The sequence below is a fragment of the Giraffa tippelskirchi genome, chromosome 3 (genome assembly GCF_054371585.1).
Source record: "Giraffa tippelskirchi isolate mGirTip1 chromosome 3, T2T-mGirTip1v1.2.pri, whole genome shotgun sequence".
NCBI classification, from domain to species: domain Eukaryota; kingdom Metazoa; phylum Chordata; class Mammalia; order Artiodactyla; family Giraffidae; genus Giraffa; species Giraffa tippelskirchi.
Window position 1 is genome coordinate 161,079,487 of NC_137277.1, and position 144,179 is coordinate 161,223,665.

Here is a 144,179-nt window from a genome sequence, read left to right on the forward strand (position 1 = left end):
TTTTTTCCCTCCATCTCTCCCACCCACTCAACTCCTGTTTTAGTTTATAACATTGTTTCTTAAACTGACAAGACTTACAACTTTAAAATTTAAGTTTAAATTTTGTTATACTATATTATGCTCAGTTACTCAGTCCTGTCCAACCCCTGGCTCCTCTGTCCATGGGATTCTCCATGCAAGAATACTGGAGTGGGTTGCCATTTCCTTCTCCAATACTATATTATGAATTCTCTAAATTGTATGCTAAAGTCACCACAATTATTTTATCTTAGTTCTGTACTGAAGTGGATCCCTGATGATTGCTAGTGTAGTTGTACCTTTTCCTGTTCCTGAATTCTCTGCTGATGTATTTATGGGTTGGCTGGCTTTTGTCCTAATGGTGCTCATATTTATGTTCATGCATTTCTGTGTGTGTGTGTATGTGGTAAGATGGGTTCAGACTCTGGTGCTTTATTCACTCATCTCACTGAGTTCTTATATGTTCATATATATCTGTTTGCCTCTTCATTATTCTTCTTTTGAATTTTTATGCAGTCTTTATACATTTAAAATTTTTTCTAGGAAATGTACACATTTGATCTTATTGACCTTGCTTGTTCATGTGTATTTTTATATGTAGTTCTGAATGGAGCCCCTGGATTTATAAACTTGTGTGATGCTTTGAACGCCTGGCAGCTGGTGAAGGAACTCAAAGAAGCTTTAGGCCTTCCAGCCGCTGCTTCTTTCAAACATGTTAGCCCAGCAGGTAAAGCATTGCACCCTGGGATTCTCTGTAACTGTTCAAAATGAACTTCTTTTACATTTTTTAGAAATTTGACAAGATTCTAAAGCAAATGTGAACAGTCTGGGAAGTCCAAAACTACTTTTGATTAATAATGATATCAATGTAGTAACGGGATAAAATCAGATAACAATAACATGCACACGTATTATTTACATAAAAATAATGTGTAACATTGTTATAAGATAGGAAGGTCAGGAAATAGTTTTATTTGTAGTGGAAGCATGTTTTAGAAAATAAAAAGTGATGTTGCCTAATGCAATATGACTAAAATTTTCCCACACAGTTGAAAATTTAAGTGAGTAGACATCAAGAATTTGTTACAACACTTTTAACTTTCTATGGCCATTGTCTGGGAGACCTTTTTGCTTCTGTGTCTCAGTCAGCCTAACAACTTATTTATAACTCCCACTGACAATTCACCACATAGTTAGTTCTCAGATATTGTTTGGATGCTCAAACAATGGGAGAAGCAGGAAAATAGTGTGTGATATCAGACAGGACAGAGAAAGAGTCAGTAATGAAGTAAAGTAGCTCCATACACATGCCTGGTGCTGGCAGACTTGGTTGCTCTATTTCAGAGGTCAGAGAGGAGAGATACTCCCCTGCTTCACCCTCCCCTGCAGTTATATTTTGGCATTTAATTATCTGGCCAACTAGGTTTTTGTTTAATTTGGCATAAGCACTAGAAAGTACCCTGCATAGACCAGATGTTAGGGAAACTATTGTCCTAATGTAGGAATTGACAAGTGGTAACTCTGAGATTTTTGATTTATTAATGGGTCTCTATACCAGGTGCTGCTGTTGGAATTCCACTCAGTGAAGATGAAGCCAACGTCTGCATGGTCTATGATCTGTACAAAACCCTCACACCCATAGCCACTGCATATGCAAGAGCAAGAGGTCAGAAGAATGATAGCATGTGGTTTGTTTTCTTTTTTTTTTTAGAGGAAAAGTAATATTTTATCTTAAATATCCTTTTTGTTATAAGATTTCAAATTATTTTAATTCATTTTTTATTAGTACTTCAGAATAACTATATGAGAGCCTTGGAATAAATTTGTTTATAAAAATGTGTTTTTTAGTATTTTAATGTAGTAAAGGGGAACACAATTGGAATTTGGTGCACAAAATTTCAGATTAGGCTATTGAATGTATTTGTATTGCTTGTTGCTGCTGCTGCTAAGTCGCTTCAGTCGTGTCCGACTCTGTGCGACCCCATAGACAGCAGCCCACCAGGCTCTCCGCCATCCCTGGGATTCTCCAGGCAAGAACACTGGAATGGGTTGCCATTTCCTTCTCCAGTGTATGAAAGTGAAAAGTGAAAGTGAAGTCGCTCAGTCGTGTCCGACTCCCAGCGACCCCATGGACTGCAGCCTACCAGGCTCCTCCATCCATGGGATTTTCCAGGCAAGAGTACTGCTTAAATTGTAGTTACTCAAGTACACTGAATTTGGTTAAAGTTAATATTTTATATAATTCACAAATGTTTAGTTCATGAGTTTAATAGCCTGTGAATATTGTAATAACATTAATGGGAGATTGTTGAGATACTTTATCATAGTTTACCTTCTACAGCAAGGGTTAGCAAGCTGTTACTCAATGGGCTAGTCCAGCCCACCACCCATCTTTGTCAATATAGTTCAATTGGAGTAGGGGTGGTATAGTATTGTCGGTGACTGTTCAAACCTCAGAGTTGAAACAGGGATCACAAAGCTTAAAAAATATTACTATCAGGCCCTTTGCTGAATGTTGCTCTAGAAAGTAAAATGAAAGAATATTTCTTACTGATTACTTCAGTTAAAGAACTTACTAATTATTGTTTAAATCTCAAGTTAGATTTTATGTGGTCACTTTGGGGTTTTTGAATGTTATTTTTTTCTGTATAAGGATAATCTGTGATAAATACTACATTTTAATTTTTATTTACAGGGGCTGATAGGATGTCTTCCTTTGGTGACTTTGTTGCATTATCTGATGTTTGCGATGTCCCTACTGCCAAGATTATCTCCAGAGAGGTTAGTGGAATTCTGTATCTTGATCCATATATAACAGTAGAGCCGAATTTTACAGTGTTTATTGAAACCATAATGTATAATATTTGTATTTGGCTATTGTGATATAAAGTTTTACATATTTAATTCTTTTAAATTTTCTAGTCATTATTTTAATGGCAGAATTATTATTTCTGAAGCTGACTGTAAACCTTCATTAGGTCTGTAATGAAAGAGACTGTATAGTGGGGGAAATTATAACCTATTTTGAAAAAGTAACCCCCATCAATTGAGTACCAAACAAGCATTCCAGAAAGGTGGAGGGGTGGTGTTGGGGATTGGGGAGACAGAAGAAAAATGAAGTTAGCTCAGGTAGCTTGGAAGGAAATAGTTAGCAATTAAGGCTAACAGGGTCTGTGGCTTGACAATATTTAGTTTTATCTCAGGGCTTCTTATCATCACCCCTACCATCCCTAGCTACAGTGGAGCTGGCATGCCGCTTTATAGGTTATATATAGCATGAGGCTTGGGGTGTGAGCTGTGACTTTTGTACCTTTTGTGTCTTTAGCTATACAGTGTTAATCTCTGATTTCCTCTGAACCCCTTCTCTTGCTGTTGAGGAGCCTGCCCTGCCTCGGATCATTTAGCCAGGTTCTAGCAGAGGCAGAACTGGAAGAACATGCTCTGTCTAATTAGTGCAAAACAACCCCTGAACAGAATAGTAAAATGTCATGTGTCTTCCTAAGATACATGTATCACAGCAAATCATTCATATATTCTTCCTTAAAATTGAAACAGACAACCAAAAGGACACTAATGAGATAAGATCAGCTGTAAAAAGTTGTCTTCTAGCACAGACTTATGTTTTCCAAGTGTAGTGTTTGTATTATCTAGTGGAGGTAGAAACCAAAAACTGCTGTTGCATTATTTATGACAGAAATATGTCTAGATTTTTTAAGAGGTGTTCTCTGATTTTTTAAAATAGAAATTAATATCTAATGTTGATATGTGTATAGGTATCTGATGGTATTATTGCCCCAGCATATGAAAATGAAGCTTTGAAAATACTTTCTAAAAAGAAAAATGGGAATTACTGTGTTCTCCAGGTTAGTGCAATTCATATTTCCAGTAGTAATATGCTCTTTTATTTTTCCCCATATTTAATCTTTCCTTTATACTGATAACCCTTCTAATTTATCCTTTACTATGATTTCTTTATCCTTAATCCTGCAGATTTTTTCTTTCTATTAATTTTTTGAGTTTCAGATCAAGATAGCTTTCTCACCATTTCTTTTTAGTTTTTTAAAAAATAATTTATTTAAAATGGTTTCCTATTCAAAAGGTATTAAAGGTTATTTGAAGTCTTTCCTTTCCTTCTGCCACTCTGTTACCTTTTTTTAAAGTAATATTTTCAATTTCTTGCTCATCTTTCCTGAAATACATAGTCTGTGCATATTCAGCAAATACTCGATTGATATTCAGCACAAGACAGTATCATGTTTCAGGGTGTCAGAATACCAGGGCTTCCTCAATATTTTGTTTGGGAGTTTGGCTAAGTTTGCACGTAGACACATAATTACAACCATGAAAAAACTGTTTCCTCTGCCTGACCAGTGGCAAGTTTTTTGACATCAGTTGTAGGTGGGCATGTCTCAGTTTTAGAAATTTTATAATACAAAAGAAAAGGACCGTTTCAGAATTCATAAAAATGCAAATTAAGTAGAATTAATATGAGGTCTTGCTTCTAAGTTACAGGTTATCAGTGCTTTCTGTACTGTTTAAGTATAGAACAATGTCTGGGGAGAGAGTAGTATTATGACACAGGTTATTCCCATGTCCCTTCATTTCAGATCAAAATCTGAAAGAGGTCAAGAGAGCCATGAATGACATACTCCTTTTCAAAAGACACATACTACAAATGCTATTCTCCATTGAACTTTTTAATCTTGGCTGAGTATTTGTAATAAGTTGTTAGAAAAGAAAATTAGTGGTTAATTTTTGTGCCACTGCCTGATTTGTAGCCAATCTGTTTTATCTACCGTTTCGTTTTGTTTTTAAAAAAAAACTATGTGGGTAGTGCTTTCAGTTACTGAAACCAGAAATTCTCTGTTGGAATCATTGGTTTTATTATGTTGGTGTAAGTTACAAAATCCTGTGAGGTTATAAAGCCTGTAAAGTTTTGGAGTAAAATATTGGTGCCTGGCCATTCTATTTGGAGAAGGCAATGGCACCCCACTCCAGTACTCTTGCCTGGAAAATCCCATGGACGGAGAAGCCTGGTGGGCTGCCGTCCATGGGGTCGCTAAGAGTCGGACACGACTGAGCGACTTCACTTTCACTTTTCCCTTTCATGCACTGGAGAAGGAAATGGCAACCCACTCCAGTATTCTTGCCTGGAGAATCCCAGGGATGGGGGAGCCTGGTGGGCTGCCGTCTGTAGGGTCACACAGAGTCAGACACGACTGAAGCGACTTAGCAGCAGCAGCAGGCCATTCTATTACATCCATCCTGGAATGATCTTGTACCTTCTTAAGTCAGGAAAAAAAAGAAAAGCATATAACTTTGCTTGTAATAATATGCCTTGAACATAAATTAAGTGAAAGATTTTGAGAGATGTAGATTTTTTTACTAACTTTTTAAATTTGTGTTTATTTAGATGGACCAGTCTTACAGTCCGGATGAAGATGAAGTTCGAACTCTCTTTGGTCTTCGTTTAAGCCAGAAGAGAAATAATAGTGTTGTCAACAGGTCACTATTTAGCAACATTGTTACCAAGAATAAAGATGTAAGTCTGAAAAACAACTGAATACTAGTAATTCAGCAGATCCGTTTTTTAATATTTATATGCTTATGTATTTATGAAGGCCCATATTTTAAAACTGACCGATACGCAAAGAGCTAGCCCTTCTTTGATTTGTCAAGTAAGTTTGAGAACTTAAAAAGTGAACAGAAGACCAACCATGTTAGAAACTTGTATGCATCCGTGTATATGTGGTTAGTTATCTTCAGTTCTATGTAAATAGGATCATGTCTTTTATCAGTTGACTTTTTTTCATGCATTAAGCTACAACTGTGTTTCTGTATCAATAAGCATGGGTCCACATCTTCATCAGAAAGGCCACATGGCAGTCTGTGTACTGTGATGGATGTATAGCACTTGCAGTGCTATGGTCCATGTTTACATGTAGTAATGAATTTGCTTCTGTCCTGTTGTCATATTTTAGAAGGACATGTTCCTAGGATAATATTGGATTGGGTGTTGTTTTTTTTTTAATTTTCATGTTTGCTATTTAATATGCGCAGCTCCCTCTGGGTGGAGCTTGACCACTGTCATCTGTATTGTAAAGATCACAAAATTGTGACATAGAGAACAATTAAGAGATTTGGTTACACAGTACGGAAATGGTTGAGCTGGTACTTGTTTTTCTGAGATCTCCTGATTGGGCCTTCGGTTTTAAGGGATATTTTCTCCAGATCCGGTGTTGGCTGTACTTTTTTTTTTTTCCATTACTTTGGATGTGTAACTAACTTCATCGTTATCTGGTATGCCAGGCATAATCTGGTATGCCTGGCATTTTTGATTGAATGCTGGACATGAGATACAGATGAACTAAAAATTCACATTTTTAAGGAAAGACAGGAAAAATTTAAACATAAAACTTGCTCTCTGCCCTTTGGCCTCCTGTCTCTCCTTGAGTTGGAGAAGGAAATGGCAACCCACTCCAGTGTTCTTGCCTGGAGAATCCCAGGGATGGGGGAGCCTGGTGGGCTGCCATCTATGGGGTCGCACAGAGTCGGACACGACTGAAGCGACTTAGCAGCAGCAGCAGCAGCTCCCCTTGAGTGTGCAGTGTGCATCTGTGTTACGTACTAACCAGGCCTCCCCAATGATAGAATTACCTGCTCAATCGTAAAGACCACTTTTTCTTCTGGTACCAACCATGTAATTCCTTAGAAGATAAGTCCTGTGAGGGCCTTGTGTGGGCAAGCATCTTGGGTGAACTTTGTGTATAGTGCCAATACATCACTTCCCTTAAAGATAAGAGATTGATACAGAGCAGACTGATCAGACAGTGTGGGAAGATTCTGGGCTGCACATAATGGAAATTCATAGATTAAAACTAATGACCTTACTAATATTACTCTTACTATTTATTTATGCCTATTTTACGTCATTCTGTCTTGCAAATGTGTGACTGAACATTTGATAAAAATAATGACTTTGCAATAAGTTGAAATGATTGACCAAATGTATCTTCCTATGAAGTCAGTGATTGTGACAGTGTAACTGTAGATACAGGAAGAAGCAAAAAGAGAGAACCATTTCTTGTACCATAATAGACAAGTAAGACATGTGGCCCAGAGGCTTTTGGTTACTGTTAACAGGGACCAGTCCAGTAATAACACATCAAGTGGCCTATCAACAAAATTCTTGCCTGAACTGAATGAGCATTCCTAGTACCATGGGACAAATGAGTCAAGGAATTCCTCCCAAACCCTGGTTGAAATTAAGACAGAGAGGGAGGGGATTATAAAATTAACAAGGTTACCTACCATCCACTTCTGTAAGAATCAAGTCTTTAGCCACTGCAGTCACTGAAAGGAATTCAAGATGAGGGAAACTTGTGCTCTAGAGAAACTTGACAGAACTGGCTCTCAGATAGTTTAGATATTTTCAGGAAATTTTATGAAACCCAGTTTCTTGCATCTTCCCGTACTTAGAAGAGCACTGAAACGATTAGCTAAGGTGGGTCTTCACGGATAGCTGTGACTTCTACTGAGATGTGTGCTTGGTTGCATATACCCCTTCATCAACATCAAATACATGCTGGCCACACACTTACCTGTTTGGAACTGTTCTCCAGGCTCTCTGAGAGGCTTTCTCCTGGGTTTATAATCCTTAGATTGACTCAGAATTTTCCATTTCTTTCGTAGGTTGACTGTTGATCAGTTTTTTTGTCCATAATATGAAAAAACCATAAAGATACTTTGAGCATCTGGTTAGTGTTATTTTCCTTCCATAGAGCTGAGCATAGGGCTCAGCTCATTGACCTCTTAGTTACCACCTTGCAACTAGGAAAATGCCTGGAGGGGAAAGTAGAGTCACACTGTTGCTTCCTTTATCACTGGGGTCTTTGCCTCTTGCCTCTCAGTACTCAATATTTTATGAGCTCTGTATTCAGTATTTCTGTTTGTTCTTAGGAAAGGATTAGTCTCTTAAGTCATTTTGTAACAGAAGTGGACAATGAGTTGGCTATTGTTCTCAGGTCTGAGTTCTGAGGCTTTAAGTAGAATGCTGAAAATAGGCTTTAAAATTTTTATCAGGATAGTTCTATTAATAAGCATATAGTGATTAAGGCATGATCTTTGTTGATTTACTGGGTATTTCATTTGTATTGTTGAATGTTAATGGTACCCTAAAATAAAAGAACATATAGGAATCATAAGTAAAGATATCTTGCAGGTTTTTGGAATCAACTCTTTGGGTAAAGACCCTGAGGTCCTGGGGTGGCAGCGTTACTTGAAGCAGCTCACAGTAAAATGGGGCTCAGGATTTTTTTTTTTCACTTTTTTTTAACCTGGTTGGTTAACGTATTTTTAAAAAATACTGAAAGGGCATTGAGCCAGATTCCGTGGTACCCATGCTGACAACCATGCGTATTTATTGAGAATCTTAATTTTTGTAAGTTTTCCTTGTAGGTTTATAGGTATTGGACTGATTAATAATTTAGTGGAACTTGAGAGGTTTTGTGCTTCTGGCAGTGCTATCTTGGATATTTTTACAAGTCTGTGATTTTAACCATTTGTCTAAGTTCTTCTCTACTTGTTCACATGTATTTTTAATAGAAATTTGGAAACCTAAGGATGAGAATGGTAGATGTAGCCTCCTTTATATTCTTCTCCCTTCTTCATGTGTTCATTTTTATGTGTATGTCCTTTTTCTTGAAATGTCTCTTCTTGTCTTTTGCCCATTTTCTAATTAGATTTGTGACTGAGTTTTAAGAGTTTTTTACATATTTTAAATACTAGTTCTTAGCTGGATATGTAGTTTGCAAATATTTTCTTGCAGTCTGTAGCTTGTCTTTTTATCCTTAATATAGTACCTTTCAAAGAGCAGAAGTATTAATTTTGATGAAGTTTGATTTATCAGTTTTTCAGTTAGCTAATTTATCAATTAGCTGTGCTTATATATTCTCTCCACTTAGCAAACCAACATAGATCATTATCCTTCTTTTCAATTTTATTTGCTCTTTATAGTAAAGATAGTGACATTTTTAGTTATCATAGTTGTTTCATTCTATTTGAACCAGTATTTAGTTCATAATACATTTTTGAATACATTCTACTTAGAATATTCTAGGCAAACCAAAAATGATTCTACTATGATTTTGCCTGAAGAGCCTTGGATGTGTGTGCATCACAATTGATTGTAGTGTCTGTACAAATTATTCTTAGTGTTTTTTCTGAACGTAAATTTTAACAGCATCTCCAGTTATTTGTTGATACTGTGATAGAGAAAATACTGTTTGTCAGTGTTGGAGTGGATATAGTTTTCATGTCTAGTGCGATATGTAAACAGCCTTAAGCCAAAGTTGCTGTAAAAATGGTGTCAGTTTGAGTCTGTGATGCATTAGGCATCGCACAGAGTTCCATGACAAATACGTTAAATACGATCCTTTCAGTAAAACATGATAGTGTCTCCTATGAACAGTTATAAAGACTATAAAGAAAGCTGACTGCTGAAGAATTGATGGTTTTGAACTGTGGTGTTGGAGAAGACTCTTGAGAGTCCCTCGGACAGCAAGGAGATCCAACCAGTACATCCTAAAGGAAATCAGTTCTGAATATTCATTGGAAGGACTGATGCTGAAGGTGAAACTCCAATACTTTGGCCACCTGATGCAAAGAACTGACTTATTTAAAAAGACCCAGATGCTAGGAAAGATTGAAGGTAGGAGGAGAAGGGGATGACAGAGGATGAAATGGTTGGATGGCATCACTGACTCAATGGACATGAGTTTGAGTAATCTCCGGGAGTTGGTGATGGCCAGGGAGGCCTGGCGTGCTGCAGTCCCTGGGGTCGCAAAGAGTTGGACACGACTGAGCAACTGAACTGAATGAACAGTTAATTTCATTCCCTCATCTGAAGGCTAGAACTGCATTATAGGCCTGTTGCAATAAATGACACATAGCATGCTGAAAGTTAAACGAAGTTTAAAAGACACACCAATTTACCACTCTGTGTTTTTTCTAGTTGCCGGAATCTGCGCTCAGGGACCTCATCGTGGCCACCATTGCTGTCAAGTACACTCAGTCTAACTCCGTGTGCTATGCCAAGAATGGGCAGGTAACCAAGCTGTCAGACTCACATTGGGGGAAACTGTGGCTTTACAAAATGATACTCAAAAATCCGTCTGCCTTGGAAACTAGACTGGCTTGAAGAGAAAAGATTTTGCCAACTTTTTCTCTTTGGGTTTGTCAGTATTTACTCAGTGATGACTACAAAGTATTGTTGGAATTAAGTATTAGAATTGGTCCTCTTGCTCCTTACCTGGAATGAGCTGGCACATTCTGGATTAGCAGACTGTTAATAGCTCCTGCGGAACTAGTTTATTCGCTCCCTTCCTCCCTGTCAGTAGTATTTCCAGTGAAGAGGGAGTAGAAAGTACTAGCTCATTATTTTGTAGCTTGAAGGGTATTTTTATTTATATTTCTATAAGTCATTTTACTAAGAATCTGCAAGCTGGGAGTTAGCATCATCTTTTAAAACCAACTTTATTGAGGTATAAATTTATATACAGTAAAATGCACCCTTTTTAAAAATGTTTAACACTTTGCACAGATTATATGGTTGGTTGATCACTACCACAGTCAAGATGTTGAACATCTCTTATGATCTGGTGTTAAGCTAGAGAACCAGGTATGGGCTGGTATAGAACCTGGTATAGGCTTAGTGCACCAGCCTATACCACAGGGTATAGGACCAAGGTGGCTCATTACCAGGACTCTACTAGCTCTGGGGTGAACCTGGTTTTGCCGTAATAACTTCAGCACTATTTCTTCTCATAGTGTCTTGAGCTCCTCTCTAGACATTTGTTAAATTATTTGGCCCATAAGTGGGAGGGGAAGGTGGATATTAATTGGAATTAATTAATATTAATAACCTGGAAGACCCTTTCAAATTCAGCATTTTAGTGATTACCTACTGTCACAAAAGAGCTAGACACAACTTAGTGACTAAAAACTGTTGAAAGATTGCTAACCTGTAGTAACAAAAATCTGGAAGATTTTGGCTACTGGTCTAATAAGTTCCAGTAAGACCATACTTTACTGCTGATGTCCAGAAGTTCTAGAAACTTCTGTAATATTAATAGCCATGCCTCAAATGTCACTGAAGAGTAAAACATGAATAGTATTTATAAAACATGTTACCCTTACCTTTTAAAACTATTTGTACTTCGTTTGCGGAGAAGGCAGTGGCAACCCACTCCAGTACTCTTGCCTGGAAAATCCCATGGACGGAGGAGCCTGGTAGGCTGCAGTCCATGGGGTTGTGAAGAGTCGGGCATGACTGAACGACTTCACTTTCACTTTCCAGTTTCATGCATTGGAGAAGGAAATGGCAGCCCACTCCAGTATTCTTGCCTGGAGAATCCCAGGGACAGGGAAGCCTGGTGGGCTGCCGTCTGTGGGGTCGCACAGAGTCGGACACAACTAAAGCGACTTAGCAGCAGCAACAGCAGTACTTCGTTTGGCCTGATTTCCCCACACACACACACAAAATTGATAGATTTGAGGGGACTATGCACAAAAAATCCATTGAGAAACATGTTGTTGGAGAGGTATTCATTTTAATGCCCATGTTCTTCAGGTTATTGGCATCGGAGCAGGACAGCAGTCTCGTATACACTGCACACGCCTTGCAGGTGATAAGGCAAACTATTGGTGGCTTAGACATCACCCGCAAGTGCTTTCCATGAAGTTTAAAACTGGCGTGAAGAGAGCAGAAATTTCCAATGCCATCGATCAGTATGTTACTGGAACTATCGGCAAGGTAAAAGGGCTATTGATGGGGTTTACCCTTTCCCGTGTAACTGTCGTCATCACTACAAAGAGAAAAGGTATCAGGTTGGCCAAAAAGTTTGTTTGGGTTTTTCTGTAAGATGTTATGGAAAAATTTGAATGAACTTTTTGGCCACCATATTTTTCTTGAAGCTTTAGATTGTCTAAAATTACTAATCTAAACAACCTCTGTCTCATTTACGTTTCTTTGGCATTCTCTATCCCTCTCTGACACCACAGATCATCTGTCTTCTGAGATTATAGCCACTGGTTTAGTTTTGTATACTTATACCCCCTTCTGGTTGTTAAGTCTTGATGGCAGGGCCTGTTCTTCACCCATCTTGGATGTCTGTCACATTGCCAGGCATGTTGCTTGCTGTGTGATAGATGTGTATTCAACATTGCATACAGGTTACTTGATAGCAGGTAGCAAATGCCCCCAACATTCTGCAGAAGCTCCATTAACAACTCTGTACTTGTGTTACTTTTCATGTTCTTTAATGTTTTCTACCTTAAAGAAGGTATGAGGGAGCATTAAAATTGCAGGTATTAGGTAGCCTGCTAAAAAAGTAGGACTTAGCCCAGTTTCTGGAAATACAAGTGCTTAATGGGTAATGGTTACAAAACAAAAATTGGTAATCAAAAGGTCTGGTCTTCTGAGGGGGCGAGTCAGCTCCACTAGGTTGTCCAGTCAGGGATAGGAATCCACAGTACAATCAACAAGTATTGTTGGAGAACATGCCTTGTAACCAGGAAGTGCTTCAAACAGTCTTTTTTTAAAAATGACTTTAATAACTTGATTTTTCTGCTTCATTATCACACAGCAAATTGTGCTCTAAGTCCTGGAAAAGGACTTACGTATATGAATACGAATGAAAGTAGACTGTAGAGTACTCGCCGACACTCTGGTTTGTATCAGACAGCACTGAGCATGGTGTGATGCTTGTCTTTCCCCTCTGCCCCTACTTACAGGGTGAAGATTTGATCAAGTGGGAGGCACTGTTTGAGGAGGTCCCTGAGTTGTTAACCGAGACAGAAAAAAAGGAATGGGTTGACAAACTTAATGAAGTTTCCATCAGCTCTGATGCCTTCTTTCCTTTCCGGGACAATGTAGACAGAGCTAAAAGGGTAAGTATGAAGTTGGTGTGTGTTTGCTTAGATTTGGTCATTATGTACCAACTATTTTAGAAATACTGCTTCTGATTTTTTCAGTTCTATGAGTTATATGTAAGCTGTGATGATATGATGTATCAGTATAACAGCTAGAGAATTATTTGCTCCATTTGGTGTATGGATAGCCCAAATTCCGTTATGTTGCCTCTTTGAAAATGAATCAGTCTGCAATGTGAATTGTTGTTAGCTTACTCTCTTTACTGGGGCTGGCAGTGGTAGTGATTGATTCTGGCATGTTTTGGCATGAGGTTGTATTTTGAGAGTCTGTCTCTGTCTTCCCCTCCCAGAGTGGCGTGGACTATATCGCTGCCCCTTCCGGTTCTGCCGCTGACAAAGTTGTGATCGAGGCTTGCGACGAGCTGGGAATAATCCTTGCTCACACGAATCTCCGGCTCTTCCATCACTGACTTCATCAATACATTATTTTATGCCCTGCCTATGTGTAGGTGAAAAATCATGTTGGAATTTTGAAGATACCTTTTAAAAGTAAAACATAATCTTCAGTCTATACTGTCTTAATTATAGGCTCTTTAATTTGGCAAACACTGCACGTGATTATTTGTAAGAAATATAGGAGTATCCCTGCCTCCCGGAGCTCAGCTCATCCCAAAATGTTACCTATGTGAGCATCTGAAAAGCATCAGGTGAGCTTAAAGTCCTGTCAGGATACATTTAACAGGAGGCTTCCTGTGTGCTGCTTTCAGTCTTGCATGAATTTTATGTTCCTTAACAGCACCTGAGTATAGGTGCCAGAGAAATAGAAATTCATGTATCTCATTCATATGGAAATTCCATACGGTGAACAGCAGCCATTTACAACTCTCTTCCCTTCTGATATGTAAAGTAACTTTTACAACCCGCTCTATTGAGAATGATTCTAGCCTCTGGCTTTCTGGATGACTTGTTAGATTTTTGATCCCTGTCTCTGCTAAAAAGGGCTATCTTGTAGGAGAGTATATATATGCCCACAATATGTTAAATAAACGCCTTTGTTCCATCAGAGCACTGGTCCCCGTGTCTTTCTCTCCCTCTCTCTCTCTCTCTCCCCATCTCTCCCTTTCAGGCCGCTTCCACGGAGCACAGGTGTCCGCCGTGTCTGCTTACTTTGCCCGGGCTTTCAAGACTTCTTCGAGAGGATGCCCTGAGCCTGCGTAGATGGTGCTAGCTCTTTGTCCTAGAGTTATATTGGCATACTGTGTAAACTAGGGAATATCAGCCTCTTTTTTTCCTTCTTTCACTTTCTTACTCTGTACCCCCAAGATCCGGTCCATTAAAGGACCACAACAAAGTCCCACTGGTTTCTTTATAGGAGATTCTGCTCATGTGTTTTCCTCTAATCATAGTTCTAGAAAGCATGGCTGACTACCTTCTAACCAAACTGCAAATTGTAACCTGTGGACTAGAACCTTCGGGGGTGTTAAATGTTTTGTTGGCCCAACATTAGGACACTTCCAGTACTTAGTTTTTCCTGTGTTAAGTGAAATGTTTCCCATAATTTCAGCAAGTCCTCAATGTCCCTTCTGGAGCTACCTAAAAAATGTTGAATACCCAGGAAGTGTTCCCCAAAAAGGAGCCTGTGTTCTTCTCCCAGGTTTACTACTGGAAGTAGAGCACAGTTAAGGGCATTGCCTGCCTGCATCAGGATGTAATTGCATTTATGTGCCCTGCACCTGAGACCTGATTGTTCACATGTATTATACCTGGGGCTTCCCCAGTGGCTCAGTGGTAAAGAAGCCACCTGCAATGTAAGAGACTCAGAGACGTGGGTTCAATCCTTGGGTCGAGAAGATCCCCTGGAGAAGGAAATGGCAACTTGCTCCTGTATTCTTCCCTGGGAAACCCCAGGGAAAGAGGATCCTGGCAGCCAACAATCCATGGGCTCACAGAGAGTCGGACACGACTAAATACACACAACACACACACAAGGCCAACTAAAACCTTTTGTCATCTTTCACCTTAATAGATGAGGCCTACCCTCTTCCCATGTCTTTAAACCATTTTCCCTAAATTAAAAGATTTGAGTATTTTTTTTTAAAGTTATCCTGCTAGTCATTAATATATTGACTAATCTTCCACACATTGTATAGTTAGTACCCTCTCACACTGAAACAAGGCTGACTTGTATGACCAATGAAATATTGGAGGAAAAATGAGTTATTGCTGAGACTATGTCATAAATGACATTGCAACTTCAGCCTTAGTTTCTTGGATTGCTTGCACTGGGGTTAGCTGGTGCCATCCTGTAGGTTCATTTAAGCAGCCCTGCCCAAAGAGAAGGCAATGGCACCCCACTCCAGTACTCCCGCGGGAAAATCCCATGGATGGAGGAGCCTGGTAGGCTACAGTCCATGGGGTCGCTAAGAGTCGGACACAACTGAGCGACTTCACTTTCACTTTTCACTTTCATGCATTGGAGAAGGAAATGGCAACCCACTCCAGTGTTCTTGCCTGGAGAATCCCAGGGACATTGGAGCCTGGTGGGCTGCCGTCTATGGGGTCACACAGACTCGGACACGACAAAAACGACTTAGCAACAGCAGCAGCAGCCCAAAGAGAAACCATCTTGCCAACACTACCTGCGAACCATGTTCATGAGCTGCCTTGGAAGTGCAATTCCAGTCCCAGGTAACACCTGACACCTCTTGAGAAACCTGAGCCAGAATTGCCCAAAGGAGCTTCTGATGAGTTCCTGATACACAGAGATATGTGATGCTCTGAGCCACAAAGTTGGGGTACTTTGTTAGGTAGCAACAGATAGCTAGTACATAGTTTGGCTTATAACTTGTTAAATGTGCATTCTATCTCCCCTTGACCAACACTTAACATGGTAAAATTATTGGAAGAATTGTTGCTCTTCTTAACGCTATGTGGGGGTTCCCTGGTGGCTCAGATGGTAAAGAATCTGCCCGTCTGTGGGAGACCTGGGTTTAATCCCTGGGTTGGGAAGATCCCCTGGAGAATGGAATGGTTACCCACTCCAGTATTCTTGCCGGGAGAATTTCATGGACAGATTAGCCTACTGGCCTACAACCCATGGGGTTGGAAAGTCAGACATGGCCGAGCGACTTAACACTTGAACAGTATATGGTTCAAACACGTTTATGTAAGTATTTTAAAGAATGATACTACAGTAAACTATCTCAATTAGATATAAACACTGTGTCCAAATTTGTCAAATTAATTCATTCTCAAATCACTGTTTACATTTGCAGAAAAGAGGACTGTGTGAGAGCTGAAATTCCACCATTACCGTTCAAGAACAGAGGCACAGTTTTTAATTTTTAAAGATGCAGACTTCCTTGGTAGCTCAGACAGTAAAGCGTCTGCCTACAATGTAGGAGACCCAGGTTTGATCCCTGGGTCAGGAAGATCCTCTGGAGAAGGAAATGGCAACCCACTCCAGTACTCTTGCCTGGAAAATCCCGTGGACGGAGGAGCATGGGACACTACAGTCCATGGCGTCGCAAAGAGTCGGATACGACTGAGCAATTTCACTTTCACTTTCAAAGACTCAGAATGATTTTTAAGAGTATTTACTTTTAACCCTTTTTGAGATAATTTTTATTTTGGACCTCGGGCATAATGAATTGAAATAATCATAATCCTTAATTCATGATAGACTTGTCTGTGTGTGTCTTTTTAATAATGTAATGCGACCTCATCTCCCAAAACAGAAGCTAGAATCTGAATAGTATTTTATTCTAAACATTTGATACCCCCAACTTATCCACCCCACCCCATCTCAGGGTCTCCTTCAAGAAAACCTCATCCTGAATCCCACCTTCATCTTTGTGTCTTTATGCATCTAAAAGCTAGAGGCATTTGCCTACCTACCCAAAGATTGTGAAGATTTTTCTCTTATTTTTGCCTCTAGACCATTTATCGTCTTCACTATCACAGTTTAGTCTTACCTATCCCGGTGTTAAAGTGATGTATGGGTTAAGTTTCAGTTCTTCACATTCATTAATTCAGTGCTAGCATTTGTTGAGGCAGTCCTTGCTGAATTGTCTTGTTGCCTCAACCATATTTGTGTGAGTCATTTCTGGACTCGTCTGTTCCACTGTTTGTCCTAATAATCCAACACCACACTGTCTTGATTATTGTAACTTAATAGTAAATTGTGAAATTGGGTAGTGTAAGTCCTTCACAGTAGTCTTTTGGAAAGATTGCTTGGCTATGTCCAGGTCGTTGGCATTTCCATATAAATTTTAGAATCAGCTAGTCTGTTTTTACAGAAAAAAACCTCTTGAGATTTTAATTGGCCTTACATTGAATCTGTAGATCAATTTGTGGAGAATTAACATACCATCTTCTTTCCCTTTGAAGATTGATCCCCTCTGGTTCCCACCAGCTTTTGGTTGCTTTACAGGAGCTTCAAATAGACCTTTTAAATATTTTTGTCCAGAGTTCATAATTATCTGCAGGAGGATTAGTCCAAAAATTTACACCAATAAATACAATATTTTCTAATAATTGGTTTAGCTTAAATAGCTTATATATTTCTAAGTCATTTCTAGCAAAGTATTTTTCCCCCCTAGGAATTTGACCGTTTTATCTTAAGTTTTCAAAATTGTTAATTAGCATATAGTTGTAAGCAGTTTTCTGAATTTTTAAAAGATCTTTATTACAGATGTTTTGGGATGAACACAAAATAGTAAAATTCTATGTATCTATAATATCTCATGACTGTTTGAGTTTTATCTACTTTTTCCCCACTTGTAATGCCTAAACACTATTTTGAAGCAAAGTCTATATATTTCATTTGTAAATATTTCAATCAGTTAATATAAAAATAAAGTAGAAAATAATTTTTAAAAGGAATATTCTCACACTTTAGAAAATACATGACTACTTCTATCGACTGAGAGCACCAGGAAGTGTGACACCCCAGGGGCAATGAACATAACTGTACTAAGGTCATGTAATACCGCTATCTAAAAGGAGCCAGGACTCCTTGAAGAAATAGCTTAGTGCAGTCTGAGCAGAAAACCCATAACAAGACATCTGGATCAGTAAACAGTGTATTTAAGTTGGGGGAGCGTCTAGGGCCCAGGAAGAAAAACATCAGCCCTTACTTGTTTATGAACCGTCCACTGAGGGCAGCTTGTACCATCCTGATACCTGTAGGAGCACCTTCTTACTCAAGCCCAGTCTTTGTCCCTTCCTGGGAGCACAAGTTCCTGCAAGTCTTCAAGTTTCCAGTGCTTCCATTCTTGGACACTCTTAAAGCTCATTTTTACTAAACACTGTGCTAGGCACAAATTTACTTTAAAAAATAAATGTAATAAACTATGCCTGTGTGGAAAGTGCATTAAACATCTGTAGCTTGAAGAATCTTTTTTTTCAGCCATGCTGTGTGGCTTGCAAGATCTTAATGCCCTGACCAGGAATTGAATATGGGCTCCAGCAGTGAAAGCGGAAAGTTCTCTTTACTACTGGGTCACCAGGGAATTCCCAAGAATCATTTTTAAATAAACACATATATCCATATCAATGAGGTGAAAAAGAATTTTGCCAGCAGTTCCCCTGCCGTTCCCCCTCCTCACCATACTTGTTCTTGATTATGTTCCTTGCTTTCCTTCTAGGAAACCACCTTTGGGCTGTTCATGATAATCACTACCTTGTTTTGAGACTCATCAGTTTGGTGATCTTGGGCACATGCCTTGTGTTAGTTGCTCAGTCATGTCCAACTCTGTGATCCCAAGGACTGTGACCCAGCAGACTCTTTTGTCCATGGGGTTTTCCAGGCAAGAATACTGGAGTGGGTTGCCATTTCCTCCTCCAAGAGATCTTCGCAACCCAGGGATCAACCCCATGTCTCCTACATTAGCAGGCAGATTCTTTACCAGTAAGTCACCAGCCTCTTGGAATTTTGTTTTCTCATCTACAAAATGGAGATGGATTTGCTCTCAGAGAGGGTAAGTAGCTCCCGATTATTAGCACACAATCCAAGGCTAGTTTATCAGGTTCAAGTTCCAGCTTTGTTACTAACAAGCTGTGTGATGTTAGGTGATTCACTTAGACTTTCCCTCACTTTCTACTTGTAAAGTGATGTTGCAGTACACAACTCTTAGGGTTGCCCTGAGGAGTAAATGGAACAAAATGTTTAAGAGAACTTCGAACACCACCTGATAAATCTATTCATAAAAAAAGCTATGTATTGCTTTCATGATGCTTTTGTGTATATGGGGCATAAAAGGTAATGGAAGATGATATTAATGTATGGAAATTGGATTTTGCCTCAGTTTTTGAACTGGTAGCCAGAAAGTTTCTGAGTTCCTTCAGTCTTTCACCTACTCTGTTTTCCCAAACCCCACTTCTTACAGCTACCAAATTGGTTGGCTAGACCTGCACCAGAGTCCTAGCCCAGGCCATGACCCCTTGTCTGGGTCAAAGATGTTCTTTCTCTGATGGGATTCATGCAGCGAGTAGCAGAAACTGATGCTGAGATTAAAACAGCACAAACTTTATTCAGTGGCCAAAGAATGGAGAAGCAAGAACCTAGTTTGCAGATCTTTTCGATCCAGTTCAGATGGAGACACCAAATATATAGAAGGTTCAAGGTAAAAGGGAGGGAACTGGAATGTGGGGGAGGAATATTCATGAGTTATCCAAGGGCAGTACTGGTTTATGGAATTCTCTGGGCCCGAATACTGGATTGGATAGCCATTCCCTTCTCCAGGGGATCTTCCCAACGCAGGGATCAAACCCAGGTCTCCCACATTGCAGGCGGATTCTTTACCAGCTGAGCCACCTGACCACCTGACCTGCCTCTTGAGAAATCTATATGCAGGTCAGGAAGCAACAGTTAGAACTGGACATGGAACAATAGACTGGTTCCAAATAGGGAAAGGAGTACGTCAAGGCTATATATTGTCACCCTGCTTATTTAGCTTATATGCAGAGTACATCATGAGAAACACTGGGCTGGAAAAAGCAAAAGCTGGAATCAAGATTGCCGGGAGAAGTATCAATAACCTCAGATATGCAGATGACACCACCCTTATGGCAGAAGAGTCCCTTGGACTGCAAGAAGATCCAACCAGTCCATCCTAAAGAATATCAGTACTGAATATTCATTGGAAGGACTGATGCTGGAACTGAAACTCCAACACTGATGTCCACCTGATGCGAAGAACTGACTCATTTGAAAAGACCCTGATGCTGGGAAAGATTGAGTGCGGGAGGAGAAGGGGACAACAGAGGATGAGATGGTTGGATGGCATTACCGACTCAATGAACATGAGTTTGAGTAAACTCCGGGAGTTGGCAATGGACAGGGAGGCCTGGCGTGCTGCAGTCCATGGGGTTGCAAAGAGTCGGACACTGCTGAGCAACTGAATTGAATTGATCCAAGGACAAGGCTGTGGTTTGTATCTGGAGACCAATGCAACACCCCTTCTGAATCTGTATGGGTACTGGTGGGTGTCTCAGCATATGCTAATATAGTATAATGAGCATATCATGAGACTCCAGGGCTAGTGGAAGTCAGATGTGCTGCCATCTTGGGCCTGGGTGATTCTTTTTTTTTTTTTAATTATTTATTTATTGGCTGCTCCATGCAATATGTGGGATCTTAGTTTCCTGGCCAGAGATGGATCCTGCGCCCCTGGCATTGGAAGCACAGAGTCTTAATCACTGGACCACCAGGGAAGTCCCGGGCCTGGGTGATTCTAAACAGTTCTTGTTTTTCCTTTTTGCAGCTTCCTTCTGAAATTTAGATAGGAGTAATTGGTCTCCATTTGAGCAAGGAGCAGAGATGTGATTCTGGGGTAATAACCTTGATAACATTACCAATAAGCAACAGGATATTAAGGAGGTTTTCTGTAACTAAAGTGCCATTTTTTTCCATTAAAATGCACATGTAAAACTTATCATTTTAATCTTTTTAAATTGTGCAAATCAGTGATTTTTAGTATATTCCTAAAGTTGTAGAGCCATCACCACTATTTAATTCTAGAACATTTCCATTACACCAAAAAGAAGGCACATTCTGATTACCAGCTATTTTCTATTCTTCTCTCTCTCTGGTAACCATTAATATACTCTCTGTCTCTATTAGTTTGCCTATCCTGGACATTGTGTATAAATGGAACCATACATCATGCGGTCTTTTGTGCCTAACTTCTTTCATTTAGCTTGTTTTTAAGGTTCATGGCATAGCATATATGAGTACTTCACTCCTTTTTATGATTAAATAATATTCCATTATATGAATATACTGCATGTTGTTTATTCATTCATCAGTTGATGGACATTTGAGTTGTTTTCACTGTTTGGATGAAAAACGGTGGTATGAACATTTGTGTACAAGTTTTTATGTGAACACATGTTTTCAATTCTCTAGGTATATACGTAAGAGTAGAAATGCTAGGTCATGTGATAACCCGAAGGTTAGCTTTTGTTTTTTTCTAATTAATTTATTTATTTTTTGCTGGGTCTTTGTTCCTGTGTGAGGGCTTCCTCTGGTTATAGTGCATGAGCTTCTCATTGTGGTGGCTTCTCTTGTTGCAGAGCACAGGCTCTAGGGCATGAGGGCTCAGTGGTTGTGGTACATGGCCCTAGTTGCCCCACAGCATATGGAATCCTTCCAGACCAGGGATCACACTTGTGTCCCCTGCGTTGGCAGGAGGATTCTTAACCACTGGACCATCAGAAAAGCCCAATGATTAGCTTTTTAAGGAACCACCAAACTGTTTTCCACAGCAGCTGCATTCTCTTTACTTTTCTACAAGCAGTGTATGTAAGGGTTCCAATTTCTCCACCAAAGTGACATGATCAGCACTTGGCTCCGCATATTACAACTAATGCAGAATTATACAGCGCAGCAGGTTTCACTGTAAAGTCCTGTCCAGCAGTCTCCTGGCAGAGACAGTGTTTATTTCTGGAACTAAACGACGGTTTCCGAAGTAATGTGATGCAAAGAGCTCCCTGGGCACATCCTTGGCCTGCGATGTTTTTTCCCTAAGGGCAATCTGCTGGGATGGTCAGGCTGCAGGATGGGTGATTCCAGCCCCAACCCATACAGGGTGCTGACAATCACCCTATACTGGCCACCTCCAAACAAAGTTAATAACTTCAGGCCTTTGGAGGCTCCACACAAGAGCCATTTTAGGATAAATTTGGCTCCTAAGATACCTAAAACTTTTAGTCTCTAAAGATTAAGTAAAGAGGATTCAAGGAAATGTAAAACATGCTTTAATATCTCTTACCTAACTTTCCTGAGGAATGTTAAAAAATGAATTTCCCATTTGGGGCTCTCAGCTGAAGCATCATTTCTCTTGCTATTTTATTACTTATAGTATTCACTTCCTCTGTAATTTATATAGATTTTTGTTTGCAATTTAAATTGAATCCCTTTTATTTTAATGAGGATATGAAATAGGATGATATGGCAATGATAACTTCCATCTCCAATATTACTGCCATATATACTCTTTAAAAATAACTTTCTTAGTCTGAAAAATCTAGGGCAAGGTCATTTTTGTGCTGTACCTGCTTTATCAGCCTATGTGGTTATCTTTAAATGTCCCCAAACATTGGGAGAAGTCCCAAGAGTGATCTTTTTTTTTAATGGTTGAAATGTATCTACTGAAAATGGGTTTTTTTAATTGGAACTTGCCACTTTTCCTACCGCAGTAATGGGAGTTTACTGAATGGGAAGCAATTTCAGCACTTAAATGTGCTGATGTGTTGTTTCTTAATCACTTTAATGAGTTTCATACAACTAGAAATGGAATAGAATTTTCAGTGGAAATATAATTAAATGGAAAAGTCATTTCCTATACTTGTAATTTCTACCTGACCATTTCTTTATTTACCTCCACAGAATATCTGCCTTACAGGCTTATGTCATCAGTGTTAGTCACTCAGTCATATCTGAATCTTTGCGACCCCATGGACGTAGCCCACCAGGCTCCTTTTTCCATGCATTTCCAGGCAAGAATACTGAAGTGGGTTGCCATTTTCTTCTCCAGGGGATCTTCCCAACCCAGGGTTTGAACCCAGGTCTCCTTCATTGCAGGCAGATTAATTTCTGTCTGAGCCACCAAGGAATGTAGTGATATTGTTATACCCGTTAACTTGCATAATTCACTCAGGTCATTAAACCTGAAAACAACAAAAATACACAATAAGTTTTCTTACAAATCAAGTGCAGCAAGACAAAGCATAACTTCAAAACTGCAATTTTTCTTTTTTAAGTCTAATATATTTACAGCTTTTATCTGATTTTGCATGAATTGCCAATTTCTTACCTATATCCAGATCAGTATTTTAATTATGTCTTTCCAATCTGGCCTGCTTAAGACTGTTCTCAGGGGCAACAGTAACATGAGTCAGTAAAAACTGTAAAAGATCTTTGGAAGTCCTTGTGTTTGAATGATTTTGCTGAGAAGCAGTAAACAGGAAAGTTTTACCATTTTGCATTGTGATACCAACACATAAAAGGCCACTGATTTTGTTTAATTTGTTCTGATTATCTAAATGTAGTTACTGACTCACTATTGAAATAGCTTCATTTGTTAGTTTGATATATTGCTTTTGAGAATCTAGCAGGTGTTTTGGAAAACGTGGTACTTTTTTTAATCTTAAATGTGGAACTTGCAGGTTTTATATTTCAGTGTGCAAGTTGTTGACAGACTCACTATGCATTTAATTAATATACTCCAGTTGGATTTACTTAAGTGCACATTGGGGAAAATAGTTACAGGCTTGTCATTAGATAAGTAGTCTCAACTTATCCAAGTCAGTCTCAACTCATTCTTTCGATTTTTTTTGTTTGTTTGTTTTTTTAATTTATTTTTGACCATGCCAAGTGGCATATCAGATCTTAGTTCCCCAACTGGGGCCTGAACCCTCACCTCAGGCAGTGGGAGTGTGGAGCCTTAACCACTGCACAGCTAGGGGAGTCCCTCCTCTTTTTTTTTAAGGTATTTATTTATTTACTTATTTTTGGCTGCACTCAGTCTTTCTAGTTTCAGAGAGTGGGGGGCTACTCTCTAGTTGAAGTGCTTGGGCTTCTCTCTGTGGTGGCTTCCCTTGTGGAGCACAGACTTTAGGGTACATGGGTTTCAGCAGTTGTGGCTCACAGGCTCAGTAGTTGTATTGTGTGGGGACTTCGTTGCTCTGCAGCATGTGGCATCTTCCCGGACCAGGGATCGAATCCATGTCTCCTGCATTGCAAGGCAGATTCTTAGCCACTGGACTAGGGAAGCCTCCTCCTTACGTTTTTAAATGCGAAGACTTGTCAACAGGATGGAGCTGAGGTGCAGATTTTCACTAGTGAGGTACCTGGGTCTCTTCACCTTAAAGATGGAGGCAACAGCCACTTTCTCTTTAGCGAGTGTACAGTGGGGTTTCCCCTTACACTGTGTGTAGATTTGTACTGGGTCACATTCTCTCTCCATAAGCACTGATGACTCATGTATGCGGGACAGTCATTTAATATCACTGTGATCTGTTCTTCCTGAATGATTTTTCCTATTTTTCACGTGTATAGCACAGCTATCTTGGTAACTACTGGCTTGACAAAGCTGTACATTTAGTGACGTTAACAGAAGTGTGAGGTCTGTGTCCTGCTTAAGACTCATCTGAGCTGTAGTCTCTGTAAAATTAGACCATAAAACCTCTCCCGAATGAGATGCCAAATGGCAAGGAACTTTGTAAACTATACTATATACCTATTCCAACATGCGGTTTTGGTTTTTTAAACAAGTGAACCCTGAGAAAATCTCTTTCTGTATTTAGTCTTAATATTCATTGCCAGGTGTTTCTTGAAATACTTTCTTTCATTGCACAATGGTGTATTGAAAAGTATTTTCCATGTCTTGTACATTATAAATTACTAATCTTTTACTATTTACTAATTTGTTTCCAGTGCTGCTGTTTTACTATTCTAGATGCCAGATATAATCTCAAAGTTTTGTGGGTTCCTCAAAGTTAAACTAAAAAGAAACAGCCTTTCCAGACCAGGACAACGCAAACTTTGTTCATCTGGGCACTTCAGGGTCAGCTGGCAGGAATTAAGACAAGTTGGATTGAGGTTATTACACCACAGTGCTTCCCTATGACTAGACTCCTCTAGGCCATGTGATTTAAATAGTTTGAACACCTCAGTCATCTTTTTCTTTCCCTTATATTCCCTCTTTGAATAGACGTTTATTTAATAAAGGACAGAAAGGAAGTGGGAAAGAGGAGAGAATTATAATGGTTAGAAAAGAACAGTGAAAATGTTATTTCAATTATACTTCTGAAGAGCTATCCAGCAAGTTAAATATTTGAATCCATCTAAATCTAGTAAAGTGGAAAATATAAAATTATCTCCAACACTGGAAGAGATAAAATGACAAGACCGAATCTGGGTTTAGGGAGTGACAGACTTAGCAAAGCTTGTATTTAAATCACCAAAATGTATGAGACTGACATGCTACCTACTGTGCTAACGAGGCACCTTAAATCACCAAAATTTAGAGCCATATACATAGGTTTTCAAATGTTTGCTTAGTAACAACAACAACAAAAAAAACATTCAGGAGGATTCTTTATTTTCCCCCTGAAGTTCTTTCTTTTTTTTCTTTTTGGCTGCATCGGGTCGGGTCTTAGTTGCAGCATGCAGCATCTTTTGTTTTGGCACACGGGCTTAGCTGCCCCATGGCATGTGGCCTCTTAGTTTCCCAACCAGGGATAAAACCTGTGTCCCCTGCATTGGAAGGCAGATTCTTAGCCACTAGACCACCAGGGAAATCGGCCCCTCCCACGCACCCACCCCCAAATTTCTTTATGTAAAAAAGAAGACACAACATTCAAGTTACGGAATGTAAATCTTTTATTAAACAGTTGTCTTTCCACAGTAGTAAAGCTTTGGCACATACAGTATAAAAAATAATCACCAACCATAATTAGACCAAATTCCTCTTATCAACTGCATACTAAGTGTCTTCAATACAATTTTTTTCCATATAAAAATACTGGGAAAATTGATAAATAACAGGTAGGAAAAAGATATTTCTAGGCAATTACTAGAATCATTTGGAAAAAATGAGTACTGTGGCTGTTCTGAATACCACAGTAACAGGACATGCTGTTCCTACAATGTTGCGGGCCAGACAGTTAAGTGGAAGCAGAAGTGTTCAGGTAACTTTCCTACTTAAAATTTTGGTAATATCATTTCAAGACATTTTGTATCTTGGTTGGTGCATGTACTTCCCTATGGATCCCAATCCAAATCACAAGTTAGAATCACTTCATTTAAAATACTGAGCGGCATCGAATATTTTGGAGAGTAGATAACCTACTGCTCCCATGTATAAGAAAAGTCTCAAGACACTCCCAGGGTGATGCTTGGAGAAGCTGTGAGTTGAGCTGAAGCTGGAGAAGTTACTCCAGAGCAAAGGGCTTAAGAAAGAAACACACTAACATGGGGTCTGCTAACACCACTCCAGTTTGGATGGACCTTGGCAGAGATCCACGCTTGTTTCTCTGGGTTGGAAATATTACTCTCGGAAATCTTCTCTGTCAGCCTGTACATCCAAAGGCATGAAGCACTCAATTGGGCAGTTGACATTCTGTGAAAATAGAAGAGAGAAGAAAAATCAACAGCAAATACTGTAAAGTCTACAGAAGAAAAAAGGGGAAGGGTGGCTTCTCTGACAGTTACTTATAGATAGGAGAATACGTCTAGCTTTAAGCACTTAGCTATACACTGGGCAACAGGAGATGCTCAAGAGAACCCACATTATGTTACAGGATACAGTATTCTCCTCTTAAGTCATTTAAAAGAGTTTTTAAAAACTTGGTTCGTTCAGAAGAAAGGTACCTATAGAAAGAGACTCCCTACTACATGTCTATTCACCTTTTAAGGAGAAACATCAGGGTGCCAGTGTACTTACAGTGTTTGTTCTCTGAGGGTATCTCTGGGAATACTGGTTGTAGGAGTGGCCAGTGGAGCCTTCGTGACCGGGTTCAGCTCCTGGTCTGCGGCAGTTGTCACAGCGCCAGCCCTGAGCGAGCAGAGGCATTAAGTTAGAAGGGATTTTGGATAATACAAGAACATTGCAATTTAGTGCTTGTGTCGAAGAAGAATTTCAGCGCTCTCAAGCTGGCAGAATACATGCAGTTAATCACAAAGGAAGCGTTGATGATGATTTCATACATTTATGACTCAGAGAATACATTCTGGCTGGTTTCTCACATTGTGCAGCTGCCTATGTTTATGCTTTTCCTTTTTCCTGAAATGTCCTATCAACTCCCATGTGCGCTAGGTCGCTTCAGTCGTGTCTGACTCTTTGCGACCCTATGGACTACAGCCTCCAGGCTCCTCTGTCCGTGGGATTCTCCAGGCAAGAATACTGGAGTGGACTGCCATTTCCTTCTCCAGGGGATCTTCCCAACCCAGAGATTTAATCTGTTCTCTCATGTCTCCTGCATTGGTAGGTGTGTTCTTTACCACTAGCACCACCTGGGAACCATCTGGTAAGGCTCATTCCAGTCCTGACTTTCTTAATAAGCTTTCCACAGTAGATGATGGGAGAGGTTTTCCTAGAATCCTAGAGCTTTTAAAAAGGATATAAGATCACTTGGACAGACACCCTTATTTTACAGGTAAGGGTAAAGAGACCCAGAGAAATGACTGGCTGTGAGGAGCCTGAAAATCACACAGTGCCACCCATCTGGGTGAATACCAGTCGTGTTCTTTCACTGGGAGGTCCTGGGACTTTCCAGTCAAGTGAGCCACCTTTTGCCGAAATTAACCTGAGTTGGGCTTTTTTTTTTATAACCCGAAGAAACCTAAATAATACGATCACTTTCTTTTTTATATTGCCAGTTAAATATTTCAGACATATTTCTCCATTTAAAAGCATATTCCCATAATACATTACTAAGATAATACAGGTAAATACCTATTATAGAATCAACGAATCTTGCTTTCATATCAATGATGTAATAGTACCCACTTCTGTCTCTAGTGTTCCATTTAGCACTTTGCTTTAGAACAGGTTTCACACATGAAAGATTTTATGTGCATAAATCAAGAGGCAGAGAGTCTAAAGTGAGACCAAAACCGACTGCACAACAAATTCACTTACCAGCACACATTTATACACTGAGCACATGACTAGAAATGACTAGGTTCTGTGATCTTTATACGTGTTAATGAGAGACCGAGACTTCCCCTCTACCCAGCTACAAGTGGTGGGATAAGATCAGAGTAGCTTCCAGGGGCTGCCCTCAGCCAGACTCCTGATGACCTTTCCCTGCTGCCAGTTTAACCTTCCAAAAAAAAAAATCCCGTCTTCCATCACGTTCCCTTTCTTCTTGGGTACCTGCAACTGGCTAATACCAAGGCATCAACTGGTGAGTCCTACCCAGGAGTGTGAGCATGCTCTTGAGGTACCAGAATTTGAAAAAGCTGTTGGGGAGGGTATGTTTTCATTGAAAACAAAGGAATGTTATGTCCCATTGCTTTTATGCGAGTTACAAAGGCATTTTATTTTGAGATTTCAAAGATTAGAGGAAAGAACAGCACTTTTGTTATACTGAAGTAAGACACAGATTAGAAATGGTTGAGAAGTACTAGCATAAATAATGGCCTTGCAAGGCCCTCCATAAGTGGCCCCCACTTCTTCCCATTTAATGTCTTACCACTGACAACAGGCAGAGGATGATTTCCCCAGAGCCCACCTGTGCCAGCTCCTTGCCATCCCAGGAGGTGTGCTCTCTCGGCTTCCCTGCTCCCTCGACCACAATTTGCCCATCCTAAACCCCAGCCAGTTCATGATTCTCTTTTCCACCAAACCTTGCCTGCTAACATCAGCCCACCTGGGAGTTGGATTTGTCAGACCCACTCAGAACCTGATTTACTCAGCCTGACTTTTAATGTATGCTACGGTAGGTATCTATTTGGGATTAACGGAGGGTACAAAGAAGCAATATTTTCTAAGATCTGGGTATTATTCAGAATATGTAACAGCAGTGTCACGGGGCACCTGCCCATCAGAATGGAGCAGGAGGCCTAGTGCTGTCCAAACATTTAACACTTTAGTTGCTGAAGAACGGAGGCAGTCTGAGAATAGTAGGTGTGGGGGAGAGGCTGAGGTTGCCGAGAAAGGGGAGAACTGGAAAGGGGTATGCAGTAGTCTTATGTGCCAACAGGAAATGGGCACCCATAGGAAGTGTAACTCTTAATCATTAGCACAGAAGCCTCCTGCCTTATCTAAATAGCAAGGAGCCTGGACTATCTAGTCTTACCCGCTGGCCTCCAAAGCATGTGCAGGAGCAAATGGCACCAAGATATTCCTTCTGCCACTGTTCTCCCACGTGGTAAGTCTTCCCATCGTCATAGCACGTGGCCTCATCTACACAGACACACAAGTCAGAAGTGTTTACAAGACGATAACAATAATACAGACTTGATCCCTCTGTGAGGGTGGGTTCTGTTTCTTTCCTAAGTTTGTATCATCACAGCCTACATCCCACGTGTTAACCTGAATCATCTGTACAAGAGGTACTGCTGTACAGATCTTAGGGCAGTATTTCCAAAGACTAGATATAATGAACTAGAAAAAGTTCAATGCCAAGACAGATCATATTTTAAAAGTTGAATCCAAAGACTTGTAAAGCTTTCTTGTAACATTTCACTGCAGATTATAGTCAAAATACTCAAGTCGGAGAAGTGCTAAAGTGCCCTACAATAACATTAAATCATGGCTCATTTTTGAAGCCCGTCTCTGCTTTCCCAAATCAAAAGATTAACAAACCCACTGTTCACTCCTCAAGAAGATCTAAAGTCAATCATTTCCAGGGATGAGAGTTACAGCTTAGTAATGAAAAGTGAGAGTGTTCAATAGGCACTAAAAATGATCTGTGGCAACGTACGAGGATCACACTTGAATTCTCCTTTTCCATTTCCAAGACACGTGCAGCTCATCATCTGGCCATTCTCTCCCTGACGATCCCACTTCTCTCCAATCTTGTAGTTCACTCCGTTGTCATGGCACCATTCTGGGGGGTGGGGAGAATCAGAGGCAAGGAGTTATTGGCGTTTCTCACTCACACAATGCTGAGTGTACTGGGACATGCCACCGAATTTTCAAAGTCCAGTGTCTGGAAGGAGTGGTAAGGAAAGTTGAAGGTCACGATTCCTCTGACAAACCACTTTTTTGGTTGGATTTTAAAATCACAAGAATAGTCAATGACCTTTGTTTGACTTCTCCCTATTAAGATTTCAAATTGGGAAGGCTAAACTAGGATTTGAGTAGATTTTTAGGAATAGATCATAGATGAAAAGTCACTTTCGGATTTGCAGAGATCCCGGGTACAAAGTTCAATTAACCAAAAAAACAAAGATCAGTTGGTTTCTTGTAAATGTGAAAAGTGAAAGAATAAACCTAAATATCAAAATAAAAACAAAAATAATGATAAATCAATGGTTGTCATTCCTACAAATAAAACTAGTTCCAAGGAATATCTAAAATTCACAGTTATATATTATTTAACTTCTATACATAAAAGATGAATTTTTAATCTTCAAAGTTTATACTAAAAACAAACTTCAGAAGTTTGTATAACATATACGACTTCTATTTTATCAACAAGTCAGTCATTCCTAAAACTTTAAAAATGTTATTCAATAATTATGACATCTAGGAAAAAAATATGTAAGTTGAGCCAAAGAATCACGTAAATCAACTTACAGCTCTGCTCTCACAACCGCGCCTAAGTACTTACACAGGTAATAAATACCCAGACTTAAAAACAATTCAGTTTCAGAAATTAAAAACCACCTAATTGATACCAAATGTTAAAACTTACAACTCCTAAACAGCATTACACTTCTACTGCTCTTTCCGTTTTCAAACGGTCAAGCACAGTAGTTCTGCATTGAAAAAATTAACTGTTTTTATATTTCAGTTTGAATTAAACCATTTCAAATACACAAGTAATATACTCTGAAAATCTTTAAAAAGTCTATTATGTTGTACTTTCCCAAATACAATTTTTGTTTGTGTATGTAGGAGGCTTGTTATAAGGCATAATGGTTAACACCTATAAAAATAAACCAGTTTTCAATAATAATCACATCCCCTAAAAACAAAGACATAAATGCTAATAATAAATCTCAAAGCATGATAAGCAATTCCTAGGATTATTTTAACTAAAACATAATTTAAAATATTAAAATCTCTTTATTAATTAAAAATCAAATATTTTTCAACTGAAGTTGATTCTTAACTATCTACAAATGGATCATCTTTACTCTCTAGATTACTTGGCAAGGTTCAAGCTATCCAATGTGTGTATGTGTATGTATGCTATCTGTGTACAGGAGATGTGAAAGAGTTAAGTGTGTGTGTATACTATGATATGTGTGTGTATTTGGTTTGTACTGAAAGAGAGTGTTTGTGAGTATAAATGTTCATCTCTTACCATGCTCAACACTAAAGATTAAAAGAGATTTGAGGTTTCTTTGTGTCTCTGCTATCCTTCATTAGACTTGACTCATTAAACCTGACTTTATTCATTTATTTTAACAAGAAAATTTTAAAAATCATATTACCATTGCAAATTAATAGTCATATTGAAATACAACCTTTGAGATGAAGCATTATTCAACAAGTAAAATTTCCCATCATTTTTATATGATGCAAAATGTTACTTTGAGTCAAGCAATCTCCCCTCATTTGCTTCATGTTTGGAAGAGCCTTGTCTGCCAAACATGATTCCTGGCACACTGTGCAATTGCATGGAACTGCAAGAGATGGACAAAGCAAGCTACTCACTAGATGAATCGCATCTGAAATGACCACTGCCAAAGCCTAAGCACTGGCACGAGAGTTTAAAGCCAGAATCAGACAATCGCTCCCACTCCTCTCCAATGGCATAATGGGAAACCGTGTAGGGGTCGAAGCACGAGTCATCTGTGGGTTGACTTAGGCCTTGGTCAACTACATAAAGAAAAAGAGAAGGAAAAAAAAGACATTTTATTATAATTTTGGACCATAAGAAGAAACCTGAATTATCGTATATAATGACTTATTCTAAACCAAAAATCCCAGTAGCATTAAGAAGCAATCATGTGTTCCATTAGTACATCAGCTGCTCTAATGAACAATGCTTAGATTTTGCTGGTGAACACTTGCCACAAGCCTCTTAAAAGGGCCCATCTTTCATTTTTGCCCTCAGTTCTAAAAGAAAAAAAAACCACATCATTTCTGGTAAATATAGTTCATAGAACATGGAACAGATCATGAGGCAATTAAGAACTTCATGGGGTGCAAAGGCTGGAAGTTCCTCTCCATCAGTATCTAACTGACCTTAAGCTAGTTATATAATGTTTCTCTGCCTTTTTTCCCTCCTCTGCAATATGGGGATAATAATAAAAATACTTCCTCCTGCTGAGGATCTTGTGAAGATAACATGCGATTGTGAATTCCAGGTATTGGCCTATTGCCAACACTTAGAAAATGCTCATCAAATAAAGTAATTATTAGAGGGCGCCTTTTGCTTTTAATGCAAAAGTCATAGCAATTTTATATACCATTAAAATGTAATCACATAAATGCGATATTTACTTTCACTGCATGTTTTGCATAATAGTGCAAAAAGCCTAGATTTTGTACATTATTGTCATAATGGTTAGACTGCTTGACTTTATCAATAAACCCAACTGTTCCAACTAAGTGGAAGCAGTGGAATATCAGTGACTTAGGAATCACTAATGGAATCACTAATGGAATCTCTTCATGTTGTCTAAGATCTGGTCTTTTATGTTTTGTGAAAGTTGATTTTAAAATAATCTATGCAAATAAAGCATGCTTCAATTCAGTCTCTAAAAATTAAATAAACTAACTTCTGTGACTTTGAATCCTACTGCGTACATTTCTTTTCACAGTGCAAAAATAAAAACTCAAAAGCAATAATATTTGAAGTGTCTAATATTTTGAAAGGGATCAAATTGGAAGAAAATAGGGTTTTGTCAAAACTAAGACATCTGAAATGTCTCAGAGCTGGGAGAACCTGGCTAGAATGCAGAATATTGCTGTTGGTAATGAGTCGGAAGGAAAAATGAAAGGAACTTAAACTGCTAAGAGGGTTTCAATAACCCTCTTAAAAATAATCAGGAGTAAAGTTTTGGAGATGGAATCTTTTAAAAAATGATATGGAAAAAGCACAAAATCCTTTGTGCCCTTGAAAATTCCTTTCACGTGGCATTCTACTAGCAAAACCACATGAAGCAAAAGATGTGCATTAAATGGATATATAATTCAATAAGTATAAAATGATCCACTCTCCACTCCCCCACAAAAAAAACTCAACTGCTAATTCATAGGAGTTTATATGTAAAAGAACACAGTCATCTATCAAATGAGAAAGAAGGCTGAGGTTAACTATCTGGCCATAGGAATAAAACCTATCACTGGGCGGATAGAATTTAGCACTCCCTGTTAATAGGGAACAGCGAACTGTCCGGTGGAAAGATTCATGGTTCCGATTATTCTCTATCTCATGTTTCTGGTGAATCTTTAGCTGCTGCAGTTTGAAAAGCCAGCTGATACACTACTGGTTTAAAAGGACTTTCTAGGGAATTACCCAGTGGTCCAGTAGTATGGACTATTAAAGTCCATGGGGTCACAAAGAGTCAGATACGGCTGAGCAACTGAGCTGCTGCTGCTGCTAAGTCGATTCAGTCGTGTCCGACTCTCTGCGACCCCACAGACGGCAGCCCACCAGGCTCCTCTGTCCCTGGGATTCTCCAGGCAAGAATACTGGAGTGGGTTGCCATTTCCTTCTCCAATGCATGCATGCATGCTAAGTCGCTTTAGTCATGTCTGACTCCGTGTGACCCCACAGACAGCAGCCCACCAGGCTCCCCTGTCCACGGAATTCTCCAGGCAAGAGTAGTGGAGTGGGTTGCCATTTCCTTCTCCAGAGCGACTGAGCATATACACACAATCATGAAATAATGTGGGAATAAGGGAGCTCTTTGGACAGAAATGGACTATGTTGGTAGCATTTTACATCAGGAACAAAACCCAGCAGGCACTGATACCTGCAGATAAGGAATTTCCCTTACAGGTAATCACCAGGACTTCCCTGGTGGCTCAGATGGTAAAGAATCTGCCTGCAATATGGGAGCTCTGGGTCCCAGGTTCAATCCCTGGGTTGGGAAGATCCCCTGGAGAAGAGAATGGCAACTCACTCCAGTATGCTTACCTGGAGAATTCCATGGACAGAGGAGCCAGGTGGGCTACAGCCCATGGACTTGCAAAGAGTCAGACACAACTGAAGCAAGTAACACTTTCACTTGCAATCCTTTCAGTACTTAAATATTACTCAGGAGCAGCAACCTAGTAAGATGAAGAGGGTCTGGGAACAGAGGTCCGGAGACTTGTGTCCTGTATCACACCAGGTACTCACAGCCGGAACTCAAGAGTGTTGGACTAAACAATATTTGAAGTCCCTTCCAGGCCTATCACCACATAATGTTTGAGACTCTCTTTCTTATCCTTATGTATTTTACAAACATACTAGGATACTTTGAGGGAAAAATGATGGAATTTAAAGCTGCTCATTTTCTTCATGGAATTATTTCCCAAAGTCAAAAGACAAAAACAGGAAAAGAACAGTCGCTTGAAGAAGCATCACTGGGCTGGTCCACAGTGTGCCTGAGTAACCCGGACATTCACATACCAGAATTGCCCACGGTAACCACCTCCTCGCGAACCTTCTGCCTCTGCTGGTCTTTTATTGCCTCCACTATGATGTTGTAGGTGGCCCCTCTGGTAAGGCCTGTCAAGGTGGCACTAGCAGAGGTTCCAGGGACTCGGAACTGCAATGATTAGCATATCCAAAGTGGGGGAGAAAGTGTTATAGTGAGGAATTGACACGACTTTCCCTATTCTTTTCTCAATAACTCCTACTGTGTAAACAAAGTATAGGGAGACAAATAAAAATGGAGAGTGCAAAGGTCCCAACCAACCAAGGAGAGAAATGGAACTTAAGTGAGGGGTCGTTTCTATCTGCCAGATTTTCCTGCCCCAAATCTGCCCTGTGTGCTCCATAGTTACCAGGAACCCTCACTAATTCTAGAGACAGCCTCCTCTGCGTGCTATTTTAGTTACAAGTCTGGGCAAGTCCAGTGGAAGCCCTGGCCATCCCCCCTCACATAAAAGGGGGACACTGTGCTATGTCATCCTACCCAAGTGGCATCTGACTCCAACATGGGGTCCTTCAAACACTTTGTTTGAGGGGCAAATCCTCAAACTCCTATTTCTAAGCTCATAAATCTTCATGGTATAGGCAGTTTTTAAAATTCTGCCACTTTCTAAAACTAAGAAAACAGTAAAAATTGATATCAGCAAAACAAATTACAGAAGAGAAATTTTAGTCAGCGAATCAATTACTTATAGGCACAGCTTCAGCCAAGGTCTTTCTCCTTTGACATATGGTAGATAATGGGATTTGATTCTTTAAGGACAAACCATAATGATAGCATTTGAGCCCTTCCTGAACAAAAGTCAATTCAGGTAGGATCTCTCTCTCTTCTAAGATCATTTCTTTGTCTATATTACTATGGAAACTCAAACAATTGAGAATAACAGAAGTGATTTTATTCTCTCCACTAAATGAAAGCTAATGACACTCTCTGGTACATCTCTTAAAGTACAGCCATCTTTAGATTAAAAAAAAAAAATCAGGACATAAAGGTATAAATGTATACGTATAGCTGCTTCACTTTGCTGTACAGCAGAAACTAACGCAACACTGTGAAGCAATTCAACTCCAATCAAAAAAAATATCAGGACTTCAGCACATCACCTTTCTAAGAGGTCCTAGAAGTAGGGTCACTGGACATCAGAGCTCTGGTCATTTCAGTAGCCTAGCTTACTTTTTCCCCAGGTGTCCCAGAAGTAAAGAGAAACATGAGTTACCTGTAAGGGTTCTTCATCAATGCCAACTGGATGACATGAAATGATATACTCAGAGCTTTCCTGGAATGGGGTCCATGAGATGGTTGTCTGAGAGAGAGCTTCTTGTCCTGTAGAAGCATTTGGATTGAGTCCCACAACATGAGGGTAGAGATGATGGTCTACGTCTCCCCTGGGGACATGACCAATTTGGATCTCCTCATTTACATTCGGTGGATACGGTCTTGGCCTATGCCTTACGGGGGTGGCCGTTGTGGGCGGTGTGGTTCGCCTAAAACCATGCTCCTCAAAGATCATTTGTTGCCCAAGACTGGGCTGCTGACCAGAAGTGCCGGGAAGCTGAATACCGTTTCCAGTGTCATACCCAGGGTTGGTGATGGAAGGGGTCTTTTGAACTGTGGAGGGAACATCCAAGATCTCTGGTCCATGAAGATTGGGGTGTGGAAGGGTTACCAGCTGGGGAAGCTCATCTAGCCAAGAGAGGTTAGAGCCAAAAAAGCAAAGCGTGTTAAGCTCTCAGAAGTAGCCTCAGGAAGTCATTATCAATTCAGGCAACACGACTATTTTACGATCTGATCAAAGCTCCTGAAAAATTAGCAGTTCTTAAATCACAAAACACTTTTTTTCCCCAGAAAGAAATCTTTATGATTTTTCTCAAAGTTTTCTTTATAGTTTAGAAGGAAAAAAAGTGTTGGTATGAATTTATCATACACACAAAGCTTTGAAATGCTGAGCCACATAAAAGCTGCCTCTGCTTGAATTAAGCCTAATGGCACTGAAATATGCAGGCTTTTCTTCCCTCTTTCTCACTTGAGAATCATGTTGTAATGACTAGAATCTAGACTAATTATATCAGCATCTGAAGTATGAGAATATCAGAGGTTTGGTGCAGTAGTTTTTCATCGTTTGAAATGCTAAGAATAGGTTAAAACACATACCATAAAATTCATTTAAAAATTCTATCAGCATAAATAAAGCATTTTCTTCAAATTAAACTGAAATTGGATAAAAAGTAAGACATTATTTAGTTTAAGCTTCGAAACCAAATAGTAAATAAAGACAAATGAGAAAGAGTTTTCTCTTCCCTCCCCACTTTTTATAAAAACACTCTCAACTCCAAAAGAATATACAGACGAACAGCAATGATTGAAACTTGGCTTTTACATTCTAATATCTGGTTTGAACTTTCTAAAGATGAATAAAAGGTCTTTATATTGACTGGCTAGGAAAAAAATGAAACTGAACCGTGCAGATGGTTAGGTCATTCTCGCTATCAAAAAGCACAACATACATGCTAGGCTGTTAGAGAGAAAAAAAAGTTCCATGAGAAATACATCAAAACTTGGAGCATTTTTTCACTGCAAGATAAATCGTCTGTAATTAGTTTTGTCATGGCCAGCTCCCCATTACCCACAAGGTGCTTGTTACCTGTCTTTTTCCTCCCAATCAAAGGCTCACTCTTCTGATTGTTCTTGAGGGCAATGACTTGGATTGTGTACTCTGTTCCTGGTTCCAGACCTGATGGGAGGACAAATCATCACATTACATCTGTGGGCTCAGCTCATCAAATGGAAGTTGATCTCTGAAGCAAGCATCCTCTCTTCAGCTGGTCACTGGCCTCTTGAAAGGCAATGGAGACTTTGCTTTGCTTCTGTAAACACTCAAATACTCTGTATACAATGGGCACTTAGCAAATGAATTATCTTCCTATCAAATCTGACACCCGAATAAGCACTTTAACTTCTCCGGGGTATTCTTTTAACATGTTGTCTCATCTGCCCTTTGAATTCAAGAAAACCTATCAGCGCTGTACACTGCCAGCGAATACACATTTAGAAGCAATCAATGCAGACTGTATACATGTATCTACTTAGCACCTAGGCCAGACCACTCTCAGTGGCAGGATCAATGAAAAGTCAGACTACGGAATGAAAGAACGACCACTCTTTGTGTGGTCCTGGTAGGAAGTATCCAAATCAATGCCTTCCATATCCAATTCTATTTTCCTAACTCCAAAGTTTCTAAAAAAGCAGTGTCTCCTTCTGGTACCTGTGTGTTCTATAGGACATTTTAAGTCAAGATGATACCCTATATACACACTTTCAATTTCTTGGACAAAAACAATATCAGAGGCCTATGGTCTCTTATTCCCCATCCCAAGCACACTCTCCAATATGAGTGAGAATCAATTTGCCTCAAGATCTATCCTGAGAAACTGGATAATGAAGGCCATATGAGAGGTGGCACTCTGGCAAATCTTCTAGCTTATCTTTCTTTAGGTTGCCGAGTAAGAAAACAGTATTAGCATTTGGTAGTTTGCTTTGAAAAATGTCTTTTTCTAGGAAGAACTGATATGTGTTTGGCAAACATACAGCAAATAGAAAGATTCCAGAATACCATTATGACAGTACTGAAGTTATTGCATTTTCATGAATTCATGACTTCTGAGGTGTATTGAGCTTAACAACTCCTATGTAGACAATGTCCTCTGAAGTTATCAGAAATGGGCTTCTTGATCTGATAGCAGAGCACCAAAGACACAGTTGCAGTCTGCTAAGCACTTTGTGTGTCCCAGAGAGTAAAAAGGAAAATGGTAGCATGGATGCAGCAATACCAGTAATAGTAGCTTCTGTGACACCGGGGCGGGGCCGAGGGACCACTTCTCTAGGAGGGGACCCAGGCTTCTCATACTTGATGATGTAACCAGTAATTCTGGCACGGGGTGGCTGCCATGATATCAGCAGGGAGTTGGGTGTGGTGGCCAGGAAACGCAGGTTGGATGGTGCATCAATGGCTAAAAGAAAACAAAATTAGGTCTCTTTAAGAAAATGAATAACCATTTATTCATTTTCCTAGACCTTAAAAATGGACTTGAGAGAATCTAAGAACTCTATAAACTGTAAAAATGATTCACTGTGATCTTAATACAGAAGTATCAACCTCATTTTTGTTGCTCAATCCACATGACTGATCACACATACATATAAAGGGGCATTTCTTCAGTAGAAAGTGTAGTTACCAGTGGAGGCATCGATGACCACAGGGGAGCTCCGGGCATTGTCATTCAAGGTGTACAAGTGGATCTTGTAGTCAGTACCAGGTTGTAAACCTGAAATTGGTAAAGAGATGATTTTTATCTGATCTCCATTTACTAGGAACATTTTCAAACTCATCTGCGATTTTCATGATTCCGCCTATCATTGCTTATTTGTACAAACCACTAAACTGGTTCAAATTGAATAAATCAGAGCATGGTATGGGTGTTAACTGTCCATGAGAAATATGTCTCAAAAGAAAGTCACTGATGCACACAAAGACACTTCCTAAAATAAATTTTAAAATACAAAAATGCTGTGTTAAAAGTGGCCATTTTGGTGATAAATAGGGGTAAGCACCTATTATCTGTGTTTTAATCTGATGGTCACTGGTTGGTAACTGGAATCAGAACTTTAAATCTCAAAAGGTTCTAAACTGACCCAGATATTAAACATTCTCTGACAACAACTTCAATCTCTATGAAATAGTACTGTTTGCTTTTTAAATTTAATTTTGCTTTATAATCTACATAAATGTTAAGAACTATACATTCTTTCTGAGTTTCTTTTGGATTTCAAGCATTATGTATAATTTTTTTTTTTCATAAGAAAGGGTTCATTGGTGAAAGATCAAATTTGATGAATGAGACTTATGCCATTTCTCTGGCAAACATTAGCAAAACCAGGCATTTGCAGGACAAAATTTTTGATCACAGGATGAAACCAGGTTGTAAACAACAGAGCTGGGTTATCATAAAACGCTGAAGATAAATTTAATCAGTGTAAGTGGTAGAAAAACTAATAAGCTAATTTACGTTGTGAATTACAGTTAACAAATGTGGTCAGAAGAGTGGGTTCTCAGACCTGTGATGGTGTAACTTCTGATATCTGGCCTGATGGTTCTCTGAATTGGAGTCTGGCCATTTGCTGGGATAGCATCAACTTGGAAGCCGGTGATTGTCTCAGTCTTGGTTCTCCAGCTAATGGTGATGGTGGTCTCGGTAGCATCTGTCACACGGGCCCTTCTTGGAGGGCTGACATCTGCATGGGGTGATAGCTATAGATTAGTATTAGTGCCTGGCTGGCTCATATAGTTAAGGTTTTGATATTAAATTATTTTTTATATACCAAATATACCCATTTTTATATATTACTAATAATGTGTAGATTTTCTCCTGTGGCAACCAGAGAGAAAAGCTGCCAGTAATCAGGAAAAAAGAAAATATTCACCTCATGTACCTTTTTTTTTTTTTTGAGAAAAGCTTTACAGATATGGCCAGTGTTTCCCAAGGCTGGCTTTAGATATCTACAAATACCTCAGTAAGTGTTAAAATTATTGTTACAACAATATAAAATATATGTAGTAACATAGGGAAGCTGTATATATTATATATGTGTACATATAACATATATAATAATATATGGCTAGTATTTTGTCATTCTTATAAGGATTCATATTTTTTCTCAACAGGTATGATGCCATCCCTGTTTTGTAGATCAGAAAACTTTGACACTTTATGTGATTTCTGAAAGAGAATAACTGTGGGTTATTGATATGGCAGAAAACTAGAATCTGGGCCACCATCGTCTGATACTTACTACACTGTTAAGATACAACAGAAGCCAGCATGCTCTCCCCAACCTTCACTCTATGCAAACAAATTCTAACCAGTAGAACATAACCTAAGTATAAGTCCTAGTTCATTGCACCAACACTATCACACCATGAAGTGATTCTATACATGTGCCAGTACACCACTTTCTGGAGAGGGCTATAGAAGTTAACTCAAAAAGATAAGCAAGCTAATCAATTTCCAAACCGGGAATCATTCCATTGTTAACTTAGTGATCTAGAAAGCATTTCCCATTCTTTAATTTTTGTTTATAAAGAATGTTAATCAACACTAAAAAGTTTGATTACTCACTCTCCAGAGTTGTAACGACTCCCTGAGCCGGTCTGCTTGTCAAAGTGTCCTTAAGAGCATAGACGCTCACTTCATATTTGGTGGCAACCTAGAAAGAAGGGCGCAGTAAGCTTCAGCAATGAGATATTCTGAAGCCCAAGAATTTTGACTCCAACATTCAAAAAAATGCAATGGTTAGAAAAGAAAAAGACAAAGCTAGTGAAACCCACAGAACTGTACATTCTTAGCTTAATTTCATTCCTACACTGCAGATGATCAACAACATATTTAACTACACGAATTTAAAAATGTATTTAGGGTTAAGCCCAAGTAAGCCATAATTTAGATATTTCCACTCAGCTGACACAAAATGAGGAAAATGGTATTAGCCTGTTTTCTCTTTCGTGATCTGAAAGGTGCAAATCATGAATTTTTCTGATTATAGAGAGGAAGAGAATAGTCTTATCTCTGAATCCTCTTTCTGTAGTTTCTCCTGAAATTGGCCTTATGTTAAGAAGTACACTAGTTTCCCAGGTACCTGGCTAGCTCCTTGCATGTACCTCTAGAGGTTAAAAATGACTTCAGGAAGGTAGTATTAGGCTGCGTTGGTAAAAACTGGAGAATATGTCTTGCAAAGGTAATAACACTCAGAAAAGCCATAAATAAAATGGATTTATGCATTCAGCCTATGGCTATATAAATTGCTCCCCCCACCGCACACACATACACACACACATACACACACAAACACAAACATTTTAAAATAAACAGGATACATTTAAAGAGCTATGCAACATCCAGTGCTTCTCATAAAATCCTGTCCCTGAGAGTCATCTGGAAAAGCTTCATTCTACTTGACACAAAATTATGACAAAATTAATCTGACAGCAAAGAACACAGATTTCTTATGACATTTTATTTCCACCACTGTCAACTGTGTAAGAGATGACCTACTTCTTTACTCCAGTGAAAAACAGACACTTCTTACCATGAGTCCTGACACAACCACAGATGAGCTATCGGGAGCAAGGTTGATTTCTTTCATCGGTCCAGTCTTCTCCTTAGGGGTCACCCGCACTCGATATCCAGTGAGCTGAACATTGGGTGCCGTCCACTGGGCGGTCAGGCTGGTTGGTGTCACCTGAGTAAACTTCAGGTTGGTTGGTGCAGGAATGGCTGTTGGGATGGTTATCGGTTAGAGTTTATCTTATATAAATGGGGGAAGGGGGGAAATAAAGTGAATTCCAACGAGTACATGGGTTGTGCTTGTTTGGTTTGGTAGGTGCCCTAGTTAAGCAAAGATTCAGTATAGAAAAGTACAAAAGAGGATGCAAAATGAAGAAAATGCTTGCTGAAAAATAAAGTGCTTTTTAATCCAGCAATGCTCAGGATCACTGGAAACATCTGGGTAAATGCCAACAATCTAAGAGACTTTAGGTTTTAGTAGGTTTTTTTTTTTTTGCTTTCCCTTAACAAATTTAAAAAAAAGTCACATTGGTTTATTTACCATTAGGATTGATATTCCATTTCTAAGGGAAGATGAGCAGGAGCCCCTTTCTGACAAAAATTATCTTTGTACGGAAAACCAATTCACAGAGTATTCCATTCCAAAGATAGAATTATGTTTTTATTCTCTTTATTTGGACCCCATGGAAGATATCACTGCTAAATCTGAAGTATTCTCTGTGGTGCAGCATAGGAAGAAAATTGGCTCACAACAGAAGCAGAAAAGAGAAGCAAAGAGCAATAATACGGATTGTCACCTCCAGGTTTTATGTTGTCACAAGGGGACATCTTTAGCATTCCACGCTGCTTCAGAGACAAAGCACAAGAAGATAAAGCATGGTGGAAAGCATCTGCCCTACCAACTCTTTCCTATGCATCTGATTCTTAGGCCTTTAAGCAAAATTATACACTGAGCATGTGATCTCTAACCAGAGAAGGAAGGGCTTATCCATGTGTTCTCAGAATTCTGCAACTATGAAAAGGCCCAGTTTGGGTTCCCTTCTGATAGTAAGCTCTAGGATGCCAGATTTCTTTCTTTTATACACAATGAGCATAACCACAGGGAGTCAAGAAATAATCCACAATTTTCATGTTAACTTCAAATGTCTTGCTTTATGGCCTTTGTGGTAAGCCAAGCCACTCCAAAATTTCCTATTATTAGAATTTCTCTATGTCACCTACACTTCACTGCTTATTACTGTTCTCCTTTAAAGAGGGGCTTTCCTAATAGAGAGGCTGTTTCTGGGTACCCCCTTACATGGGAATCAATAGCCTGATAAAAGTGTAACACACTCAGCAGGGCATAAAGCCACTGCTCCCACGAGCACCCAGTGGTGCAATGAACGATATACCTGTGGACTGGGTTCCAATCAGGGGCTGGCTCTCCATATCATCGTGCAAGGCAACCACACTGACTGTGTACTCAGAACCCGGCCTGAGGCCTTGCAGCTCTGCAGTCTCTTCTTCACCATCAGGTGCAGGGAATAGCTCATGGATTCCATCCTCAGGGCTCGAGTAGGTCACCCTGTACCTGGAAACTTGCCCCTGTGGGCTTTCCCAAGCAATTTTGATGGAATCGACATCCACATCAGTGAATGCCAGTCCTTTAGGGCGATCAATGTCTGTTAGGCAAATTAATGGTAAGAGGTTATGTGAAAAGCAAGTTGTGAAATAAGCATTTTGATAACATGCAAAGCAGTTCTGCAGATACCATTTTTTCTTTGATGAATTAAGTTCCAATTAACCCACTATTAAATGGAAAATTACTTGACCCTTGCTTAAGGCTTTTTGGTTCAGAAAATATTTAATGTTGCATCACTTACTAAAACATAGGTGTACGTGAGATGCGTAGGTACCCTGCAAAATGTCCCCAAATGAGGACTTATTTATATACATTTTAGGATATTCTACCAAGATTTACTTTGGCAATGTGATGTTAGTCTCACAGACCTGGATTTTTTTTATACTTGGAAGTGGTAAAGTTGATTTTAAATGTTAGATTCAGATTGTTATCATCTTTAACTCTGCCACCCCCCCAACCCACTGAGTATTTAAATTAAACATTGGTCCAGCCACACAAATGCTACAAACATAATAGCTTCATGTGGCACACTTCAATCAACTTTACCATCCAGTTGTCGAAAAGGAGATGCAAGCACATTTTGTAGATTGGCTATAGGCTAATAAGATTTTGTTGAGGCCATTTGAGCAAAAGCAATTCAAAGCATAGCACAACTAACTATGATAGTTCCCCAACTTCTTTCCCTGTATGTTCATCACTGAGAAGGAAAAATGTTTGCAATGGGCTCAGCTCAAGATACAAACTAGGTATCCAGACACCTAAGAACAAAGTTTGGCTTTGAACATGGAAAACAGACACTGGTTACATACTGGTTACCGCTGTCTGAACCAGAGGCTGACTCTCTCCATTTTGATTCTGAGCATAGACACTGACCACATACTCCACTGTGGGCTGCAAGCCTTCAATTGTCATTTCTGTTTGATCTGCAAAGGGAGTGAAAAGCAAATGCAGCTTCTATGTCATTTGTTATGACAACCAAGGACTTTCAGAATTTGGTAATAAACGTGTGGTGGCCGGGAATTTTCATTTGCGGAATTATCATGAAAATATTAGAGGACTCACACGTGGATTTCCTCTTGGACAAACATGTTCATTGCTAATACAAATTACCATATTGGAGTGAAGTACACCAAAGGCTAAACTCTAAAATTGAATATGATGGTGCCAACAATGAATGATGCTGCTCTTGAAAAAATGGAAACTAACTGGACTTAAAGATATCGCCTGAGGATCCTAATTGCACAATTATTTTATATGAAAACAGAAACAAGAGCTAAAAGAATCTTTAAAAGTCAGATAGGCCCATCTGTCTCTTCTTAATGTGCATAATAAACAAAATCACAAAGATGAATCTAGTAATTTAAGATGTGCACACCATCAAACACTACTACACATATAAAAACAGAAATGCACTCCTCCTAAAACTTCTACCGTATAGGGAGTTGGTAACAACTTTGAGCCCCGAATTCACAAATAGGGAAATTTTGACACGTGATATGAAACTGTATAGTACTCTGAGCCAGCTGGTCATTTATTTACGAAAACATATCATGTAGTCCTACTCTGTTTATCCTGATGTATGTGAGATGTTGGCTCTTCTTACCTGGACCTACAGTTTTCGTTTTCGAAGGTCCTGGGCCATTTTTAGGAGCAGTGGTCACTCTGTAACCAGTAACAGGGGAACTTGAAGGCAGCCACCTGACACTAATGCTGTTGTCTTGGACATCAGTCACTTGCATCTGCGATGGTTTGTCAATTTCTACAAATAAAAACCAAGAGAAACCAATGAAGCCCCAGCTCCTAGGGACAAGACTAGACTAGCCTTTGTCTCCAGTTCTGGTACTGGAGTAAGAATAATCTCTTACTACTACTAATGACTCTCAGATGTTTATTTTGCAGATGCACTTTTGAGAGCTGGTGCTTGGATCTTGATACCATTGCCTATTTTCAATATGACTATTTCATTCACAAAGAAATTATATTTCCTATAGATGCTGGTCTCCTTACCTTATCAGCTCATCCATTCATTCATTAACAAATATTTACTGAACATCCTCTGTGCCTGTCTGTATTACAGGCACATGAAATACAGCAATCAACAAAACAGACAAAAATCCCTGCCTTGGGGTGCTCCTTATATATCTGGCTCAAAACTCTGTAGCTGTTGCTTCATCTTTTAACAGAAGAAAATTGGTTCCACAATGAAGAAAATACTTTGGGAGAACACTGTAAAAACTTTTTGAGTAAATGAGCCTGGGTCATCCCAAAGGAAGATAAGTACCTGTTCGGTAATGGATGGAAACGGGCTTGCTGCTTGCCGGGCTGTCCCCACGGCCAGTGACAGCATAGACAGTGATGGTGTAGTCCACTCCAGGTTTAAGACCACTGATGGTAGCTGTAGACTTGCTCCCAGGCACGGTGAATTCCTGGACAGGGCTACTTCCTCCTGTTTGAAATGGGGTTAGTTCAAAGTGTGAGGGACTGACAGACACTTGGGGATTGCTGAGTTACTGAATTAACATATTGAGAGCAGCATGTAAGTTATGCCTTTGCTTATTCACTTTTTTTTTTTTAATTTTTTTTTTTAACAAGAAAATATTTTAATACTTCTGTAGCACAAAATTAAACTGAGACAGCTTAAGAGGAATGTGAGGGGATCTAGAAAACCATAAATTATGTAGCTTTATTTTGCCATAACCTAGATGTTGAGAATGAACAGGTGTCCTATGAGCAGTCTCCTATGAGCAGTCTCACTTCTCTCGAAGGCACAGTCTGGGTAATGCACCGAACAAAGAGGCTTGTCCAGTCCCCTGACTTGTCACTTTTAAAGAGTGCTACTAACAGATTCTGAACAGAAAAGTGTATTTATTTAGGTATGTAGTAAGCCTTGAGTGTGTAAAAATTGAGAGAAAAATTGCAGTTAAAATGCTATTTTAACATTGCAGTTTTAACATGTGGTAGGTTAAAATTAGAAGGGGAAAGAAGGTAAGTCCTCAACTCAAGACTGCACATATTGGGCTTCCCTGGTGGCTCAGTGGTGAAAAATCTGCCTGCCAATGCAGGAGACATGGGTTCGATCCCTGACCTGGAAAAATCCCACACGCCATGCACCACACGCCGTGCACCACAACTACTGAGCCTGTGCTCTGGGGCTTGTGCTCTTCAACAAGAGCAGCCACTGCAATGGGAAGCCCATGTGCCACAACTAGAAAAAGGCCTGTGCAGCAACAAAGACCCAGCACAGCCACAAACAAATTTTATATATATATATGTATGTGTGTATATATATATATATATATATGTATGTATATGTATATATATATGTATGTATGTATATATATATGTATATGTATATATATATATGCATATGTATATGTATATAAAAGATTTCATATACTGGGGTCATTTTCCAAAATCTTAATGGAAGACATTCATGTTAAATAAAATCTTGAAAATACAGGAAAGTAAAAGGAAGAGAAATACAAATTACTTATCATTTCACCACTGATAATACAGTTGTGAATTTACAATCCTTCTTCCTCAGCTTTACTGTTCCCTACTAGTATTATACAAACAATGTTTTATCTTGATTTTGCCAACAGTTATAGCATACATATTTCCTACACATTCTTAAAAAAATCAAGGCTCCACTGAATGGACTTGCCAAAGTTTCTTTAATTATGCATCCAATACTGGGGTTTTAAGGTTACCCATGACAGAAGACTCGATCAGGGTGTGAGGAAGCCCTTCCCTAACGCACCTGTTTCTCCATAGGTGATCCTGTAGTATCTCACTGTGACGGCAGGAGCATCCCAGCTGATCAGCAGGCTAGTGGGGGTTGCAGCAATGACTTCCAGGTCCCTTGGAACGTCAGAAACTAGAAACACAAGGGAAAGTTTTCACATCCGTAACTTTCAAAGGATGCCCTGATCCACCTTTTGTTCACTCTCTGGATCACTGCTTTTATGCTTCCTCCATGTAATAATGTAAATGCTATACAAAATCAGCAAAATTAAAAGTTATGGACACTGCAAGGTTAGAGGTCAAGGAGACAATTCAAATCGTGGCAAGATGATTATTTCAAGTTTATTGAAGAGTTTTCCCCTCAATGTCTTCTTGTGAAAAATTTTTGAAACAAAAGTTATAAAAATAATATAATGAACACCCATATTTCCTGTCTTTAGGTATTTGCTAATTGGTGATATTTGCCACATTTCCTTGCCTCTATGTCTTTTTGTTAATCCATTTGAGACTGAACTACAGAAATGATGATACTTCTTCCCTAAGTACTTAAGCATCTATAGCTTAAGAACAATTTACAACGTTATATTAAAATGACTTTGTTTTTAAGAGAACTTTGAAACAGAACGTTTTCAACCTTTCAAATAAAACTTTAGTTCTTAAAAATGCACATACACCTAATTCAGGTGAGAAATTTCTTGGACTAAAGAAGTTATCTCATAACCATAATCTATTTTTTTTAAGATATGATGACTCAGACAACACAAAGCTGTGTCACAGAAGCTACTGCCTGCATAGGAAAGTCCTTTGGGTTTCTTTGCAGATGGGAAAACAAGTTACCTGTTGATTGTTGGCCAACCAAGGGCTGACTTTCCTCTTTACTATTAACAGCGACAATGCTGACCACATATTCTGTGCCTGGGTTCAGGTTGGTGAGGGTGATGGAATTCCGAGAGGGGGGCACTCGATCTTCCCGGGGTCTTCCACCCATGTGCTCAGGATGATGGCGGATCTTGTAGCCAGTGATGGTGGCTCGCGGAGCAATCCAATGGACAGTGAAAGAGTTGGCAGTGATATCAGAAAAGTCAATGCCACTTGGGGAGTCAAGACCTGTTTTTCCCATCCATGGGAGGAAGAGATAAAGGGGGAAAAAAGATAGCACCAACTTAGGAAGTGAGGAAGAATGTAAGGAAAAGTAATATCCATCCAGTGTTTCAACCCTTTTCCACTAACACAATGAACTGTCGTAAACCTTAGGTTATGACACACTGGTTCTAAGACACAGATATTTCAAAATCATAAACTGACTTTGTTCAAGTTGTCCAACTCATTTTTTTTTTTCTTTTTGCTTTGGCTAAGTAATCCAGGTGATTTCTGCATCACATTTGAAGACAGGAGTTTAAGATATTCTGGGAACTGATATTTTTCAAATGCTTCAGTGTTCAAGTATTCTGTTTCTATCCTATAAGTGTATCTCTCAAAGTAAGGCAAGACCTGCCCACTCTCAAGGTAAGTGTTTGGCTCTCAAAGAAGCTTTCTACACTCAAGAGGAATTGATATGTCAATAGGGTGTTAACAATGTCAAACAAAAAACTTTCTAAAACTAATATAAGACTTCATCCCGGACAAATTACAATTCACCTAATTCCTTGTGAATTGAGAATTTAGTGCATTGAAGAAAAATTAACAAAATTTAGGGCTGATCTCAAATTCAAATCACTTAACTTCTCTGGGATTTCCAGCAAATTTCACTTTAGTTATAACATTTATTTTAATAACATACTCAAATCAAATTGAGATACCACAACTACTTTTTGGAAGCAAATGGACTATAAAAAATAAGTAAGTGGTTATATTAAAGTGCACTCTTTAAAAGGGAAAAATTAACAGAAACACTCATATTTAAGAAGGGCATAATATTATGGGATTAATATTCCATCAAGTAGGAAAAAAATAAATAAACTCATTGGCTTAGTAAGGAGGGAAAATACTTAGATGACAATGACAGTGTTGGGTCAGCCATTAGACAGAGCTGCCTAACGAAAAGGAATTTCACTCTCTCTCAGTAATGGAAATTATAAAATATTATTCTTGGGAGATAGTTTTAAAAAGACAGACAACAAAGTTTCTGAACTATTTTCAAGCCTCCCTGGAGGCAGAGAGTATAATCTTAGTGATTGGAAGTCAAAGTAACAGTTGAATAAGGTGTTTTAATTTTTTTAAAAATCAATCAATATTTTTTTATTGAAGTATAACTGATTTACAATGTTGTGTTAATTTCTGCTGTGCAGCAAAGTGATTCAGCTATACACATATATACATTCTATTTTTTAATATTCTTTTCCATTATGGTTTATGATAGGGTATTGAATATTGCTCCCTGTGCTATAGAGTAGGACCTGATTGTTTATCCATCCATATATAATAGGTTGAATCTGCTAATCCCAAAACTCTCAGTCCTTTCTTCCCCAACCCCTTTCCCTTTGGCAACCACAAATCTGTTTTCTATGTCTGTAAGTCTGTTTCTGATTCATAAATATGTTCATTTGTGTCATATCTTAGATTCCATATATAAGTGATATGGTATGTGTCTTTCTCTTTCAGACTTACTTCACTTACTATGATAATCTCTAGTTGCACCCATGTTGCTGCAAATGGCATTATTTCATTCTTTTAAAATGACTGAGTAGTATTCCATTGTATATATTACCACATCTTCTTGAGTCATTCATCTGTCGATGGTCATTTAGGCTATTTTCACATCTTGGCTATTGTAAACAGTGCTGATATAAACATAGGGTTGTGTCTATCCTTTTGAATTATAGTTTGGCTGTGTATATGCTCAGGAGTAGGATTACTGGTAACTTTATTTTCAGTTTTCTTTTGAATTATAGTTTGGCTGTGTATATGCTCAGGAGTGGGATTACTGGTAACTTTATTTTCAGTTTTCTAAGGAATCTCCTCACTGTTTTCCACAGTGGCTGTACCCATTTACATCCCCATAAGGTGTCTTAATTTTTAAGACCAGTGGTCAAAGATAATGACCGCTCCCCCAAAAAATGGAGATGTATTTTTAGAAGCAGCACCAAATTTTGCTCTTCAAAACTGGTAGGTGAAAGCCTCTCTGTAAGCATGTCGCCCACATGACTCACCGGTTTTCTGTCTTCCTCTAAGAGGTATGCTCTCATGCTGCTCGTAAACACTGGAGACACTGACTAAGTACTCGGTGCCAGGCAGGAGATCTGAAAAGACAAATGAGAATTATTTTTATAATGTGCTTGAAAGAATGAAAACCCAAAGTACCCTTGGTACTATTTCAACTAATAAAATATCCAAGAGTCCAGTTCTAGAGCCTCTTTACACCAAAGTGAACATTGCTACCTGAAGAGGGGCTGTCAGCAGTGATGAGGAAGGGTTGCCCCACCCTGTAGCATCTTCAAGCCTTTCCCTCAACTCCACATCTGTGGGTGTGACTCAGCTGCATCTGAAATAAGCTGGAGCTTCTCCAGCACAGTAATATTTCTGTCATTCACTTAACAGCATGTCTGTTGAGCACACGTGATCATGACTATGGCACTGCAGATATCATTTATACTCCTTATAACAACACAAGGAGGTAGACTGCTACTTTTTAAAACTGGTTTATTGCCGAACAACGAAGTGCCAATATTTAAAATGTCTAATTTGACAGATTTTGACAATCATATAGACTTGTGAAACCATCACCACATTTAAGACAATGAACATATCCACTGCCTCCAAAAGTTTGGTTTACAATTATCCCCAGCTCACAGATGAGAAAAATAAGGCACAGAGAAGTTATCTTTTCTGATATATGTGCCAAGATGACACAGGAGATGACCCAAGCCAAGACCAATGGTCTTAACAATTAACCTTTACTTGAAAAGAGTCATACTTATTATGGAGAGTGATGGGTTCTGCCATACTAAGATAAGAACAGAATATTTAAGGGGCTTCCCAGGTGGCTCACTGATAAAAAATCCTCCTGCAGTGCAGGAGATGGACAAGACATGGTTTCGATCCCTGGGTCAGGAAGATCCCCTGGAGTAGGAAATGGCATCCCACTCCAGAATTCTTGCCTGGGAATCCCATGAACAGAGGAGTCTGGAGGGCTAATGTCCATGGAGTTACAAAGCCAAACACAACTGAGCAAGTGAGAGCACACACACAGAGAATATTTGAGTTGAACATACATTCCTGGGTCTCCTTTCATTCTGAGGTACCAAAAAGATACAGAGTAAGGTTTCTAACCTTTGAATCCCTATTCACAAGACCCTTTTCCAGCTACACCATCTCCCCTTCTGTAGGGGCCCCTGAAAGTTTTGAAAAATCACGAGACTAGGATACAGGATGTTTGGACTCCCCTTTCCTCCTTCCTGCTTGGCCAGGGGCAATGGACTTAGCCTCTGGAGACCTCAGTTGCTTCAACTGCATAGTCAGGATAATTAATGGCTTCTCTAGGGGGAAATGGCTACCTTGTGATCTAGAATTGGATCTAGAATAAGACCTTAGAACATTTGAACACGTGACAGGTCTGTGGCTAATGTGGGGCAGACAGTGGTCCTGAAGCAGAGCCTTGTGTAGTGGGTAATGCTGTAACTACTGATTCCAGAATGCTCCAGAACAGAATCATAGCCCCACTGAAAGGCAGATATAAGGATTTCTCACTCTCAGCCACAAAATGAGAAACCAGGACTGTGGTCATGCTGAGTTGCTTTTCTTTACATTTCATTCTCTAAAATATGTCTGAAAGATGGAGGATGTCTTCAGACCATCATTAGGTAGTGTACCTAAATGTGAGCTAGTTTTCCCTTATGTAAAAATGTTTGCTGTTCTTATATGTGTATTTTACTATTATAGCAAAAATAATGAGAAGCAATATTTATGTGAAAAGCAACATGTAGCAGTCTGCTTTTATTTTCTTTAATAAAAAATATCAATTTCAAAAGGGTAGGAACTAGAAAGAAACAATTTCCATAAACTGTGGCTGTTTATTTTAGTGTCAGTTATTTTCAAAAGTCCTCCGCCTTCAGAGAAATCCTGCTAACAGATTTTTTTTTGAAGTACAAATTAAACTCCTGGCTCTTTCTTCAAAATAAAATCCTGATCTATCCTGAGTGACCAGTCACTATTTCTTAAGTTTCAAATACCAAATAGATTACCTGCTGACACTTAAATGAGAATAAAACAGATGCCGTGACACTAGTTTCAATCTTCAATGTTTTCTCTCGCTAAACACTGAGATTTAGTCATGTAACGTCTCTTGGCACACATTTGTTTTTAATGTGCTTATTTGGAAGCAGAACTTGTTTGAAGTCTTTGAACTTTACAGTTGGTGTTTTTCCACTCTGATTTTTGAAAAGTTGTAGATATCAAAGGTATGTTAAAATAACAACAAATATAACATCTTTCAAAATTACAGAGCTGTGCATTAGATTTGGAATCTAGTTTGTAGTTCTGTTGTATCTGTCTTAATCTCTGTTGCTCCTACCCAAAAACACAAAATTCTTTTCCTTATGTGCTAGGCTAGTATTTATTGAACAAATACACTTGAATGCTTACTTGTTAAGACCACTGCGTTGTCTGAAGGAGAAATTGACAGCTCGGCAACATCCTCCTCGTTTTTCACAGGCGAGTAGCGCACCAGGAAGTTGGTCAGTTCAATGGATGAAGGTGGAGCCCAGGTGACACGCATTGTGTCGGGACCAACATTGGTAAATCGCAGATCAGTGGGAGGAGGGACAGCTGGTTTCAAATAAAAAGGAAGACTCAGTTAACGTCACTTAAAAAATAAAGCTTAACAAGGATAGCTGGAAAGGTAAAACCAGTATTTCATGCATAAAGGAAACGAGTCATCATCATGCAAATAGTCTCATCTAATCTAAATCATAGTTAACTACTGTTAAAAATAAAACACTACACCCAGTACTGTTAGGCCCCTTTAACCTTTCTGCCATCCATATATTTTAAAGAAAAATTTTAATTCACTTTCAAATACATAAAATCAAGGTACATGATTAATACCACGGATGATTATTTGATCCCAGGCTGAAGAGGCTTAAGTTGCCACACAGCAAAAAGAAACATAGCGATACTTTCCAAAGAAACACATGCATACAGACAAAAAGACAGGAGGGTCCTAAATGTCCCCCTGACAGGAGTGACTACAGCTATGCCACAGCTACAATTTCATCAGTGAAGTCTACTTACAAGTGAGAAGGGTTCATGCAAATGGGTTCTCAGCATGTTTCTTACCATGCAGGGCAGAGAACCTTTATAATGTTGCATGCTGGTCCCCAGTCTGTGGTTAAAGAGGAGTTTCTTTACCTTATCATGGCAATAAAACCTAGAATGTACCAAAGTCTCTTTTTCTCCCACCACAAAAAACCCTCCTTCCACTCTACCCTAAATTTCAATCAGTTTTTAGACACTCACAAACAAGATGGTCGAGTTTATGAAAGAAGGAAGAGTCTAATGGTACATTTTGGAAGTACATTTCTTTTTATTAACTGGTACTCTTGATACAATTTGGTATAAATGCTAGATTTTTTTTAAAAAAAATTCCAGGTCTGCAAATTCAATGAACTTTTGGCATTTTTTTATTTGATAGATCAAATATCTATGTTTCTCTAGCTTTACACAAATTCATATTCATGGCTTCAATGAAAATGTACTTAAGACTACTGCATATGTCTTCATCCAATCAGTGAAGCATATACCTTCTACTCTTTACCCCCTGATCTACCCTCTCTTAATCTTCGGCAAATTGCTGGTTTTTTCCCTCGAAACATCCACATTTAACCGGGGTGACTGGGGACAGCATGCAACACCATCCATGTCTTAAACACAGAAGTTTTCAAAATTCACCCGTTTGTTGTGTCAGTGTAGTAGGGGCACTCTCTCCGCCATTAATGAGAGTGATAACGCTGATGTCATAGTCAATGCCGGGCTCCAGCCCTGTGACTGTGTAGTATCCTACTGAGGAGTCCACAAAATCTTCAAAAATAGGGATACCTTCTCCTGCCGCAACTACTGTGATGCGGTACCCAATAATGGTGGAAGAGTTTAGCGGGGTCCACCTCAGGCCGATGCTTGAATCAGTTATATCAACAAAGCTTAGGTCAGTGAGTTGGGGCACCTCTATTGAGTTACAAAGCAAAGGAGGGCAAAAGGAAAACGGAGGCAAAAAAGAGGAAAAAATAAAGCAGTGTACATCAGGTTACTAGTGGTAAAATTGATAGTGTTAAAGCAATGATGGTAATATGCAATCTGTTCCAAATTATCTGAAAAGACTTTTTAAGCACCATGAATAGTTTGCTTCCCTGGGAGAATAAAACAGGTTACAATATTTCTTTAGGGATTTTTGGTTTGTTTCTTTTTTGAAAATCCCCAAAACAGTAAAGTTTGAACCTCTCAGGTTCTAAAGATTATAGTCCTGTTTGGGATATCAAAACCATTCTTAGAACCTAGATATAATATCTATAGTAAGTAACAGCAAAGTTTAAAAAATAATCTAAAACTTTTTAGTAGGAGAATAAAGCTTGCATGAAAAAGGTTAAAAAAATTGATTGATGAGTTTTTCTTTTTTTTCCCATAGAAAAACTCATGACAACATCAGGGCCATAATGCTAACGCATTATGAATGTGTGGTATAAAATGTGCCATTCAAAAGCACATTCAGGTGAAAGACAGGCCTGAGTCCAAGGCCACTGTTAATATTTTGTTCATTTCATAATCAAAGTTATTTAATTAGTATTAGTAAAAGCATTCTACCAAATCGTGCAAAGAACACAACCTGTCTAATGCTTTCATTCTGTCATGATTCAATTTTGGACGAACAACAGACCGATCCCAAGGTAGGGCTCTTCAATGTTGTCATTCAATCCACAAGAAAGTACACCCTAAAAGTGTGGCCTTTCTTTTTCCTTTTTTTTTTTCAATTTAAAAAAAGAGGGATTTGAAATAGCAAGATGAAGAGCTGAATGTGTATGTCAACCAAGAGCTATTTCAGTGCTCACATATGGAGACTGTAAGATCAGGCAAAAATGTACAGATGGGATGCATTTACCATATTACTTTTCGCCCGTTGGTACCGAGTACAGACATATGACATCGCTTTAGTAATATTTCCACGTGAGCGGACAGTACAGAGTTAAGCCATGGTTGCCACTCCACTGCATACCCATCGCAACAAAGAGCATCCCAGTGAAGCACAGACAATCAAGCAGTGTTAACAGCAAGCATTTGTCCAAATAGTGGCTTTGACATCATGGTTCTAGAGAGTGTGGTTGGGAGGTCAGAATTAAATCCCAAACATATTTTGACACACTCAACCATCTGGGGATTAAGAGGTTAATCCCCACTCTTATTGGAACTGCCACTCTGAAGATAACAGCTGATTTTTCCATTACCTGGGATGATGGTATCAGAGATAGGGACACTTTCCTTGTCATCTTTGACAGTGTAAACACTGACATTGTACTCCAGGCCTGGACTCAGGTTTTCAAAGGTGCAGGAACTCTGATCAGCATGGACCACTTCCTCCAGAGAGTATCCCTGCTGGCCGTTTGTGGGGGTGGTGGTGATTCTGTAGCCAGTAATGTCTGCAGAAAATAGAAAGGAGAAAGTTACTGCCCAGAACCTTTGCCACCCAGAGACAAGTACTAGACTGATGCACCTCGAAGGGGAATGGTGAATGGACTCAATATTTATGTGCTGAAGACTCCACCTACTGTCATTCAGTGCTTACAGCAACCCTTTGAGGAAGGTATTAATATCCTCAGTTTAAAGAAAATCTTGGAAAGGGAAAATGATTACCAAAGCCTCTTCTGTCCTAAATTCCATGTTCCTTCTACCATGTGTACCCTGATTTTCCTTAGTGGATCATTTGCAGGACAGCTAAAGGATATTCTATTATACCTGCTTAGCAGGGAACTGGCTCTCACCCTTAGGCATACTCCCCAAAATAGGTTCTCCTCATTTATTAAAATAAGGTCTGAACCTATGGGATTTACAGGTGGGGAAGATCCCCTGGAGAAGGGAATGGCTACCCACTCCAGTATTCTTGCCTGGAGAATTCCAGGGACAGAAGAGCCTGGTGGGCTACAGTCTATGAGGTTGCAAAGAGTCAGACATGACGGAGTGACTAATACTATTCAACAATAAGGAAAGGAGAAAAAGTGAAAAACAAAAGTGACTCTATTTATTCTAGGAAAAGTATATTGGGATTTCCCTGGCGGTCCAGTGGTTAAGACTCTGCGCTTTCAATGCAGAGGCCTTGGGTTTGATACCTGGTCAGGGAATTAAGATCCCATATGCTGCATGGCATGGCCAAATTAAAAAAAATAGTGTATTAAGTGCTGAAGACTTCAGAAATCATAGAAGTGGGGCAGTGAGAGGGTTGAGGGGAGGAGAGAGACATCCGAACTAAAATAGCAATGACCAGAGAGTCACAGGGACAGACTAAGAGTTAAGTGAGAAAGTATGTTTAAGTTAAACTTACTAAAAAGGGAGAAAATGATGGTATATTTTATAATTAGGAATAAGGTGACCACTAAAGTAGTATATACAAGGAATTCCAAATGGATGGGAAATTAATGTTTGGGTCATTACATGTGCTAATGACCATTCAGATGGACAGACTAAAGCATCCATTAAGACTAAGTACTAATGATCTAGCTTCTGACAAGCACGAAATTTGCCAACCTGAAAGTTTCAACTTTAGAGTGATTCAACTGGAAATAGTGTAGTTTGGGCTTAAATGATGCTTCTACAGGTAATGAAAACTTCACCAAAATCACTTTACTTCAGAGGGAATTAAAAAGGATATTTTGAGCTAGCTTTATTGTGTGTGACACCACATATTGATCCAATTTAGAGATAATTGCCTCAACTGTGTATCCCAGCAAAGGTAAGAACTATTTTTAAAAAATGAGAATACAAATCAGAATAGTGAAATAATAAGCAAAATAAAGCCATCTAATAAGTACATATAGTAGTTATGGATGCCATCAACATCAGTTGGCATTTCTGTTTCTAATTTATCCTGATAAATGAGTATCCTGATATCTCAATTGTAATTCCCCCAATATAATCAATGATAAATATTTTAGTTAACATTTCTCATGGACTTGACAAAGGTCAGGAATATCTAAAATTTCTCTTGCCATTGCCCCATTCCATAATGATACTTGAATATTGTCATAGATATCTTTACACATATTAGGATTGTATGGGGGTTCCCTGATGGCTCAGCAGGTAAAGAAATGGCCTTAAATGCAGGAGACACAGGTTCAATCCCTGGGTCGGGAAGATCTCCTGGAGGAAATGGCAACCCACTCCAGTATTCTTGCTTGGAAAATTTCATGAACAGAGGAACTTGGCAGGCTACAGTCCATGTGTATAAATATGTGTGAAAGAGTTTAGATAAAAGCTTTATGTAAAGCTTTAGAAAGACAATCACAGAATGCCATTTAGCCAAATTTCTCAGTATTGAGTATAAGTAAAACTAACAACTAAGATCCAAATACATGATGCTGAATGTGAGTCTGAACACTTGAGTTACAATCCCAGTCCTGTAACATTTGTGACAATGGATATAAGTTAATATTTTCTGAGTCTACGTTTTTTCATTCTGTAAGAGGGAGGTCATTTCCACCTTTCATTAGCCTTAGAATTCTGTGCTCTGATCCAGTGCGGGCTTACCAGGAGTGGTACTCCTCTCCCAGGAGACGGTAAGCACTCCAGTGTCCGGGTTTGCCTCCAGGTGCAAGTTCGTTGGTGGAGACAGTGCTACACAGAAAAAAATTTAATTAAAAGTTAAAGCTCGCATGGGGTTCCCAGGTGGTGCTAGTAGTAAAGACCCTGCCTGCCAATGCAGTTGTAAGAGATGTGGGTTCAACTCCTAGGTCGGGAAGATCCCCTGGAGGAGGGCATGGAAACCCACTCCAGTATTCTTGCCTGGAGAATCCCATAGGCAGAGGAGCCTGGTAGGCTACAGTCCATGGGGTCACAAAGAGTTGGACACGACTGAAGTGACTTAGTATGCATGCATGCATGCATACAAAACTAGCATAAAGTGCTTGAGCTATAGAATGCTTCTCTCCCTTCCTCCCCACTCCCTCCCTCTTTCTCTGTTCCTTCAATTATCAGTAAAAATAAAGAAGTTGTACTATAAAACCATGATGGATAGCAATTTTCTGGGAGCATTTTTTTTTACAATTTTAAATTTTGCAACACTGCTGAAATCTTTTTCTGTGTTGTCAATTCACAGATAACTTTTGATATGGAAAGAACACTTCTGATGCCATGAATTATATGATATCAGTTGAACTTGCTACTCCAGACTTAGAATAGCTAATACTACAAATAGCAATGAAATCTTTCCCTTGTGTCATTATCGTAAGTAAAAAGTGATACCGCTATCAGTTACCTTTAAAAAGTGCAACAGTTTAAAACATGAAAAGAGGCAAAGAACTCTTACGTGTTACCACTTTCTTCACAATTGGCGCATCTCTCTCTTGCCCGTCTCTGAGGACAGAGATGGTATAAACGTATTCCACACCTGGAGTCAGGCCAGACACAACGATGCTTCCTGACTCTGAAGTCACTTCTCGTGGTGCTTCTCCGCCCTGGCTTGGTCGTACACCCAGCTAGGAGAAAGAAAGCAAAATAAACATCAAGGACAAATATTTCCAGAGCTGAGTTACTGCTGAGAAGTTGTGGTTATGCTTCGCATAATGTGGACTCCTCAGGAACTGTACTCTGCTTTTACTTGGGAATAAGTTGGGACCTTACTTTAGCTCTATTAAATAATTCCACTGGAAATTCCCCAGAATTTGGGGGAGGGTGCCAGTTAGGGGAAGTATCTTCCAAAACTAAGTTAAGGTAGTTTATAATGGAAGGTTCCAGAGAAACATCATTACATATTGTTTCACTTGATAAATAACTTCCTGGTACAAACCAGAAGTACACAAAAGCTTTTGGCTAGATGTCCGTTCATTTCTTATTTTCTTTTGCTGGAAGAAATCCTCGAGTTCTCTCTTTAATGAGTTACTAACATTCAGCTTAAAGGTACCAGCCCCTGTACTTTGTATTTCAAAAACACTCCTTTTGAAGAAGTATGTTCATAGCTTCAAATGCAAGATTGATATGTTACAAAGAAGAATTAAGATTACTATGCCCAGAATTTTCAACCCTTTTAGTATTTTATTTTAAAAAAACTTGGGTGATATTGTGTCATCAGGGTTCAACTCTGGAGGCAGCCTTAGTAAGTTATAAGGCTTCGGGAAATTTAAAAGATACATTGACGATCTTCAAAAATGGATTCTCTGTATTTAAGTAGTGTAATTATCAATATGCTACTGCATATTTCAAAAAAGAAGTGGTCTTCAGTATATATTTTAAAACAAACAATCATTAGGATTTAGTCTTGATTTTCAAGTATAATAAATATTTCTCTCTTCACACTCTAAATGCCAAAGAAAGGAAATCTTTTAAACACATTCGTTTGTATTCCTCACTTCCCTAATACCATTACTTTAAAAAACAAGTATCCAGATCTACAGGGAAGAGCTTAATCTTAACTTCTATTAAGAGATTCACCCAAGGGGCTTTGAACAAGTTGAGATGAAACTGATTGGATGAAAATGTGATTTTTGAGCTATTCTGAGTTTAATTGGTCTCCTTAAATTGGTTTTTGTGAACTTGATACCCATTTAGAACAACACAACAAATGCGGTTTCCCTATGTATATTTTTAAATGTAATTCCCTGGGGGAAAGAATAGAGAAAATAAGATAACAACTAACAGCTTCATACTAATGTTTTCTTCTTTGCAAAGCACTTTTACAGCCTCAATCCATCTTTCCAGCAATTCAGGGAGGCAGAAGTATTGTGATGCCCTGACAATGTGGCCAGAGAGGTATGAACAGAAACAGGACAAAAACCAAGTCATCCGATTCTTGAAACATCCTGTTTTAACCACATCCAGAAGCACGAGGGCACCTCAGGGCTGTATCACAAGAGATTAGGAACATCTGCAATTTACCTTAAAACCAATCCTTGGGGCAGGCGTCCATGTAATCACAATGGTGGTCTCAGTCACCTCTGTGTTGTAAGGTGGGATGGAGCCCAGAGGCTGCACTGTGAAATGGAATCAAAAAAGCGTGTGTTCAAACCTCAGAATCATGGAGAATGCAGATAAATATTTTTTATCCGGAACCTCAGTTCAGTCAACTAACGATCCAAAATGTAACATACATGAAAATTTGGAGTAGATCAGTGCCTTTCAATCTTTCATGTACCACACAAATCATCTGAGACCTGGCTTAAATGCAGGTTCTGATTCTATAGGTGCATATGTGGCTGAGTAGTTTGCATTTCCGTAACACCAATGCTGTAGGTCCGTGAATCACATTTGAATAACAAGGAGTTGGATGACCACAGAGGACGCTTTCAACTCCTTGGATTCAGTAATCTGTGTATTTTCATCATGTTTGGGATTTGAGTTTGATGACAACAACTTTCCCTATCATCAGTATAAAATCCCATATAAAATGTAAAACTGGTCATCACGAACTGATTATCACTCTGCTTCTTAATCATTATTTTGAGAACAATGGTTAAATTATAAGACAATTATGCTGAGTCATTCCATAATGATGGCCAATTATTATTTTTTACTTCATACAGGAGTATAACTAACTAACAATATTGTGATAGTTGCAGGTGGAAAGCAAAGGGACTCAGCCATACATATACATGTATCCATTGTCCGCCAAACTCCCTTCTCATTTGAGCTGATGGCCAATTATTTTTGGTGGCAAAAAGAGATGCCATATGAAAGTTAAACAAAATCTGCCACCATGGATACACTTATAAATTCTAAATAGTCTTTCTTTAAATATATAATTATTCATTCAGAATAATCACACTACAGAAAGTTAGCATTCTGCCACTGGAATTAGGAATTAGAAGAAAAGTTGATTTCAAATCTCCTAGATCCTGACATCACTTATTTCCTAGTGAAAATAATGCTTAAAAAAAAAAGGAAGAGTATGTGTACACAAAGTTGAGATACACATTTTCAACAGTCTTACAGACCTTATCATAAACTTAAACTCTTTAAAATATAATTGGCAGAACAACTAAATCTTGTAATAAGGGAACAAGCATTTCGATAACCGGCTGCTATGGGAAAGGTGAGGTCTTAGAATTTAATACATTTGTATCAGGTGAGTCAAATTCCAGGTTTTCAAGCATGTGGCCTTGGTCACACGTTTGGTGCCTTCGTAATTTCTTCCTCTTTGCATCCCAACCAAATTTTTGTACCCACCAAGAAAAAACCTAGTAAATGCATTTTAATTCTAAATTATGAATGGCTGATTTGACAAAGACATCCTACAGACTTAGACAAATGAATATTAAGAGTCTTTAATATTACTCTGTTATTACTCAGCTCCAGTCGTGGGAAAATTCAGTCCCAGCACTGCAAATGTCTTCCAATCAAGATTTTCGTGTGCAACTTTTAAAAAATTACTTTTAAAATCCTATTGTCTGAAAAAACAAAATATGTGTGTGGGCTCCTTTGTAATGACTGCTCTAACGGCTGGACTGAAGTTCTACTGGTTTAGAGGCATGTTTCATGAGTATGTTATTATTTTGATGATGTTTTCAGGAGAGTTAGGATGGGTGACCCATGATGCCTTCCCAGAGTCACTGAAATTGCCACTGACTTTGCCAAAATGCCATGGCCGTCCCTGAGTGACCATTTAATGACCACAAGAAACAATTCAGGGAGCAGTTTCTTTCACTGAACATCTGGGAAAGCCACAATTTTTTCAAAAAACATTCTCAACTGTCTTGGGCTTTATGATTGGGTGTTTTCTATTGCTTGAGCCAGCCATCTAAAAGGTTCCCAAGTTTAAGATGATGCTCTCTGCCTGGGAACACCATTACGGGAAACCCTCCAAACCACAAACCCACAAACTGATGGCAAACAAAGAATGTGACTGTAAGTATTAGCTATGGATTCTGGCGGGTCCTGTTAGGTGAAGGACAGCCTGGATGTTAAAAAATAAAATTTTCCCTATTTATAAACAAGTAGGCTGATTTTCCCCCAGAAACAGCTCTCCTACCCCCACCATATGCTCTTAAGAATTTAGTACAAGTTATAAAACCCAGAAAAGTTATTCCAGAATTTAGTTTGGTAACAGTAAAAAAAAACTACAGAAAGAGCAATTTCAAAAATATGCAAGTCCAGCTGATGTTCACAACCTCAGAACTCTGTGCTAACAGAAGCTTATTTAAATCTAAAGCGTGGGGGGCTTCCCAGGTGGTCCAGTGGTTAGAAGGCATGGATTCTACCCCTGGTCAGGGAACTAAGATCCTGCATGCCGCACAGTGTGGCCAAAGAAAAAAATATTAAACCTAACTTTGATTGAGCTGTTTTCAGAATCATCTAGTCAACAAATATTTTTTGAAAGCATACTATGTGCAAGGCATCGCTTTTATCTAATAAAAGTTTTATCAGTTAACTCAAATAAAATTTTATTTTTATAAATGTACTGTGTAGACAACAAAATAACATGTCCAGTATATCAAAGTCTCCAAAAGTACTTGAAATAGCCGACAGTTGCCCCACCCACTTCATTTATTATTGTTAGTATCATTAAAAATGCTTTTTCTTAGAGAAATGCAAATCAAAACTACAATAAGTTACTACCTCACACCAATCAGAGTGGTCATCATTATAAAGTCTACAAATAAAAAACATCGGAAAGGGTGTGGAGAAAAGGGACCCCCCCTCCTACACTGTTGGTGGGAATGTAAATTGGTGCAGTCACTATGGAGAACAGTATGGAGGTTTTTCAAAAGAACCCAAAACAGAATTGCCACATGATCCAGCAATTCCACTCCTGGACATATACACAGACAAATTATAATTCTAAAAGATACATGCATGCCTAGATTCAGAGCAGAACTATTTACAACACTCAGGACACAGAAGCAACCTAAATGTCCATCGACAGATGAATGAATAAAGATGTGGTACACACATTGAAATAGAATATTACTCGGCCATTAAAAAGAATGGATGCCATTTGTAGCAACATGGATGGACCTAGAGATTATCATACTAAGTGAAGTCAGAAAGAAGGACAAATACCATATGATATCACTTACGTGTGGAATCTAAAATACAACACAAATGAACATATCTACCAAAAAAAAAAAGTCTCACCAATGCAGAGAACAGCCTTGGGGTTGCCAAAGGGAAGGGAGGTGGGGGAGGAAAGATTGGGAGTTTGGGATTAAAAGGTTCAAACTAGTATATATAGGATGGATATACAACAAGGTCCTACTGTACAGCACAGGGAACTATACACAATATCCTGTGATAAATCATAATTGAAAAGAATATGAAAAAGAATATATATTCATGTGTATAACTGAGTCATTTTGCTGTTCAGCAGATATTAATGCAACATTGTAAATCAACTATTTTTCAATAAAATAAACAAGATGCTTATTCTTTTATAGGCATTTTGTTCAACAAAAGAAACTGTAAAAAATATGTTTCATGTTAAAAAGTAAAAAAGATAACACATGTTAAAGACTTAAATCTACTAAATTCTCCATTCTAATGCAGAGAATGTCATCTATAAGAAACAGGTATTTACAAGAAATACAAAGATACTGATTTCATGTTAACAGAATTGAGTCTTAGTAACATGTAACATAAAATAGCAAAATTCAAAGGTCAGCTTATAGATAAAAAGTAGATTTTACTTGTTTATGACTAGTAGTTACTTGGGAAAAAGCGTTTACTAGCCAAGCTTTATACATGCAATTTAAATGGAAATAAATTTTTAGTAAATTATGAATTCCTACAAGGAAAATTTTATAGACACATTTTTGTGTGAAATAAATTTCACAGTAATTTATAAACTAAACTTATATTCACTTTTGGAATGCTTTTTAACATCTATTTTTCAAGTTAGAGTAAGATTTGTGGAAAGCTTTTAGGAAATTGCAAGCTAGTTCATAGTTGCAATATATGCTGAAAAAGTGTTAAGTTAGGTCCTTCTGTAATTCAAAATGAGCTAAAAACAGCAATTAATGCTTATCTAGAAATTATGGGTCTCATATTTCTTTGTAACGTAAATGAGATGCATTAATATAAATCAATTTATGAATATGCATTTAATAGAAATCAACTCAAGAATACAGTCCTCTATTGTGATATAGATATGAAAGAGATTTAAGGTCACTTCTTGTAAAGTGTTGAGCAAAAGACAGACATGACCAAAAATTACTGTCAGTATTTTTCCCTCTGTGGAATTTCGAGAGTGATTTAAGAAAAGTTAAAAAAAAAAAAAAAAGGTTATCCTGTTCTGCAGAAGTACTTTAATCTGCTGTCGTCAACATTCATCACTTCCTTAGCTTCTTGTCCTGCTGGTTTCTATTCAACTGGTAGATGTTTTTCTTCCACATTTAATGCTGTCGTTTGATGCTCAAAGTATTAGGATGTAGACACAGTGGCTGATTTTTTTCTTGCCTTAACTAGTATTTAGTAAATTCATTTAATTCAGTAGCATTCAATTTTCGAATAACTTGGGTGTCATAAACCATTCTACTCAAAGTACTGGTCTGGGAGGAAATAAGGATCTTGGTAACACATGTCATATAACCCACTGCTTCCCTCATCAAGAAAACTTTGCTTCAAAAAAGTACTAACTAAACTGAACGATGTGCTCCCTGATCCATTCTGGCATAAGCTCGTTAGTCCATGTAACAAACAACTCACAGAGCAGCAGTGGATCCATGGATCACATTTTGAGTAGGATCACTTTAAATATCTCTCTTTTTTTAATTAAAAATAATTATTTAAAACTTGTACAAAGTTTTTTAAGTTAACTTTGTTCTTTTTTGGCCACATTGCACAGCTTGTGGGGGGATCTTAGTTTCCTGACCAGGGAACTGGGCAGGGAAAGCACAGAGTCTTAACCACTGGACCGCCGTGGAATTCCCTAAGTTAACTTCTTAAAAGATGGATGAAGGAGAGAGAATGTAAATACAGATGAGACATCACCAAGAAAAGACATTTAAATTTTGACTTACGAGTGGTGAAGACTCCAGTGACTCTGGGGCTCTGCTGATTGCCCTTCACGGCTACGAGGCTTACAGCATACTCAGAGCCAGGCTGTAGGTTCCTCAGTGGGTACTGCGAGGCTGAGGGCCCCACGTTGTACTGCTTGGGCTGGCCTCCCCGGGTCAGGCCCACGGTCAGTCGGTATCCAACTATCCGGGCGCGAGGTGGAGTCCAGGTCACTATGACTGTGGTATCGGTTTCATTAATAAACTGGAGGTTGGTGGGAGCATCCAATTCTAGAAAAAGAGATGAAATACATCAAGAATTATCATACTGAAATCCCAAAGCTTGACTGAATTTTCTAAGTTCTTTCTTCTCAAGGTTAAAACAAAGATCAAAACCTTAGAAATACCGAGCCATGAAGAAGAGACTGAATGCTACGGAGAACTTCACAAAACTCTCGTCAGACATGAGAAATTACTCACTGTGTTTGCCTGACTTTGATCCTGTGCAAAGTTTAATTTTCCAGCATGATTTTCCCATCACCCTCAGAAATTACACTAACATTGCAGAGATGGTATTTAAAAACAAAAGCCAGTACTTGTGAAGCTATGGTTTGTTCTGCTCGGAGCCAAACAGGTGAAGAAAAGAGAAATAAACCCATTAAAATGAGGGTAAGAAGAAAGTTCCACATGGAACACAGTGATGTTTTCTGCATTTATTCAATGACTAATCCTTTGCTTGAATAATAAAAGTTACTTTCACATGATTCAGATTAGACAAAAATGATAACATATACTCAGAACCTCAGATTCATGGCAAGACCCTGGTGAGTTTTCCCTAGCACAAAGAATCACATAAATTGTTGGTTTTCTTCTTGAGTGTGATAACTGGCAATTTCCCTACAATAATTTAAAACACTTCTCAGAGGGAGGAAATGTTTAAGAGGTAGTCAAGTATAATAACTAAAAGCATGGGCTTTGGCGTCAAAAAGACAAAGGTCTATGTGGATCCCACTCCATCATTTCTCAGCTCTGTTACTTTACAAGCTGCAGAATTTTTTATAAGCTTCAGTTTCTTCATGTATCCTGTAGGGACAATAATAAGACCTTCCTTACTAACTCAAAATGAGGATTAAATATGAGGATAACGCTAATAAAGAACCGAGCATATGACCTGGTGCTTAACACACATTGAATATTTTAGCAATTACTATTCATAAATAATTCTGCTATAAAAGGATTAAGAGACTGCACTTGAAGTCTGACCTAGGTATATTTAGTTACACAAAAAAGTCCTCAAATTTTCAATCCATGTCCCCATTAGCAAAGGAAAATCAGGCTAAGTTTTGCTCCTTTAGTGTCACTTCCCCATGTATTTGGGAAACGGATGACCATTTAGCCTCTACGGAGCTTGTCTGAGTTTGTATTCACGTCTGATGGGCTCCGTGTTGACTACACATTTCCTGTCCTCTGAGTATGTTTCCTGTTTCTAACTGTGAACCTAGGAGTGAATAGCATGCTGCCTGCTCATCACAGGTGGAAAGGGAAGGTGGAGAGTTTGGGGTGGAGATAAAGGATGCCAAACCTACTGGTTGCCTGCTGTGCGGTCAGAGGCTTGCTCTCCCTCCCCTGGTTCACAGCGAAGACTTTGAAGTGATAAGTGACCCCAGGGGACAGCCCGGTGACTTCTGCAAAGGTATTCCTGCTGACGGGCAGCCGCTGCCCATGCTCCCCGGGCAGGTTGACGGGGATCACGTCCACGCGGTAACCAGTTACTGGACTCTCTGGGGGTGTCCACATGATGGTGATCTTCACATCTGTCACCTCCACAAACTGCAGATCCCTGGGAGGGGGAACTTTATCTAACAGACAAGAGCAGAGCGGTTATTTGCAATTCCTGCTGAGGATTATTTTTAAAAAATCAGCTTGCCAGAGGTGTATAAGGCAATTCATAAAGCCCCTCTCTTCAGAGCAAAGCTGTTTTCTCTTTAAATCTAAGAACACATTTTTGGGGTTATATTTGCATGGTTTAGTCATCTTGCTTACATTTGACATTTAAAACTATTATGTAAAATGTGAATGTAAGCAGATGAGTTTCCATCAAATGAAGTGTCCTACAAGGGGGGTTAAAATAAACATAACCCCCAAAGCCCCTAAGCAAACTCTTGTGACAACAGAAAAAAATGTGGTTTTTACTTTAATGAATCTTTTTTCAATACTTAAGAGCAACAGATGAACCACCCCTTAGGTTTCTTGGGGAAAATATGAAGATTTTGTGCTGTCAATTTTTAATCAGGAAAGCCAATAACCAGCTTTTATTAGTTACTTTACAGTGAAGACATTTCAGCTAGATTTCATAAGTTCAGGGATAGAGTAATCTATAGGATGACTTGCATATAGGAACTGTAGACAGAGACAAAATACCCCCACCCCACCCCCCGCAAAGACACAATTGTTCTTTGATCTTGCATGTCTGGTTGTCCCTAGTAGGCTCATGGAATGAACACAAGCCAAGGTTGGTTTTGTTCCTCTGGCAAAAGGGAGGTTCAAGATGTGACTTTCTTAAGCCTTAAAAGATAAGACAGCACAAGAAGCATCTTTAAGTTACCTGAACGTGGGACTCCAGTGGTTTCTTGCTGAATGAAGACAGGAGTACTTTCTTGATTTTCTTCCACAGCATAGATGGTGATGTTATACTGAACACCAGGTTGCAAGTCACTGAGAGTGACAGAGTTGGCAGTTTCAGGAAGATTGAGTTCTGTGCTACTACCCTCTACGGATGGGGAATAGACGATTCTGTATCCTGCAGATTCAGGAGAAAAATAGTAAAACACACTGATGAAACACAAGTTTAAAAGGCATAAATCCCCCTATCCTAATAGCCCTTAGCATTTTGGTGGATCACTCTTGAAGAGTGAGCAATTCTTTTGGACTCATTCAATAGTGCTACTTCTTATAAGGACTATTCAGTCCAAAGATAAAGAATAGTCATGCAAAGCTTTTTAATAATAAATATCATCCTCGAAGACTGAGATCCTTAATAAGTGTCTATTAGAAATGCCAGGAGGTGAAAATATTCATGTTAAATCGATTTCTTTTCTTTGAGCTCTAGATGATGGGAGCAATCAAGGAACCATCTGAGCCAGAGTTGTCTAGCCTGTCTGTGTCTTTTAAGAACTTCAGAAACAGTTAAGTCACCTAATGAGCTAATAAGGCATCTCGGCTGCCTGTAAGAATAAGTCTCAGAGTGAGGTTTTCAGAAGAATTACCCCTCTTCTATCATGGGAATGCTTGGTTTAATAAATCCATGAGCTGGTTTTCGAGGTTTGTGCCTGTGTGATTATGTGTGTGCATGTTTGTGTGAAATAGGTTAATTAAGACATATTTAAGAGGAAATTATTCTTAAGAAGGTAAGGCTGTAAGACTTATACCACACACAGACACACATACATCTACACTCTGGTCCAGTAATTACAATAGAGATATAAGTGATTTGCCTGCTCATAGATCAGAATCCACTCCCTTACCTCTTACGGCATCAAGATTAACATAGGAGCTAAGAAGAGGCAGCTAAGCTGACCTGTGATGGGTGCCCGGGGTCTGCTCCAGCGAACGACAATAGAAGTGTCATCAACTTGGTCCACAGTAGGGTCAGGAGGGGCATCAGGTGCTAACAAAGAAAGGAAGAAATGAGAAAAACAGGAAATACTGCTACAGGTCTGTTTCACGGGGAAAAGAAAAGTCTTTTGACACCACACGTACCCGTTGTCTGTGAGGTAGACAGGATCAAATTCTGCTCTCCTTCCTCGGATATCTCATACACATTCACGGTGTATTTTCGGCCAGGAAGCAGGTCAGGGATGTTCACGGAAGTGGCTGTGCTGGGAAGATCTTTGAAATAAAAGGGAAAGGTTACTATCAGAGCATACCAATCCCTCTAATGACTCTATAACCTATGAGAAAGATAGTTTTAAAACTATATATTCATGGGGGTGGGAGGAATGAAGAAAGAAAACTATGAAGAAATGTATTAATGTATAGTCAGTAATTATCAATGCACTATGAGATAATTTTTTCCCCTTTCCCCAAATATTTTCTCTAAGGATATATAGTTTTAAACCACCCTCAAATTTGTAAATGTTGTCCTCTGTAGTTAGAAATCTAAGTAGTGGTTATGGGTGAGGGATGATGGAGGATAGGGGAGGAGGGATGTTCTTTTTCTTGATCTAGGTCCTGATCACGTGGGTGTGTTCTTTTTATAAAAATTCACTGAGTTCTATGTTTATGATTTGTGTACTTTTCAGTGTGTATATTTCTCCACAATCAAGTTTTTAAAAGTCCGTTAAACATGAGAATCTGAAAAGCATGAATAAGGGTACTGTGTCTCTCCCAAAGCTAACAGTCCCCATGCTGGCAATTAATTCCAGGAAGAACACACTATTGTTGTGTGGACCTGTGCCCAGGCTAACACATAACACAGCTCCCACCAGGGACCAGGAAAGTGAGCATAGTTCAGGAAAAACCCAAGTCGGTTCTAAAAAGGGTCAGTTGTTTTCCGTCCTCACACTGGAGGGTCAACTAGTTCCAAACTTCCCAGGCCACCTGCGTGGATGCACCCCCCCACCGCAGTCCCACACTCAGCAGAGTCTCCCAGCAGCTGGTCATCAACACATTGAGCTTACCCAGGTACTGTGGTTCATCTCCCTCTTCACTCAGCTCATACTCCACCCGGAAGCCAGACACAGTGTCCGAAGCCGAGACCCAGGAAACCACAAAGCTGCTGGCTGTGATTTCAGTCACCGACTCAGAGGTGGCCACAACGGGAGACAAGGGTGTGGTCTCTCCTGTCACAGTGTTGCCTAGAGTCAAAGAGAAGGCAAAGAGCCTTCAGCCATCGATAAAACTTACTACCATCATCTGTAAAATACCATTTAAAAAAAAAATGTAGGTGCCAGACTTCCCCGTTAGTCCAGTGGTTAAGAATCCACCTGCCAATGCAGGGGACATGGGCTTGATCCCTGTGTCCAGGAACTAAGATCCCACATATTACAGGGCAACTAAGCCCATGCACCACAACTACCGAAGCCCATGCGCCCACGATCCACAACAAGAGAAGCCACCACAATGAGAAGCCCGCACACTGCAACAAACAGTAGCCCCAGTTCGCTGCAACTAGAGAAAGCCAGCACAGCAGTGAAGACCCAGCGCAACGAAAAAAAAAATAAAATGTGGGTATTCATGTTCATCCGTGGAAGAATATGAATCGAGAAGGAAAGCACTTCCTGTGAGAAGCCCAGCTCTGAGAAAGGCAGGCACAGATGGACAGGCCGCTGGGGTACATACTGGTCACCGCTGGGCTCGTGCTGGTGGTGGTGAAGTCGAAGCGCGTCACCTCTCTTTGGCCATAGTGCTGGACGCTGATAAGCTGGCCCTCGTATACCACCCCTGGCCTCAAGCCTTTGATGGTGTAGGAGTTTAAGTGGCCAGGAATGGTAGCTTCCTTCCAGCGGTTTGGAGAATTTTTCTAAAAATTAAGTGAAAAAAAAAAAAATCACACAAGAATTTACAAAGATGAACGCTGAGAGATGATGTGGAGCATTCTTCAACGAAGAACGAGGAGTCTATGAAGCTCCATTTGAGGGGGAAATTTTGGAAAATTGGGATCAGAATAGAAACCTGTAGCAGAATTTGTTAATGATGGTTATTAAAGCTAATATTTACTGATGGTTTAGTATGTACCATGCTCCGTGCTGTTTTCCTTCTGTTCTCTTATTTAAGCTTTATCTCTTCCCTCCTCCAAGTTAGTGGTATTATCATCCTGATTTTACAGACAAAGAAACAGAGTTATGTGACATGCCCAAGATTACACAGTGGGAGGCCTGGGCACCTTCCTTTTCGCCAGATTAATTATTCAGTTTAACAACAGCAACCTAATGTGATAACCCAAGTTTTGCCTTTCCCAATTTTTAAATTTCCACAATGAACTGGGATATATTCCTCTCTGAAGTGGGAAAAGGCTTTATAGTCTATATTTATTTATGGGATACAAACCAAGTTTCTTACAGAGTAAAGGCATAATATTCTTTCATGACTCAGTTCCCGGGACCATCACATATGAGGCTTAACACTGCTCTGGTTTTATGACTCATTCTTGGATATGAACTACTCCATCAAAAGTGGTTAGCCAACTTTGGGCAAGATTGCAGAAGAATGTGATCTCAGTTTATTTAATCTTTGTTTCCAGTTTATATTTTCACATCCTGTCCGAATTTATTAATATATCATGGATCACAAAATTTATGGCAATAAAATGTGTAAAAAAGAAACATCCTTACTTCAAACAAGTTGAGATCATTTTAAGTATAAATATTTTACACTAACATAAGTCAAAATACATTTTTAATACCCAGTGATTTTACAAAATTATCCAATCAACCAGTTCCTCAATAATTCAGATATTCAAGTGTCCCTTTATAATTTTTAAATAAATGAAAGTGATCCTAGTACTCTTTAAATTTAAACACCTTGTGAAAAACATTAAATTAGTCATTATAATTAGCTCAGATTTAACAGTAAGCCTTTCATTCAATGTGAACTTTTTTGGTTTGTTATTAGAAGAAAATACTCAAGAATAAACTCTCAGGTGACAAATATTAAAGAAAAACCCAAAAGTGTTAAAAAAAAATCTCAAAGAAATAACCTCCACTTTTGGAGACTTTCTAACTTATATATATTTTATGTGCGTGCTAAGTCGCTTCAGTCAAGTCTGACTCTGTGTGACCCTATGAACTGTAACACACCAGGCTCCTCTGTCCACGGTATTCTTTTTTTTTTTTTCACGGTATTCTTAAGACAAGAATATTGGAGTGGGTTGTCATTCCCTCCTCCAGGGGATCTTCCCAACCCAGGGATCGAACCCATGTCTCTTAAGTCTCCTTTATTGGCAGGTGGGTTTTACTGCTAGCGTCACCTGGGAAGCCCTATATACATTTTATACCTATGTGCAATTATCCCTTATTACTGTGGTCTCACAGATACTTCAGAGTTAAGTTTAAAGTAAATAAAGTCGGTAAAGAGAAATGAGAGACAAGAAAGCGTTAGAGGGGAAATATATTCATCCCACGGACTAACATCATTAGACAAAAAGTTCTGCAAATGGCTACTACATATACTGTGGACATTAACAAAAAAGGGTAAAAGAAGAAAAAGAATGATTTCAACAGCTTGAATTTTTCAAAAAGAATTTAATACAACTGCATGAGTCAGTCAAATGTTTTGTTTTGCTTTGCTTTTTCAGTTCCTAGAAACCAATAGCTGTGATTTAAAATGGGCATTTTTCTCCTGTGCTTAAATAGTTTCTCAAATTAATGTCATACATTTTGGAGAGATATAAGGGCAGGCTTGAGAGGGTAAGAGAAACTACAACTTAATAGATCAATATCTTCCTTGCTGCTGCTGCTGCTGTTGCTAAGTCGCTTCAGTCGTGTCTGACTCTGTGTGACCCCATAGAGGGCAGCCCACCAGGCTCCGCCATCCCTGGGATTCTCCAGGCAAGAACACTGGAGTGGGTTGCTATTTCCTTCTCCAATGCATGAAAGTGAAAAGTGAAAGTGAAGTTGATCAGTCGTGTCCGACTCTTCGCAACCCCAATGGACTGCAGCCTACCAGGCTCCTCCGTCCATGGGATTTTCCAGGCATGAGTACTGGAGTGGGTTGCCATTGCCTTCTCCGAATATCCTCCTGAGTGAGACTTAATAGATCTATATCCTCCTTAGTGAGGTTTCTTCAATTTCTAGATGATCAGTAGGAAGTCACAAAGTCATTCATTAAATACACTAACTATCCCTCATATATACTTTTCTCTCATCATCTCTCCCTTCTATCCAAATAACTGCAAAGATTAGAAAGTTAGGTTTCAAGAAATGATCATGGAAATTCCCTGGAGGTCTAGTGGTTAAGACTGGGGGTGTTTACTGCCATGGCCAGGGTTCAATGCCTGGTTGGGGAATTACAATCCCTCAGGCCATGTGGCATGGTCAAAAAAAAGGAAGAAACAATCACTTAAAAAGTGAACCAAAATAGAAAGATATTAACTTAGCTACTTTGTTTTACAAATCATGGAAAATGATGCCAGTAGTTTTCTTTCTCTTTGATGGAGTTGCAAGACTTTAAAAAACTTTAGATTCTCTTCCCTTGATGGTTAATAATAATTTTAAGCATTATCATTTCTAAGTCCTCACAAACAAGATGTTTCTAACATGAAGAGTTAAGTTCTCCTAAATACCAAAAGAAAGCTAAGTCTGTATGTCAATTAGATTGACCACATATTGTTTGGTCACTAAACAAATACAATGCCAAGTGAATAGTTCATCAGATCTACTGGCTCAAAAACTGAAACACATTTTCAGAATATGTTCATTTCCTTCTCCTTTTAAAAAAATATTCGACTATTTACTCTTCTTTATTTTGCTGCACCTAGTCTTAGTTGCAGCACATGGCATCTTTTAGCTGTGGCACGCAAATTCTTAGATATGACATGCAGTATCTAGTTTCCTGACCAGGGATTGAACAGGGTCTCCTGAATTGGCAGCAGAAAGTCTTAGTCACTGGACCACCAGGAAGTCCCCAGAATCTATTAATCAAGAGCCTCAATATCCAAGGTTTCTGAGCAGGATACTCACAGGTTTCCACCTGAGAATGTACTTGGAAATGTGAGATGATTCTGGTGCACTCCATTGGATGGGGTGAGAGTTAGGTTGACTTGGGGTCTCAGTGATGATTACTTGGACAGGACCACTTGCATCTGAAAATGAAAATATGACACTTGGTGATCTTGAGCATCCCCTTACATCAACTTAAAATTTAGTGCACATGGATGACCATCATTAAAAACAGTTTTGCTTATCAGTAAATGGGAGCACAATAAAAATTATCTGGAGTTAATTTTTTACATATTGACATTGGAAACCAATGAGACAAATCCTTTTTTGTTAATTAATCGCTGTCAAATAACAATATTGTGTTAATTTCTGCTGTACAGCAATGTGATTCAGTTATACACACACACATACATATATATATATATATATATATTCTTTTTTATATTCCTTTCCATCATGGTTTATTACAGGATATTGAATATAGTTCCCTGTGCTAAACAGTAGAATCTTGTTGTTTATGCATTCTGTATATGATAGTTTGCATCTCCTAACCCTTAACTCCTACTCCATGCCTTCCCCACTCCCTTCCTTTTGTCAACCAACGGTCTGTTCCCTATGAGACAAATCCTTTTTTAGCAGATAGATTCTTGTCTTTCACATGAGAAATGCAACTCAAACTTATTTATAAGCAAATAAAAATAATTTTTTAAATGCCACTTAGTTCACTTTCTTCTCCATTTTCAAAGAATTGTGAGAAAACTGTTGAACTACTCTAACACAAATAATGTAATACAGAATACAAACTTCATTTACTTATACTAAACTTCTCTGAAGGAAATTCTAGCTTGTGGCGCTTTTCATCAAGGACAAATCTACCATCAAGAAAGAAAAAACATTCCAAAGGCCATATGACATGATGTAAAACAAACACATTTCTAAATGGGGTAGAATCTTAGCCAAACAGACAAAGGTAATAATTAAAGACTCAATTTTATTTCTCATCCTCTCAGTCTAAGATCCTATCAGTTTGGAAAAATGTTTTATTTTTATTCAAGAAGTTTGCTCTAAAATCATTCCATTAATTGGTCAAATTACTGAGATCAAAATCATATTTTTTCAAAAGTAGTTATCAACAAAATGACATTTTGAAGTATATACTAAATTTAATATTTCCACATCCTAATGTGTAAAACTATTATCAACAAATTTAGGGTATGTTTTTGGTTCTTCTGTTGGTTTTTTTTTAAAGGCAAAACAAGAGAAGTGGAATCAATTTCTTAATTGGGTAGATTCTATTTAGGATAATTATTAAATAAATGGAAAATTTATGCCTGCTGAAGAGAACACTGAACACTGTCTTTTTTATGATGTCAATCAATGTTCAACTTATTAGAAATAAAAAAAGTTCCTTCTAATAACGTTTCCAAGAATTTCTAACTGACATTCTGTTAAACAGAGCAAAATTTTGCATGTTAGCAAGAGCAGTTCAGGAGATTATTAACCGATTTAAGTTTTCCATAAGGTCATAGAAAAAATATTGATTTTCAAACTTAATTATTATCCTCACCATTAAATTTTCTTTGAAAATAAAGTTTTCTCTAGACAAACAAATATACCACTTGCATATCTGGATAGACTCAAAAGTTCTAGAATAATATACTCGCTTCCACACTGAGAATAATTCAAAGTTTGGCTAAAGACTAATAAACATTCTTTAAATCTTAATTTCATCTAATGCACATATTCATAAGCTGTACAAAAACCAAAATTAATAAATAAAATTCTCAATTTTTAATTCTAAAGTGTACATTTCATAGACCATGGCAGGGTGTGTTGTAATTAACTGGCAGAAGTCAATTCCACAACCCTCTTTGAGTCACCCTTTCACCATTATATATATATATATGAATATAAATACATTTTTAAAAACAAACATTGAGGCAAAATTTAGAGATGTGATTATTTAAAGTACTCCCATATATGTATCAGTAAATATAGAACTATCACATTTTTATATTACAATAATTGGTATAAGGCTGTTTAAATACTGATCCTTAAAAGAAATCCTACCATAATTTCCTCAGGTAAAGTGATGCCTGATATGTATTTTAGTTTAACAACCATGATTTTGAGAGAAAAAAGTTTATGATGCCATGAATGTACACCACCAAGAGTCATTTCTAAAGCTAACCAAAGACTTTGGATGATTAAATGCCAATGTAGGTTCATTGACCGTAACAAACGTACTACTCCGGTGGGGATGGTGATAGTAGGGGATGTTGTGCTGGGTGGGAGCACAGGAAACATGGGAAATCTCTGTACCTTCCTTTTGACCTTGCTGTGAACCTTAAACTGCTTAAAAATAGTCTTAAATTTTAAAAAAAGATCATGATGATTATGGCTGATTCATGTTGATGTATGGCAGAAACAATACTATAAAGCAATTATCCTCCAATTAAAACTAAATAAATCTTAAAAAAATTATGATGGTTACATGTTTATCAAGATGAAGTTTTAGAAAGATAACACAAGTGACCTTGACTGCCTACCTTTAAGCTTAATCATGCTGCTATGTCCACAAGGAGGAGGAGAGTAAAGAAAGGGGAGGAAAAAGAAACAGGCGACTCGGAGGTTTTTACTCAGTGATGGAGCAAAACGACATAAGGTTTCTTCTAAAATTTCAAGTGCTGGTTTGAAACCCTGTGTTTTCAACGTTAGGCTTGTACCATAGCTCACCTTTAAGGGAACTACCCTAAACAGTAATAAGATATCTTGCATTTAGCACAATTTTGTTCAGAGAGTAAAAAATTATCTTTGATTTGTAAGGTCAGTTAAATTCCAGCTATCACTCTACTCCACTTTTTCTACATATGATTCGAAGATAAGAAATCTGAAAATTCTGACATCATTTACATTGTTTAGACTTAGCATTTTGCTAATCCTTTTGATATTGGTTAATCGGTAAAACTTTGTAAAGTAACCTGAGCAATGACTCACACCATTGTGAAAATTTGACTCCCTCTCTTATTCAATATAATCATACTAACTAGGAAATAGTTAAGAAGAGATATGATAAAATGTCTATACTTTCAAAACCAGTTTGAAATAAGGCCTAAATGAATAATTTCCAGTAATGGTGACCCTGGAGAAGTTAAACATTTATGCATTTGCAACTCAGCCCTTTTTTTCTTTATTTAGTTTGCTGAGATCTGTGCTTTCCTGGTTGTTTATTGACAAACCAAATGCCTCTTATCTTCTGTTAGTTTGAACAACTCTATTGAATCCTCTGTAGCAGAGAAACAAACAGGGCACAGCTCAGAGACAAGGGACTGGTGATCTGTTGTTCCGTCATCCGTCATCCTTCCCACACTCTGAAAGTCCCACAAGCCAGGCAGGAACCATTGAGCAACCCAAACACACAGATAAGACCCAGACTGTGTACTGAGGCCAATCTCCTCTCCGCTGAAATCTCCTCTACGCTCAATGGGCTCTTCTGTTTTGAAGAGTAGAAATAAGGTCAACACATAAAAGTCCAACACAGGAGGATTCCCTCCCATTTAGATTTCATCTCTGGCATGTCAACCTACAGGCTGTTATGTGAACAGGCTTACTTTAAAAGAGAGAGCGAAAAAAAGTTCTCTCTAATTCACTGAGAAGGAAATCACTTTCAAGACCACCACACCAGTAAGAACCATAAATAGACAGTAAGAGCATTTTTTAGAAATGTCTATCCTTTGGTTGTATCATTAAAAAAAAAAAAAAGCTTCAGTTATATACTTTCTGAACTTACAGTAATTCTGCAGAGCTTTAAAAATCATTGAACAAAAAAAATTATTTTAAGTGATTCCTACACACAAATCTACCACAAAATACAGTTTAAGAGCCAGGTCAATCTGTGCTGAGAACCTATAAAGCTAAGTCATCTTCAGCAGCCCAGACAGCGTCTGAAGCCAGGGGAGAGGAGGGTCTCTTCTAAGATCAGAAAGGGTATAGATGAATGGTTTTTAGGATCACAGATTATTAGTTTGTTGGTGCTGGAAGGAACTTTAAAGGTAATCAGCTAAAATCTCCCCATTTTACAGATGAGGAAATAATGAATGAAGCTTGACTTGAATCTGCTTAGCAGCATGTATAAACCTGGACCCATGTCTTGGCAAACACTGTTTTTGGCCGAGTTGTTCCATATCTTCTTCTTTATGACAGTAAATCTCTTATCACATTAAAAAAGGACTTAGTTAACTGAATCTTGATTTCTGTCATAGGCAGATTCCAATGTCCTGACGATCTTTCTTTCTATTTCTGAATATAGGCCACATCTTAACTTAGCAGAGAGTCAAGAGGCTTTGATCTCAGTAATTGCTCAAGTAACTGATGTCTAAAAATTAATTTTATTTTTTGGTCACACCACAAGGCGTATGGAACTTCTCTGACTAGGGATCAAACCCATGCCCCCTGCAGTGGAAGGACAGAGCCTTAGTTGCTGGGCTACCATGGACGTCCACGATGCCTAAAAATTAGTTTCAGAATTCAACCCATCTTACTGTAACTCATCACTCAGTAAAAATTAAATTCAATTTTTTAGAAAATGAATAACACCTCTAGCTAGGCATTATGTCCTGTGACCTGAAAAAAATCCAGCAATAAACATTTTCGAGTATTTGAACAGCATGGTCAGAGAACTAACCAAGTTACTCAACTCTGGACACAGGATATTTTGTTCCAGACTCCAAAAGATCAAACACATGAACATTCTGACAAAAAGAGGGCCTGGACGAAACACTGAATGAATACATATCATGTGTTGTATTTCATGCAATTTCTCCATGCAATTTTTCTGTTAAGAAACATAACATAAAATCCTGACCTTTACTCCCAGCATCAGTTACTCCATGGTTTCTATCTACAAGTATAGATGAGGAATGAAATTTAGCCAGTGTTTTAACCTAATGGAATGTTCTACAGTGTTAAGAAACAAATCTACATGTAGGCCCTTTTTCACAGCCTTCTACTCCTACTTGACTGGGGAGAAAGGAAAACTATTTAAGTAAAAAATATTCGATTAATGATTAGACAGTGAAATGAGAAAAGGATGGGAAAAGGAGGAGATACCAATTTAGGCTTCAGAGTGTTAATAAACACTGATGTTACTGTGTATTTTATAACACAGTGGAATAAAGCTACTTACCTGGATAGGTCTGTAAGGGCTGGCAGGCCCACTCCCCAATGCCACGGCCATAGCAGTAGCACTGGTACCTGACCCCCTGCAAATACTTCTCCCATGAGTCTCCAATTTGATAAAAGGTGCGGGTTTCTGAATCCTGACATTGATCTAAAATATACACAAGTAGAAGATTAAGCAGTCTTGAAAACGTAAAGTGACAAATTTAAATTTGGTGTGCTAGAGCACAGATTCTTAGTTTTAATAAAAACTTGCAACTGTCCTTATAAATACAGCAGTCCAAAAATGTTTTGTTCATATCTTGTACCTTACTGGACAGTTAATGGTCAAAAAGTACCCATTGGGAGGAATAATTAGCTTTCTAAAAGAATAACATTTCTAAATAAAAATGTTAAGATTTAGATTTCAGTATATATTGACAACCTGAATCTTAATTTGAGAAAAATAAATTAATTTCATATTTTACCCATCTTAATGCAAATAGTTTACCATTTGAAGAGCAAGGATAAAATATCATTTTAAACATGTCTTCAAAATGTGGATGACTTAATTTTACATATAAATGAACTGAGATAAATTTCAACTAGTGAATAACTTGCTGAGCATCTTCTAAGAAAGCCTCTCAGGCCTCTCACAGCTTTGGCAATCGCAGGTCAAAAAAACTCATCTGGTCAGTTTGTTTTCTGGGTGAGCAACATGTCTCTTTGAGTAAAGGAATATTAATGGATTACCTTAAAGCTGGTAACACAGCTCTTTTAAGGCCCAACCCTCACTATTTGCTTAGATCTATTAAAAGGGCAGCCAAGAAAAATAAGGAATCTGGGAGGGAGATATTTACTGGCATAATCATTTGTTCACATTACTGCACAGTCAGCAAAGCAAAGTTCGCTTTCAGATATGAATTATCTTTATGATTCAGAACCAAAAAACAAATTTGTTTCAATTAAAGTAAACCTTCATGTGTTACCAAATTCAGCAAAAACAAATGACTACCACTCTCAAGTTTAGATATTGGTCCATGATTAGAGAAAAGACTTTGCCAAGCTCTCTGTAGGCCATGATCAAAGTCTAAAGCCAGTTTCAATCAAGTAATATCAAAGAACTCTCCTTATCTGAAACTTGCTAGCTATACTCAGTGTTCAAATCCAGCTAGAGACACAAGGCTACTTACCAACAGGATCGCACTTCCAGCGACCCCGGCCCTGACCGAAGCAGGTACAATTCAGCATGTGTCCCTCTTCGTGACGTTTGTGGAATGTGTCATTCACATTGTAAGTGATGCCATCGACGATGCACTGATCTGTTTAGGAAACAGTGGGATGGGTGGAGAATTTTTAAGTTTCACTAATGAAATAAAAGAAGCTACACTTTTCGAAGCATACAATTCCTTCCACTTAATTAGCAACATCTTCCACTAAAATAACTTTTCTACTGGCATAGAATAAACATTTTTTTCCAAAGCTTAGTCAGTACTACACTTCTTGCAAAAAAAAAAAACTCTCTTATAAACTTGTACAGATTAGAGATCCAAGTACATACAACAAACTTGAACTTTCAGAACAAGTTCTTGCTGGGTTCAAAATGACCTTTAGATCTCTGCTTGTTACAATAAATAGGAGGCAGATTAAACATTCTAATAGGATACCCAGCATGATGCGATGGTCTCATCTCTGGAATAGCAAGCTAGGGAGATACTTGGAATGTGTAAATAGAATACCATAAGTGACATTTGGAAAGTTAACAACAACAACAAAATCAGGCCAACTCTGTTGTTAACTTGCTGAGATGCTAAGAAATTACTTCCCTCTCTGGGCCTCAGTTCCTTTCTCTGTAAAATGAGGAGCTGGTCTGGATGCCTTCCTAGTGTCGTTTTCAGCTCTGCAACATCATATGTAATTATCATTAGACCTGGATTGTGTCATCCATCAGGCATCATAAAAGGAGAACAAGTCCAGGCCAAGATCAACACAGAGGCTACATGGACTATTTATTAGCCCAGAGCTCTACCTAAGTCTTATTTTGCAAACCAAAGAAATAGAAACACTAAAATTGTTTTAATAGATCAACAACCCTTATATCATACAGCAGGGTACAAAGGGGAAAAACTAGAGTGAACAAAAGAAATTGTTCTCTATGACTTTGTCTCCTTGAATTAAAGGAGATCTGCCAAGATCTGATTTTAGAATAGCACGGTCCCTTTTCTTTACAAAAATTGCCCAGTCTTTTCTAGACAAGAATCCAACACATAACTACAAGCTAAAAGGATCAAGTGATATCAAGTGATCATGTTTTATTCTTTGAAGTCATCTTTTTGGCTCAGCCTAAGTACTTACATCCTGGGAATGTTTCAGAATCTTAGAAATGCTCTACCAGATTTTCTTAACTGGCTGTCTAACATGCAAAATCTATCCAACACAGTAGACTAACGGAGTGGCATTGCATACGTCTTCCCCTGCTTTTGGTAAAGCACAAGTTTTCCTGAAGAAGTCTGCTTCTCTGTATTCTCTGTCCTCTCAACTATTTTCATGAACAAGTTAGCATACCTCGGAGCTGAGAGTAGGCGACACACGTCCATTCTCCACGACCATTTCCAACACATGTGCATCTCATCATGTGGCCCATATCATGCTGTTTGTCCCATTGGTCTCCAATGCGATACATGACCCCTTCATTGGTTGTACAGATTTCCTCGTGGGCTGTTTGGAAACAGAAGGGAAATGCATTACTGCATAAATAGATCACAAGGGCTAAAATGCATGCAATATTATCAGTCTGGTTTGGTGATCCTAAGAGCTCTCTTGGAACGAAGTCTTCTGTGCCTCAAAAATTCATTGAGCTCTGACTACCAGAGAGAGAAAACATAGTCCAAAGATGAGGTTTGTTGTGGGGAAAAATTACAGTATGGTTAAGGGATGTAAACCACAATTATGCCTACCCATTCAAGGGGTTTGCAATGTTCTAGAAGTCTGGATTTGACTTCTGTCCCATAACATTTGCTAGTTTCGGTTTATTCTAGATCAGAGGGAAACAATGTGTATGGGTATAGAATTGTAAGTTAACATGTGTTTTCCTTCTAAATCCAAATTTTCTTTTGCTGAAATGAGAGGAATAAAAGTAAGCGTAAGTATTAATAGTTTCCTTCTGCTGTTTCATTGCCTCATATTCACACTTGACAGCAGCACATGGATTCTTAATTCTACTATCAGAAAATCAACTGTAGTCTAGTGGCTCTCGAAATTTGAAAACAAAAGGTATTGGTTCTCCTTTCTTCATTCACACAAACTAGACCACAGCCTTTTAAAAAAAGATCCCTATTGATTGGAAAATACAGAATCTGGGTCATTTTGGTGTTTAATAAGTGATAGAGCTTATTCTAAAGCTGTATGTAAATACTGCAGGTCTGTGACTGCAGCAGTCACTTCAATGTTTTAATCTCCTCAGTTGTGTGCTTTTTACAAAAGACACACCTGTTTAAAAAAAAGTGTATTTCCAGGCTTTTTAAAAGTATTTTTATTGTATTTACATGGTTTTGGACTTTATAACAGTGGGATTTTAAAATCATATAAACAACTATATAATTCTTATACTTTTGAATAATTATATAATTCTTATAAATCTTATGAATAATTATATAATTCTTAAATATTTGATTACATATAGATCATGAAGCTTTCCGCTATCTAAAAAGTAAGTCTTAATGTGTGAAACAGAAGTAGGCCAGACATTATTCTTCTGTCTTACTCCACAAACGGCTGCCTCCAAAGGCTTCATCTTACCAGCCATGGGGCAGAATCCAAACTTCTGGTCAGCGTCATAGTTCTGCGTGGTTCCACACCATTTCATGTTGTCCCTCCTGCCCTCAGAAGTACAGTCCGTATAGTTGTGGTTGTTGTACAGGAAAGGAAAGTGGCACAAGGCACCATTGGAATTTCCACCTCGAGTCTGAACCAAAACTGTCCAAAACAACACACATGTCAGAAGAAAAAGATTACAACTGAGCTTTCCAATGTACAGTGGGGAGTTACTGCGACGAAACTAGCCAAGTTTCTGCAACTAATTCAGAGTGTGTCTCAGAATACAAGAAGTCTAATAATACAGTTCTAAGCCTCCTTAGTGTATTCAGCTTCACCTTTCAAGCAGATTTAAATCTAATTTTTGCTCTCATTTTTCCAGCCAGAAAGAAAAAGATTAAAATGGTTTTAGCCAAAACAAAAGCAGGAGAACTCAGACCTGCCTCCTATGTAGTCTTCAGCCTGTGGGAGTGCCTACTGATTTTCCCATACAAGCATCTTTAGTCATGTAATGATCCCAATGTGTTTTCTCACCGTTGTGTTTTCCCTTGGGATACTCACCAGTATGATCTGTACAGAAAGAATATTTCTGGTCTTGCTCATAATTGGAAGTTGTGCTGCACCAGAGGTGTCCGTCCTGCCGTCCTTCTGTCGTGCAGGAGTAGAAAGTCCTGCCATTATAGGTGAATGGGATGACACATGGCTCTCCGTTGGAATTGCCACCATAAGTCTGGGTTACAGCTACAAGCATAACCAAAAGGGTCTCAGTAAACATAGTTGCACTTGTCTCCACTATCGTTCCTTATTTTCAGCTTAACTGAGGCTGACCTTGTGTCCTCAAAGGGGGGTAAAAATACTATGAGTATGACCAGCTATAAGTATTAACCGGATCATAGTGTTATCAAAATACCTTACTCAGAAAGCCACATTTTTTTTGTGGGTAGAACAACACCTGAGTTCTTCTGACATCCATTGTTACCACCTCAGCCGCCATGCCTCAGTTTCCCATTTGCAAAGCTATTGGGTTGGCCAAAAAGTTCATGCAGGTTTTTCTCTAAGCTGTTACTGAAAAACTCGAATGAACTTTTGGCCAGCCCAATATATTACTACAGGTTAATTAAGGATGCTGCTCAAGTGATCCTGGAAGGGTATATATGGCTCTGTTGGTGCTGTAAGAATTAATATATGAAGCTGTACTAAGGGAAAAGTCAAGTGCACCAATTATTATTGCTACAATTACTACCACTTTTATACCCTGGAACAGTTGCATCAGGTTGTTCAAAGAATTTACACCACAAAGCTTCAGAACTTTGGGATATGGAGTACTAAATAGGGATGGATTAGTTTACTCAGAAAGTAACCTCTTGTAACATTTTAGACAGATAAAAATACACAGCAGCTTAATACTCACTATAGGAAAGAAAATACACAGATTAAGACTGAAAAAGAAATATATCAAATGCCAACGATGGTTGTTATCATAGGGTGATAAGGTTATAAACTTTACTTGTTTGTTTTATTGTTTTACATTTTTTTGGTAAATGAATGTATTGCCTTTCAAAGTCTAAATAATAAGAAAGTTATCGGTCCTCTTTTTAAAAAAGATAACGCAGACCTGTCTCTTGGCAGCTGACTCCGTTGCCCAGGCAAGTGCAAAGCATTTGCTTATTCCCTTGTGTCTTCAGCCACTGCATCCCCACAGAGTAAATCACACCGCTGTCTGTGACACAGTGACCATACGGAGGTGGCCGAGGATGAGGCTGGGGCTGGTAGATAGCCGTTTGGACATCAGTGAAGGGGCCAGATCCTGAGGACATGAGAAAGAAAAGTCACAGAGCTGGTTAAGGAAAAGCTACTTCCTAGAGTAGTTTTCTGGGATCTTCAAGGTCTCATCCAGATGACTCTGCAATCCGTCTTCTTACTGAGCTGGGATTGGAAGGAAATGCCCCTCCCTCTTTGCATTAGCTTTGGCACTCAGCCTAAGAAATAATCCGCAAGAGGCTACCCAGTGTTACCTACCTTCCAGCTTACCTGGAGCTACCAGGAGTGTATTTCCAAATCACCAACATTATTCTGCCACTCCACAGAGCAGGTACCTTCAATGACCACTTACTCATCTCAGCGAGCCAAAGCCCATGACTTTACACCTAACCCTAGCCCTCTACACCTAACCTCTGATCAGCTCACTTCATTCTTTCCATTTCATTCAGCTCAGACCACTCCATCCTTTGGTCTATGCCTCATCTGCACTGAGCTTCTCATTATCCCTTTCTGTACCCTCAGCTGTCCCCAGGCTTTTCCCTTGGCCTGGAATGGTCTGTCTCACCATCTCTTAGCAGCTCCCACTAGCCCAATATATCTGGGCATCTCTCTTCCTGATATTATATAGAGAAGCCTCTGCCGCTCTGCAGCAGACCTCTCGCCATCGATGTAACTCTGAGCTCCTCCATGCCCTGGGCAACCATATTGGATTTCCTATTCACCACCCCTCCTCCTTCCACATTTCATTTCTCCAAAGATTATTTGGGAATTCTGTTGTGTTTTTTTCCCTAAAATCAATCAATCCTCCTAAGACAGCTTTCATTTCAGAGTGAGACAACAGAATATGTTGATCTTTTCTTTAAACATAGAAATCTGTTCTGTTGGGGGCCAGGCCCAAGGAGGAGCAGAATTAGAACTGAAGCTAGAATGACTGGTAGACTGAATTCAGCATCTCTCTAAGACAATCCTCTCAAGACAGCTTTCCTTTCAGAGTAACACTGGAACCCAAATACTTCATAGACAATGGTCCCAAGGTCACACGTATCAGGGGAACATGGCATCTGTTTTCATACACCCCACTTGGGAGAGTCACAATGCAAAAGAATATTAAGCTCCAGTAGAAGAAAGTTTTTATTGGTTTAACCCCATGTCTCTCAAACTTTTTTGAACAACAGAGCCATTTCAGTATTAATATTAGTAATACTAATAAAAATAGATAGCAATCATTGAATGCTTACCCCCGATTAACCTCACTACCCTTTTTAATTTAAACTGCTTCAGTAGGCTGAGATTTGTAATTGTTTCTTTTTTAGGTTAGCAGCAATTTTACTGAAAGTAATCAAATAACTCAAAAAATGTTATTAAATCCAACCTTGTTCACCTTCCTAAGTGCTCATGGCAAGATGAAAACTCATCAAAAGCAGGAAAATCCAAGTAAGTAATTAATACTTTTTGCTAACTGACCTATTGAAGAAAGACTAAACAATAATGCTAGGGCACTGTATAGTGAAAACTTGATAAAACAGAGCAAGAATAATAACAGAAGTACACATTCTTGACTGCCCTCTTTCTTTCTTTAGATTCTTACAAAACAAGCTATAATGCAAAGATCCTAGTCTTGTACTAGAAATAATTAAAACTTATTTTTTTAAAAAAGCTTAGATATTGTGTCATTCCTTCCCATGTCTAGGACTCCTCTGAATTTTTCAAATTTGAAAGCCAATACATGAAGAAAATGACTGTGCATGATTTTATGGGATGCAACAGAGTTTGCTGGGGCATGGAAACCACACATAAAGGATTGTTTCCACAGCAAAAAGAACAGAATGTCAGGGTAAGGAGATATATTCCATTCTGAAAAAGAATAAATGTACTTCTCCCCCTTTTCCCAGCAGAAGAATCAAGGGATCATGTAACTCAGCAAAAGTTCCTCATTTCCATTAAAATGTACTTTAGATATTCAACATACATACACAAGGGTATGTATGTTGAATATCCACATGTGTATCGATCTACAGATCTCGATATATTTATTTATATCTTTGTATATAAATCATGTAGGTTTCATGATATTAGTAATTTTTCTTAGCCATCAGTTTAACCTCTTGGAACTAAAGTTGGTTTTTTCCCCCAAGATCCATTTTAGTTTCACCTTTATTTAAGTTTAAAAAACTTGACTTTAAACAAAGTTTTAACTAACAGTCTGCAAAGGAACTCAGCTTCATAGCCACATCATCCTTCAAGGGCACGCCAAAGGAAAGGTGGCTTTGCGGAAATGCTTTGTGCAAGGTGCCCCTGTTTGGGTCCCCGGGGCCCCGTGCCTCACCTGCAGATGTGGTCTGCAGGGATGTATGCCTCTCACACTTCCACTCGCCACGGCCATTGCCTGTGCAGATGCACTGGAGCAGGTTCCCCCGGTTGTCTTTCTTGCTCCAAGTATCCCCAATTCTATAGGACGTCCTAGTGTCCTGATCGTTGCATCTGTCTGTGTCAGAAACGAAGCGTTAAAACATGTAAATCAGTTTGAGCTTGGCAAGTGCTTGATGCAAACCTAAAATAATAATAGAGTTGTTTCTAATAAGGACCTACTGTATAGTACAGGGAACTCGACTCAATACTCTGTAATAATTCTGTAATGGTGGTGGTTTAGTCACTAAGTTGTGTCCAACTCTTGCGACCCCATGGACTGTAGCCTGCCAGGCTCCTCTGTCCATGGGATTCTCCAGGCAAGAATAATGGAATGGGTAGCCATACCCTTCTCCAGGAGATCTCCCCAACCCAGGAATCGAACCTGTGTCTCCTGCATTGCAAGCAGATTCTTTCGACTGAGCTAAATGATCTAAATAAACGATCTAAAACTGACTCACTTTGCTGTACACCTGAAACTAACACAATACTGTTAACTATACTCCAATAAAAAGTTAAAAAAAAAAAAGGAGAATACAGTTGCTTCAAGTTTAGTAAGCTGATTTTGGATGATAACTTTATATTCAGCTGTGGTGCCACGGGTGGTAAACTTCTGAAAGATGTGATTGCATTTAAAACACTGTGAAGGAAGCTATACGATGTAGTCTAATTCCACTCATCTGTTTGCCAGAAAGCTATTTTTCACTGACCAGATTCATCCACTGGCTTTCTAGTCTTCCCTTTCTATCCTTCTCTGGCTCTCCTGGCTTTGAGTCATGACTGTTTACAACCTGCCTTATCATAGGGGATTTTCTTTAGAAAACTAGAAACAATAGGGAGGCAAGTAGGTCTCAAAGGGTCTCAACCAACTGCCCCAAAGGAGCTATTAAAAGATAGCAGCATTTGTTGTTTCATTTGTTATGCAAAACAATTCAAGGCACCACCAACTTCTCTGACTAAAATATTCTCTCCCCTGGTCCCACCCCACCCCCTACCAAACACAAACCTATTTAACATTACTAACAAAATGACATCTTTTGAATTGCTCAAGGTGTTAACTCTCTGATGGGAAAGTGAGATTATTAATATAAAATAATGTTTGTTTAATGTTTGTTTAGTCGCTAAGTCACGTCTGACTCTTGTGACCCTATGGACTGTGGCCCACTAGGCTCCTCTGTCCATGGGATTAGACAGGCAAGAAAATAAAATGATAATTTGTAACTCAATTACCATTAGTCTGTGATTATCTGGCAAATAAATTGTTTCAATTATAATCCAGCTTTGCCCATATGCTGCAATGTGATAGAAAGGATTTGATTTGTTTGTGAAACAGAACTACACTGGGTTAGATAAAAAATAATTAGTTGATGTTAAATTCAGACAAATACAGACACATATTGATCTCCCACCACAGCAGAAGTCTGAATAAAGATATCATTGCTGGTGACACTTTTCCCCAAATCTCCAACCAAGTGTTGTCTACCCCTGAACCTCCATTGTACTATTTCAGTATCTGTCTCAAAGTGTTTAATTCTGTGCTTTGTAGAAGATGAATATATATAAGCCTTTCTCATCATCCTGACCTACTTACTAAGTTCTCTTTGACGAGTCGGCTAATGTCCAGTTCATTTTTGCATCCCCACACCATCCTGAATAAAGTAGGGACTTACAAAATTTCATGGAAGAAATGACTTTTCTTTGAGAAGCTTTTCCCAACTTGTTAGAAGAGCTTTAAATAATAGATAAGAGTTTGAGTCAAACATCTAACTTGTCTTAAACTAAAACATTGCTGCTGAGGTCTTGGAAGTCTGATAATCATAATAAAATTTTAAATGCAAAAGAACTGGCAAGGTGCTCAAAAACATTTAGTTTAAATTGCTATCACTGTTCAAGAGAGATTATTTTTTGCTTGCATGAATTCAAATTTGGATGGTGAACATGATGAGATGGTTAAATACTTTCAGCTATAAGACATATTCAAAATATTTAGATTTGATTTTAAATGTATAACACCTATAGTTGATGGCTGTTTTGCTTCCACAAACTTTATAGTTTCACATTTCAAAAAAGGAGCATTGAATCCCTAAGGCAAAAAGTAAGGCCTCGGGGCAATCTTAGAAGGAGCTACTGAGATACCAGTGTTTCTTTCAGAAAATTTCAAAGTTTAGCTTCTTCACAGCACTAATAAACCTATAGAGACAATGTTCTTAACTCCAGAACAGACACATAATTTAACCTGGGATAAGTACTTTTTATTTTCATCAATTTTGCTAATGTATATACCTTATTTAAATGTCAAGCATAGAAGGAAACCCAAAACTTTAGAGCTTTGCTCCTCTCTGTATCAAGAGCACTCACATGCCCAAAGATGCATGTGCCTGTTATTTTAAAGATTTCTTTGCTACTTAGAAAATATCTCAGTGATCACTTAGATGAAACATTTGCAACTTACCTTCAGGTCCACAACACATTTGGCATTGAAATGAACATTAAAGTTCTTTCTCAGTAGCTGATAACCTAAGACCTTATTGAACTAAGCTGTTTTGTTTTAATTTAGTCTTCTTTGAAGAAGTAGAATAAGTTGGTTACAAAATTTTTCTTGACACCCAAATGTTAGCATGTTGGTGGAACGGGTGTTGTACGTGATATCATATGACAATTCTCTCTAGGAATCCAGAAAACAATGCCTGACCTCATCTTTAACACACAGATCTAAAACGTACTTCTGGAGGTACAAGTGATACGTCCACTGCCTTCTCCCAGGCAAGTACAGTCCACCATCATCCAGCCCTGATAAGGCTTTTCCCAGGTCTCCCCGACAACGTAGGAAGTGCCAGCAGCCTGATCAAAACATTTCTCAGCTGTAGGGAAATTGGAAGGAAAAACCGGAAAAAAAAAAAAAAAAAAGGAGTTATTTCGAATTGTGCTGTTTCCCTGTAATTTAAAGTGTATTGTGTAAGCAAAAACCCAACCACATTTTTTTAAGTGGTACTCTGTTCAAAAAGAAAGGCACGCCCTGTAACTAAGCACAGAGCAAGTAACCAAAGTGAAAGGAAGCTCCAGCCAAGTTGGCAGGCAGAAATTCTGTTCTCCTAATAAGTACACGGGTTGTACATTTTCAGCTAGTACCGTCCTTCACACCAGTATTTTGAGCAAAAAGGATCTATGTGCCTCCTGTGGATCTATGAATCTCTTGCACATTGAGACTAAATATGCAAAATTCCAATCTTAATTAAAAATGACCAATTATGAACGCCTGCATAAAATGACAGGAAAGCTATTTAAAATTTGGATTTCTGTAAAAACAGAGGCAACACAAAGAAAATAAAAACCTCTGCATTAGAGAACAACAATCAGAATAAAATTTATAGCCAGAAACTCTTTGTATGTATAGAGTTCAGCTGAAGATTGACACCAAAAGAAACAGCAATTTTTGACAAAAAATGACCAAGAGATGACAGAACACACACCATATGGTGTTTATATCCACTGAGTTCCAATAAAGAAAGATGTTAAAAGTCTCATTTTTTTTTCCTTTAAAAAACTTACATCTTGATCAAGGAGAAATCTCAGAACAGATCTTAGAGAAAACAAATGATTTCTTCCTAAATCTTTCAACTCTATCTTAAGCTTTGAAAAAAAATTAAGACTTCTATTGATACGTGTATGCTCAGTTGTGTCCAATTCTTTGCCAGCCCATGGACTGTATGTAGTCTACCAGCGTTCTCTGTCCCCAGAATTTTCCAGGCAAGGATAATGGATAGTGCTTGAGTTGCCATTTCCTACTTCCGGATCCAGGAATCGAACCCAGATCTCTTGCATCTCCTACACTGTCATGCGGATTCTTTACCAGGGTGCCACCTGGGAATCCCTAAAACTTCTATACATGGTTGGGAATTTGAACTGTTTCCTTGAAGAAGACTATGGATTACACAACATTTCATTATTTTAAATAAAATTCTCAGTCTCTTATCTTTTTTATTGGAAGGCAGGTATCTTGTCATGTCAATTTTGACTCAACCCAACATTCTGACTGTGTATCCCACCCCCATTTATGCCCAAGTCACACACCTATGGGCTTGCAGGTCCATTCTCCTTTCCCGTTACCCAGACACACACACTCTAACATGTAGCCACCAGTCTCGTGTGGTCTCCTCCAGGTGTCACCAATCTTGTAGGACTGCCCCCCTTCATGGCAGCGGTCTGTTCAAGATAAAAAGCAAATGTTACAGACAGTGGGACAGAAAATCGTTTTAAAACAGAGAAAGCCTCATATTCCAACCCCTTCGGTTAGCCAAAGAGAGCAGCTTTCCCATCAGGGACAGGGGAAAAGTTAACAGGTCTGGTCATTTAGGGTCCTTCAATTGAATGTCTGGTTTAAGCACAATGGGAAACCACAGAGGAAATCTGAATAGCAAAGAAAGGAGTCATAAATCCTGGATCCCCAGAGAGATCACAGGAAATTGAGTTCTAAAGGAGAAAAGAAAGGCTGCCAGGCATGGCCTCCACACACACATAGTGGGTTGAGCCTGAGACTAATTCAGTGCAAAAGGCACACTAGACCTAGAATTCCAGCTTTCAGGATGTGGAGAGTCCATATTTCACTCTAGGATAGAAATGTCTTTTTGATGGAAAGCAAATCGATGTATACATAGCAAGTGTGGAAATCTGGTTAAACACAAGGGCACATACAAAGGTTAAACTGTCCACTATGTAAACACTATGGAACACTGACTCTTAACATTTACCAATAATCTTGGATAAACTCTAAGATTAAATATAAGACAGGCTGATTGGGCTTATTCACAAGAAACTGATTTGTCTTTTCCAGAAGGCTGTACATCATGCTTTTTGTGGGGGGGAAGGGGGGGTGTGGTGCCGCTTAGTTCCCTGACCAGAGATTGAACCTCCACCCCCTGCAGTGTAAGCTCGGGGTCTATACACTTAGACTGCCAGGGAAGTCTGATTTGTCTTTTGGACTGAGCCTTTAAGAGACTTATACAACGATGGATTAAAGAACACTAAATGCTGTGTTAATAGAAGCTATTGGTAACCCAATGAATCATACTGGAAAGTTTGACTTAGCTAAACTAGAATTGCTGAGAGTAAGTCCAGATCCCTAAGTACCTTGGAAAATTCATTCCACATTATTCCTAGGAATAGAGAGCTCTGCTTCCTGGTTATAACTACTGGTTACAAAGAAACCAGACTGTTTCTGTGAGATTCAAGCAATGTGTACATTGCTAACAAGACTAGCAGAGCACACAATGGCTAATTCATTCTTCATGACCATCTTTCCAATCACTGCGGATCACCACATGAGCAGTCTGGCTTGAAGATTCCCAGATAACATAAAATGGGCAACTCCTCTAAGAATGGGATGGAACCCAAGAGATTTATTTGGTTAGGCTACATACATATGTGTATACACACACACACACACATACACACACACTCTCTCTCTCTCATAAATGCAAACAGACTCAACACTGACTCCACTTGTGCTCAGAGCCACCTTTCAGAGGCACAGGAGCCAGTTGTACAGCCACAGAAGGGTGCCTGCTCACCTGGGATAAATCCCCACATTAGGAATATCCAGTCATGGATAACAGAAAATGGGACAGTGATGGGAATGGAAAAGTTCACATTGTGTTATTTCAGCGTCACTGGACAGAAGGCCATTCTTACTTGCAATGGTGCAGCTTATTCTCCCTCGGCCAGCCCCGATGCAGGTGCAGTCCCAGATCATGGAGTCCTTAGGGCGCTCGTAAGTGTCACCCACCCGGTAAGTGTTCCCAGTGTACTTGTCAAAGCAAGTCTCTTCAGCTGAGGGAAGAATGAAAGTCCATGTGAGCCTTATATAAGGAAAAACTTTTCTCTTCCACTACTCTCATCCAAGGGAAAACCTACTTTTCTATTCTGTGAGTAGCAAGGGACAAGTGGAAAGTTTTTAAAACCTGAAGTAGGAGATCTCAATTTTACCCTAGGGTCTAACAAAGCCTCAGTTTTCAACCTTTGACAAGTTCTCTAATTTCCTGGTGATGAATTTCCACTGGAAAGGATTCTCAGGCGCTTAGGAAAAAGCTATCAAGTCCAACCTTAGGACCAGCTAGATTGTGAAGGAAGGACTTTAGATTCCTCTCTCTGGCTCAGAAAATCAACCAAGGTCCACTTAAAAATAAACAATCCGAAGAGCTCCCACCCCCACCCCAGCACGGGCCCTTGTTAATCCTACTATTTCCATTTTAGCCTCATTGGCGGTTCTCTGCAGGAGTTGCCATAATTTACAAGAAATAGATCAAGGGTCATAAAGGAAGGAGAACTTTGAAGTGGTCAGTGGTTTTATGTTGAACTGCAGCTGACAAATAGCTTGACAATGTACTGCCCAAAGTGCTTTCTGTCCCATAAGCTTACAGTCTAAGATTTGCAATTACTTTCTAATAAATTAGAATTTTATAGGCAATTCTTTTTCTTAAAGGGAGAAAGAACACATATCGTTCATGTTTTTCATCAAACATTTTGGGAAAGTAAAACAGAAAGAAGACCCTAGAAACTACTTTGGGATATATTTGTTCTTTTGTTTTAAAGGTAAAAAGAACAATATAATTTGAAAAGCAAATATAAGCAGTTATTAAACATTTTTTAAAGATAATTCTGTTAGGGAAATGGGATATGTAATTTTACTACTAATCTTAAATTTAATCAACAAGCACTACTTCTCTATTAGATTCTAATAACTATAATAATTAGAAGATACTAATAACTAGGTAGGCTCCCCATCACTTACGTTCAGGCTTGCTCTCACAATTAAAGCCCCGGCTCCCTCCATAACAGGTACAGATCAAGGCACTGCCCAGGTAGGTGCGCTCCCACTGTTGGTTTATCTGATAGTGCTTTCCATTGTCATAACAACCAGCTGTAAGAAATGAAGAAAAAACTCATTAAATTTGGATCCTTCCTTTTTCCAAAGTATGGAATTTTCTTGCACAACTAAATTGATGAGCCTAAGGAACAAACGAAGGGGAAAAAAGTTAATCAGAGCATCAGAAGAATTAAAAGCAACTAGATATCCAAAGAGTTAACCACATATTTGCACACATAGATATTTAGGTATTCCTTTTGTTTTTCTTTTGACTTAGTTAAACGTTATACAATGATGTCATTTCCATCTGGCCAGGGGTTTGCACCAAAGGAATGGAAACATTTTGAAAAGCAGATAAGTGGGAATTACATTTTAAAACGTGCAAGGAATTTCGGTGCTCTTTGGGGGGTAATAAGTCAAGAAGGGCAATGCTAAGCAGTTTCCATTAGCCAACGAAAAGGGAGGGTGTGTCTTTGAGGAACTGGAAGAGGAATTCCAATCTCCGTTCTTAGAGAAGCATCCTGAGAAAGCATTCTGAAGCAATTACATCTCATTCAAAGTAGGAACAACTAATTATTCAGCTGCTCTCCCCTCATCCGCATTTTGAAAGTATTTAACCAATTACTTAGTAACAAAGAAAATAAGCGTAAGGACCACACTAATCCCCAAAATAAACATTTAAAGGGGTGCATCATTTTTCTCTTTAAAGACGAGTTTTGGTTAATTCAAAGGAGGATGACCTGAGTCGGTACCAGCCCTGAGGGACATCGCTGAGCTCCGCCTTCCAACGCCTTATCTTACCTAAGCCCACAAAACCATCCTGCTCAAAGCCAGTCTTTTATGCCCCCCTCTCATTTAGGAGTACACACACGCCACACGCCACACGCGCGCCCGAGCGCGCGCACAAAACTTTAGTCACAACTTTGGTTGGCTTTCCGGCCCCGTCCTGAGGCAGCCTGTTCCAGCCCACGGTCAGTACTCACGTTTGCTCTGACTGACAGTCAGCGGGGACTGGGGCTGAACGATCTGCTGCGCCTGTCTCCTGCTCTTCGAGGCTCCCGCGGAGGGTACCGCTGTCCCCAGGGACAGGACGGCCAGCAGAAGCAGCGGCAGCAGCCCGGGCCCCGGACCCCCGAGCATCTTGAGACAGTGAGGCAGCTTGCCACTTAAGTTTGGTTCCCTTCGCAACCTGCGGGCGGAGTCCCCTTCCAGTACCTCCAAGAGAGTCAGGGCTGGAGGTTAGGGAAGAGGAAGGGTAGAGGGACAGAGGGGAAGGAGAGGATGAAAGAAGTTGTGGCTGCAGGTCCCCTCGCCCCTGCTCGCGACTAGGGCTTCCCCTCCTCCCCTTGCAAAGCGCAGCCGGCGCGAGCGGCCGAGCCCCGAGAACCAGGGTTTATATGGGACGGTCCCTTCCCGCCCCCCGCGAGGCCCCGGGCGCCGGGGAGGAGGGACCGGCCGGACCCCCTCCCACCCTCCTCCAGCCGCAGCCGCCGCCGACCGCGCTCCCATAGGCCCAGGCTCCGGGTGACGTCAGGGGAACTGTGGGTTCGCCTTGAACAAAAGAGATGCTGATCGCCCGCCAGGATTGGGACAAGAGAACTTTTTTCGGTTTCCTTTGCGGTCGTCAAACTTTTGGGGGGCAGAAGGGGAGGGATGGGAAGCGTCTGGAAAGGGGTAGACTGGGAGGAAAGGGAGGGGCTGGAGTCCCGTGTAGCCAAGGGATCGCAAGTCCATCCTCTCTCCCGCCCACCCCGCTTCCCTTTTTTAAATATTTTATTGGGGTGAGGCGGAGTGGGGGGGGGTTCAGATTGCGTCACCGCTGGGGGTGGGGGAAAGTTTCCGCTCACTGGAGTGTACTTCGACGGGGAGGAAAAACCATAAAGTAGCCACCACCTTGCAGCTGTAGGAATGTAGACTTTGCCGTCCCGGGGAGCGGCTAGCTTTCCTGCGGTTCCCTCTCTTGGGTCTGTGCAATGACTGGGGACTCACTTTGCCTTCACAGTTAAGGGAGGAAGGCGACGGAGGGCGGAAGAGAGAAAGGATCCCTTTAATGAGCTTCTACTAAGTACCAGGAATTCCGCGGGGCGGATCTAGAGGGAAACTCGGAGAACGAGGTTTCTTTGGAAAGGACAGAGCAGCCGTTTGCTTTTTTTTTTCCCCCAAATATGCATGAAAGTCTTCTTGTCCTGTGGATGGGATGCCTGTTACCACTGAAAACTGGAAAGTTGGACCGACCTTGGAGAGAGAAAGATCGTAATGTCCTTGCCCATGTTCACCGTTACACAGAACAGAGATCGTTGAGTCATTAAAAGTTGAGAAAAGACCATTTCCAGTCTTTCCTTCTTCCAGTCGCTTCCTTGCTTTTATTTGGCATTTTCATTTGGTAGACATCGGTTTCATCATAGAATTCCCCTCCCCCAGCCCCGCTGCCAGACTTTTTTTTTTTTTGCAAGTGTTACTTACTCTAAGAAATGTGTAAAGTTCCCATTTAAGATTTCCCAGTCTTTCCCTCTAAAGGCATGGGTAGAAAGGGAATCTGAGAAGTCGCTAGCATTTAGCAACTCATCACATCAGTTCTATTTACAGAGAAACACAAGTCACACTTGCTTTTTAAAGATCTTCAAAAGGAGAGTCCTCAACTTTCTTCAGCAATTCCTGAAAGATCTAAACTCAAAGTTTTGCCTCGCTAGTTATGTTAGTAGTGCAGACCTCCCATTGGCTTTGAGAATCTATGAAGACTTGCAAGCAGGTTTGTCTTTTTCTGCGCATACTTAGAGAAAAATTCCCGCCTTTGGTAACTGCCATGGGTAATTCGAACTCGGGTCTATAAAATGCCCAACACATCAAAGGCACAAAACTAACATTTGTTTTCATTAACACAGGGAATTAAACGGGAAAAAAAAAACACAGCAAATATCAGTTTCCTACAAGAAGTGTAAAATAACTTCCTAAGGCATCTTTGTGACCAATTTTACAAGTGAAAGAGTGCCACAAATTTCCCCAAATTTAGAGTCCGTCTGGGTTAGAGTTTTTTTGTTTGTTTGTTTGTTTTTTCAATTTCTCATCATCACTTGACAAAGCAGTGTTCTCTTTCACGCATAAAAGAGCCCCTGTAAAATTCTTCGTAAATTTCTGGGAAGCCGATGTCCCTTCCAGAGGGAAGGGTACCAGGAAATCAGGATGTAAACAAGATAAACTTGAAGCTAATGCTTTCTTAAAATATACAGATTCTGGGGGAAGGAAATCAGTGGTTAAAAAGTATTTTGTCAACCCAAACCATAATAGTTTGACATATTTACTGTACTCAAAATACATAAGAATAATATACACATGAGAGCTTGGAGGAAATAGCCTAAGTGACTTACATTTCAGGAGAAACTGATATTTCAGTCTGTTGAAATATAATTTGCTTAAGGATACGGTCTATTTGTAAAGTTTCACAAGCAAAAATACACAATATTCTGACTGAATATTATAGAAATGGTTGACAGTTTACCCTTTTACTTAAAAGTGGCTTTTTTTTTTTTTTTAAACTTTGGAGACAGAAGCATTTTCTTAGTTAAGACAGCAAGGCTTACTGTAGTATTCTTTCATTATCAAAGCCCCTTGTAACTGTGTAAGTCTGTTATCTCTAGCTGGAGAGATAATTAAATCTCTCCATTCTAACCCTGTTCAAACTAGCCATGCCTGGTGTCCAAGGTTCTCTTGCACTCCCGTAAGAATTCTGAAGGCTATTTTGACAAAGATTGGTTCTTCAGCAAAGAGCGTCCTCCTATTTGTAGGATATATCTTTGCATTTCTTTTTCTCATCTCGAATTGGAGAGGGAAACGTGACAAAAGCGATAGAAAGTAGATTGATAGGTGGCTGGCACTGGGGCTGGGAATGGGAATCAGCTGTAAATGGTCATATGGAATCTTGAAGGGGTGATGGAAATGAATGCTCTAAAACTAGAATGTAGTGATGGCTGCACAACTTGGTAAAGTTACTGAAATTCACCATGTTGTAAACTTAAAATGGGTAAATTTTATGATATGTGAGTCGATTGTTGTTGTTGTTTAGTTACTAAGTCGTGTCTGACTCTGGTGATCCTATATACTGGCGCCTTCCAGGCTCCTCTGTCCATAGAATTTCCCAGGCAAGAACACTGGAGTAGGTTGCCTTTTCCTTCCTCAGGGATTCAAGACCCAGTGATCAAACCCTCATCTCCTGCATTGGTGGACTCTTTGGTGGACTCTTTACCACTGAGTCACTCGGGAAGCCCTGGTATATAAATTATACCCCAGCAAAGTTGTTTTTAAAATATCAATTAAAGCAAAGGATATCTTTAATCATTTTTACTTGTACCATCTTCTGATTTTGTTTCAAGGACATGTACTCAAGTGGCAGCAGCATATACAGGGTTGCCTCATTTCTTCATTTTTCTAAGAGGAAATTTGCCATTAATACAGTAGTAGATTCTTTCTTCTACACCAGCAACCTCTTGCCAAACCTAGTACTTGTGTGATGTCATGTGTGTCTTAGAGACAGAACATATATTCATTGACAACTGTGCCTGGCTTCTTCTTGGACTTGCCATGGAGATAAGATTTTCTCAGAACTTAGGTCAAATTAAATGTTCAGTAACAAAAAGGAACACATATATTTGTGTGTTGGGGGTATCATTTGGATGTTTTGTTATTGAAGAAGACTAATGAGGAACATGGGCAATTATGGAAATGTGAAGTGAATTGACTTCATTTGAGTTGAACATTATGGTTAAGCACAAAAGGAATTGATCAGAGCCAGTCATTTAGAGAAGACTGAAATTAAAGCAATTTAAGGAATAGTTTTAAAAGGCAGTATTTTCCTAAGTGGAAAATGACTTTTCTTTAACTGGAATACACACGTGGCAGACAATACCCGTCCTAGTCAAATCCCTTTGCTATTGAAAAACAAAATCTTATCCCTGATAAGAAATAACTTCTTGACCCTAAGGGTTACATTTAAATGAAGGTGGGCTGTTTTTCCTGAAAACCTTTGGCTTTTATCCTGTTCTTAATCTCTTTCAGTTCTGTTAGAGGGGAGGCCATTGATTAGGTGACCTTGGAATTCTCTGCCTTAAGAGCGTGTAGTGTCTTGTACTGTCTCACAGTCTTCTCTGGGTAGATTGACTGGAGATAAATTACAGTAGTTTCTTATCTTGATTTTATTTTTTGAGCATAAGTCCTTCACATCTTCCCTTGAAAACAGTTGAGTTTGCAAAACTGCTACTCTTTAAGCACAGGTGTGAGAAGGAAAAATAAACTGCCCCATGGGCAGCCCCATGGGTGGAATGTCTGGACAGTTTGTCTAGAATTGACAGGGCCTTGCAACCAGGGGGAAAAATATACTTGATAAGGACATTAATTTATGCCTTGGAAGCTAGTCAGTTTTCACTTACTCAGCATTTTGTTTGTATTTTAAGTTACTTTATTATTTAATCAGCACTTTTAAGAGCCTTAATCAGTGCCCTTTGTTGCTTAACAGGAGTGCCCTTTTTCTCACTAGAGTGATGTACCTCCCAAAAGGCTTTGCAAAGGGGTCTTATTCATTCAGTAGCGTGGAGCCAACTACTGGATAGCTAGACCACTCACCCAGAACTCAATTTCAGAACATTTCAGCTTTCTAGGATAGGTAGCAGTTTCTTGGAAAATATTTATTTTTGTGTGCTGTTGCTCCTTTTTCCAATTCTGCTTTATTTTATGCAGGTGGCTTTAAAGGTTTGTTTTGAAAGGCTGAAAAAATTTTTTTAAAGATTTTTGGTATTTAAATTATTTTTTATCTTTCTTACATTCACATACTTTAAGCATCTTGCATGCTAAGTCATCACTTCAGTTGTGTCCAACTCTTTGCACCCCTATGGACTGTAGCCCACCAGGTTCCTCTGTCCATGGGATTCTGCAGGCAAGAATACTGGAGTGGGTTGCCATGCCCTCCTCCAGGGAATCTTCCTGATCCAGGGATCAACCTGCATCTCGCATATCTCCTGCATTGGCAGACAGGTTCTTTACCACTAGTGCCACCTGGGAAGTCTCCTAAGCATCTTAAATGAAGCTAATTTTATTTATTTATTCATTCGTTTATTTATTTATTGGCTCTAGTGGGTCTTCATTGCTGCACATGGGCTTTCTCTAGTTGCGGTGAGCGGGAGCTACTCTTCATGGTGGTGTGTGGGCTTCTCATTGAGTTGGCTTCTCTTGTTGTGGAGCACAGGCTCTAAGTGCACGGGCTTCAGTAGTTGCAGCACATGGGCTCAGTAGTTGTGGCACATGCCTTAGTTGCTTCATAACATGTGGTATCTTCCCAGACCAGGGATCAAATCAGCGTCCCTTGCCTTGCAATATGTATTCTTAACCACTCTACCACCAGGGAAGCTTTGTGCAGCTAATTTGAAAGTTGCCTCAGATGCTTAAAAACAACTAAACATTATCTCTTGGATAAATTTTTATACCAACAATAGACTTTTGTGATATAGGTGGTCAATAGACACTCTTTCTGTGGATTAAATTAGTTATTAAAAATTAAGGACTTATTCACCTGAATTATAGTAATGGAAGTATAATTATAAACTATTCCTAAATTTGTGCTGAACCATTTTCTTGATAAATTTAATATTCTCTCATTAGTTGTGAAAATTTTACCGAGATGAAATGGATATTTCAAATTATTACTATGTTTTCATAGTAATAGTAATGTTTCATAGGAAACATGAAAAACTAAGGCAAGCTTAAGAACGTAGTGAACAAGTTCATAATGATATGAGTATCTGAAGAGAATTAAGAGAAGTTCATTTAAACTGCCAGACTTTATTAAACACTTTCTCTGAGCCAGACTCAGTACTAAATACTTTAATGCATTTTTTCATGCGTGGGTCACAACAAACTGTGGCACATTCGTAAAGAAATGGGAAAATCAGACAACCTTACCTGTCCCTGTGGATCAAGAAGTAACAGTAAGAACCTTACATGGAACAACTGACCGGTTCAAAACTAGGAAAGAGGTATGATACGACTGTCTATTGTCATCCTGCTTATTTAACTTATGTGCAGAGTACATCATGCGAAATGCCAGACTGGATGAATTACAAGCTGGAATCACTCTTAAAAGAAATCAACCCTGAATATGCATTGGAAGGATGATGGTGAAACTGAAGCTCCAATACTTTGGCCCCCTGATGCAAAGAGCTGACTCATTGGAAAAGACCTTGATGCTGGGAAAGATTAAAGGCAAAAGGAGCCAAGGGCGGCAGAGGAGGAGATATTTAGATAGCATACTGACTCAATGGGCATGAATTTGAGCAAACTCTAGGAGAGAGTGAAAGACAGGGAAAACTGGTGTGCTGCAGTCCATGGGATCACAAAAAGTCAGACATGACTTTGCAACTGAACAACAACAATGCATTTTTTCATTCAACCATCAATCACCCTCTGAGATAAGTACTCTTATCCTCTTATTCTTACAGATGAGGATACAAAACTTAGAAACATAACAAGCAAAGCTTTCTGAATCACCAGCCTTGTAGAAATTGTGATATCACTCAATGATCTTCTGGAATAAAGATCTGCGCAAAGCATTTGACTGAAGGATTATGTGGATGACTTTTTCAGCATGAGACTAATGCATTCAGTAGGTGTCACACAGACATGCTAGCAATTTTCTCTGTTGTATCCAAGGCCATTCTTTCTTTTTCTTTTTTAATACTTTCATTATGTTTTATGAAGACCAGATTTTTCCAAAGCTAGTACCTCATAACTCTTAATTAAGCAGTTAACAGTTCTTCTTTCATTGTTCATTCCTGAATACTAGCACGTGTGCTGTGCTTGCTCAGTTGTGTCCAACTCTCTGCGACCCCATGGGCTGTAGCCTGCTGGGCTTCTCTGTCTATGGGGATTCTTCAGGCAAGAATAATGGAGTGTGGTCCATGCCCTCCTCCAGGGGACCTTCTGGACCCAGGGATCAAACCCAGCTCTCTCTCCCACATTGCAGGCAGATTCTTTACCTTCTGAGCCACCAGTGAAGCCCATACTAGCATACAGCACAGTCAAAATCCCCTTCCCCTTCAAGTGTGAGTGTCACTGTAAGATTGTCTTGCCACTCTGCTGACTGCTGCAGACAGCCTCAGAGCCCATCATGGCTGCCAATGAAAGGGAAGATTTGCTTCCCTTACCAGTGTGATAAAATTTTCTTACCAAGTTCAGTGGTATAATCTGATCTATGTTTATTTAAAAGTCCTTCCCATGAATATTCTTGAAGACCTTTTGCAAAGCATTGGCTTAACTGTCTATTAAAGACTGAAAAGGCAAGGTTAAAGATTTTATCACAATGTTTTGACAAAGAAGCCTAATCAAGTTGCTGTGAAATAATCAGAATTATGGCTGATAGATTATACCAGAACACATCTATAATTCAGAAACTTTGATTTCTAGAAGATCTATAGTAGTAACATTTACCCATATAGTATAATCTTAAAAAACTTATCACTCCTTTAGCAATACTTCCCATGTAATTCAACATATCAAATAAAACTAATTAAATATTCCTCTTGAAATGTCTTAAGGGCTCCCTAACGAACTCCAAAGTTAGCTGGAGGTCAAAAGAAACTAAGTTAAAATTTCATATTTGGGGAGTTTGTCAAAAAGTTTCAAAACACTTGGTCAAATAAGATCATTGGTCACTGTCAGACAATACAAAGATAGTCTAAAGCTTAAATATTATGGCACAAGGTCTGGTACTCAATAAAAAATAAATGGCTGACTAAAGGATAAATGCAGCAAGATTAATTAAAGCCAATTTCTCTTTTGTTGCCAGAGTAAGCACTGCTTCAGAAACTTACTCTTCTGGGAAATTTCTGTGCAGCCAGTTCTAGATAAATATGCTATAATTTAAGGGAGATTTAATATCCCAGGTTGAGATAATATAAATACATATATTTTCAGAAGAGGTTCCTTTGAACCTATAGTTATGAGCATTTCAGGTTTCTTCCAAAACCTTCGGCCACTAAAGAAAGATCCACATTGTGGGAGGAGCAACTTGGGGGAATTTAGGCTTGATTATCTTAGCAGATTGCTACTGAAGACATTGCTAGTGATAGCAGTATTAACCAAGGCCATTCTTTTGTGAACCAATTTCCTTCAAATGGATTTCCCAATTGGCTCAGTGATAAAGAATCTGTCTGCCAATGCAGGAGATGCAAGAGACACAGGTTCAATCCCTATATCTGGAAGATCCCCTAGAGGAGGAAATGGCAACCCACTCCAGTATCCTTGCCTGGAAAATTCCATGGACAGAGAAGCCTGGAGGGCTATAGTCCTTGGAATCTCAAAGAGTTGGATATGACTGAGCAACTGAGCATACAAAAAGCCTTCCTTCAAACAACTTGAATGTGTTTTGGCATTTTGATTAAAACGCTGACCCTTCCATAGACTGCAGGTTTGATAGGGCAGTCTTTGTCTTGGCACTTATGAATGAAAAGAAAGAAGGGCAGATGAAAAACTTTCAAATTCACAGTTAGTGATTATTTATCCAGACAATCACATTAGTAAGTGTTCTTCATATGTTATTTTAGTTTATCCTCAAAGCAACTGCCAGAAGTAGATATCCAGAGCCCCAGTTTACTCTCAGAGACTCAGAAAGTTTAAAGGTAGTCCTTAAGCTTCTTCAGTGAAAGAGGAACAAAGCTGGAACTTAACATCCTCTTTACACAAAGTTCATGTTCTTTCTAAGCCTTTCAAGGCTTTCCCCATTTGCCCCGATTAAGTTATAAGAAATCTGGAAAAGTTATCTAGGGGTTACTCTTTTTGTTCCCCCAGATCTTCATGCTCTCTTCCTCACTGCCTTGCTCTGTATCCCGCAGCTGACCCTTTGTACTGTATGGCAGACTCCTCTGCCTGCTGCAGGGAAGGGGGCCAAAGAGGTCAGGGTGTTTCCTCTGAAGCCAAATTTTAGGGCCACAGTTCTGGTGGCAGCTGCCTCTCTGTAGAACATGCGTGCTCAGTGGGAGCAACATTGCCCCCAAGAGGGTGAAAATTCCATTGTTGGCAGGCTAGGGGAGTAGGGAGTAAAAAGAAAAAATAAAGCCAACTCAACCCTACCTGTTTAAATCTTGTTCCTTACTTGTTAATATATCTCATCAGGTAGAATTGAAATTAGATTTGATTTTTTTCACGGGCATGGGAATAATAACTAAAAAGAAATGGAGAGGAACATAATTCTGGATCAGTGGCTCTTGCCAGGCTGTTCTCTGGAACTCCAGCTCTCCCTTGCTCCCTCCAATAATGGCAGCCCTAGATGCAATAAAACTTCCTACCTTGCTGGTCCCTGGAGTCTCAACATCCTTCCTTCTCCATCCCTCAAGTGTGCCAACACCCTTTTAACATTGTCTTCACCAAAGGCTTTCCTTGGAAATCATTTGAATTGTTTCCAGTTGAACCCCTGACAGTCCAGATTCTAACAATCTTTAACTGTAACATGAACAGTTCACATAAGCTATAATTTAAGTTGTAAATTGTAGTGAAATAGATTTGGGACACATGAGTTATTTTCCAAACTTAGCAACTGTCATTACTCGGTGATTTGTCCTTGTATTTCAATGTCTTGAATAGCTCTCTCTCTCTTTTCCTCATTCTCTTTGCTGAATATATGTCCTTGAACACTGTAAATTTCTCAGAGTAAAATACTCTGATGATAGGAGAAAATGACCTAGTGATCATAACATGACAAAAAAAAGAAACCAGGATTTTATTTGTGAGCATATAGAAAATTCTGAAAGAGATGGGAATACCAGACCATCTGACCTGTCTCTTGAGAAACCTCTTTGCAGGTCAGGAAGCAACAGTTAGAACTGGACATGGAACAACAGACTGGTTCCAAATAGGAAAAGGAGTACGTCAAGGCTGTATATTGTCACCCTGCTTATTTAACTTATATGCAGAGTACATCATGAGAAACGCTGGGCTGGAAGAAACACAAGCTGGAATCAAGATTGCCGGGAGAAATATCAATAACCTCAGATATGCGGATGACACCACCCTTATGGCAGAGAGTGAAGAAGAACTAAAGAGCCTCTTGATGAAGGTGAAAGAGGAGAGCGAAAAAGTTGGCTTAAAGCTCAACGTTCAGAAAACTAAGATCATGGCATCTGGTCCCATCACTCCATGGGAAATAGATGGGGAAACAGTGGAAACAGTGTCAGACTTTATTTTTTTGGGCTCCAGAATCACTGCTGATGGTGACTGCAGCCATGCAATTAAAAGACACTTACTCCTTGGAAGGAAGGTTATGGCCAACCTAGATAGCATATTTAAAAGCAGAGACATTACTTTGCCAACAAAAGTCCATCTAGTCAAGGCTATGGTGGTCATGTATGGATGTGAGAGTTGGACGGCGAAGAAAGCTGAGCGCTGCAAAATTGGTGCTTTTGAACTGTGGTGTTGGAGAAGACTCTTGAGAGTCCCTTGGACTGCAAGGAGATCCAATCAATCCATCCTAAAAGAGATCAATCCTGGGTGTTCATTGGAAGGTCTGATGCTGAAGCTGAAACTCCAATACTTTGGCCACCTCATGCGAAGGGTTGACTCATTGGAAAAGACCCTAATGCTGGGTAGGATTGGGGGCAGGAGGAGAAGGGGGCAACAGAGGATGAGACGGTTGGATGGCATCACCAACTCGATGGACATGGGTTTGGCTAGACTCCGGGAGTTGGTGATGGACAGAGAGGCCTGGCGTGCTGCAATTCATGGGGTCACAAAGAGTCAGACACGACTGAGCGACTGAACTGAACTGAACTGAGTATGTGTCTTGGGTTTCCCAAGTGGCCTAGTGGTAAAGAACCCACCTACAAATGCAGGAGACCTAAGAGATTCGGGTTCAATCACTTGGTTGGGAAGATCCCCTGGAGGATGGCACGGCAACCCACTCCAGTATTCTTGCCTGGAGAATCTCACAGACAGAGGAACCTGGTGGGTTACAGTCCATGGGGTCACACAGAGTCTTACATGACTGAAGTGACTAAGCATGCACGCATGCAGTGTGTGTTTTAACTACTCTTAACTTCTTAACTCCCTTGGAAATAATTTAATTTGCCCACCAAGTATTTGGTTCATGAAAAGAAGTTGGAATCAGGAGCCCAAAATATCTTTAAAAGTCCCTCATGAGTCTACAATGTCATGTAGGTAAAAGTTAAAGATTTTTACATGTTTTTTACATATGCAAAAATACAAGTTTTGTTTTTTATTTATTTTAGATACTGAAATATTTAGCTGAGAGTCTGTAAAGTCAAGGAAAGTTTGCTCATTATTTTGAAGTAAAATAATACAGATATTTATAGACCAAAATTATCAACCATTTCAGTTTAGAGGAACAATACAGAGTGAGTATAGAATTATCATTAGACTATCAAGTTATGATTCTTTTAACCTCTCTGAAGAACTGAGTTTTTCAATATAGGTACACAATATATCAAATTCAAAAGTATTTTCCTTTATTCATGAAAATCCTTGTCCTTTAATTGCTCTTTTTAAAATTTGGTTTTTAATTAAAGACTAATGAAAATTGTTTAAAGTTACAACTTAGAGAACTGATTTGAAAAGTTTAGCAAATTGTGATTCTAGTTGTTCCCAAATTATAATAGACAATTTTAAAAATGTAAAAACATGGATATGGATACATTGTTTTCTTTAAAATGTTCCCTTCCAATTTTTTAAACAGCTTCATTGAGCTATAGTTGACATATAATGAACTGTGCAAAGTATATAGTTTGATAAATGCTGATATATATATACACACACTCAAGAAATGATTACCACAGTTAAGACAGTGAACAATATCCATCACCCCCCAAAGTTTCCTTGCACCCCATGGCAATCTCACCATCCTGATTTACCTGTTCCTAGGCAACCACTCATCTGTTTTCTGTCACTAAGGATTAACTTGCATTTTCTAGAATTTTATATAATTGGAACCACACAGCATATAATCATTTGTACTGACTTTCAAGCAGTATAATTATTTTGAGATTCACCCACACTGTTACTTGTATCAGTAGTTCAGTCTTTTTGTTACTGAGTGGTATTCCATTAGATATACCACAATATGTTTATCCATTCATCTGCTGATGGGCATTTGAGTAGTTTCTAGTGACTAGAAACAAAAATACAATAGAAATTATGTATGAGTCTTTGTTTGGACATATACTTTCTTTTCTCTTGGGTAAATGTCTAGGAATGGAATAGTTGGATCATACCATAGGTGTATTTTTTAACATTTTGAGAAAATACAGAACAGTTTTCCTAACAAGTTGTACCATTGCCTTCCTACCTGCAATGTATGAGGAGTTCAGTTTTGTAACATCCTGTCAACACTTAGTTTGATCGGTGTTTTTAATTTTAGTCATACTGCCAGGTGTGTAATGCCTTTTTCTGTGGTTTTCATTTGCATTTCCTTAATGATGAGTAATGCTGAGCATCTTTTCATGTGTGTTTTGCCATTTGTGTATCTCCTCTTGTAAAGTGGCTATTTGAGTCTTTTGCTTGTTTTTAGTTGGGTATTTATTTTGTATTGAGTTTTTTGAAAATGCTGTATATTCTAGATGCAAGTTGTTGATTAGATAGTTGTTTTATATTTCTCACAGTGTGTAGCTTGTCTCTTTTTCCCTAATGATTTTTTTTGTCACACACACATTCCTGCATGTGTGAGTACTCAGTCATGTCCCACTCTTTGAGACCTCATGGACTGTAGCCAGCCGGGATCTTCTGTCCACGGAATTTTCCAGACAAGAATACTGGACAGGGTTGCTATTTCCTACTCCAAGGGATCTTCCTACCACAGGGATAGAACTCATGTCTCCTGCTTGGCAGGCAGATTCTTTACCACTGAGCCACCTGGGAAGCCCCTTTGAAATGCAGAGTTTTCTATTTTGGTTAAGTACAGTTTATCAAATTTTTTTTGTGTCTCTAAAAGATTGCTGTCCCTTGTTGCCTGATATGCAGTGTCTTGAAGACCATGGTTTTATATACTTTTTGTAGAGACTTCTCCGTCTTTGTTTCTCTGTCTCTGTTTATTTTTCTCTCTCTCCTTCCTGCCTCCCTCTCTTTGGTTGTTTCAAGTGAGATAAAAAGTTTACTCTCTAGTACTCTATCTTGGCTGCCCTAGTGGCTCAACAATAAAGGACCCATATGCAATGCAGGAGACTTACAGAAGATGGGGGTTCGACCCCTGGGTTGGGAAGATCCCTTGGATGAGAAAATGGCAACCCAGTCTAGTATTCTTGCCTGGAAAATCCCCATGGACAGAAGAGCCTAGTGCAGTACAGTCCATGGAGTCACAAGAGTCAGACACAACTGAGCAACTAAACAACAACAGCACTCTATCTTACCTGGAAGTAAGAATTCCTTTCAGTTTTCAGAGGTTTTAAATATACTAATCAACAACATGACAAATCCTATCCTTTGAGATCTTGAGTTCATTTCAGTCGCTCAGTCGTGTCTGCCTCTTTGTGACCCCATGGACTGCAGCACGCCAGGCCTCCCTGTCCATCACCAACTCCCGGAACTTGCTCAAACTCATGTCCATGCAGTTGGTGACGCAATTCAACCATCTCATCCTCTGTTTTTCCCTTCTCCTCCCGCCTTCAATCATTCCCAGCATCAGGGTCTTTTCCAGTGAGTCAGTTCTTTCGCATGAGGTAGCCAAAGTATTGGAGCTTCAGCTTCAGCATCAGTCCTTCCAATGAATATTCAGGATCAATTTCCTTTAGGATGGACTGGTTGGATCTCCATGCAGTCCAAGGGACTCTCAAGAGTCTTCTCCAACACCACAGTTCAAAGAATCAATTTTTTGGTGCTCAGCTTTCTTTACAGTCCAACTCTCACATCCATACCTGACTACCGGAAAAACCATAGCTTTGACTAGACAGACCTTTGTTGGCAAAGTAATGTCTGCTTTTTACTATGCTGTCTAGGTTGGTCATTGCTTTTCTTCCAAGGAGCAAGCGTCTTTTAATTTCATGGCTGTAGTCACCATCTGCAGTGATTTAGGAGCCCAAGAAAATGAAGTCTGCCACTATTTCCATTGTTTCCCCCTCTATTTGCCATGAAATGATGGGACTGGATGCCATGATCTTAGTTTTTTGAATGTTGATTTTTAAGCCAACATCTTACTTCAAATATAACTTGGAATTTTTAGACAGTTTTTTTGTCTCTTATTTTGTACCCAATAGAAGTATTACTTTTGAGAGCTTTTTTATTACATAACTTTTAACTATTGTTTTAATATTTCCTTTTAGCTTACTATATCCTTTTCTACCAGTCTACTCTTTGAGAACAAATTTTATTGCTCTTGGAACGTGATATCAAAGTATGAAGTTGAAGGAAAGTTTCAGCTTGAATCCACAGTGAGAAAAGTTACCACAGGAAACAAATATAACTGCAGTGTCTCTAGGTATTGAACTACATGGTTATTAAGCTAATTGGCAGGTAATTATGGGATCTATTATCATTTTATGTAAGTAGTGCATAAGTAAGATGATATAAGTGTGTTCTGTGTGAAGTTGTTACCAATGATGGTGCTTATCTCCACGTGCAAGTGAGAAAACCACCAGGAAGATGATGATTATTAGTGACAGTTGTAATAATTATAGGTCTCTGAGTATTCTGGCCCAAGCTGATATTTTTCTTCTCCCCATTTTGATTACACTTATACTCTTTTCCACGTGCTTAGTCGCTCAGTTGTTTCCGACTCTTTGAGACCCCATGGACTGTAGCCTGCCAGGGTCCTCTGTCCGTAACAGTTTTCCAGGCAAGAATTCTGGAGTAGGTAGCCATTGCCTTCTCCAGAGGAGCTTCCTGACCCAGAGATCAAATCTGGGTCTCCTGCACTGCAGGTAGATTCTTTACCATTTGAGCCACCTGGGAAGCCCAAAGAGTGGTTTTGCTCTCAACCCCATGGACCATAGCCCAGCAGGTTCCTCTGTCCATGGGGAGTCTCCAGGCAAGAATACTGGAGTGGGTAGCCATTCCCTTCTCCAGGGGCTTTTCCTGATCTAGGGATCAAACCCATGTCTCCTGCAGTGCACTTTCATATCATGATAGCCCACTGAAAGAAGTTTATAGTGATTTTTTTCTGCCCAATAACACTATATACTCTTTGATTTTGGGCACTGACTTTAGCTCCAGCAGAAGCTGTTTTATTTCTATCCTATGGAGTTCTTGAAGGTGTATGGTGGAGACTGCTGGTTGTCCACCCAGATCCATTCTCTTATTCCACAGTTAGTACCATTGTGCACAACTAGATCACATTTTACAGCCCCTCTTGCTGTTAGGCATCACAGTGGAAATAGTTCTCACCAGTGGAATGTGAGAAGTGATGTCTCCCTACTCTGGGTCTGGGATTTCATTCATTCAGCATGCCTGTTCCAAATTCTTTTATTCCTTCCCACCAGCTGAAATGCAGACATGGAAAGCACCCAGATTTTACCAAGAAAATGATAAAAATGTCTTAGTGAATCATAGTGAACAGAGTTTTTCCACAGACCTGGACCTTTGACCTGGGACTACTGCAGGAGAAAGAAATACACTCCTTTATTCTTTAATCCCCTGAACTATCGATCATCTTTGTAGCAGCAAAATAGTTGTGGCTCGAGGGCTTAGTTGCCCTGTAGCATGCGGGATCTTCCTGGCCTGAGACCGAACCTATGTCTCCTTCATTGGCAGGCAGATTCTTAATTGCTGAACCACCAGGGAAGACTGTCAACTTGCTTTTGTTTCTAAGGAAGGCTTCCCAGGTAGTGCTAGTGGTAAAGAAATCCACCTGCCAATGCAGGAGACATAAGAGATGTGGGTTCGATCCCTGGGTTGGGAAGATCCTCTGGAGAAGGGCATGGTAACCCACTCCAGTATTCTTGCCTGGAGAATCCCATGGACAGGGGAGCCTAGTGGGCTACAGTCCATGGGGTTGCAAAGAGTCAGACATGACTGAAGTGACTTAGCACACACAGGAGCTTAAGCTTTACCTCTTGCAAGAATAAACATACTGTTTCTCCTCTCTGTTTAAGTAATCCAAAGATCTTTGTTACTCTGCTTCATGATGTCCCACATTTGGGATCCCTGGAGGTAGGAAGTGCAGCTCATAAATCCAATTCTTCCCTGCTTGAGTTCTAAACAGATGACTGATAGGGGCAAAGCTGAAGGAAGTGATTCAGCATGAGAGTAAGGTAAGCCTCCTAACTGTGCCCTGAATTAAGGAGTCTCATCTGCCTGTTGTAGGTCCCATTGGACTGGAATGACCCACACAGGGCACGCGACAGCCTGAGAAAGGGCACCTGCACGGAGAAGCAGAGAAGCAACAAAAATTTCAATGGCCAACTCCATCCCTAGGGGAGAGAAAAGAGTGCAGGCTTATCTGGTTTTTCTTACCTATTTACAAATTCAGTAAGTCACTTTACTTCTCCAGAGGAGAGACAAAATGAGAAAAAGCTCAAAGAGAGTTACCAGGACTGTGCTTATGGAAACTCATCAGGTACTAAGTAAAGATGTCCCCTTTTTATTTATTTATTTTTGGTATGTGGGATATAGCTCCCCAGTCAGGGATTGAACTCAGGCCTCCTGCATTGGGATCTCAGAGTCTCGGCCACTGGACCACCAGGGAAGTCCCCAAGATGTCCCCTTTCTTAAACTATAATCATAATCGTTACTAGCTATGTTCTCTAGAAATAAAGCTTTGAGAATTTTCTTTAAATCTTAGAGAATGCCAAGATATGGCATGTAAAATAATTTGATACAACTTTTCCAGCAGATTTGTCTATAATGAAACCTTTCTTGGTTCTACCTTTGCAGATGCTCTTTGCAAAGAAATGCATGCATGTTTAACATTTACCTTTGATATTAACTGTGTGAGTATTACTATTACTTCCTTTGACATTTGAGCTTTAACATTTCTATTTGGAGGAATTAAAAAAACACAACCTCAAAGGAGCTTTAATTCATTGTCATAGTATGAGTTCATGTGAGTGTTTTAGAAGACACTTCAGAAATGGCTTTGAGTGAATTTCAATAATGAAATGCCGTTGAGACAAAGTTTAAGATCATGCCATTTGAAATTAAAATCCTACTTGTGGAAATAGCTTCAATGGAAATACATATTGAGGTACAATGTAGTTTGATAGAATGAGTATGTTAGCAGAATTTTCATTGTGATCAGATAAAGACCTATAATTAAATAATAACTAGCAAGATAAGAACAAAACAGCTACAATCTTAAGTACAATTTGACTTTTATGGCAAAAGAGAGAAATTATAGAGAGGTAGATTTTATTTCAACATAAAGACAAACTTCCTTATAGAGCTATCCAAGACTGAAACAGACTGCAGTAATCAAAGACTATATAACCACTTGATTATGGTACTTGTAGCAAACTCATTCATGGCTGTATTGTACAGGGCTATATTGAACTTGCAGACAAGGCAATGGCACCCCACTCCAGTACTCTTGCCTGGGAAATCCCATGGACGGAGGAGCCTGGTAGGCTACAGTCCACGGGGTCGCTGAGAGTCAGACACGACTGAGCGACTTCACTTTCACTTTTCCCTTTCATGCACTGGAGAAGGAAATGGCAACCCACTCCAGTATTCTTGCCTGGAGAATCCCAGGGACGGCGGAGCCTGGTGGGCTGCCGTCTATGGGGTCGCACAGAGTCGGACACGACTGAAGCGACTTAGCAGCATATTGAACTTGATTTCCAAATTCTCTTTCAGTTCTAATATTCTGTGAGAGGTACTAAAACATGTAAGCCCTTTCAAAGTTTTTTTATTAGCTAATAAAATATACTAAGACTATTCAGCTGCTGCTGCTGCTGCTGCTGCTAAGTCGCTTCAGTCGTGTCCGACTCTGTGCGACCCCATAGACGGCAGCCACCAGGCTCCGCCATCCCTGGGATTCTCCAGGAAAGAATACTGGAGTGGGTTGCCATTTCCTTCTCCAGTGCATGAAAGGGAAAAGTGAAAGTGAAGTCGCTCAGTCGTGTCCGACTCTTAGCGAGCCCATGGACTGTAGCCTACCAGGCTCCTCCATCCATGGGATTTTCCAGGCAAGAGTCCTGGAGTGGGGTGCCATTGCCTTCTCCGGACTATTCAGCACACCTCTGCTAATAATAACAGAAAAGAACCGGAAACATTTAAAATAAGGAAGAAGGGGACCATTTGAAATAATGTCTTTACAAATTAAGGTGTTGAGAGCCATATCTATTTTCAAACGTTATTTTAAAAGGATCCTTGTGTGTATGAAGGATCTTAGTCTATCAGTGTTCCTTAGCTAGTTCTGAAAATATTACTCCTTCAACAGTAATGAAGTAATGAAGGATCATTTATTTCACAAATGATCTTTGTGAAATTACTTGCCTGATTCTAAAATTTATAAGAGGAAACTCAGTAACAAATGCTGCCCCCAAAATGGATCTTATTGACTTGGAAGTGTGGTCCTAACGATTTGGAAGCGTGCATTCTAGTGAATCGGCCATAATTTATAATTAATCACAGTTTCTTATCTGGATAGATGAAGCAACACTGAGTTACAGTCCTTGAGGGGACAATGGTCAGGACACATGACTAAGTTCTTTATTCCATCTTAGAGTTAGCCTTCACTAGAAACATATTTCCTAATATGATGATAAATGCCACACTCTCAATGACAACTAGGAGGAGCTGTTCAGTCTTCACTCTGTCTGAGCACCCTCTCTGTGGAATCAAAACATTGCACTTACACTGAATTCACTTTTGTGTCTTTTGGGTTACATATATAAATGGTAAAGGAAAATACATGTTTTGTAATGAAAACATGATTTCTGGGGTCTTTTTTTTTCCTTCTTTAAAAAAATTTTTTTTTATTGGAGCATAGTTGCTTTACAATGTTGTTTTAGTTTCTCCTGTACAGCACAGTGAATGAGTTATATCTATACATATATTCCCTCTTTCTTGGATTTCCTTTCCATTTAGGTCACCGTAGAACACTGAGTAGAGTTCCCTGTACTATGCAGTTGGTTCTCATCAGTTATCTATTTTAAACATTGTATCAGTAGTGCATATATGTCAATCCCAGTCTTCCAATTCATCCCCCTCCCCTCTCCCCCGTTGGTATCCATACATTTATTCCCTACATCTTGTCTCTAGTTCTGCTTTGCTAACAAGATCATCTATACCATTTTTGTAGGTTCTATTTTTATTTGGTAATATATGATATTTTTCTTTCTGACTCATCTCACTCTGTATGATATTCTCTAAGTCCATCCATGTCTCTGTAAATGGCACAATTTTGGTCTTTTTTATGGCTAAGTAATAGATTGTTGGATTCTTTATGCCAGTGAAGATTCCTCTACTCATTTTTGTTCTCAAATGCTTTCATGAGCTGTTTTGAAAGGATGACTTGTTGAATTCTCCGGTCAATCATCAGCTCTCAGCATCCTGTTTCTGTGCATGGGAACTTCTACACTCTTCTATTGCTCTTTCATTTTGAAGAAAAAAAGATTAAAAGTCTCAATCTGTGGTCTAAACTGTAAAACGTTGTTTCTCTCCAGTGGTCATAGCAAAACAAAGCCCTGACTATCACTCTTCATAACTGAATCAGACAATATTTACATGTCGAAAGCCATCATTGTAAACCTTAATGTTGTATTGTTTATTTGTTAAGAGAGTATGTACAAAAAATTGTATGGGAAATAAAGGTATGCTTTCTGACCTCAAACACTTTAAGATCACATTTGAGAACAGACATTAGGTCACAATTAGTTAGAAACAACACGATTCAACACAGGAGACATTTTCTACTATAGGACTCAAGCAATGATCAACATCTATCCATTTTTTGGTGTGTGCATTTGGGGGAGTAAAGAACAAAGGAGTAAGTAAAGTCTGTGAACATTTGTTTCTGCAGTTTTCCTAAGATGTCAAGGATGTAAGAACTCATCAACCAAATAATATTAAATGGAACACACCCAAATAATATTAGGCTGAACCAAATGAAATCATTATTTCTATAGAGCAAAAACAGGCAATATTGTCAATTTCATGTGGGTCAATCAATAAAAATATGCATTAGTTACTTTTTTAAGTATTCTTTTTATGCAGAATATTTTTTAAAGTCTTTATTTATTGAATTTGTTACAATACTGCTTTTATGTTTTGGCTTTTGGGACCCAAGGCTTGTAAGATCTTAGCTCCCTGACCAGTGATCCAACCAGCATCCCCTGCATTGGAAGGTGAAATCTTAACCACAGGACTGCCAGGGAAGTCCTTCTAATAGAATTTTTTGACATCAAAAATAAGGACGTCCCTGCATTAGTTTTCTATTTGTGGTGGTGGTGGTGGTTTAGTCACTCAGTTGTGTCCAGCTCTTTGTGACCCTATGGACGGTAGCCCACCAATCTCCTCTATATATGGGATTTTCCAGGCAAGAATACTGGAGTGGATTGCCATTTCCTCCAGAGGATCTTCCTGACCCAGGGATCAAATCTGCATCTCCTGCATTGGCAGACGTATTCTTTACCACTGAGCCACTTGGGAAACCCTAATTGCTCAGCGAGTAGCACTTATTGTTACTGCTGTAGGAATGAAAGATGGAAGAAAAAAGAAGTGGGAGGAAATTGAACTAGGCAAAATGATTTAGGGAAGACTTATAAAAGAGATGAAAGTTGACTTGTATTGAATTAAATGGAATTTTTATAATTGATAAAGAGGGGAAATCTATTCATTCTCAATTATTTCAAATTTACTGATATGAAGCTTTTATTTTGAGAAGTGAGAAACTGATGATATCTGCTTCTTTGGACAGTGACTGAGACTAGAGACTAGCCATACACTCTGCCTTCTGGCAAATACCAGGTCTATGTAATTTTATTTTGTTCAAGGATAAGTGAACCAGTATCTAGTCCATTCAGGCTGCTATAACAAAATACCACAGCCTGGATGACTTATAAACAAAAGAATTCTTTTCTCACAGTTCTGGAAGCTAGACATCCAAGATCAGAGTGGCATCGTGATTGGGTTCTGATGAAGGCTCCCTTCTGGAATGCAGACTTACCTCCTTGTCGTGTCCTTACATGGTGGAAGGGGCTAGCAAGCCCTCTCATTTTTCTTTTATAAGGGCATTAATGACCTAATCACCTTTCAAAGGCCCCATACCATCACATTTGGCATTAGGATGTCAATATACAAATTTTGGGGGAACATAAACATTCAGGCCATAGCAATAGGCAAACAAACCAAGCAAGGCACACTGGACCAAGAGGCCACCAGGCTCCACTGGAGAAGCAGGATTGTTTCTGATTCACTGGGCTCACTCCAGGGAACTTGGTAAACTGAGTTTGAATATTTAGCTTAACTAGGGAGGAACCTGGTGTATATTTTTTCATCATCATATGATTGCCTCAAGTGCCTTAGTCATGCCCTTCCAACATAAACCAAGGTAAGATGAACAATGGCAAATGATTTAAGGCTCAACCTTCAGTCAGAACAATGGGAAAGCATCACAGTCATTGAGATTTTTTTTAAAAGTCTGGGTTTATAACTGCCCAGTCAGTCCATTCTGTGGACAACTTTGCATTTATATACTTCCTATACAAGAACTGACTAATCTAAGACTGATCCTAGGTGATCAATCCACATATCAGTTAACCAGCAGCCAATTAACCAATCAATGCTCACCCTTTTTTCCCCCCTAATATATGACCCCGTAATGAAATAAAGCACCTCAATTTTCCTCTGAAGAAGCATTCTTTCTCCACTTTCAGCCCCTATTCTTCAGGCATGGCTCACCTCAAGGGTAGGATTTTGACTTGTGTCTGGGTAATGAGAGCATGTTCTAGCCTTTGCTATTGGTTCAACGACTCAAATCCAAACTAGGCCAATCAAAATCTTTCCTAAGAATTTCTATAGAATTAACTAATAGTTGCTCTTCCTTTGTGCTTAGCCATTCAGTTGTGTCCAACTCTTTGCAATCCCATGTGTAGCCCACCAGACTCCTCTGTCCATGGGGATTCTCCAGGCAAGAATACTGGAGTGGGTTGTCATGCCCTCCTCCAGGGGATCTTCCCAACTCGGATGGAACCCAGGTCTCCTGCATAGCAGGCAGATTCTTTACTGTCTGAGCCACTTGGGAAGCTCCTGATGCTTCCTTTATGGAATTCCTAAAGTGGTGGATTATAGGTGTGAAGCTAATGGTGGATGATTTCCTCTGTAGAGGATGATTATGCCTCTGAATGAAAACAACCGCAAGAAAATGAACTCAGAAATGGATAGATTCAACCCTGAAGATGTCATCTGAGCACTTAAAACCAGTCATGTAATATCATTCCTCTGAATGATGAATCCATTGCATCAGGAACAATCCTGCTTCTCCATTTTAAATTAATGAGCCCAATAAATTATTTGTACTTTTTAAAGCACGTTTAAAATTTCATTTCTGGCACTGTCAACCAAGAGTTCTAACACAGATTTAATATTTCCATATTAACCATCAGATTAATTAATTAATTTTAGTTCCAAATTATAGAATCCTGGTGGAGAGAATCTTCACCTTCTGGTCCAGTCAACTGTGTTGAGCATCAAACAGGCTCATGGTGCACAAACATGCCTGTTGTTGGGGTTCACCCTGGTGGGTGGATAAGGAGAGGTGGTGCTCACAAAGAGAGGCAGAGATGCATGCCAAAAATTCATTTGGTTTAATCTCTAAGGACATTTTGGAAAAGAGTAATTATAAAAGGGAATTTTCTCTAATGACTATAAATTACAATAATTAAAATGTTTATAACTTTTATAGTCAGAATATTTATTAAAGAAAGAAAGAAAATTTTTCTTCTGTTAAATTCAGTGGCTTCTAGGAGTTTTTAGTCTTCAAATATTAATTTAATAATGGAAGTGTGTGAAGCAAAAATGTTGCCTCCAAGTCATTTGAAATAAGGGGACTAGTGCTCATATGCTATGTGGAAAGCCAGACCAGTGTAGTCATCCTTCCTTTTCATGTCTCATAATCTCACTCTTTAGCCAAATTCCTACAACTAGTTCTAAGATCTATTCTCAGTCTCTAACTACCCCCTCTTTCTAAGGCACATTTGCTCCATGTACTCATCTAATATATTGCTAAGTAGATGGTAGAGATTATTTAGAATAGCTTTCTTTTGGGATCATGTTTCCAAGAAGTCAGGAAGAGTGAAATAGACAAAAGGGAAGCAAACCTAATTTTATCAGAATTCCCTCAACAACTTGATCTTGCTGTGCCTAAGTCTTAACTCAGACTGTGTCTGGTGGAGACTTTGTTCCTAAGTAGATCTTTTTCCTTAGAAGTGAGTGGTCAACCTAGCTCGATAATTATAGGATGGAAGAGACTTTGGAAGTTATCTGGTCCAACCCCATCATTTTACAGAAGAAGGAACTCAGACCCAGAAAATGGAATCCAGCAAGTAAAGCTAAGAGAGAAGAGCATTTCAGGAATGAAAAACAGCTTGAATAAAGGCAGTGATTTGAGAAAAGGGAGGTGCTCGGGGAAGCTTTCCTGGGAAGCTCAGGGATGGGCTTCCCAGGTGGCTCAGTGGGTAAAGAATCCACCTGCAACACAGAAGATGTAGGAGACACGGGTTTGATCACTGGGTCGGGAAGTTCCCCTGGAGGAGAGCATGGCAACCCACCCCAGTATTCTTGCCTGAAGAAGCCCATGGACAGAGGAGTGTAGTGAGTCATGACTGAAGTGACTGAATACACACACAAGCTCAGGGACAACATTTCGACAATGATTTGACATGGCTTTAGATGCTCAAAAAATTGACTATAAATCTGAAAAGTAAATCACTAGGCCCAATTTATAAGAAGATTTGAATGCTAATATCGAGTCTTTTTTGTTCAACTTTATAAAATAGAGAAAAATCTGATAACGAACCCCTTGAACCCATCTTCAACAATGATTAACTCATGGCTAATCTGAATCCATTGATGCCTCCACTCCTTCCCTCCCTTCACAGGCCCCTAGGTTATTTTGAAGCAAATCAGGTCATAATATCAATTTATCTATATTGATTTCAGTACATATCTCTAGAAAAAGTTTTTGTTTTTTTTTAACTGTTTGAATGTTGTTAACCTGAGGTGCAATGTGTTCGGACCTATGGTTTTAGGAAGGTTATTCTGGCAATTACTGGTGGATAGGTTATGGAGGGACAAGGCAGCACAAACAATATTTGCCATTGTCACTGTCACATATGCTACTTGAAAATTCTTTCCTCTTCTCAAATTTAAAGTAGCTATATGGTTTCCCGTGTTGATATTTAGGCTAGAAATAATTTATACATTCTTGGCCAATGGAGCTGCTTCCCTTTTGGAGGTTTTGTCATCTTGACATTTCAGTTTCATGTTCTGTAGTTCTTTTATTCATTGAGGTAGATGGCAACAATGTGTGAATTTTTGTTTCTGCTTATATATTAAATATTCATCTTTTAATTTATTATATTGCTTATAAAGACATTCTGAGTATTATCTTTATGTTTATGGAGGAAAACAACTTTCTTAGCTCTAAAAAATTACCTTCTCAGTTCCTCTACTCCACGAGTAGCAACATAAGTTACACAAATTATTCAGGCAATATGAAAATAAATATAGTTCAAGTGGCCATTTATGAGTCATTTCTGTGAGTCCCGAGTCCTCTTTCATATAGACACAGCAGAACCATGAAAGACTGAAATATTTTCTGAATGAAAAAGCTTTCAGGATGATGCAGGACACAGGGCATTGCAAAAAGAAATGAAAATAAGCCCTGTCTGGCCATAAGATTCACATTGAATATTTAGATTGGGAAACACCCATTTCAGGGTACATTTTTCTTTATCCCTGTCATCTCAAAGTAGAACAACAACCTTAGGGAAGAGATAAGAGTGTTCGTCTGGCTGGTCAAAAATGCTGTCTTCCACACTGCTGAAAGATTTACAGAGTATAGTAGAGGTCTTCAGATCCTGAATCCATACAATACATTTTCTGCTTTTTATACTTTGAAGATTTACACAAAATGGAAAGACCAAATAACTCACTTTCCAGTTAAAGCGCTCACATTTCCATCTGGCATATTGCTATGAATAGCATGTCTGCATTACATAATAGTACATTTTTCATACCAAGGCTCATCTGTGATCAATTTATAACCACAAATGTCACATGATGTATTGAAAAGAATTCGGAATTACACATGGCTGCTGTATTTACCTCCTTATGTTTCTTACCAGAAGTGTTTTCCTTCTGTTAGTTACCTCTGTAAATTATGAAGAATCGTTCCAAAAATATCCACGTGAAGAGCCAGAAACTTCACCAAACTGTTAAAACTCTTTGTTTAACCATCACAATAGTAGAGCATCTTTTAAACTTTTCCTTATCTTTATGGATGTATTTTTTCTTTCTTTCTCCTTCTCTTTCTTTCCTTCCTTTCATCTTTTTCTTCTTTTTTTTTTTCCCAAGGAAGTTCTCTCTCATCACATTTATTTATTTTACATTTCAGCTTCATCATGGCACAGTTGACAATATTTTAAGATATTTAAAGTGTGCATTGTGGTGATTTGATATCTGTATACACTGTGATAGGACTCCCCCCAGACTGGTTATTCAACCCATTTGGGGATATATTTTCAAATCTAAATGCAAAGTTGATAGATGACAGATAATCAAGAATTTTTATAACCAAGTCTCTCTTAATGCTTGAAATTTTTGACAGACCAGCAGGAAGTGATATGAGCATGTGTGGATTGTTAAAATGGGTCAGGCCGATACATCATGCTACCACAAAGTGTATCGTTGACTGTGGCAGTCAGGTATGTTTTCTGCAAAAATAATTCTAATCACCCTATAGAATTCCAGTCTTAAAAAGTCAGAGATGTGCCCAACTTTCTCAGATGTCTTCTAATCAACACAGAAGAGAGGCAGGAAAGCTGAAATCTCATTGCTGATCTTCCACAGTGTGTTGGGCTAACTTTAGCATGCTATTGATTTTCTTGCTTTGAGTGCTTCCCTTTTTAAAATATTTCCAAATAAGAAAAGATTTTAATTATAAAACAGTTTTAAAAGAGCCTGTACATAAGACAGTAATTGCTTTTATTTTTATTTACCTAAATTTTACTTACATAAGGCGGTAGTTACTCTTATTTTTATTTACCTAAGATTGCTAACAATCATTCAGCCACAAAAATTTTATTGACTGTCCATTCAATAAATTGTTCTTGCTGCTAGGGATCTAGTAGTGAACCAGACTGGGTCTCTGCTCCACTGGACATCGAATGGGAGAGTCAGACATTGATGAAAGTAATTTTAAGTGCCACAAATATTTCAAAAGGCTGAGTAGAAGGCTCTGAGGTACTGAATGTTAGGGTGTGCTAACCAAACGTGGGCATTCAGGGGAGGGCTCCTAGAAGAAGTGATGTAAAAGTTAAATCTCAAAGGCTGAGCTAAGTGAAGAGTTGGTGCATTGTATTCCAGACAGTGGAAACATCACGAATAAAAGCCCTGAAGGGAAGGAGAAGCTAATGCATTTGTGAGACTGGAAGGGGATCAGCATGGCTGGAGTAGAGCAGTGCTTCCTGGTATTTTTCACATCACTGGACACGACAGTCAGTGGACCAGCCTGTACCTCTGAGACCTCAATATGTGTGATCAGTTTATGGAAGTGCTTTGCGTTTAGGCTAACCAGTTGGGAGGCTCAGGCATGGCATTCAAGAGAGAACCTGGCATGAAAGGATGCTGATGAAGTAGACAAGGACCAGATTAGAGGGGATTGGGTGCTGAGTGAGAGGTAGGAAAGGAAGAGTTAGAACAGGCCACACACTTAAGATTGCCTAAGGTGACAGAGGCCTCGCTGAGTGTATTTGATTGTATTAAGGACAATGGAGAGCTACAGAAGGAGAGGAGTTCATCTAGAAAGGGGAGGGAGTGGTCCTAAGATGTCTTCTTGGAATCTAGTTGTAGGTGTTACAGATCTGGAGCTCAGAGAAGAGTCTGACCCCCAAACCCAGTTGTCTAATTTCATGCTGATTCTAAGAAACCTTGATATTCTTCCAAAATATTCTTTTATACCTACAGCAGCCAACTTGATTTCTGCTGCTTGCAGTGAAGAAACTCTAATATACTCGTGTGGAAATAACAATGAAGATGACACTGATTTACACAAGATAGGCATTCAGTTTAATTTATCGAATAAAGAAACAGAACAAAATGTCCACTGTTTACTAGTACTGCATCCCCCTTAAGAGTGGGTTGAATTGCCTGGCCTGCAAGGCCTTTGTGAGCAGTTGAAAGATCATAGCATTTTCTTTAGGGGAAAAAGAAATGTGAAACAGTCTCTTTAAAATAGATCATATTCATTGAAATTAAAAGTAAAAGTTGTAAAAATTAAGGATTGTGTAGGAAAAAAGCCCCAGTGTCAACACTATGCATCAATTTTATGAAAGAAATATCTACTATAACATATGAAGTCACATATGATAGACATATAGTTAAAAAACTAAAAAGCTATCAAACTTGCTGTCTCATTTTTACAGTAAAAAGCCTTTTTTTTTCTGAGAATGGAGGGAAACTAACTTTTAAAGTTATATAATATTTAAAATTTTGCCTCAGTAGGTATAGATAGAGCACAGATTAGCTATACTGTTTCCCAAGAGTAAATTATGTCATTTTACTTAGCTTTTCCTTGTTTTATATGAGTTCCATTTTTATTTTGGATAAGGAATAAGAGATAGATTTCTTAACTTGTATTACTTCAGTAGATTAATTTTCCATTTCACGTTAAGATTGAGATGGCATCATTTCTATAAAAAGTATCTTATTACACATATTTATGAACAGGTTTTGCCAAAATTAATGAAGTCATTCATATTTTTAATGCAGATATATGCCACATTTATTAATAGGTAGAGCCATTATTTTTAAGATGTTCATTCTCAGTATGGTCCACAGATTCAACACAATTTCATTCAAAACCCTAGAGGTTATTATTTGGATATAAACAAACTAATTTTAGAGTCTAATGAAAAGGAAAGATATTCCCATCTGAATGCAGAGTTCCAAAGAATAGCAAGGAGAGATAAGAAAGCCTTCCTCAGTGATCAATGCAAAGAAATAGAGGAAAACAACAGAATGGGAAAGACTAGAGATCTCTTCAAGAAAAATTAGAGATACCAAGGGAACATTTCATGTGAAGATGGGCTCGATAAAGGACAGAAATGGTAGGGACCTAACAGAAGCAGAAGATATTAAGAAGAGGTGGCAAGAATACACAGAAGAATTGTACAAAAAAGATCTTCACTACCCAGATAATCATGATGGTGTGATCACTCACCTAGAGCCAGACATCTTGCAATGTGAAGTCAAGTGGGTCTTAGAAAGCATCACTATGAACAAAGCTAGTGGAGGTGATGGAATTCCAGTTGAGCTATTTCAAATCCTCAAAGATGATGCTGTGAAAGTGCTGCACTTGATATGCCAGCAAATCTGGAAAACTCAGCAGTGGCCACAGGACTGGAAAAGGTCAGTTTTCATTCCAATCCCAAAGAAAGGCAATGCCAAAGAATGCTCAAACTACCACACAATTGCACTCATCTCACATGCTAGTAAAGTAATGATCAAAATTCTCCAAACCAGGCTTCAGCAATATGTGAACTGTGAACTTCCAGTTGTTCAAGCTGGTTTTAGAAAAGGCAGAGGAACCAGAGATCAAATTGCCAACGTCTGCTGGGTCATAGAAAAAGCAAGAGAGTTCCAGAAAAACATCTATTTCTGCTTTATTGACTATGCCAAAGCCTTTGACTGTGTGGATCACAATAAACTGTGGAAAATTCTTCAAGAGATGGGAATACCAGACCATCTGACCTGTCTCTTGAGAAACCTCTTTGCAGGTCAGGAAGCAACAGTTAGAACTGGACATGAAACAACAGACTGGTTCCAAATAGGAAAAGGAGTACGTCAAGGCTGTTTATTGTCACCCTGCTTATTCAACTTATATGCAGAGTACATCATGAGAAACGCTGGGCTGGAAGAAACACAAGCTGAAATCAAGATTGCCGGGAGAAATATCAATAACCTCTGATATGAAGATGACACCACCCTTACGGCAGAAAGTGAAGAAGAACTAAAGAGCCTCTTGATGAAAGTGAAAGTGGAGAGTGAAAAAGTTGGCTTAAAGCTCAACGTTCAGAAAACTAAGATCATGGCATCTGGTCCCATCACTCCATGGGAAATAGATGGGGAAACAGTGGAAACAGTGTCAGACTTTATTTTTCTGGGCTCCAAAATCACTGCAGATGGTGACTGCAGCCATGAAATTAAAAGACTCTTACTCCTTAGAAGGAAGGTTATGACCAACCTAGATAGCATATTTATTTATTTATAATTTATTTATTTTAGTTGGGGGCTAACTACTTTACAATATTGTAGTGGTTTTTGCCATACATTGACATGAATCGGCCATGGGTTTACATATGTTCCCCATCCTGAACCCCCACCTCCCTCCCCATCCCATCCCTCTGGGTCATCCCATTGCCCCAGCCCCGAGCAATTGTCTCATGCATCGAACATGGAATGGTGTTCTATTTCACATATGATAATATACATGTTTCAATGCTATTCTCTCAGAACGTCCCACCCTCCCCTTCTCCCTCAGAGTCCATAAGACTGTTCCATGCATCTGTGTCTCTTATTCTGTCTCACATATAGGGTTATCGTTACCATCTTTCAAATTCCATATATATGCATTAGTATGCTGTATTGGTGTTTTTCTTTCTGGCTTACTTCACTCTGTATAATGGGCTCCAGTTTCATCCATCTCAATAGAACTGATTCAAATGTATTCTTTTTAATGACTGAGTAATATTTCATTGTGTATATGTACCACAGCTTCCTTATCCATTTGCCTGCTGATGGGCATCTAGGTTGCTTCCATGTCCTGGCTATTATAAACAGTGCTGCGATGAACATTGGGGTACATGTGTCTCTTTCAATTCTGGTTTCTTCAGTGTGTATGCCCAACAGTGGGATTGCTGGGTCATATGGCAATTCTATTCCCAGTTTTTTAAGGAATCTCCACACTGTTCTCCATAGTGGCTGTACTAGTTTGCATTCCCACCAACAGTGTAAGAGGGTTCCCTTTTCTCCACACCCTCTCCAGCATTTATTGCTTGTAGACTTTTGGATAGCAGCCATTCTGACTGGAGTGAAATGGTACCTCATTGTGGTTTTGATTTGCATTTCTCTAATAATGAGTGATGTTGAGCATCTTTTCATGTGTTTGTTAGCCATCTGTATGTCTTCTTTGGAGAAATGTTTGTTTAGTTCTTTGGCCCATTTTTTGATTGGGTCGTCTGTTTTTCTGGAATTGAGCTGCAGGAGTTGCTTGTATATTTTTGAGATTAATTGTTTGTCTGTTGCTTCGTTTGCTATTATCTTCTCCCATTCTGAAGGCTGTCTTTTCACCTTGCTTATAGTTTCCTTTGTTGTGCAAAAGTTTTTAATTTTAATTAGGTCCCATTTGTTTATTTTTGCTTTTATTTCCAATATTCTGGGAGGTGGGTCATAGAGGATCCTGCCGTGATTTATGTCGGAGAGTGTTTTGCCTATGTTTTCCTCTAGGAATTTTTGGTCTTACGTTTAGATCTTTAATCCATTTTGAGTTTATTTTTGTGTATGGTGTTAGGAAGTGTTCTAGTTTCATTCTTTTACAAGTGGTTGACCAGTTTTCCCAGCACCACTGTTAAAGAGATTGTCTTTTCTCCATTGTATATTCTTGCCTCCTTTGTCGAAGATAAGGTGTCCATAGGTGCGTGGATTTATCTCTGGGCTTTCTATTTTGTTCCATTGATCTATATTTCTGTCCTTGTGCCAGTACCATACTGTCTTGATGACTGTGGCTTTGTAGTAGAGCCTGAAGTCAGGCAGGTTGATTGCTCCAGTTTCATTCTTCTTTCTCAAGATTGCTTTGGCTATTTGAGGTTTTTTATATTTCCATACAAATTGTGAAATTATTTGTTCTAGTTCTATGAAAAATACCATTGGTAGCTTAATAAGGATTGCATTGAATCTATAGATTGCTTTGGGTAGTACACTCATTTTCACTATATTAATTCTTCCAATCCATGAACACGGTATATTTCTCCACCTGTTTGTGTCCTCTTTGATTTTTTTCATCAGTGTTTTATAGTTTTCTATATATAAGTCTTTTGTTTCTTTAGGTAGATATATTCCTAAGTATTCTATTCTTTTTGTTGCAATGGTGAATGGTATTGTTTCCTTAATTTCTCTTTCTGTTTTCTCATTGTTAGTGTATAGGAATGCAAGGGATTTCTGTGCATTAATTTTATATCCTGCAACTTTACTATATTCATTGATTAACTCTAGTAATTTTCTGGTAGAATATTTAGGGTTTTCTATGTAGAGGATCATGTCATCTGCAAACAGTGAGAGTTTTACTTCTTCTTTTCCTATCTGGATTCCTTTTATTTCTTTTTCTGCTCTGATTGCTGTGGCCAAAACTTCCAAAACTATGTTGAATGGTAGTAATGAAAGTGGACACCCTTGCTTTGTTCCTGACATTAGAGGAAATGCTTCCAGTTTTTCACCATTGAGGATAATGTTTGCTGTGGGTTTGTCATATATAGCTTCTATTATGTTGAGGTATGTTCCTTCTATTCCTGCTTTCTGTAGGGTTTTTATCATAAATTGATGTTGAATTTTGTCAAAGGCTTTTTCTGCATCTATTGAGATAATCATATGGTTTTTATCTTTCAGTTTGTTAATGTGGTGTATTACATTGATTGATTTGTGGATGTTAAATAAACCTTGCATTCCTGGGATAAAGCCCACTTGGTCATGATGTATGATCTTTTTAATATGTTGTTGGATTCTGTTTGCTAGAATTTTATTAAGGATTTTTGCATCTATGTTCATCAGTGATATTGGCCTGTAGTTTTCTTTTTTTGTGGCAGCTTTGTCTGGTTTTGGAATTAGGGTGATGGTGGCTTCATAGAATGAGTTTGGAAGCTTACCTTCTGCAATTTTCTGGAAGAGTTTGAGTAAGATAGGTGTTAGCTCTTCTCTAAATTTTTGGTAGAATTCAGCTGTGAAGCCATCTGGTCCTGGGCTTTTGTTTGCTGGAAGTAGATAGCATATTTAAAAGCAGAGACATTACTTTGCCAACAAAGGTCCATCTAGCCAAGGCTATGGTTTTTCCAGTGGTCATGTATGGATGTGAGAGTTGGACTATAAAGAAAGCTGAGCACTGAAGAATTGATGCTTTTGAACTGTGGTGTTGGAGAAGATTCTTGAGAGTCCCTTGGACTGCAAGGAGATCCAACCAGTCCATCCTAAAGGAGATCAGTCCTGGGTGTTCATTGGAAGGACTGATGTTGAAGCTGAAACTCCAATATTTTGGCCACCTCATGAGAAGAGTTGACTCATTGGAAAAGACCCTAATGCTGGGAAGGATTGGGGGCAGGAGGAGAAGGGGACGACAGAGGATGAGATGGTTGGATGGCATCACCGACTTGATGGACATGGGTTTGGGTAAACTCCGGGAGTTGGTGATGGACAGGGAGGGCTGGCATGCTGCGATTCACGAGGTTGCAAAGAGTCGGACACAACTGAGCGACTGAACTGAACTGAATGCAAGGCATTAGACTTTAAATGACAACAAAATATTGAAGAAGAACATAGTCAGAGTACAAATACTACTCAACTTCTAAGCCATGTATGAAGCTGCAGTTATCAATAAAGTGTGGTTGTGTTTAAATTTATTATTATTACCTATCTGCATGACCTGCAGGATCTTGGTTTCCTGACTAAGGATTGAACCTGTGCCCTCTTCAGTAGAATCCCAGAGTCTTCTGGACTTCTGGAAGTCCACTGAACTGCCACGGAAGTTCCAATAAAGTGTGTATGTTGGTGATGGACGTCATGGAAACAGTCAGTGAACAAGCAGAATGTAACGGGTAATCAGGAGACAGGAGTTGTGTTCAGAGGGAATGGCATGTGAGCTAGGTGTTGGGGAGGAGGTGTGGGAAGGGGTTTCTGAAGCCTGAAAGAGGGGACAACAGGAAACCTGGCATGGAGGTGAGGCCCACAAGGGCATTTGACTGGTCAGTAGGTAAAGCACCAGGAGCTGGGATCGAAGGAGATGCCATTCAATTTTGACAGTGATTTTCAGAGGCAGATTCAACAATATGTAAATAACCTAAAGAATTTACTGGACTTAAAAGAAAGAAAGCCTATAAAAGCACATAAAAAAATATTAACTCGAGGGGTTGTCTAATTTACACATGGTTTCTCCTCATAAATTCAGTCATAAGTGTAACCTATTCCTCACCCCATTTCTTGGTAAATTCTTCCTGTTCTGATGTATGATTGTGTATGGATTCGGTCTAGACATGCCAACCATGAAGCAACTGGTTTCACAGTGAACTGAATTGTCTCTGTTTAGATTTCCTGTGGGTCTCTTAAGCCTTGTTGACTTCTTCCCTTCTGATCAACAAATTATACACCACATTGGGTATCCCATTTCAGAGATACGACCCAGTGGCTCTCATCCTAGTGAAGAACATTTCTAGTAGAATTCCCACCCTCTGCTGTTGGATATAATTTTTTTTTTTTTTTGCCCTAGAGCAATTGTCTCAGCTTTACAATTGAGTCTTGATAAGGGAGTCCTGAGGAAATTCTTTTATGATGACAGACATATTTGTATTCCTAAAATGTTAATAAGACAAACATGAAATGTTTTAAATTCTCTGTGCAGTTAATTTCTAATTAATGTGCCTTTACTTCTGACATCTTCTTTAAGGAAGCATATTTAATTTATCACATATCTTTTAATTTCCATTAACATTCCCTGAATGAGAAGTACCACTCTTTCCAAACTTTCAAATGTGAGCTACTAAAGCTAATGCCATGAAACATTTTAAAATCAAATATATTTTGGAGAAGGAAATGGCAACCCACTCCAGTATTCTTGCCTAGAGAATTCCATGGACAGAGGAGCCTGGCAGGCTACTGTCTATGGAGCGGCAAGAATCGGACACGACTAAGCAACTAAGCACACACATATTTATGTGTGAAGAAAATTAACTTGCTACAAAAGCTAAAAATAGCAACAAGAAAACCCAAACAGAAAGTATAACATAATGTAGTTAACCAGCAAGCAGCCCTTTTATTTTGGAAAGTTACATTCTATTCCTCAGTCATACTTGCCACCTGTACGCTCCAGGTACCTGACAAGAACATCTCTGAAAGGGATAAGGCTAGGAGCAGCTACTGACTTCGCCTGCCAACCCAGGATCTTCAACTCAAGCTAATGATTTGCAACTTTGAAATTTACATTTTATCCAGTTTAGAAACAGATTAAGAAGCAGATGTTTTCGTGACTAAGATGTAAGAAAAACAGCTCATCCTTAAACAATATTGGTCAGCTTCAATGCAAGAGTCCAAAATCTAACTATAACTGGCCTGAGAAAAAGAGGGAATGTGTTGGCTCTTATAACTGCAGAGTTCACAGGCATCAGATACAGCTGGACACAGATGATTAATGTGTGTCATCAGGACATGGTCTCTTTCCAATACCCCTGGCTCTGTCTTCTTCTCATTGGCTTGTTTTCAGGAAGGACTCCACCCCGCCCCTCTGCCCACCCCAAACACAGTGATAAGATGTCTACCAGTGATTCCAGGCTTCTAATCTAATAATTTAGAAACTCTAGCAGAATGGATGCCTCTTTTGGATTGATATGATCTTTCTGGGGCTTAATAAATATCATTCATTCTTTATTTTCTGAGCCAATTGAGAAATAAAGCAAACAGTAAGGAAACCAGATATCATTTTTATTACCGATGAAGGCTATCAGTTGCATTAGATGTCAGTTGGCATTAGAGTCAGTCGGATTTCTGAATATGAACCATAGAATTGGGGAGCCTTTCAACCCAGTCCTGGGTCCAGGCAGTGTGCACTGGGCTGGGCCTCCCAAAGGAGTCTCTGTGAGTAGGCTGGCCAGTGAAAGTACCCAATTTATTCTTTTCAAATTTATCGGTTGGGTAAGTCACTTTTCCTCTGTGGGCTAGGGTGAGGAGGGTGAAAGGCCAGGACTGTCATAGCTAGTAGAACAGCTTCCATCTGGAAGGAAATGTCAGGAATGTGGAGAAAGTTCCTACCTCATGTTCTCTGGTTCCTAGGTCTCTTCACCAACTGAATTAACCATTAAACCCATGGGCAGCCACCAGTGTGGCTGTCTCCCTCCAGGGACTGTCCAGCTTTCTCTTTATAGGGCCATCCCCAATACCAGTCTCCCTTCCATTGAAAATCCCTTTGGGACCTCCAGTGGACAAGGTAGTTTGAGGACCCAAAAAGCTCTGAAGTGAATCAGAGAATGCATTAATTCAGTTAACTATAAAGCCAGTTTGTATCCAAGATTCAATGTCCAATTATTCTCCTTCCCAACCCACATGGATATCTTCAGTCATCCAAAATAGTCTTTCAGAGATCAAACAATATCATAAATATATCCCACTAATAAAATGCATAGAAATTCTGCTAGTAAAATTCCAACCATTTAAAGATTTCCCAAATGTAAGTATAATATTCTTTCAATGATCACAATTCTAGAAAGAAGTTATAAAGCCCATAAACAAAGCCCTCTTTTATTTTTAAAAATATTCATTCATTTATTTGGCTTCAGTGGGGCTTAGTTGCAGCATACAGGGTACAGTTTCCTGTTGTTGTTGTTCAGTTGCCCAGTCATGTCTGACTCTTTGCAGCCCCATGGACTGTAGCATGCCCGCATGGACTGCAGCACACCAGGCCTCCCTGTCCCTCGCTATTTCCCAGAGTTTGCCTAAGTTCATGTGCATTGTGTCGGTGATGCCATCCAGCTTTCTCATCCTCTGATGCCCTTTGTTCCTTCTGCCCTCAATCTTTCTCAGTATCAGGGACTTTTCCAATGAGTCAGCTGTCTGGATCAGATGAGCAAAATACTGGAGCATCAGATTCAACATCAGTCCTTCCAACAAGTATGCAGGGTCGATTTCCCTTGATATTGACTGGTTTGATCTCCTTGCTGTCCAAGGGACCCTCAGGTATCTTCTCTGGCACCACAGTTCAAAGGTATCAATTTTTTGGTTCTCTGCCTTCTTTAAAATCTCTTTCAGAATTTTCCACAGATGATTGTGATCCACACAGTCAAAGGCTTTGGCATAGTCAATAAAGCAGAAATAGATGTTCTTCTGGTACTCTCTTGCTTTTTCGATGATCCATTGGATGTTGGCAATTTGATCTCTGGTTCCTCTGCCTTTTCTAAAACTGGCTTGAACATCTGGAAGTTCATGGTTCACGTATTGCCGAAGCCTGGCTTGAGGAATTTTAAGTGTTACTTTACTAGCGTGTGAGATGAGTGCAATTGTGTGGTAGTTTGAGCATTCTTTGGCATTGCCTTTCTTTGGGATTGGAATGAAAACTGACCTTTTCCAGTCCTGTGGCCACTGCTGAGTTTTTCATATTTGCTGGCATATTGAGTGCAGCACTTTCACTGCATCATCTTTCAAGATTTGAAATATCTCAACTGGAATTCCATCACCCACACTAGCTTTGTTCGTAGTGATGCTTCCTAAGGCCCCCTTGACTTCACATTCCAGGATATCTGGCTCTAGGTGAGTGATCACACCATCGTGATTGTCTGGATCATGAAGAACTTTTCTGTATAATTCTTCTGTGTATTCTTGCCACCTCTTCTTAATATCTTCTGCTTCTGTTAGGTCCCTACCATTTCTGTCCTTTACTGAGCCCATCTTCACATGAAATGTTCCCTTGGTATCTCTAATTTTCTTGAAAAAATTTCTAGTCTTTCCCATTCTATTGTTTTCTTCTATTTCTTTGCATTGATCGCTGAGGAAGGCTTTCTTATCTCTCCTTGCTATTCTTTGGAACTCTGCATTCAAATGGGTATATCTTTCCTTTTCTCCTTTGCTTTTCGCTTCCCATATTTTCATAGCTATTTGTAAGGCCTCCTCAGACAGCCATTTTGCTTTTTTGCATTTCGTTTTCTTGGGGTTGGTCTTGATTTCTGTCTCCTGTACAATGTCATAAACCTCCATCCATAGTTCATCAGGCATTCTGTCTATCAGATCTAGTCCTTTAAATCTGTTTATCACTTCTACTGTATAGTCATAAGGGATTTGATTTAGGTCCTACCTGAATGGTCTAGTGGTTTTCTCCACTTTCTTCAATTTCAGTCTGAATTTGGCAATGAAGACTTCATGATCTGATCCACAGTCAGCTCCTGGTCTTGTTTTTGCTGACTGTATAGACCTTCTCCATCTTTGGCTGCAAAGAATATAATCAATCTGATTCCGGTGTCGACCACCTGGTGATGTCCATGTGTAAAGTCTTCTCTTGTGCTGTTGGAAGAGGGTGTTTGCTATGACCAGTGTGTTCTCTTGGCAGAACTCTCTTAGCCTTTGCTATGCTTCATTCTGTACTCCAAGGCCAAATTTGCCTGTTACTCCAGGGGTTTCTTGACTTCCTACTTTTGCATTCCAGTCCCCTATAATGAAAAGGACATCTTTTTGGGGTGTTAGTTCTAAAAGGTCTTGTAGGTCTTCATAGAACCGTTCAACTTCAGCTTCTTTGGAGTTACTGGTCGGGGCTAGACTTGAATTACCGTGATATTGAATGGTTTGCCTTGGAAACGAACAGAGATCATTCTGTCATTTTTGAGATTGCATCCAAGTACTGCATTTTGGACTCTTTTGTTGACTATGATGGCTACTCCATTTCTTCTTAGGGATTCCTGCCCATAGTAGTAGATATAATGGTCATCTGAGTTACATTCACCCATTCCAGTCCATCTTAGTTCACTGATTCCTAGAATGTCGACATTCACTCTTGCCATCTCCTGTTTGACCACTTCCTATTTGCCCTGATTCATGGACCTAACATTCCAGGTTCCTATGCAATATTCTCTTTACAGCTTCAGACGTTGCTTCTATCACCAGTCACATCCAGAACTGGGTGTTGTTTTTGCTTTGGCTCCTCCCTTCATTCTTTCTGTAGTTATTTCTCCACTGATCTCCAGTAGCATATTGGGCACCTACTGACCTGGGGAGTTCATCATTCAGTGTCCTATCTTTTTGCCTTTTCATACTGTTCACGGGGTTCTCAAGGCAAGAATACTGAAGTGGTTTGCCATGCCCTTCTCCAGTGGACCACATTCTGTCAGACCTCTCCACCCTGACCTGTCTGTCTTGGGTGGCCCCACACAGCATGGCTTACTTTCACTGAGTTAGACAAGGCTATGGTTCCTGTGATCAGATTGGCTAGCTGTCCGTGACTGTAGTTTCAGCCTGTCTACCCCCGATCCCCTCTCTCAGTGCCCACCATCTTACCCAGATTTCTCTTACCTTGAACGTGGGGTCTCTCTTCCTGGCTGCTCCAACAAAGCGCAGCCACCGCCCCTAACCTCAGACGCGCAGTAGTTCCTCTCGGCTGCTGCCCCTGACTTCTGGCTCAGGGTAGCTCCTCTCGGCCACCACCCCTACGTCAAGGCTGTATACTGTCGCCCTGCTTATTTAACTTATATGCAGAGTACATCATGAGAAACGCTGGGCTGGAGGAAGCACAGGCAGGAATCAAGATTGCCGGGAGAAATATCAATAACCTCAGCTATGCAGATGACACCACCCTTATGGCAGAAAGTGAAGAAGAATTAAAGAGCCTCTTGATGAAAGTGAAAGAGGAGAGTGAAAAAGTTGACTTAAAGGTCAACATTCAGAAAATTAAGATCATGGCATCCGGGCCCATCACTTCATGGCAGATAGATGGGGAAACAGTGGAAACAGTAGCTGACTTTATTTTTCTGGGCTCCAAAATCACAGCAGTTGGTGAATGCAGCCATGAAATTAAAAGACGCTTATTCCTTGGAAGAAAAGTTATGACCAACCTAGACAGCATATTAAAAAGCAGAGACATTACTTTGCCAGCAAAGATCCGTCTAGTCAAGGCTATGGTTTTTCTAGTGGTCACGTATGGATGTGAGAGTTGGACTATAAAGAAAGCTGAGAGGCGAAGAATTGATGCTTTTGAACTGTGGTGTTGGAGAAGACCCTTGAGAGTCCCTTGGACTGCAAGGAGATCCAACCAGTCCATCCTAAAGGAGATCAGTCCTGGGTGTTCATTGGAAGGACTGATATTGAAGCTGAAACTCCAATACTTTGGCCCCCTGATGCAAATAGCTGACTCATTTGAAAAGGCCCTGATGCTGGGAAAGATTGAGGGCAGGAGGAGAAGGGTACGACAGAGGATGAGATGGTTGGATGGCATTACTGACTCCATGGACATGGGTTTGGGTGAACTCTGGGAGTTGGTGATGGACAGGGAGGCCTGGCGTGCTGTGGTTCATGGGGTCGCAAAGAGTTCGACACAACTGAGCGACTGAACTGAACTGAACTGAAGGGGAACAAGTATCATGATCTTCAGTTCAGTTCAGTCATTCAGTCGTGTCCAACTCTTTGCAATCCCATGGACTTCAGCACACCAGGCTTCCCTGTCCATCACCAACTCCTGGAGCATATTCAAACTCATGTCCATTATGTCAGTGATGCCATCCCACCATCTCATCCTCTGTCGTCCCCTTCCTTTGCCTTCAATCTTTCCCAGCATCAGGGTCTTTTCCAACGAGTCAGCTCTTCTCACTAGGTGGCTGAAGTATTGGAGCTTCAGCTTCATCATCAGTCCTTCCAATGAATATTCAGGATTTATTTTCTTTAGGATGGACTTGTTGTATCTCCTTGCAGTCCAAGGGACTCTCAAGAATCTTCTCCAACACCACAGTTCAAAAGCATCAATTCTTCAGCACTCAGCTTCCTGTATAGTCCAACTCTCACATCCATATGTGACTACTAGAAAAACCATAGCTTTGACTAGATGGACCTTTGTTGGCAAAGTAATGTCTCTGCTTTTTAATATGCTGTCTAGGTTGGTCGTAGCTTTTCTTCCAAGGAGCAAGCATCTTTTAATTTCATGGCTGCAGTCACCATCTGCAGTGATTTTGGAGCTCCAAAATATAAAGTCTGTCATTGTTTCCCCATCTATTTGTCATGAAGTGATGGGACTAGATGCCATGATCTTAGTTTTCTGAGTGTTGAGTTTTAAGTCATCTTTTTCACTCTCCTCTTTCACTTTCATCAAGAGGCTCTTTAGTTCCTCTTGGCTTTCTGCCATTAGAGTGGCATCATCCCCATATCTGAGGTTTTAATGTTTCTCCTGCCTATCTTGATTCCAGCTTGTAACTTATCCACCCTGGCATTTCTCATGCTGTACTTAGTGTATAGGTTAAACAAACAGGGTGACAGCAGACAGCCCTGTTGTTACTCCTTTCTCAATCTTGAACCAAACCTGGTTCTAACTGTAGCTTCTTGACCCACATACCGGTTTCTCAGGAGACAGGTAAGATGGTCTGTTATCTAGTTCCCTGGCCAGGGATCAAACCTGGGGCCCCCTGCATTGGAGGCTTAATTGCTGGACCACCAAGGAAGTCCCAACAAAGCCCTCTTAAATGCAAATACTTAGATATTAAATCTAGAAACATTGAATTCTACAATAAATGTCTTTGTCCTTGTGAACTAAAAGCCCAAGGTTCAAAATGTTTACATAGAATTAAAGCTCAAAAGCCATTCTCACTGCTTTACTATGCAGCATATTAGTCTTAGAGTGTGGGGCTGCAGGTACTTTGGGAGAGATGAGGTTCTTTGAGCATGTAGAGCCTGGGTGATTTTTTTCTGGAAAGTGTGGTTCTTTTAGGACCTCAGAAGTTGTATTTGTTTCGTGTTAAATCTCTCATTTTCTAAAAAATGCCAAAAGTCAATAGGATACGTTAGATTTCCATAGCACTGGCCTCACATCCATCTTTTATAGAAACAAGATGTCCAAGCCCCTAGATCAGTCATTCCCAGTAAGACTGTGTACAGAGCTGAGTGTTTACTGCTGCCAAAAGAGCGTTACAGTGACTTGGGTTGTCTGCAGGAGGAGGAGTGGATGAAAGTCTTAGTTTTAGCCTTGACAAATGTTGATTAGTCAATGCTAGTTACCTGGAATCCATAGCCTGTTAAACTTATAATAGGGAAATCTTCCTTGAGTATTTGGGTGGTCCCAGTGATGGCTCAGCAGGTAAAGAATCCGCCTGCAGTGCAGGAGATGCAAGAGACTCAGGTTCAATCCTTGGGTCAGGAAGATTCCCTGGAGAAGGAAATGGCAAGTCACTCCACTATCTTGACTGAAAAATCCCATGTACAGAAGAGCCTGGTAGGTTACAGTCCATAGGGTCGCCAAGAGTCGGACACGACTGACCACAAGATCGATTTGATTGAATATAATCCCAAGGGTTCTTAAAAATGGGAGCTGGAGGGTGAGAGTCAGAGGAGTGGGGAATGACTGAAGCAGTGGATGGTGTGACATGATTGCTGGAGGGAGGCCACAAGCCAAGGAATGTAGGCAGTCTATAGATGCTGTAATAGGCAAGGAAACAGATTCTGCCCAAGAGCCTTCAGAAGGAACATCTTGATTATAGCCCAGTGGAGTCCATTTTGGACCTCTGAACTCCAGAACTGTATGAGAACCAATTCAGCTTATTTTAAGCCACCTAGATTATGGTTATGTGTTATAACAGCTCTGGAAACTAGTACAGTCCTCACCGCCCTCACCTCTGAACTCTCCATTTCCCTCACCTGTTTAGTTTTCTCCGTGTACTTATCACCATAAGATGCACTAAATGTTTTTATTATTAATTTGTTTACTTTCTCCTCTACCCACTACAATGTTACTCCATGACTCTAAGGAATAGTTTTGTTTGCTATTGAAACTCCAATACTTTGGCCACCTGATGCAAAGAGCTGACTCATTGGAAAAGACCCTGATGCTGGGAAAGATTGAGGGCAGGAGAAGAAGGGGACGACAGAGGATGAGATGGTTGGATGGCATCACCGACTCGACGGACATGGGTTTGGGTGGACTCCGGGAGTTGGTGATGGACAGGGAGGCCTGGCGTGCTGCGATTCATTGGGTTGCAAAGAGTCGGACACGACTGAGTGACTGAACTGAAATGAACTGAACTGATCCCTAACATTTAGAACGGTATCTGCCATATCCTAGACCTTCAATACTTAGCTGTTAAAAGGAAGGAATTTTTTTCATTAAAAAGAATATCACATCATATCGTTACTTTTCTAAAAAAAATTTGTTTATTTATTTATTTTTGGCTGCACTGAGTCTTTGTTGCTGTGAGGAGGCTTTTGCTGGTTGTAGCAAGCAGGGGCCACTCTAGTTGCAGTGCATGGACTTTTTGTTTCAATGGCTTCTGTTATTCCAGAGCATAGGCTCTAGGACACTCAAGCTCAGTAGTTGTGGTGCACGGGCTTAGTTGTCCTGTGGAGTGTGGACTTTCATGGTCCAGGGAATGAAACTGTGTCCCCTGCATTGGCAGGTGGATTCTTAACCAATGGATCTCTAGGAAAATCCATCTTAGTTGTTTTTACCAACACAGCCTTTAAAAAAAAAATTGGTAATAATGATATCTTCTTCCTTGTAGCAAAGAATTTATTTTCCTAATTTTCCAGGTCTTTCAAATGTAAAACAATTGGCAGTACTCTATTATTGATTTTTTTTTTTAAAGTTACTTTAGACGAATATTAGTAGCTTCATCTACAAACTCTATTTCTGCATTTTAAATGTCCTGAAATAGAAAAAATAGTCTTCACATTTTAGATTTTTAAAGAGACTCATGTTCCAAAAGCATTAGTAAATTCAGAAATTATGTTCTTACCTAATAAAGTAAGCAATCTTTAAATTCCTGGCAAAATATCAATTTCCTGAACTCATATAACTTCAAATCTAAGGACATGAAGTCTTTTAGTGAGAATTCCAAAATATGTTTCTCATAGATTCAGGGAAAGTAAATCAACTTAAAATAATTGGCTTCTTCCCTCCTTCCCTACTATTACATTGTCTTTTTCACATTTCAAGTAGAGGAGAATGACAAAATGTGCTATGTTCTGGTTTTTATGAAATCTACAGTGATGTATTTTATTGTTATGACCCTGTGTCCCATGTGAGATTAATGGTTTTCCACTTTCTGCCTGGGTAATTGAAGAATATTACTTTTTCTTCTCACCTTTGGAAAGGATATGGTAGTGCTACATGTGGTCATTCTGTTCCAATGTTTCTTGGTGTTGTCATCAACTCTGCATGTTACCCAGTGCTAGAGAAGCAGTTGTCTGCATAGCTTTTCCTTCTATTCATCTAAGAGTAATTATGAAGCGTCTATTTTATGAGAGGTACTAGAAGTACAAAGATCATAGTGTCTGATCACCTTTCAGTATAGTGAGTACCCTCCATCCTGCTTTCAAAGAATGAAGTGTCAGAGCTTTGTATGTAATCAACTCCAACAGGCAAGGAGAAAAATGTAGGAGAAAATTAAATGAAGTGTGCTTTTAGGAGGGAATCTTTATTTTTCAGAGAATAATTTTTAGCTTGTAAAACATATTATTTAAGCTTTTTTATAGGAGAAAAATACAATGCTTCCATTTCAAGGTGGCACCTTGAGCTCATATGTTTGAATCCTCCCTTTCTCCAAATTCCCATGAAAATGTAGAGGAAACGGGATCATTGCTGAGGCCACATGTTCAAACTGAATGGAATTCTTGAGAGATGCTATGCAGATAGATTGGGTTGAATGATGGGCCAAACAACCAGTGGTTGGTTGACTGTTTAAGAAGTCAGATGTGCAACCAAATGGATAAATCTCACAAGTACTTCATATTTCAGAGGTACACGAGTTAGATGAAAGGGAGGAGGGGGGCTTTGCGAGGTCTTTGAAGTACATATATCTGTGACAGTGGCCATAGCACACACAGAGCATGATTCCTAAGGTATCTGAGCTCACACTTGATATAGATGGCCATTCCTAGGCAAAAAGCCAGGGCTCCTTTAGCTGGCTCCTAATGAGGGTAGTTATGCCAGTTAGAAAAGGGAAGCCCTGCTTCAGCTGGCTGGTTGCCACACCAAGGAGAAAAGGAATTCTCTTTAACTGAAGAGAGCTCTTGGGACTAATGGCTTTTGGCTTGGAGTTCCTGTCCTAGGTCCTAGTCCACAAGCTAATGGGCTACCAATCTGAGAAAGACATGCACGTTTTTCTGAGTTTTCCCTTTTTCTCTCTTTTCTCCTTCCCTCCCTTCCTCCCTCACCCCCTTCTTTCTTTTTTTTCTTTTTCTAATGAATCATTTCAACACGTACACTTGAAATTCTCCAGTGAAAGCCTTTTAACCCACAACAATGGATAAATCTCTTCCTGCTTTTGTAAGGCTTTGTAAACAGAGATAAATAACAGGTTAGATAGGGAAGTGTGTTCAGCTGTCCAAAGGAGGGAATTATTCTGAGAAAAGATGTTCTTGTGAAACAATGATCATAAAAGATAAGGTCCAAAGGTCTAAAAGTTCATTCTTCACAACTGATTAAATAAATTACAATACCCCATTACCACAAAAAGTGATAGTCATTAAAAATGATATTATTAGAAACTTTTACTGACACAGTATACCACTAGGTTTAGAGAAAGAAAAAAATCAAGTAACAAAACAATCAAGTCAAGTTACTGTGTTTATATATCTGCCTATGGAGCACAGATTAACATTGTCAATGACAAGAAGATAAATACTGGAAAGTTATGGACCAACAAAATTAACAGGCAAAAAGTTAACATACACTCTTAAACATGACAATAAAATGATACTATAAACTTCTTTATGATGAGCTACATTTTTAAGTTTTTGAGAGCTTAACATAAATGGACATGTTTTCCTTATAGAATTATAAAAAGTAAATACTGTTTGTTAGAAAGCTTATTTCCAAAAAATATCAACTAAGAAAATTTGATGGATGAGTCCTTAAAACTTAACGAAGAGATGGGTAATTTCCATTTTATTGAAAATATTCTGTAATGCAGGAAAAGAGAGAAAATGTGTACTGATTCATTTTATGCAAACATCAGATCTCTGTATATCAAAACCTAATGAAGAGCTAAAAGAAAAAAATCAACCATGAGCCAATTTTTACCTGTGAATATGATGCAAAACTTCACAAATCATAATGTCGACTATTAGGATGCACAAAATGAGAGTTGTGAGTTAAACTTTCTTTGGGGCAAAATGAGGGCTGCAGCCTGGGAGCAGCACCTCAGATAGCTCTGAGAGAAAGCTTCAAAAAGGTGGTGGGGGAAGGTCAATACAAAAGATTTTGGTGAAAGGGGAGTTCAGTGCTATCAAGCACTAATTTTATAAAAAGTTTTCTGCTAGTCAAGAGGAGCTGATGTCACCATGAAGGGATTTTTGCTGTTGCTCAGTTGCTAAGTTGTGTTAGACTCTTTGTGACCCTATGAACTGCAGCACACCAGGCTTCCCTGTCCATCACTATCTTCTGGAGTTTGCTCAAACTCACGTCCATTGAGTTGGTGATGCCATCCAACCATCTGATATTCTGTCACCCTTTTCTCCTCCTGCCCTCAATCTTTCCCAGCATCAGGATCTTTTCAAATGAGTCAGCTCTTCGCATCAGGTGGCCAAAGAATCAGAGCTTCAGCTTCAGCATCAGTCCTTTCAATGAATGTTCAGAGTTGATTCCTTTTAGGATTGACTGGTTGATCTCCTTGCTGTCCCAGAGACTCTCGAGTCTTCTCCAGCACCACAATGCGAAAGCATCAATTCTTCAGTGCTTAGTCTTCTTTATGGTCTAACTCTCATATCCATATACTACTGGAAAAACTGTAGCTATGACTATATGGACCTCTGTTGGCTAAGTGATGTCTCTGATTTTTATTATTCTGTCTAGGTTTATCATAGCTTTTTTCCCCCAAGGACCAAGTATCTTTTAATTTCATGGCTGCAGTCAACATCTGCAGTGATTTTGGAGTCTAAGAAAATAAAATCTGCCATTGTTTCCCCATCTATTTGTCATGAAGTGATGGGACTGGATGCCATGATCTTTGATTTTTGAATGTTGAGTTTTAAGCCACCTTTTCACTCTCCTCTTTCACTTTCATCAGTAGGCTCTCTAGTTCCTCTTCACTTTCTGCCATGAGGGTGGTGTCATCTGTGTATCTGAGGTTGTTCGTATTTCTCCCAGCAATCTTGATTCCAGCTTGTGTTTCATCCAGCCTGGCATTTTGCATGATGTACTCTGCATATAATTTAAATAAGCAGGGTGACAATATACAGCCTTGATGTACCCCTTTCCAAATTTTGAACCAGTCCATTGTTCCGTGTAATTTTCTAACTGTTGCTTCTTGACCTGCATGAAGGTTTCTCAGGAGACAGGTAAGGTAGTCTGGTATTCCTATCTCTTTAAGAATTTTCCACCGTTTGTTGTGATCCACATAGTCAAAGGTTTTAGCATATTCAGTGAAGCAGAAGTAGATGTTTTTCTGGAATTCTCTTGCTTTTTCTATGATCCAGCGGATGTTGGCAATTTGATCTCTTGTTTCTATGCCTTTTCTAAAACCAGCTTGAACATCTGGAAGTTCTCAATTTATGTACTCTTGAAGCCTAGCTTTGAGAATTTTGTGCATTACCTTGCTAGTGTGTGAAATGAGCACAAATGTATGGTGTTTGACAATCTTTGGCATTGCCTTTCTTTGGGATTGGAATGAAAACTGACCTTTTCCAGTCCTGTGGCCATTGCTGAGTTTTCTAAATTTTCTGGCATATTGAGTGCAGCACTCTCAAGCATCATCTTTTAGGATTTGAATTAGCTCAGTTGGAATTCCATCACCTCCACTAGCTTTGTTGGTCGTAATGCTTCCAAAAGCCCACTTGACTTCAAATTCCAGGATGTCTGGCTCTAGGTGAGTGATTATCTGGGTCATGATCTTTTCTGTATAGTTTGTCTGTGTATTCTTGTCACCTCTTCTTAATATCTTCTGCTTGTGTTAGGTCCATACCATTTATGTCCTTTATTTTGCCAGTCTTTGCATGAAATATTCCCTTGGTATCTCTAATTTTCTTGAACAGATCACTAGTCTTTCCCATTCTGTTGTTTTCCTCTATTTCTTTGCATTGTTCACTTAAGAAGGCTTTCTTATCTCTCCTTGCTATTCTCTGGAACTCTGCATTCAGTTGGGTATATATTTCCCTTTTTTCTTTTCCTTTTACTTCTCTTCTTTTCTCAGCTACATGTGAGGTCTTCTCAGACAACCACTTTGCCTTTTTGCATTTCTTTTTGGGATGGTTTTGATCACCTTCCTGAACAATGTTATGAACTTCTGTCTATAGTTCTTCACTCACTGTTTACCAGATCTAATCCCTTGAATCTCTTTATCACTTCCACAGTATAATCATAAGCAATTTGATGTAGATCATACCTGAATGGATCATATCTGAATCACCAACTCAATGGACATGAGTTTGAGTAAACTCTGGGAGTTGGTGATGGACAGGGAGGCCTGGCATGCTGTAGTACATGGGGTCACAAAGAGTCAGACACGAATGAGTGACTGAACTGACTGATATCTGAATTGTCTAGTGTTTTTCCCTATTTTCTTCAATTTAAGTCTGAATTTTGCAATAAGGAGCTCATGATCAGAATCACAGTCAGCTCCTGGTCATGTTTTTGTTCTCTTTATAGAGCTTCTTCTCCATCTTTGGCTGTGAAGAATATAATCAATCTGATTTTGATATTGACCATCTGGTGCTGTCCGTGTGTAGAGTTGTCTCCTGTGTTGTTGGAAGAGGGTTTTTTCTATGCGTCGTGAGTTATCTTGGCAAAACTCTGTTATCTTTTGCCCTGCTTCATTTTGTACTCCAAGGCCAAACTTGTCTGTTACTCCAGATATCTCTTGATTATCCAAGTTTTTATTCCAATCCCCTATGATGAAAACAACTTTTTTTTTTGGTGTTAGTTTTAGAAGGTCTTGCTGGGCTTCATTAAACTGTTCACCTTCAGCTTCTTCAGCATTAGTGGTTGGGGCACAGACTTGGATTACTCAGCTGTTGACTGGTTTGCTTTGGAAATGAACAAAGAGCATTCTGTCGTTTTTGAGCTTGCATCCAAGTACTGCATTTCAGACTCTTTTTTTGACTATGAGGGCTACTCCATTTCTTCTAAGGGATTCTTGCCCACAGTGGTAGATATGATGGCCATCTGAATTAAATTCACCCATTCCCTTCAACTTTAGTTCACTGATTCCTAAAATGTCGATACTCATTCTTGCTGTTTCCTGCCCAACCATATCCAATTTACCTTGATTCATGGACCTAACATTCCAGGTTCCTATACAATATTGTACTTTACAGCATCAGAATTTACTTTCACCACCAGATACATCCACAACTGAGTATTCTTTCTGCTTTGGCCCAGCCTCTTCTTTCTTTCTGGAGCTGTTTCTCCTCTCTTCTCCAGGAGCATATTGAACACCTTCTGACCTGGTGGGCTCATCTTTCAGTGTCATATCTTTTTGCCTTTTTATACTGTTTGTGGGGTTCTCAAGGCAAGAATGCTGAAGCGGTTTGTCATTCCCTTCTCCAGTGGACCACAGTTTGTCAAAATTCTCCACCATGATCTGTCCATCTCAAGTGGCCCTGCAGGGCATGGCTCATAGATTCATTGAGTTACACAAGGCTTTGATGAAAGGATGTAGTGCTTTTCTAGCTATGAGTAGATGCAAAGATTGGGATTATGAGATCAGTTCCTAAAAATACCCAACTATCTAAAGACCTGTTCCACCAGTTTCTCCGGAGAACAGAGTGCCTCACTCTCCACCCTGAATTCCCTTCAGGGAGTGTCCAAGGTCAGCTGCTGCAGCAGCGCAGGCAGATGGCAAAAGTCCTTGTTGTTGTTGTCTAGTCACTGGCAATGCTCTTGGCAAGTGCCAATTTGTAGTTGACAATAGCAATTTGTTTTAGTATTATGCTAAAACTGCATTATGCCATAAGCAAGTAAGATTTATTCTTAATCTGAAAGCCTGTTTCAATATTATCTAGGTTAATAAAATTTTTGATCAATAGATCAAAGACAAACTATTTGACGTTGAAGTGTCAATAGATTCTGAAAACACATCTTATGACAAAAGGCCCAGTTCATTAAAAACAAATAACAAAAAATTGACCTCTTCACTTCAGAC

At 39.2% G+C, this 144,179-nt stretch overlaps 2 protein-coding genes across 20 annotated transcripts in view; one reads left to right on the top strand and one right to left on the bottom strand.

Moving 5' to 3' along the window:
* ATIC (5-aminoimidazole-4-carboxamide ribonucleotide formyltransferase/IMP cyclohydrolase) overlaps positions 1-14,011 on the top strand; it is a 22,788-nt gene extending 8,777 nt beyond the window's left edge. Inside the window, exons 8-16 of the mRNA XM_081583045.1 lie at positions 620-745; positions 1,577-1,684; positions 2,714-2,799; positions 3,792-3,881; positions 5,432-5,560; positions 10,031-10,123; positions 11,648-11,830; positions 12,811-12,966; positions 13,299-14,011. Coding sequence (XP_081439171.1) covers positions 620-745; positions 1,577-1,684; positions 2,714-2,799; positions 3,792-3,881; positions 5,432-5,560; positions 10,031-10,123; positions 11,648-11,830; positions 12,811-12,966; positions 13,299-13,418 — 1,091 coding nt within the window. The 3' untranslated portion in view covers positions 13,419-14,011. The remainder of the gene's footprint in view (positions 1-619; positions 746-1,576; positions 1,685-2,713; positions 2,800-3,791; positions 3,882-5,431; positions 5,561-10,030; positions 10,124-11,647; positions 11,831-12,810; positions 12,967-13,298) is intronic.
* An 11,808-nt stretch (positions 14,012-25,819) lies between these two features.
* Positions 25,820-95,539, bottom strand: FN1 (fibronectin 1). Of its 19 annotated transcripts, XM_081583048.1 has the most exons (47): positions 94,965-95,539; positions 93,907-94,035; positions 92,808-92,945; positions 91,191-91,322; positions 89,843-89,980; positions 87,040-87,198; positions 84,568-84,759; positions 83,514-83,693; positions 82,938-83,114; positions 81,705-81,857; positions 80,333-80,461; positions 79,168-79,311; positions 74,004-74,125; positions 70,666-70,846; positions 70,005-70,181; positions 69,085-69,213; positions 68,903-68,992; positions 67,931-68,125; positions 66,912-67,184; positions 65,350-65,616; positions 60,275-60,369; positions 58,710-58,878; positions 57,932-58,018; positions 55,639-55,830; positions 54,095-54,367; positions 52,790-52,972; positions 50,359-50,448; positions 48,047-48,316; positions 47,226-47,342; positions 45,747-45,911; positions 45,069-45,224; positions 44,275-44,388; positions 43,236-43,505; positions 41,867-42,054; positions 40,900-40,987; positions 39,839-40,015; positions 38,959-39,048; positions 38,554-38,733; positions 37,368-37,457; positions 36,125-36,409; positions 35,943-36,049; positions 34,702-34,840; positions 31,791-31,955; positions 29,887-30,012; positions 29,260-29,366; positions 26,901-27,011; positions 25,820-26,576 (listed from the first exon to the last, which is right to left on the bottom strand). In XM_081583048.1, exons 1-47 carry the CDS (start codon positions 95,119-95,121, stop codon positions 26,505-26,507), a joined length of 7,368 nt encoding a protein of 2,455 aa, XP_081439174.1. In that variant the 5' UTR covers positions 95,122-95,539; the 3' UTR covers positions 25,820-26,504. The 19 variants fall into 19 exon arrangements, with proteins under 19 accessions (XP_081439174.1, XP_081439184.1, XP_081439182.1 ...); XM_081583058.1 differs by lacking the exon at positions 54,095-54,367 and having other exon boundaries at positions 36,125-36,334; XM_081583056.1 differs by lacking the exon at positions 54,095-54,367.
* Positions 95,540-144,179: the final 48,640 nt, after the last annotated feature.

Excerpts from the sequence above, each read along its gene's own strand:
- FN1 (XM_081583046.1), bottom strand. The coding sequence starts at position 95,121 with ATGCTCGGGGGTCCGGGGCCCGGGCTGCTGCCGCTGCTTCTGCTGGCC. Across the intron at positions 91,323-92,807 it reads AATAAGCTGCACCATTGCAA|ACCGCTGCCATGAAGGGGGG; the intron begins GTAAGAATGGCC and ends TATCTTGAACAG. Across the intron at positions 36,410-37,367 it reads GATTGGGAGGAAAAAGACAG|ATGAGCTTCCCCAGCTGGTA; the intron begins GTAACAAGCACC and ends TCTCTTGGCTAG.